This window comes from Oryctolagus cuniculus, chromosome 2 (assembly GCF_051225735.1).
Source record: "Oryctolagus cuniculus isolate XC-2025 breed Fujian yellow rabbit chromosome 2, ASM5122573v1, whole genome shotgun sequence".
Taxonomy (NCBI): Eukaryota; Metazoa; Chordata; class Mammalia; order Lagomorpha; family Leporidae; genus Oryctolagus; species Oryctolagus cuniculus.
This window is the reverse complement of record NC_142868.1, coordinates 125,023,298-125,167,476: the sequence shown is the minus strand read 5'-3', so window position 1 is coordinate 125,167,476 and position 144,179 is coordinate 125,023,298. Positions and strand designations below refer to the sequence as shown.

Below are 144,179 nucleotides of genomic sequence, written 5' to 3'. Positions count from 1 at the left end.
ACCTCTCTGTTTTTCTACTTTTTTGAATTACGATACCATTTCCTCAGATAACTTATGCTAATCCTTTTCTTAACATATAAAATGTATGAACTAATTATACTAAGGCCAAATGGATGCTTCCATTAAATAATTTTGCTCATACTTCACTAATTTTTGTCTAATTATACAACTAGATATGGGTAATATTTTTGAAAAACGTTTAAAGCAGTGTCTAATACAATGTCAATTTTTTGTTGACAAATGAACATCAATTTCCTGTAGTTACAAAAGAATTGCTTTACAGGAGGAAAAAGTCATTTTAAAAATTGTGTTATAAGTGATGCTTACCCCATCTCTCACCCCTGGTTTCCAAGGCTTAATTCTCAAAACTTTTGAGTATGCTACATCATATCACAGAAACAATTAGGGATTTCAGGATGTTAAGCAATTGACCACTTAAGAGAAAGATTATTCTGTATTATCTATCTTGGTCCAAAGTAAAAGTACCTGCCCTTAAAAGTAAAAGAGGAAACCAGAAGACTGACTCAGAGAATGTAGCAGTAAATGAAGAGTCAGGGGAAATTTGAATCATGAGATGTACCTTACCTACTGTATCTGTTTTTTGAAGATGGAGGGAGTGGGTATAGCCAGTGGATGCAGGTGGTATCTAAAATGCTGAGAATGGTCTTCAAGTGACAGGCATCCAGGAAACAGGATCTGGGTTCTACAATCACAAGGGATTCAATCCTGACAACATCCTGGAAGCACAAAGAAATAGATCCTCTCTTGAAGCCTCCAATATGAACTTAGTTCTGGGGGACCTTGATTTCATCTGATCTCATTCATGTCAGACTTCTGACCTCTGATATGCACACGAGTACATTCGTATTTGTGTAAATGTTTCTTTTCAGTTACAAAATGATGGTTTGTTAGAGCAGTGTCAGAAAGCTAATACAAGTCTATTGTCAAGTACTTCGTTTTGTATGTGAGAAGACTGAGACTTCCAGAGGAGCAATGACTTACTATCTCACAATTGCGATAGAGTTGATTCTAAACTTTACGTTCCCAATCACACGTTCTTACATCATCCAGTCCACTCTACTCAATATAATCGGAATACAGGTAAGCCAGATCAGATCATGTGCGTTCTGTGGTTAAAACTCATGAGTGGCCCTGTTCATCCCTACATTTCTTACAACAGTTTGGCATCTGCCCCTTCCCTTACTTCATCCAGAGTCAGGCTCATTGACTTCCTTGCAGCACAGCTCTGCTCTAGGGGCATGCTTCCTGCTTCTTGATGGCTGCTCTTTCTTTCCACTTGTTCCAAGGCCCAAATATATATCCTTGTCAACAAAGTTCTCAGCAGAGCTGGTGAATTTCCATAATCAGGGTGTCAATTTAGATATCAATTCCATAGAAAAAAATTCTCATTTATATTCTTTAACTCACTGTATAAATTTCTATCATTGTAATATTTTCAACCATTATTCATTTCTTTTTTCATTTATAATCTACTTCTAGAACTTGAGAACAGTTGGTGTGGATATTGTTATCTTTTATATAAATCAATGACATTTCTATATGAGTATCTAATCAAATAACTATTATAATAAATGTATTAAAATCACTTCAAACTCCTAGTTCATACTTCATGGTTTTTATCCACTGAACTCTATTTTTTACTTTAATTACAATTTTCATTCAAATACCTCCACAATCAAATGTCTATTTTTATTGAAATAATGTACTTGTATTTACCCATCATTTTTACTAATTAAGATGTGTGAGGCCGGTGCTGCGGCTCACTAGGCTAATCCTCCGCCTTGCGGCGCCGGCACACCGGGTTCTAGTCCCGGTCGGGGCACCAGATTCTGTCCCGGTTGCCCCTCTTCCAAGCCAGCTCTCTGCTGTGGCCAGGGAGAGCAGTGGAGGATGGCCCAGGTGCTTGGGCCCTGCACCCCATGGGAGACCAGGAGGAGCACCTGGCTCCTGCCCTCAGATCAGCACGGTGCACCAGCCGCAGTGCGCCGGCCGCAGCGGCCATAGGAGGGTGAGCCAACGGCAAAGGAAGACCTTTCTCTCTGTCTCTCTCTCTCACTGTCCACTCTGCCTGTCCAAAAAAAGAAAAAGATGTGTGAACTCATGAAATGTATGTACACACACAAAAAATACTTCTTTTATCTGTTTCATGCTTGAGAATTCTTAAAAGTTTTCCTCTTTTTTTGCTGTTACAATGAAATGTGGTTCTGATGGATATAAATATAGTACAACTTATAGAAAGCGGTAAAAAAAGGAGCATTAATCAGGAATAGTTCAAAAATACTCAATAGATAAAAGCTCAGAGGCAAGGTGATCAGACTTAGATATATTTTATACAGAAGGGAGGTAGGTCTCAGGTCCTGGGAAGTCAATGAGAAGATAGAATATGGTGGGTTGTGGGACTATTAACCAGAAATGTGAAGTAGCTATCAGTATATATTATTATAGGATTTATCATAGGTCCAAATATTTGTCAAGAAGGACAATCACCCAGTTACCTAGCTGAAATATAATTTACTTGATTAATTCACACTGCTTGCACAGAACAGATAGAAAAGTTTTCATTATTCCAAATATCAAATGAATAGAAAAAGTATATACTGCAAAAAAAAAAATTGTGGATCCAGTGGATGATAATCTGTCTTGAGGCAGATTTGTTGAATATGTTTGGAGTTTCCATTATCTAAGTTGGAAATGCTCAGGAGTGTTTTCATTTCCATGAATGGGTTGAAAATTTAAGCAATGTTTTTATTTTTCTGTAAAGAGGGCATAGGAGCCAGTGCTGTGGCACAGTAGGTTAAGCTGCCATTTGCCACGCAGGCATCCCATATGGGTGCTGGTTCAAGGCCTGGGTCTCCACTTCTGATCCAGCTCCCTGCTAATGCACCTGGGAAAGCAGCAGAATATGGCCTCAGGGTTTGGGTCTGTACTACATGGAAGACCTAGAAGAAGCTCCTGACTCCTGGCTTTGGCCTGGTCCAGTCCTGGCTGTTGCAGCCATTTGGGGAGTGGACCAGTAGATGGGAGAGCTCCCTCTCTATGTAAATCTACCTTTCAAATAAATAAATAATTTTTTAAAAATAAAAAAGAGTATAATTTTAGAATATATTACTAAATGAATTTTTAGAATGCTACCTTTTGTTATCACTTATTTAAATGAATATTTTTAATAATTTATAATTTTCTGAATGTCTTATTTATTTAAAAATTTCTAGTATTGATGAAAAACACTTCTTAGATTACATTGCTTAGATTTATTATTTATGCTATTATTCATTCAGCCATTCAACCTTCTAGCTGGACATTAAATCACAAGGAATTAGACATGAATTTATCCTTAAATTTGGCTTCAAAAATATATGTCCAAAGGCCTCGGTGCTCCTTAAAATAAAAGCCTGTCTGAAACTGATGAGTCTTATCCTTTCTTGTTGCATTCCAAGCAAAAAATAAATTCAGCAACCACATTTATGCTCCACGTAATGATGGGGACACATTGAGAAATGTGTCATTAGGCAATTTCATTGTTGAATGAATCTCATGGAGTGCACTTACATAAATGCAGAGGGCTAGAATGTCACTAGGAGATAAAATCTCTCAGGGCACGTTGTTGTGTATCTAGTACCTCACTGATGGAAATGCTATCGCGTGTTATGTGGCCCATGATTATATGCTATTTTGTTGATCACTTATTCACAAATGTCAAGACTCACTAATTTAAATAAGTGTATTCTGGAACTGTCTCTGAGGATATCATATTTACACTGATAAGCAAAAAGAATAAATCATGTAAGGAAGTGTGGAAGGGCAGAACTGGAAAAGACCATACCATGCCATATTTTGTTATATCTGTGTTGACTGTGGATGGATTTAAGTCATCAAATTCAAATCTGGACATGCACATGGTGCTTAGCAAATATTTACTCATTAATTCAATGCATACCTCTCTATGCAATTTTAGGTCATTGATGGAATATATCACTGTTCACTTATATTCCATGGCTCTCTGTATAACACGTACATCCTTGCTCTGAGGAACTCAAGAGTGATCATGTCATCAGTTAGGGCAAAAACATATATAAGTACTTTTATACACATGTATGCATATATGTTCATGTACACACATAAAAGTATCAATACTATGCATATTATGTAGATATAAAGTATAAAAGATATATGAAATATATATACAGAAATTATGTATGACAATAATGATCAGAATTCATAAGAACTAATGGGACATGTGGTTTTACAAGCTTCCTTTTGCTCTACAAGTACAAGTAGCAATGTCTCAGATGACTCTGTGGTTTGGCTCCCAGCCTGAAAACAAAGTGCAAAATTGATTGTGAATAGCAGTAATAAATTTCTTTTTTAAAGAAATAATCCAGTAGGATTCTAGGATGTAAATGTTTAGTATTTTCCTTGCAGTATTTCTTTCTATAATGTTCTTTTTTTTTTTTTTTTTTTTTTTTTTTTTTTTTTTTTTTTTTTTTAAGATTTTCTTCTACTTGAGAGTTACGGCGGTTTGGGTTGGGGAGACAGAGGCAGTGAAGGAGACCAGAAAGGGTGAAATCTTCCATTAACTGGCTCACTCCCCAAAGTGCCCACCACAGTTAAATCTGGGCCAGGGGATACCCAAAAGCCTACAATTCCATCCATGTCTGGCCACGCATGGCAGGAAACCAACCACTTGTGCCATTATCTGCTATCTCTGTGGTGCATTAGCAGGAAGCTGGATTGGAAGTGAGATAACTGGAACTTGAACCAGGAATTTGGATATGCAGGTGTTGTAATCAGTAGCTTAACATGCTGTGCCATAAGGCTCAACCTACTGCAGTATTTCATAGTGCATCTTCATTGATAGTCAGATTGGAAAGTTTGGAAAATTTGCCGCTTCTTGTGAAGAAAGCATTCCTACTTGTCCTTTCCAAAGCTGTAACCACTAGCCATTAGCTTATTTTAATCTAAATTAATTAATTCATTATGCAATTTAAAAATTAGTTCTTCAGAGCAACAACAATTTATGTGCTCAATAGCCACACAAAGCTAGTGAGCAGCACGTAAAACAGCACAGTTAGGTAACATTCCAACATCCCAGTACCAAGCAGTGACTCAAATTGTGAAGTATCTGGATATTTTTCTATGTTGCATTAGGTTTCCAGTTTATATTAATTCATCAATCTCATTTCTCCAGGGGTAATTAAATGTAATCAACGAAAGAGCTTTAGTTCTCTTAAGTATCCTAAATCTCATTGCCTTCATCTGAATTTTTATTCCTTTTTATCTAAATCCAGTTGAAGTTGTCACTGGACCATTTCATACCTCACTAATGGCCAGAGCCTCTGGAATTCACTAGTGCTGCTACACACCAGTCAATAACAATTAACTGTCCTCACTTCAGCTTGATCTTCTCCTGGTTCCAGAATTAGCAGCCTGACACCCTTGATTTAATTGAGAAATGAAGGAATTTCTGAAGCCTCTCAGACCAAATTGATGTCAACTTTAAAAATGATAATCCAGATACTCATCTTTTGGCTGGTGTATCCCAGCCAAAAGAATCTAGCTCACATTAAGAAGTTGAGAAGAATCTGCGAGCCAGTCAACACAGTATCTACTCTAGGCATCCCAATTGTGGCTCTATCTCATTTTAAATTTTCAGGGCGCCTAATTTTCTAAAGAATGAATGGTATGCTCTGATCTAAAGATCAATGTTCTTGTTCCACCTAAACTTTTAAAAATCTGTATTTTCTCCTTATTTCTCCAAATATTTTTTACTTCAATAGGCATTATTTTATCACTGTTTACCAAATTTCCTGTACTCTCTCAAGTATGGATAATGAATAAATCTGTTTACCTCCATTTAGCTACTTGTTAAGATCCAATGTATCTCAGCTTTCATGATTATTTCCAAGATCTTTTTATACCACGTTGATTGATGTTTCTTCAGAAACATTGTGGTAGTTTCATGCACAGTCACTCCCTTTGTATCTTACTCATTTATTCAATGATTATTTTTGTATGTCAGATAGTGAAATGATTATTATTTTTGTATGAAGACAATGAAATAAGAACCCAGACAAGATCAATCAAAAATTAAAATAAATTAATCCCTAGGTCTTTTAATTTAAGAGAATCTGTTATGCTTTGAGTTACTAGACACTTTAAGTTAAATTCAATATAACGTCCTCAAATGCAAGTGCTATTTATTATATATCTTAAAAAGTCACTTTAAACACTGCTTTTAGGCAACTAATATGTTAATGATAAACTCATATGTAGCATATCTCAATGTATATAGATATTCTATGTTTTTAAAGAGCAATTTGGTTTCTCCTTTTATTAGGCCACCAAAATAGTCAAAATGCCTGGGCCCATCCAGACTTCCACTGGACATTTTGGCTTCCCAAGCCTCTCCCTCTGTCACTCTCTTTGTGACTCACCTTTTCTGTTTTTGAAGCAATAACAGAGAACCATCCATCATGGGATGAAGCTCACTTGTTTTGTCACTATTGAAGTCTATGTTCAGTGTTAGAATATCTGACTCTAGAAAGGAAAGCAGTACGATTGCATTTTGTGAGGGAACTACAGGGTTTTCTAACCAACTAGCTAACTTTGATAAGTGATGGAAGCTATGTTGACATTTTCCAAAAATTGCTTACTTGCTTAGTTTGTCTTATCAGAACTGACTGATAGGTAAGCACGTCCTCCTGTGGCCTCTAAATTATGATTCTGGTTTATAATGTGTTTAAATGCTATTTGCAAACAACCTCAACTATACTGGGTAAGTCATATATATATATATATATATGCATACATATATATATATATGATCTGAGTCAGATTTTTAATGGTGGCATTATGAAATATAGAAAATATATATAGTGATATTTTTAACTATGTGTTCAAAGGATAGGCTCTGGAGATTACATGATCTCAGATATTAAGCTTTCCTTTGGTGGGGGCAGGTAAAAACTGTTGTAGCAGCTTTATTTGCTCTCCGTTGGGGACTAGGAGTGAAGAATTCAGATATCTGAATACATGGAGGTCCTTGGCCTAACAGTGATACCCCAATTTTCTAAAGTATTTCACATGTTTTACACACTTCTACTCACTGACCGTCTTTCAAAACCCACAATACATGTCACAGTTGTGCATGAAATACAATTAAAAATATAAAATATGACTATGATTCATTTCATGTCAATTGTGTGATTGAGACTTAGTTTTTGATAAGTTGTTTCTAGGTAGAATGAGATTACAGAAGCCTAGTCATTTCCCTAGCGTTTCATAGAGAGTTCCTACTTGAGGACACTCAACATTGTTTACCTTCGTGGAAAATAGATGGCATGTGGCAAGCTGTGAAATTCACTAATTAATTTCTAGACTTTGTGTGTATTTTCAAGATAAAGTTCAAAGAGGCATGACTATCAAATTCTGTGTGGCCAGATTAGCCTAAGGAGTGTAATGATTACAGCAAGAGTTAGCCATTTGAACACACTGTCATTCATTTTCTGTTTTTCTCCTTCAAACATAAAAACCTTTTGGAACACAATTTTCAATTAATTCTGGACGAAACTATTGCAGTTCTTTTTTCTCTGTTTTAGAACACTTCTCTTGACATGCTATTTACAGGCATACAGAGTATATCCTCAGGGATTTTGTCGTGATTGCTACACTGGGACTTTAACACTACTTGACATCTCATAGCATGAAAGCAAATAACTGACTAAAATGCGGAAAGGTCAGTCTACAAATAACATTTAATATTGTAAGTGCAATGTTCACCCACAGAAAGAGCTGGTGGATTCTTAGAACTTTCATTTTAGGGTACCCACACAACTGGTGGCCAACTCATGCTTGATTTACTTTTTCAAAGAGATGAACACACATATTAAGAATACCATGAAAAGTCGGAAACACCCCTTGCCTTTGTCTTCACAATTCATCTTACAGTTTATTAAGACATATAACTCCATCTCTAAAATACCCAAATTTTACAGAACTTATCTGTAAGTTATAACTCTATTTTGGAAAATGGATAATATGCTGAATGACAACTTAGACAAACAGAGGTCAGAGACTAGTCTTTTAAATTTATTTTATAATGGATTCTGAAAAAAGATATGGACTCCCAAAGTACATGAAGACAATATATCCATCTCAAGGGATTTTTCTACTTTATTCTATTTTATTTTTAAAGATTTATTTATTTATTTGAATGTCAGAGTCACACAGAGAGAGAAGGAGAGGAAGAGAGAGAGGGGAGTCTTCCATCCTCTGGTTTACTTCCCAGTTGGTCTCAATGGCCAGAACCATGCCGATCTGATGCCAGGAGCCAGGAGCTTCTTCCAGGTCTCCCACATGGGTGCAGGGGCCCAAGGACTTGGGCCATCTTCTACTGCCCTCCCAGGCCACAGCAGAGAGCTGGATCGGAAGTAGAGCAGCTGGGACTCGAACTGGCGCCCATAGGGGTTGCTGGCAAGGCAGGCGGTGGCTTTACCTGCTATGTCACAGCACAAGCCCTTCTACTTTATTTTAAACTACTTGAAATTATTCAAGAGATAAATGTGAGCCATAAAGGGAAAGAAATAGACCTATTGGAGTTGTCCAAAAACCAGGAGGCCAGCATGCATGAATTTTTATTTCATTAATTTGTACATTTAACTTTTCTTTTTACAATCACTCTGATTAAACTTTAACATTTGTTGAGAGTTGATAACATGCTACATGTGTGTATTTTATATTATTTATATTTTTATCCTTTTATTATAGTGTTATGAATAAGAAAATTTAGAAGTATAAAGTTGAAAACTGTGTTCCAAGTCACTCAGAGAACAAGTATTAGTGTCCAATTATTACTCTTGCTTTCTGCACATAGAGACTAAACACAATCTATCAACCCTCAAAGAGCATGATACCATTTTTAGTTGACAAGTTAAAAAGGAACAGTTTGCCCTTTGGGATATTTTCATTTTCTCTTCCATACTTAACTCAGTTGCCTTATTCCACCTGAAAAAAATGGGAAAACTGAACAAAACTAAGACTAAATATGCAAGTTTATTCCTACAGAGGTTACTATCTTAATTGTGGAAATTGTGAGGTGAAAATTCTCCAGGATACCACTACCACTACCATCTTGAAATATTTTGGAAGGTAGGAAAAAAGATATCAGTGGTTGAGTTTTGTCTGTAGCACAAAATAAGGGGTCCACTTTCTTTCTTTTGCATATACACATTAGATATTACAAGCACATTTTATTAAAAAGATAGCCCTTTTGCAAATGCGTATTCTTGCTACTCTTGTTAAAAATCATTTAATATAGTAATAATCATGGTACTGACATAAAAATAGACACATTGACCAATGGAAAATTATAGAGATCCTAGAAATAAATTTATGTAAATAGACAAATATTTTTTCCCAAAATGCTACCAGGAATATACATTGGGAGAAATGATTGTTATCACCAATAAATGGTTCTGGGAAAGTCAGACATTTACACAGAGAACAAGAAAAGAACAAAATCCCTCACCAAATACAAAAAGTCAAGTGAAAACAAATTATAGTGTAATACTAGAAGCTAGGAAACTCTTAGCAAAAACGTAGGAAAATACTTGATACAATAATCTGGTTAAGAAATTTCTGGGAAAGATCTCAAAAGCATAAGAAACAAAAGTAAAAACAAATGTATTATATCAAACTAGAGGACTTCTGTGATGTAAGAAAAAATGGAGTAAACAGACAAATAATACCCTGAGAAAGGTTTAACATTCAGTATTTATTTATTTATTTATTTATTGACAGACAGAGTGGATAGTGAGAGAGAGAGAGACAGAGAAAAAGGTCTTCCTTTTCCCTTGGTTCACCCCCCAATGGCTGCTCTGGCTTTTGCGCTGCAGTTGGCGCACCATGCTGAACCAAAGCCAAGAGTCAGGTGCTTCTCCTGGTCTCCCATGCGGGTGCAGGGCCCAAGCACTTGGGCCATCCTCCACTGCAAAATAGATCTATATTTTAGATTAATTTGTTCACATTTTGATGCACTCTTTTTTTTTTATTTTTTTTATTTTTGATAAGAGAGTCAGACAGTGAGAGAGAGAGACAGACAGAGAGAAAGGTCTTCCTTTTTCCGTTGGTTCACCCTCCAAGTGGCCACCACAGCCAGCGCGCTGCGGCCAGTGAGCTGCGCAGATTCGAAGCCAGGAGCCAGATGCTGCCTCCTGGTCTCCTGTGCGGGTGCAGAGCTCAAGCACTTGGGCCATCCTCCACTGCCTTCCTGGGCCACAGCAGAGAGCTGGATTGGAAGAGGAGCAACTGGGACAGAATCCGGCGCCCTGACCAGGACTAGAACCCTGGGTGCCGGCGCCGCAGGCAGAGGATTAGCCTAGTGAGCCAAGGTGCCGGCCTAATGTTCAGTATTTATAAGAAAATCAGCCAACAACAGCAGAAAAATCAAATATTCTGATGTAGAAATGGGTAAAATACTTGAATAGGTATATTTCAAATAGAAGATAAACAAATGGTTAACAGGTATATGAAAAAATTCTTATGGGTATTGATCATAAAGGAAATGGAAATCAAAACAACATACCTATTACCTCACTCCAGTTGCAAGGGCTATTATCAAACAGACAAAAGATAAAAAGTACTTGCAAGGATTTAAAAAAAGGAAACTTTATACTCTGTTATGTGGGAACATCCATCAGTGAAGGAATGGATTTAAGAACAGTGATATAGGGGCCGGCACTGTGGCGGAGTGAACCAGCAGATGGAAGACCTTTCTCTCTCTCTCTCTCTCTCTCTCTCTCTTTCACAGTTTGTAACTCTACCTCTCAAATAAATAAATAAAATATTTAAAAACAAAAAAGAACAGTGATATAAACAGACTGAGATGTTAGTCATCAGCAAAAACAGAAGGGAATCCTCTAACTTAGGACAAAATAGATGACCCTTAAGGACATCATACCTAAGTCAGTCACAGAAGGACAAAGGTGTGGTTCTATTTATATGAGGCATGTAAAATAGTCAAATTCAAGCAAGCAAACAATAAAATAGTTTTGGCCATGATCTGAATATGCTAATCAAGAAGAATACAATTTCAGTCATGTAGAATAAATATTTTTAGAGATCTTTACATTTTACCAACAAATAACACAAATACTATGTTGTACACTTAAATCTGTTGAGAGTAGGTCTCATGTTAAATATTTTTATACGAATAAAATTTAAAAGGAAGAGGGGCAGGCATTTAGTCTAGAAGTTAAGACACCCACATTCCATATCAGAGTACCTGGATTTGATTTATGGCTCTGGCTCTGATCCAGTTTCCCGCTAATTTAGATCATGGCAAACAGCAGTAATAGTTTAAGTAGTTGAGTATCTGTCACCCTTGGAGAACTGGATTGAATTCTTGGCTCTGATCCATGCTGATATGGTCTTTTGGAGAGTGAGACAGGGAATGGAAGCTCTGTCTCTATGCCTTTCTGTCTTCCTTGTGTCTCTTTGTCTCTTTCAAAAAGAAAAAAATTTTTAAAATTGAAACACACAAAAACCAAACAGCATCAACGGTAATTTTATATTATATGGCTAATGATTAAAGAATAAATCTCAAACAATTCAGGAGTTACTAACTACATGTGTAAATATAATTTTGTCCAGGTAATGCTAAATAAATGGGTAGGGCATCATTTTCACTTGGAAAAAATAGTTGAGAGTTAATACTTTTATGTTCTAAAACTTGTCTTGTAGGGTTGGAGCTAAAGTCAGCTCTCTGTGTCCAGAGTTTCTGCATCCTCAGATTTGACCAACCAAGTGCTGCAAATACTCTTTTAAAACAGTGTGTCTGTCCATTGACTTATTTTTGTTATTATTTACTGAATAATAGAGTATAACAATGACATAGTATTTACATCATGTTGAATATTATTTCAAAACTAGAGATGATTAATTTATGAGAGGATTTATATAGATTATGTAAAATACCATGCCATCTTATAGAAGATAGAACTATGGATTTTTGGAGTTTAAGGATGCCTAAAATCAATCACCTATGGGAATCAGGAATTACTACAAACATACAACAAGATTGCTTACTCATTTATACATGTTTTCCAATGCTGCTATAGTTTCTTTTGTAAAAATTACCCATTTAAGAATCCAGAAGCAAAAAGCTTAGAGATAATTAAGCCTTAGATGATATTTATCTTAAAGATGCAGAACTCTAGCCTGTGCATTTGCTAATGAAGAGCCTACACAGAATTAATCATTTGAGAGTTATGGCAGAGTACTTTGTTTAATTTTGAAAAGTAAAATCATTCATACTTGCATGGTATTTAGGAACTATTAAAGCATATTTGATCAATGACTGTCTGCAATTACATTTTATGACAACTCAAATTATTTTCATAATTCTATAGAACATGTGATTTTATTGTATATTTCCATTTTTACTCTTCCACCTTTTTTCTCATACATTTATTAGGAAAGATTTATATACATTTCTATGTATTCACCAATGAAAGTTTTTTTTTTTACCACCTATTCTTTCTATGTGCATTAACATACACACATGCATACACAAACATAAATATACACATAATTCAGCCATTGAAAATTGAGTTGCAGCAGGCGCCGAGGCTCACTAGGCTAATCCTCCGCCTGCGGCACCAGCACCCAGGGTTCTAGTCCTGGTCAGGGCCCCGGATTCTGTCCCGGTTACTCCTCTTCCAGTCTAGCTCTCTGCTGTGGCCCGGGAGTGCAGTGGAGGAGGAAGCATCTGGCTCCTGGCTTCGGATCTGCGCAGCTCACTGGCCGCAGCGCGCTGGTTGTGGCAGCCACTTGGAGGGTGAACCAACGGAAAAAGGAAGACTTTTCTCTCTGTCTCTCTCTCTTTCTCACTGTCTGACTCTGCCTGTCAAAAAAAAAAAAAAAAAAAAAAAGAAAAGAAAGAAAAGAAAAAGAAAATTGAGTTGCAGACATCATATTTAATCCCCATTAAAATAAGAATGTTCTCCCACATAAACCAAATACTAATATTATTTCCAGTAAATATCATATTGAAACACTGCTTGTTAATAATGGGTTCAAATTTAAATTTCCCTACTATACTTGGAATGCCCTTATATTTGTTAATCTATGTTCAATCCTGTATTCAATAAAATGCACGATGAATATACCTTTTATATATTAGCTCATTTGATCTAGACTGGTTAAATAATATTTTTATATGGAATTGATATTTTCCATTGTGTGTTTCTCTTGTCTTGCAATATGTCCTACATTCTTGATTTGTCTCATGGTTTCTTCATTAACAGATTTAGATCAGCGTTGTTGTCACTAGCAGACAATGTTGGCACTTCCCATCTCATTAGATCAGGAGGCTGTAAATTCTCATGCCTTCCTCACAAGTGATACAAAGCTTGAGCCCTTGCTCTTGTCCTCCAGATTTCTCCATTGTCAAGTTAACTGTTCTCTGTTAATTAGTGGTTTTGAAGGAATTGTTGGAGACAAGTGTCTTTCCTGTTCTCCAGTGATACCCATAAATGTTTTACTGCATTATTATAAAATGGATAAAAATGAAATTAGATAATAAATATTATATTACAAAAAAGAAATTAAATATAACTGTTCCCCCATGCATTCAGAAATAGATTCCAAACTAATAGTTTTTTTCTGATTCCTGAAAGCTTTTTTTTCTCCCTTAAATGCATATCTGAATTAAATATAATCATGGATTTTAAGGGTGGTAGAAAGTTCTATGAGAGCACCTGGAGTGAAACTGGCCTTCAATAAAAGCCTCCTAATTTGTACACCACTTAGACTCTCTATGCTATTAACCAAACAGCAGTCAGGTTATCTCTTAAAATACCTAAATGTGATCATATTGCATGCAACTGAGAACTTTCTCATTATTTTCATTGTATTTAGAGTAAAATCCATGCCTTATGTGAAGATATATATTGAGTCCACCTAGGCACATCTCCAAACTAATTGACAACAGCCTTGTTTGATTACTCTTCTTCCTACTAGGGACTTGTTTCTCAGATGCAGCAAGCTCATTCTTGTCTCAGTTGTTTATACTTGTTGATCTCTCTGCCTTTAATATTCTCACTTAAGTTTAAACACAGATCTTCCTCTTTCACAATTGATTTATTTCCAATATCACCCTTCTGAAAAAATATTCCTTGGTCACATCTCTAAATTTTCCTTTTCTCTCTTTCATTTGACAGAATATCCTGCCTTTATTTAGATTTATTTTCCTTCACGGCACGTCTAACTTTATGAAGTTACTTGTTTGTTATTAATGTATATAGTCATTATCAATCCTTCTCTCTACCTCCTTTTATAAAGGAAAAAAGGGTTCTTTATTCCTTATTATTATTGTTATTCTCAGAATCTGCAATTGGAAAAGGTTAGTAAAGATAAATGCTTATTAAATAAATTAACAATTTATCCTTTATCCTAAATATGAATGTAAAGATAAACTAAGGGACTTTTTTTGTTGTCTAAAGCAAACTGAAGGACCTCTAGTATTAGTGAGTTTTTAATTTATTATACTTGTTGACTTTGAGGAACACATTTGGAGTCTTCTTTTTATTTTAATATTTTTTATTTAAAATTAAGAGAGAGGAAGAGGGGAGAGAGAGCGAGCGAGAGAGAGAGAGAGATGGAGACAGAAAGATAGCCCTCATGTGCTGGTTTACTACTCAAATGTTTGAGATAGATGCAACTAGATCAGCCCAAATCTGGGAGCTGAAAAGCCAAGCCAAATCTCCCACATGAGTGGCAGCAGCATAACAACTTGAGTGACTACTACCTCCCAGGGTCAGCTTTGACAGAAAGCTGGAATCAGGAGCCAGAGGCAGGAACCAAAACTAAGTATGGGACATGGGTGTCTTAACTGCTAGATTCCCAGTGCTCTCTTATAATGTTCCATAATTTTCATTTTCTTGCAATCCATGGCTAATTTTGTAAATAAACTGAGATCTCTGATTGTGTTGAAAATCCAGAGTACAAGGCATGTCATCTTTTTCTTTTTGAAGATTTGTTTATTTATTTATTTGAAAGGCAGAAAGAGAGAGGTCTTCCATCCACTGGTTCTTTACCCAGTTGGCTGCAATGGCCGAAGCTGCGCCGATTTGAAGCCGGGAGCCGGGAGTTTCTTCTGGGTCTCCCATGCAGGTGGAGGGGCCCAAGTACTTGGGCCATCTTCTACTGCTTTCCTAGGCCATAGCAGAAGCTGGACAGGAAGTGGAGCAGCCGGGTCTTGAACTGGCTCCCACATGGGATGCTTCAGACAAGGGCATTAACCCGCTGCCCCACAGTGCCGACCCCAAATCATCTTTTTTTTTTTTTTTTTTAAGATTTATCGATTTATTTGAAAGTCGGAGTTACAGAGAGAGAGAGAAGGTGAGGCAGAGAGAGAGAGAGAGAGAGAGAGAGAGAGAGAGAGAGAGAGAGAGAGAGAGGTCTTCCATCCGCTGGTTCATTCCCCAATTGGCCACAACAGCTGATGCTGTGCTGATCCGAAGCCAGGAGCCAGGGGTTTCCTCTGGGTCTCCCACGTGGGTGCAGGGGCCCAGGGACTTGGGCCATCTTCCACTGCATTCCTAGGCCATAGCAGACAGCTGGATTGGAAGAGGAGCAGCTGGGAGTTGAACAGGTGCCCATATGGGATGCCTGGAATGCTATGCCACAGCGCCAGCCCCAAGTAATGTTTTAGTCCCAGAGCTGTCAAAGCCACCCCATCACTTGTAAGAAATAGTTCACACTCATGATGACAAACAAAATTATCCCATCAAAAAAGCCTCTCCTTGCCCAGGACTGCGGCTCACTTGGCTAATCCTCAGCCTGCAGCGCCGGCACCCCGGGGTTCTAGTCCTGGTTACTCCTCTTCCAGTCCAGCTCTCTGCTGTGGCCCCGGAGTGCAGTGGAGGATGGCCCAAGTGCTTGGGCTCTGCACCCATATGGGAGACCAGGAGGAAGCACCTGGCTCCCGCCGGCTGTGGCAGCCATTTGGGGGTGAACAAACAGAAAAAGGAAGACCTTTCTCTCTGTCTCTCTCTCTCTCACTGTCTAACTCTTCCTGTCAAAAAAAAAAAAAAAAAAAAAAAAAAAAAAAAAAAAAAAAGCCTGTCCTAAATATTTACTTAAAAAAGTAAAGGTTGATTTTATAATACTGCTGAAAATTAAGACAGAACTAAATCTTTAAATTTCAAAATATTTTTCTATCACCACTGCAACTTCTGGCAGTGTAACTTAGCAAGCCCTCAATATTGAAGAAATTAAATAATGGATTAACAAATGAAGGGAGAAGTCCCAAGAGAACAGAAATTATCTACATTTCTTCAAAATTCATAACACTGAAAACAATTAAATACATTAAAGAAGTATTCAAATAGATATCTACTACATTTTAGGAACTTAGAAAAAGACTTCCAGAGTAGCTCATATGTCTTAATAGCCTATATTTCATTCAAAATCCCAGAATCACAACTCTTCTGGAAATTTATCATTAGTAGAATTGAATAATTGTAGGCTCATAGAAACACTATTCTAGATTAAAATTCTTCTCAATTAATTATATCAACTAAGTCCTTTAACTGTCTTCATAACTCATGTCATCATTTCCCACTGAATTATATATTAATTGTAAGCTGCTAACATGTCTCATACTTCCTACCATATATCCAGTCATTTTATTGGATTATGTCAATTTTCCCCAAAATTTTGTCCTATGATTTTCCAGATAAAATGTGCAAAACAGTTATTTACTATATATTAAATGGCCACTACTCTTTTAATGAATGTAGTTGTGATTTTAGTAGCATACACACTGCAGAATTCGAGTTGGTCTAACAAAATTAAAATATTTGTCCTTGTACAGGAGCTAAATATGACTAGTTTCTGTTAGATGTATTTTCTCCAAGTTGTGATTTATATACCCAGACTCTGTTCTGCTGTATGACTACTTTGTTTTTAATCTAGGACTCCCAAACTTCCTCCATGTCATCTACATAAAGAAATAAATGTGACCATGTATAGGAGGTTTTAAGTCTTTGGGTCTGAATATGGTACTATTATTTCCTGTCACATTGTTTTAGTTAAAACTGGGTCACATAACACATGTGATTGCTCTGGATCTCTAAAACTTGGTCTACCTCTTTCCTAAGGAAAGAGAAGAGTGGATCATTTATCTTACTGCATCCGCTCCCTATCTGACTGTATGATCTGTCTTCCCAGTGGAAGTACTTCAGAAACATCCATGCTGCATGGATAACACTTCTCAAGGTTATTGCAATATCCAAATCAAGCCTATGAACTGTTGTATAAAATATATGAACCTTACATTTCCATTGTATCCCCTTTTTATTTAGGTGAGCTAAAAAGCAGTACATTATTCTTCTTTACCATGAACCCTAATAAACTTTCTGTAGCAATCCTCTTGTCCTTTTTGTCTCACAATAAAAAGCAAATTGAGTTTTACCTTAGATCTGTTTTCTCTGAAACAAATGTTATTTGTTCATTGGCTTCTAAAAATGTGTGCTGTGACATTCTTCAAATCTCAAAAACTTTAGTGACCTATTAGTTTTCTTCTAATATCCCACAAATGGGTACAAGCTATATCATTCCGTTTATATGAGTTCCATGAGGTAATGCCATGAGGATAGGAAATATATTAGCTGTTGCCAAATGCCAGCTTATGGGCATGAAATTATCTACAAAGAGGCACAAAAGCAGCAATTTAGAATAATGAAAATTTCCTTTTTAAATTTTTTATTTATAAAGGGGACTAAATTTCATATATAGAGTTTCAAGAGCATAATGATATTTCCCCCTACCTGCCCACCCTCACTCCCACACTCCCTCTTTCTTTTCTTATTTTTCTTTTAACTTTTGCAATGACATACTTTCAATTTTCTTTATAATCACAAGATTACAAAATATTAATAAATAGAAATTGTATATTACTCAGCTATAAAAAGTGAATGAAATCCTGTCTTTTGCAACAAAATGGATGCAATGGCAGGCCATTATGCTTATTGAAATAAGCCATTCAAAAATCCAAATATCATATATTTTCCCTGATTTGTGGTAACTAATATACAGAGTACAAAAAATTAATGTATATGAGTGAAATTGACATTTTGAGATTTGGTTGTTGTTTATATCCCTTGTCTATACTCATGAACATTTTCATTATCTGGATAGTGGGTACAGTACTGCATACATTTTTTTCAAACTTATTACACTGCTTACTTAAACAGGATGACTGTTTTATGTAAACAAAAATAAAATTAACAAAAAGTCCTAAAGAATAATACTAAACCATATTAAGTTTTATATTGAAGTAATTTTCAGTTGCAATTCTACTCTAGTAGCTTTAAGCTATGTTTGAGTTTATGAAACCTATAGTTCAACTATCATAGGCTACATTGAGATTTCCCAAATACAATAAATGCATTGTTTGATTCTTCCCTTTATCTATAATAAACTTCAATGTTTTTCTCTAGGAAGAGAGCTACCTCATGAAATATTACCTCCTGTGTATACTTGTATCTAACATGTGTATCACATCTGTCTATCACTCTGTCTACCTATTTTTATACCTACATGTCCTAAAGTCTCAATTTCAAAGTAAAGTCACTTGTTTCTATAACAATTATGACATTTAATTCCTTTATATTATTACTCTTGCTGTTAACAAAAACATACCACTTATATGCATCAGTAAATTCAAAAGTCTTAGGCTGGATATTTTAGGATGAACATATTGTGAATCCTGTTTCAGAATAACTACTAAGGCTATTACTGATCTTATTAATTTAGCTCCTAAGAAAAAGATTTTCCTTTATTAAAAATTTTAATTCAGTCTACCCATTACTTCTAAAGAGTCTCATATCCTTCTTAGGGCCAAATTCAACTGTAAATTCATTATGCTAGAAAACTTACCAAACGAACACAGTAAAAGACTAACTAGCAGAGATACTCATTACTACAACTCCTTCAGGCAGCTCTGATTTAAGGAGGGCTGTTAGTTGGCAAAACATGCCTATTTCTGCAACTTATCCAGCTACTTCCTAACAATGTTATTTCCCTTCGATGGAATTGAGATAACCATCTCAGTTTTTATTTAGATTTTTGTTACAGAGACAACTCCCTGGCCTTGAGTAAAGAAAGTCACCTATCTCTGAAAAAGATTTTAATGTTGGAAAAATCTCAGTACAAATATCTTATGAAATATATATTTCTTTAATGAAAGCTTAAGTGGGCAGCTAAAGAATAAGATGATTTTGAAAACGAGTAATGGGAAAGATTCAGAATCTCATTCAGGAACTTGGAATTTAGTTCCAGTCCAAGTTCCTTGGTATTTCCAGGAGCTTCAAACACTGGTGTGACAATTTGTGACATACATTCTGCTATCTCAATGGATAAGATAGATGGATACATCATTTTGAGACATATATATTTTTCAATGTCTATTAAATAAATTTTCATAGAAAACTGAATGAAAATGGAAAGATAGCAATTTTCAATATTAAAATAGTTGTATAATGAGGATATAAAATTAAACCAATTATGGTATGCAATTTTGTTTTATTCTATTAAATAGTTGAACTTCAAAATAATATATTATAGAAACTGATTACTGCTCTGTGAATATAAAAGAATTTTGATGTGACTCTCAAACAATGCTAATTCTCAGGTTGTCATATAAAATATCTTGGAATTTTGAATTTAAATGTTATAATGCTGAGGATAAAATTTGTACATGCATACATACATAAAGTACTATATTTTTTCACTCTAAACAAAAATTTATTTGCATTGTGAATAGCAGTATCATAATTATTTCTGACCTTTTATTCTAACAAATACAATACTAAAACTATTAAATTAATTACATTAACTAAAATATTTTACATTATGAGTAAATGTAGCTCAAAACAATAATTTCTATTCTGCTGCCTATTAGAATAAGAAGCTAATATTTATTTGCTATATTTATTCAAATTCAAAAATAAGTTGTATGAAAAAAGCATTATATAAACTGAAACACATTTTAAGATTTCAGTTAATAATGATTTGTTTTGTTGTAATGAATTCCCAATGAATATACATAAACCTGCTTTTCCATTATGGTTTAATTACACAGTCATTAGAAGAAGGAAATTACTAATGAATTCAGCTATGAAAATGGTAGATCATCCATAAAATCATTCACATCATGCCATAATATTTTAAAACATAATTAATGCAGGTTTTGAGGGTTTTGTTTAATAATATACATTTTATCTTAGCTATTGTTTAATTATGGAAATACATAAAATCTATTACTCAGAATCCGTTTGCATGCCATTTCAAATTGAAATTGGTTTTGTGTTAAACATAGAATGGAAAGTATGAAAATTTTCAATATCAAAGGTATTTTCCAGCATAAACCTGTTCTGACACTGAACTTCCACAATTATTTGTAAAAGCTCTTTACTAAAAAATAGTTAATTTTTCAATCTCTATACCTATTATATTCAAGTAATAGACTATAACACTAACATCAAATGCATATCATCTATATTGGAGACAATTGTGTCTTAAAATCAGTGTAGATTTTCCAAAGTGAATATCTGGGATGTGGGTATGTGTGTTTATGTTAGATTTATTAACAAAATGCAGTATTTCATGGAAATTTGGTAAAGCAAGTAAGTTAAACTATTAAATTTAAATCGCAACTACCATGGATATTTTGTGTGGGACTCTTTATACAGACATGATTATGGCACATTGCTTGTCTTCAAAGAGATGATACTTTAGAAGGGAAGCATAAAACAAATATAACTATACCTATACATAGGTCAAAATCTATCACAGAACGTTTTCATTAAATGGACCTGTCAAAGTGTGTTAAGTGTGTTAGTCTGGATCCCAAAGATAGAATCCATATAATCTGTTCCTCTAAAACTAAGAGGTCAGATTGTGACTTGTAGTCAGCTATGAAAAATATCTGCTAAGAGATAGCAGAATAAATAAATGAATAAGATATAGATGAAGAATTTAATAAATTACATTTGGGGATATTCAACATAATTTTCTAGGGAAAGGTAAAGTCAGAATGATAATGAGAAATGTGTATTCTAAAATTTTTGTTTCATCTGAGAATTAAACAACCTATATTATAAAACCTTAAAATATATGACTTTGTCTTCATTATAATTAGTACTTCCTTAAAATCTTTTTGTACTTGCACTCATTCATTATATCATCATTCTATTGATGATATAATGTCTACATCATGAGATAAAATGAGGTGAATGGTAATGCAACATAACATTAGGTTACCATGTAAGGATTTCTTGAACACAGGTACCACAGTGCCACAGTGCCTAGAGGGCTACTATGTGACTAAGAGGAAAGTACTGTATACAGTAAGGAGAAACTGGGCAAAGCGATGATTCACTCCATGGGCAGGATAGAGCTGGATGGTTGAAGACTTTCTCACACTACTCAAAGTTGTAAGAAACTTAATGTATATGAGTTACTTGTTTCTGCAATTTTCCCCATTTAGTGTTTTCAGACTATGTTTGCTGTAAGCAACTGAAACCATGACAAGCTATTCTGCTGATAAGGGAGACTGCAGGACCTTGTACTGAGATTATTGTGTCCCATTTCATTTGTCACAGTATCATTGTTTTCATGAAAACTTAATAATAAGAAAAATTTTGCTTATTTAATCCAAAATTTTCCATATGTCAGATCCAAAGTTAACTTTTGATAACTTAATGATCCACAAATGTGGGAATCTCCACTCCAATAGATAATCTCAAACATATTCCACAACCAACACAAAAGCAATTAGAAAATTGAATCTAATTGAACTTGCATATTAATTGCATTGAAAATCACTTTCGCCAATTTTAGGTTATACTCTAGGACACATAAAGTGATATAATTCCTTTCTTTGAAGTTAAATATATCCAAATAATAATTATGATAAAACAAATGTGAGTAAAATTTCCATGTATATTTTTAGGCCCATTAAAAAAAAAAAAAACAACCTGTCAATGCTCTACTCCCCAATTCTCTGTGTCTGAACTCTGATGAAGCGTGCAGTTCAGCATTGAACTGATGCATCACAAGATGGGATTTAAGATTACGCAGAGAAAAACTACCCTCACTAGTCCACATGGAAGCTATGGCATGAATGTTCCTTACAGTTTCTTGTTTTAACTGTTTTAATACAATGAGATAGTTCTTAGAATTGGATCTATGAAGCCCATTGAATCTGTTAAAATACTAATTAAAAATTAAAAAAAAAAAAACAACAAACTAGACACTCCATCTACTGGTTCAATTCTCAAATGCCTGAATCAGGGCTGAGCCAGGCCAAAACCAGGAGCCCAAAACTGCATCCAGTCTTATACATGGGTGGCTGAGACCCAGGTACTTGAGCCAGCACCTTTTACCTCTCAGGGGACACAAAGCAGGAAGGTGGATCTGAAGTATGGATGAAACTAGATCCAACACACTCCAGAATGGGATGTGGGCATCCCTAGCAGCAGGTTAACCCACTGCTCCAATAAACACATTTTAGACACTGCTCAGAAGTGTGAAGCTCTATAATAAGCTGATTTGAGAAGGTGACAGACAGGGTACTGATGCCATGGATTGGAGGGTCATCACAAAGGAGGTGGCATCTGAGCTGAGGCCCAAATGAAAAGAAGGAGACAGCTGTACCAAGAAAATGCTCCTGGTAGAATAAACAACATTGTTAGTGGCCCTAGGAAGCTACTCAGTGTGGCAGTTTCTAAGAACAGAGGGACAGATGGTGTGAGTGGAAGGGGGTGAGCAAAGAGACAGCAAGGCAGAGACAGAGGTGAGAAGCAGGCAAGTGTAGATTCTGTATGAAATTTCCTCCTACTCTCAGTGTACTCAGAAGCCAGGGGAGCCTTCAGGTTGTAGAGTGGGCAAGACATGGTTTGTGGTTTTTGAAAGATCTTTCTGGCTATTGGACAGAGAAAAGACCACCGATACAGCGAGGGAGATCAATGAGGAAGTTATCTCAGGTTCAGGGGAGACCAGCAAGCTTTGGTTTGTGTGTTGAAGATGGGAGACTAGCTGATAGGTTTGGAGTCTATTTTGCACATTGAGCCTGAAGGACTTACAGGTAGATTAAATGTATATGGAGAAAACACCTCAAATTTATATTTAACTCTACCACACTTAAACTATTTGTAATGTGTTTATACATATATTCCCAACTAGATTATAATCACTTTGCAACCAGGAATTAGTTATATCTTACCTTTAAGAAAAAAGATTAAAAAAAAAAAACTAAACACAACCAAGAAGATACTGAGATAGAGGTGCTATGGGTGCTATTTTATAGCCTAGTCTATTCTGACAGGTGAATTCCAGGTAAATCTGTCATTCCAAGGGATCACTTTTGTGTTTATTTATTTCAATGAATTGTACTCCTTGGAAATCATTGTTATAGACAGGGAGAGAATTTTTCTTAAAAAGTAATGTATCTGTATAGGGAAAAGGGAAGTAAAATCATATAAAATTCAATTTATGCTTTTAAACATTAACCAACTGTTGTATTATATGACTGAATGTTTCCTATTTTAAGACAATATATGAATCATTCAGAAAGTGTCAAGAAACAGTCAAAATGCTTGGATTGACAAGTCACTCATATTAGGAGAATAATATTTAAGTAACGTGCCACATAGTGATGCTTTGATCAATGAAAGACCACACGTACAATAGTGGTACTATAAAATAAAGGAGCTGAAAATTTTCTTTTGGTTAGAGATATCATACCTGTCGTGTCTGATAATCAGGCGTTACTGAGATGTTTGTGGTAATGATGGTGTAAACAAACTAGTGGCTCAGTCAGTGTTATCAAAGTATAGCACATGTGATTTTGTGTGGTACATAATGATAATGAATATAAACATGTTAGTAGCTTGTAGACAACACTGGCATGCTATTATTTTGTTAATAACTTGATAATGTCACCAACCATATTTATAAAAATGTTAACTGTAAAATAGCTTCAGGCAGTTCCTTCGAGAAGTTTTTCCAGAAGTCATTGTTACCATGAGAGATGACAACTCTAAACAAGTTACATCCCACAAAGATCTTCCAGTGCAAGTATATGAGGAAGTAGAAGGCAGTGATATTAGCAAACCTGACCCTATGGAGGCCAAGAATAATGTAGGTGCTTTCATCTTAGTTTTTAACAAAAATATTTTAAAAGTTCAAAAAACATTTTAAAGCAGAAAAAAGTTTATACAATAAAATAGGAATAAAAAATAGATCTATACAGTTGTACTATATGTTTTGAACTGTTATTACAGAGTCAAAAAAGTAAAAAAAAAAAACTATAATGTAAAAAAGTTACAGTAAACTTTCATTTATTCTAGGAATAAATTCTATAAATTTAGTATGGAGTGAGCATACCTTTTATAGTCTATGGTAGTCTATATTAATGTTCTAGGCCTTCACTTTCACTCACCAGTCATTCAGTGACTCATGGAAAGCAATTTCTAATCCTGTAAGCTTCAAATCTTTAAAGGTGTATAATTTTTAAATTTTTATATTGTACTTATATTCTTATTGTATATTTCACATGTTTGTATATTAAACACAGAAATATTTATCACTGTGTTACAATTACACTGTAGTATACAGTGCAGAAACTTGGTGTCCAGGTATATGGCCTGGGAACACCAATCTATACCAGATAGCTCAAGTTTGCAGTAGGCTCTACAACTTTGGTTTATGTAAGTACACTATATAATTGTATTAATTAGCTTTTTATCACTATAATGAAGTGCCTGAAACAAGCCACTTATGGATACGAGGAGTTTATTTTGACTCGATTTTGGATGATCTCAGTCCAAGATCAGATAGGGGCCCTTGGTTCATACTCAGGTGAGAGTTTACCTCCTGGCATAATCCCCAGGCAGCCTAGAACACCCCATGAAAAAAGGGAACAAATACAGAGAAATGATGTCATAGTGAGGTATACCAATTAGAGACAGCAGCTGGGGACCCAAGTCAGCTTTTTAAACAAACTTTCTTGTCAGAACTACCTTTTGAAAGCATGCCACCAGTGACTTAAGGACATCTCACTAAGCCACATCCTAAACACCATAATTGTGGTAAGTTCCCTCCCTCTCTTTTAGTATCATTGGCTTATGACTCGGAATTTTAAAGTTCAGCACCAATTCATGAGCCAAATCTTGTTCAAGGCATAACATTCTGTACTAGATTCCCCAAAACCCATGTCCTTGTCACATAATTTATACAATCATTCTATCCCAATAGTTTAGAATCTTAATTCAGTATTAATTCTAAACTCCAAAGTCCAAAATCTCATGTGATACTCAAACCAAACTCTTCCAGCTGTAAAACTGTAAAAATCTAAGTGTCATTGAATGATGGGCTAGGCACAGGGCATACATGTCTATTACAAAGGAGGGTAACAAGCAGAAAGAATTAAACAGAAGAAAGCAAGATAAAACCTAGTACAGTAAAAATGTAATCCTAAATCTTCATCACCAACACCTGGTGAACACTATGTCAAGGTCTAGGCTCCCAAGAGATTAGGGAATCCCCAACTCCTAAGGTTTTTCTGGTCTCAGCCCAAGTTCTATTTCTCACATGTTGGAGTCTTCTTTCTGAATTGCACTATTAGGGACTGTCTGTTCTGATCCTACATTTCTGCTTGAAATGGCCTTAGTGGGGACAACTTGCAGTGGCAAGTCTCTCCCTAGGTCCCTGGTTTGTCCAAGACTTCCTTTGAAATCTAGGAGGAGACCTCCATTGCTCATGGTCTTGCTCACACATAGCTGCACTCTGGGGCTGCATGCAGGTGTCTGTGGCTTTCCTGGTGGTAGTGGCAGATTGCTGGCCACTTTACCTTCCTGGGATCCCTGTACTGACTTCACTCTGACATCATCACTGTGTATCACTCCATCAGGCTTTCCATGCATGGCAACACAATTCTTTCTGACATCCTAGAGTTTCATTTGAGATTACAGGGAGGCTGCTGTGAACACACAGCTCTTTTAATCCCGATGTCTGCAAACCCAGCATCATGTGCATGAAACCACATTTCTGCCATCTACATTACCTGTGGTTGGGCCTGCTTGAACTGGGGATGGTGCAGCCTTTGAGCACTTAGCAGACAAGACATAATCTGGGCCGGCGCCGCGGCTCAACAGGCTAATCCTCTGCCTTGCGGCGCCAGCACACCGGGTTCTAGTCCCAGTTGGGGCACCAGATTCTCTCCCTCTTCCAGGCCAGCTCTGTGCTGTGGCCCGGGAATGCAGTGGAGGATGGCCCAAGTGCTTGGGCCCTGCACCCCATGGGAGACCAGGAGAAGCACCTGGCTCCTGCCTTGGGATCAGCGTGGTGCACCGGCCTCAGCGTGCCGGCTGTGGCAGTCATTTGGGGGGTGAAGGAATGGAAAAAGGAAGACCTTTCTCTCTGTCTCTCTCTCTCACTGTCCACTCTGCCTGTCAAAAAAAAAGAAATCTGGAGTTGATGCTGGTGAACTGTGCCCATGAACCTCTAGGGTAAAACCACATCCATACACGGTCACTATTGAGTACTTATATACTGATACACGTACTCTGGTCAGTGGTTTTTAAGGATGATAAGGAATATAGATCAAATATGTTTGGTAAATTGGTAATAAGAATATTTGTGTAAGAGGTGTGTAGACAAACTTTTCTAAATGAGCAAAATCTATGAAGATATTTGTGTCTTGTGACTGGTCAACAAACATAATATCAGCTCAAATTGGCCACAGCACTGCTTTGGGTGTTTCTGGGAGTAAGTTCTGATTGAGAATTATTTTATCCAGTGTTCTTTAAGAATAGCTGATTAGCACATTTTCCTCCACAGAGTAGACCTAGCCAAGTGAATTGAAAGCTTAAAAAAAAAAAAAAAAGACTTGTTACCCTGTGCAACAGAGAACTCTTCTGTAGGAAATGTTTTCATATTTTATCTGCCACATCCTTTTCTGGTCCCCTTGACATTCTCTTTATACTCAAACTGGAACACTGGCTCTCCTGGGAATCCAACCTGTAGGACTTCAGAATAAAACAGCAGCATTAGCTCTCCCGGACCTCCATTCTGATGACCAGCTTCACATATTTTGGGCTTGCCAACCTTCATAACTGTGTCAAACAATCCCTTATAAAAAACAAATAGGTAGGTAGGTAAATAGATAGATTGTTCTGTTGCTCTAGGGAATCCTGATTAATATATATTTTGGTTGGAAAAATTGAAAAATTTTTGGATGGTGTGTTTAAAGTAGGATCTTTATAAGTGGCATATAATTTTGAATTTTTTTTTATTTGACAGGTAGAGTTACAGACAGTGAGAGAGAGATGCAGAGAGAAAGGTCTTCCTTCCATTGGTTCACTCCCCAAATGGCTGCCACGGCCGGCGCTGCACCGATCTGAAGCCAGGAGCATGGTGCTTCTTCCTGGTTTCCCATGCTGGTGCAGAGGCCCAACCACTTGGGCCATCCTCCACTGCCCTCCTGGGCCACAGCAGAGAGCTGGACTGGAAGAGGGGCAGCCGAGACTAGAACCCAGTGACCATATGGGATGCAGATGCTGCAGGTGGAGGATTAACCAAGTGAGCCAAGGCACCGGCCCCGATAATTTTGATTTCTTATTGTTACTTAAGTACTGTATGTTCACTCTTGCCTAACCTGGCGAATTTTGAATGCTTCCCTATTCCCTGTTCCTGAAGGCATAGAAGTACACTCATCTGTTTTCAAGTCTGTTTGTAGAGATTGATGGGTAAAGAAAGCTAATCTGAAAATTCAAAGCTAAAAATTTCCTGACTCATAATCACCCTACATCAGACTCCACACTGAACACAGTTGTATTTTTCTACCATATTTAACGCTCATGTTCATATAAGCAATAGAAAATTGGCAAAGCTGGAAAGAAGAAATATTTCCTGTTCTATCAATTACTATGATCAGTAGATATCTAGGTTTCTTTAGATTATTATTTAGCACAGTAAAAAATCATAAATAATATATAACTTAGAGTCAAATTGAGTGGAGTTCTAATGTACATTGAGAAATTTGCTTAAAAACTGTGCTTTATACAATTATAGATATGAGATTTAAAGTAGAACCCATCCTACTGGTACCTGGTAAATATGAAATAATCTGAAGTATACATAATCACTATTTGATCATGTGCCATAAAGCAAATTTTACAGTAATAGTATCCATTATTATAATTTTTATCAGTGGTAGTATCACTGTATATTCAATTGTTTATTTTCCTACTTAGCATGATAATAAGATATTTTTAAAAGATTTATTTATTTTATAAGAAAGTCAGTGTTATAAGGAGAGACAGAAATTTAGAAAGAGATCTTCTTTTTGTTGGTTCACTCTCCAAATGGCCACAAAAGCTGGAGATGGGCCATATTGAAGCTAGGATCCAGGAGCTTCTCCTGGGTCTCTCATGATTTCAGGTGCCCAAGCACTTGGGCTTTTAGCCGTTGCTTTCCCTAGCACATTAGGAGGAAGCTGGGTCAAAAGTGGATCAGTGGGGAATCAAACCTGAGTCCAAAGGGATAAAATTGTTACAGGTGGCAGCTTAACCTGCTATATTGTAGCACCAGCCCTGATAATAAAATATTTACTAATAGCTCTAAAAATAAAGTTACAGGATATACACTCCCCAAAAGCTTGCAACATCCAGAACTGCAGCAGACAGAAGTCAGGAGCCAGGAACTCAGTCTGGTTTTCCCATATGAGTGATAGGAATCTAAACAATCAAGCTGTAACCTGTGGTCGCCCAGAATGTACATTATCTGAAAAGGTGGAATTGGAAGTGGAGCCAGGCCTAGAATCCAGCACTTTAACATGGGATATGTAAGTCTTAACCCCTGCACTAAATGCCCACAATCACAGCTCTTTCTGTTGAGAGAGAGGGAGGTAGGGAGGGAAAGAGAAAGAAGGAAAGAGAGAGAGTGCGAGCGAGAGCAAGAGAGAGGAAGAGCACATATGTGTGAGAATTCACAAAAATAGGATATATAAGTGTACTTAAAAAGTTCATGGAGAGTACATGTTATGAAAAAAAAATTGGGAATTTTTAAAATTGCAATGAAATATCTCATAATTCCTTTATTCCATAACCTTTTGAAGTGTTCTTATATATGATAATCCTAAACTTTTGTTTTTCCAGATTTTCATGTCAATACCTTTAGATAGGTATGAAGAATTTTTACTGCAGAAGTACAGGGGATTCCTTTAAAGGAAGTTCTTTATGATATTACTGATTTAATTTATTTTTTGGTCTTCTGCATTGAACATTCTCATTTATATTAACTTTTACCCTTATTGAGTGATCATAATGGGATATATCTCTGTGGGAGGATTAGATCAGATATATACATGTTTGCAATTACATATATATTGCCAAGTTTTATTTCTGAAAGTCTGTCCATTGTATTCTCCACCAAGCAAGTATGTGCATTTCCTTATCTTCACAAAATTGCTGGCATTTGCCAGTAGTGATGTTTTGAATCACTGCTACTCATCCTAGGAAATAGGGCTACCAGTATGAAAAATAATCATCTGTCTGCTGTGAACTAAAATTCTAATTAACAGATTTTCAAAAAGAATATAGGGTTCAATGATGTATAAGAATTCTAACAAGTTCTCTAGGAGAGGGAAACACATGCAGAGGAGGATGACATCCAAGAAACAATTGCTAATATCTATTATTATTACTAATCATTATATTTGTGCTGAGGATCCACCTTCTGAGAATTATCCTAGTCACTATAAATGCTGGTAAAAAGCAGTGTGTTCTTGATCACAGTCTCTCCCTTCTCCCCTCTATATTTCTTGTTTTATCCTACTCCAAAGGAAATCTCTCATGGCAAAAAGTCAGTTTGTTTCAAAACAAATTGCATGGCTTCAGGCAAGTGAAAGTTGAGTGGCTTACTATTTGCAGAAATGACTAGACACCAAACATTGGGCAAGGACTGGTATTTAGAATGAGAATGAATTATCTATTATAATCATTGTGATTACACTAAAAGTTCAGCAGGGAAATTTCAAATATCTGTATTTGTCTATCTGCTCATGGCTTATTCCTTTGATCACCATGACAAGTATTTGCAGTACTCACTGATGTTCTATTTTCAATGTGGTTAATGTGGAAATAAGTTTTCTTTTGACTTCCTTTGCCAGGGCAGAGCACTGTTGATGGAAATATTCCACCAAGTTATAAGGTTTTCCTTGGCACTTATATTAGTAATGTACTATGATGTAATTTCATTATCTATACTGTGAAAAATTTATGCTTCTCAATAATACTAAAAAATAGTTAGTCTGAAATCTGATCAGGAAAAACAAAATGTGTGGATAGCGTTTGTGGCATACTTTCTACTTTTGCCCACATTATTAAATATTCTTAATCATGTTGGATTGAAGAAATTATTAATATATTCTAGTGTTTTTCTTTTGCTAAATTCTAGTGCTAAGTTGATTAGATGTCTTTAATTCATCCTCTCAAGATATAAAATATAGTTCAACAGGAGTTTTTATTCAAAGATGTTTTAAGTTATGTAAAACTTAGCTGAAATTATCAAAGATCATAATGTCCATATTTAGAATTTAATACTCCAAATAATTTCATAAAGATCACATTTATGTTACAAAACAGTCTATATTATTCTGTTTTGTAATATTATTTACTAATTATAAATACATTTTGCCTGAAAAACACTTTATTGTTTAATGCAGTTAGCCTTTGCATTCTGTCATTGCACATGTTAATTGCTATTTATCAATTATTTAAGAAATTTAAGATTATTAATATTTGAGTTTTCATTAAATTATGCTCTTTAATTTAAGACCCAATTTTTACTGCCTTTAATTTTTTAGGGAAAAAACACTTGAAATGTAATTGAGTGAACTTCCAAGAGACTTTCACTCTATAAGATACACTCTATATGATACAATCTATATAGAATGCCCAAGCTACTTGAAATGAATATGCGATACTACTATTTCAAAAGAAACTACTATTTCAAAAGATTCAAAAGAAAGCTTTGTTTTCATTATTGACTGTGTTATGATGATTAGATACCATCATACCTACTCAAGGTCTAGGCTGAGATTTAATTTCTTGAGTAAAATGTGGACAAATTATGATACTAGCATCTAAACTTGGTGCAAATACAAACCGGACATCAGAAAACAGTCTTGTCCACACAAAATTTATGAGATTTAGGAGATCACCCCTAAAGTCAGAAACACCATGAAGAAAAACATTTGCAAACATGATCACATTATTACATTTCTTCATACTAATTTGGTGATAAAACTTCATCAATATCTATGAGAAATAATGGATATTTTGAAGATGACTTATTTATTTGAAAAGCAGCGTGACAGAAAGGAACACACACACATACACAGAGAGAGAGAGAGAGAGAATTTTCCATCTGCTGGTTCACTCCCCACATGGCCACAACAACACTCCCAGGGTTGGGGACCAGACAAAGCCAGGAGCTAAGGTCCCCATCATGATCCTCCCATGTGAGTGGCAAGGCCCATCTTTTGGTGCTTTCCCAGGCATATTAGCAGGGAGCTGGACTATCAACAGAACAGCCAGGACTCCAGTAAGCACTCCCATGGAGGATGCCAGCACTGCAGGTGGCAGCTTCACCCACTGCATCACAACATCAACCTCAATAATGGAGTTTTTAAAGTCATGGGATATTTGTCACATTTTAATATTTAAAATAGTCTATATTTTAATAAATTTTTAAAAATTTATCTGGAAAACAGAGACAGAAGCAGAAGCCAGAGAGAAATTTTTCATCTACCAGGTTTACTTCTCAAATGCCACAAATGCCCAGAGATGTGCCTAGTCAAAGCCAGGAACCCAGAACTCCATCTGGGGTTCCCATGTGGATGGCAGGGACCCAGGTCAGCCATTATCTGTGGCCTTCCAGGATGCCCATTGTCATGAAGCTGAATCAAAAACAGAGCAGTCAGGACACCAATATAAGATGAGGGCATCCCTACTGGCATCTAAACAGCCTGACAAAATACCTGCCCCACATGGTTTATATAAGTCATTTGAATGCTTGATCTAACTTAGTCCATAGTAATTCTAAAGGCAGAAAGAGAGTGAGAGATCTTGGATGAGAGATCTTTCATCCACTGGTTCATTCCTCAAATGCCCACAACAGGCAGGTCTGGGCCAGGCTGAAGCCAGAAGCCAAGAACTCCATCTTCCCCATGTGGGCAGCAGGATCACAAGCAATTTAGACCATTATCTGCTGCCTCCTAGGCACGTTAGCAGGAAGCTGAACCAGAAATAATACAGCCAAAAATTGAACCAGGAACTCCAATACAGGATGCAGGTGTCCCAGACAGCAACTTTATCTGCTGTGTCAGTCACCCATCCTAACAACTCCGAATTAATATAATTTCTTAATGAAACTTTGAATATTTAACAATATTAAATATTTAATAGGATGGATTAACAAATTTTATTACCAAAATAATTAGCTTTTACTATGTAAACTCTGGCTATATCTGGTATCTTTTAGAACTCTGTCTTTTTTTTTTTTTTAACAGCCAGAGTTAGACATTGAGAGAGAGAGAGAGAGAGAGAGAGAGAGAGAGAGAGAGAGAAAGGTCTTCCTTTTGCAGTTGGTTCACCCCCCCAAATGGCTACTATGGCCAGTGCATTGCTGCTGACACACTGTGCAGATCCGAAGCCAGGAGCCAGGTGCCTCCTCCTGGTCTCCCATGCAGGTGCAGGGCCTAAGCACTTGGGCCATCCTCCACTGCACTCCGGGGCCACAGCAGAGAGCTGGACTGGAAGAGGAGCAATGGGGACAGAACTGGCGCCCCAACTGGGACCAGAACCCGGGGTGCTGGCGCTGCAGGCAGAGGATTAGTCAAGTGAGCCGTGGCACCGGCCAGAACTGTCTTGAATTCTATTCATGAGCAATTTTTCTTAAGAAAAATTGTTGTACTTATACTTTACCTTCTATTTTCTTGAGATGGAAAAAAGGTACAGCAAGATTATGAGAGAAGTAGGTTGCTGCTAGAATAAATGTTGGACAGAATCAAATCATTTTAAAATAAAAAAGGAGGAAGAAACAATTCTTATACTACAGTCTTATCTACTTCAGAAAAGGATTTGGTTTGCTGTTTAGCCTTAAAATTCCCCTTGTTATGCACTTTAGGAAGATCCACTATGTTCTTCAATATGTATGTGATAACTCAGTGTGATCCTGGCAAGTTACTTAGCAACTCTGCCATGCCTCTGTTGGACCAACCATAAAATAAAGGTAGCAGTAGTAATTTCCTATTATGTAGAATCCTTGCGAGAATTACACTTCCTGTTATGATAAGGTCACTGAAATGACTACATTTTAGGTGTCCATTAAATATAGATATGATTAATAATTATGTTGATAATGCTCTTTATAATTCACAGAGTGTTTAAACATAGAGACACCTAATTTTGGTTCTGTTTGTCAATTTGATTCAATATTTTTCCAAATTAGAAGTAAGAGACTTTATAAATTTTATAGGAAGAATGATGACAATGCAAAGATTGATTTGATTCACTGATGCCACATACACGTGTTGAAATGTTGCACCATACCACATAAAATGTACATGTACTATACATTAAGCAAACATTTTTTTTAAAAAGTCTATAGCCTAATACCTGGTTCTGTGATTTGTTGATTGCACATGACAATAGGGAATTCACAGATGTGCAAAAACCTAAGGATGTTACTATGGAAAGGGTATCTTCGTCTCTACCCTGTGATTCTAATCTATTTACACAAATCTTTACAAGTGGAGTTTTCTTGGCTAATGGGGTCAGAGAAAGAGGTGCTGTGATAGATGTTAGGTCATATAGATGGCATTGTTGGTTGGATGCAATGTGTTAGAAGATGAGGAGGGGGCTGTTCTGCAAGGAATGCAGGGCCTTTTGAAAGGAAAGGGAAAAGACACACATCCTCCCACAGACTCCAGAAAGGAAGGCTTGAGGTACCGTTTTAGCTCCCTGAGACCCATGTTGTAGTTCTAACCTATGTAGCTGTAAGATAAAAATTGTGTTGTAAACCAGTACCTTTGTGTTAATTTTTTTAAATGTAGGAATGGAAAATAAGTACAGTAAAAAAAGTCTGCTCAAGATCCACCACTGAGTATATCAGATTTTGTAAAGGTGTAATGGAAATGTTGTTTTTGAATATCTGAGAATGCTCTATTTTCAATGCTCCAGCCAAAACAGGTCTGACAATCGATGGCAGACCAAATGTTAATGGAGTAAAGCTTCCCTCATGTGGAAGCAGAGAAAATGTCTGAAACCAAAATAATAGGTTGCACATTTTGAAAATTTCACCTTAAAGAAAACCTCTGGTAAGTTCAGCAAGTTCTGTGGGCTGTCAAGGGAATCATTAGTAGCATGAAAGAATCCCCTAGTGAAACTGGAATAGAGATATGGCAGGTGAATGAGTTTGGATAATATGTATGAAGGCAATAGATGACAAGGAGGTTGTATTCCTAAACAGACTCTTTCCAATAAGAGACAGTAATAACTCCAGTAAGGGGACTATTCTCACCCTTCAATCACTGTTCCTCCTTTTCTGGATAGAGGCTGGAAAAGCACTGAAGCCTCTGCTTCCATTTCTAGCCTGTCCTGCTATTTTCAGTATTTCCATTCTACTATCTTATGTACAGAACAAGCGAGAGGATCTGATCAAGTGTCCTTCAGAGAAGACCCATCATAACCAGTGAACACATTCTCCTTCATGTTCCACCTCCCCCCCACACACACTCACAGAACATTGGGATTCTTAATAATTCATCATAATCAATATTCTGTGTTTCTGGCTAAAGTCTAGCTATTGACAGGTAACAAGAGCATTTGTCAATGGTGTTTTTCAAAAGTGAAATAAAAACAAAATTATTGTTGAATACATTTCAACAGCTGTACTAGCATCATAGGGAAGTTCAGACACTGAGTAAATATGCACAGAGTTGAATATGCATCAAATGTAGGTCGGCCACTCTTACAGGCAACAAAAGCAAAACTAGCTTCGGACTATTGTTTCCATGGAAACTTGAAGTCACTGCAATTGTCAGCCTTATGTAAGGCTCTGCCTTGAAAACTCTGTATTAGAATGGCAGCATCAGATAGTTGAGAATATTTTGAAAGAACATATGTTTTAGACTTTCAGAGTATAGATTTAATACATTTAATCTTTTGCCATTATTATAGCCTAAACATCTCTCCTATCTCTGCCATCTGTATTCCTCCTTTGTTGAAGAAAGTCACAATCAAAATGGTCTTGTGATCATCATCTAACCAGATTCTATTTCTGAACTTGTCTCAGTCTAACTAATATTGGACTTTGGAGAAAAAGTTTCTTTTTTTTTTTAAAGATTCATTTTATTTATTTGAAAGGCAGAGTTCCAGAGAGAGGTAGAATCAGAGAAAGAGGTCTTCCATCTGCTGATTGACTTCCAAAATGGCTGCAACTGCCAGCACTGAGCTGATCTGAAGCCAGGAGGCAGGTGTTTCTTCCAGGTCTCCCACGTGGGTGCAGGGGCCCAAGGACTTGGGTCATCTTCTAGTGCTTTCTCAGGCCATAGCAGAGAGCTTCGGATCAGTGCGATGCGCTGGCCGCAGCGGCCATTGAGGGGTGAACCAACGGAAAAAAGAAGACCTTTCTCTCTCTCTCTCACTGTCCACTCTGCCTGTCAAAAAAACTTTTTTATTCTAGTTTATTTCTTATAAAATATACATTATATTATTATTATCTATAGCCACCCTACCCTGAAACAGAACCCTAGAATTTCTTTTTTGGGAAAAATTAATTTTTCAAAGATTGATTTATTTATTTGAAAGGCAGAGTTACAAAGAGCAAGACGCAGAGAGAGAGAGAGAGAGAGAGAGAGAGAAAACTTCCATCTGCTGGTTCACTTCCAAAATGGCTACAATGGCCAGAGCTGGGTCAATCGGAAGCCAGGAGCCAGGAGCTTCCTCTGGTTCTCCCACATGGGTGTATGGGTCTAAAGACTTGGACCATATGCTGTTGCTTTCCTAGGTGCATTAGCAGGGAGCTATGCTGCAGCACAGGCCCCAGACAATGTATGTATTTTTAACATTATACACTTTTAATTTAGGTGCATTTTTATCTCTACAGATAACCGCTATCAAAATATCCTTAGTATTCTATACCTATAGAAACATTAAATATATTTTATTGTATATATATTCAGTTTTATAATTTTATATTTACTCATCTATACTATACCATGGGCCCTGTTACTCTATGAGTATGCATCTATTAATAGCTCCAGGCCTATTAGAAATTTTGTAGTGTATAATTTCGCTTTAAGTTATGAATTGCCTGAAATATGCAAATTAAGACAGATCTTAATATCCTTTCATTGCATGTTTTATTTCTTCCAAACATGTCTGCTCTAAACTCTCAAATAGCACAAATATCCATAAAAATAGAGCAATTGAGTTCAAGTGGAGACTTCATGTGGTCAATTAAGCAGTGAGTTTTTTTAAGCTTCCAAATAGCCTTAAACTGAGAATGTTTTATTAAAGTGATTATTTTACTTTTAATGGCTGAAATATTTCTAGGCCTTGAAAGCATATCCATTCCTTAAGAGCTCCTTAGAGAGAATGAGTGACCTTTATCATCAAAGCACTAAATGAGAATACCATTGGCATAGCAGTATTATCATAAAGCAAATTTAGAAACCAGATTTCTGAAAGGGCATGGAATTGGCATAATGGAAAAGGCCAAGGATGAGTCCTTGTGGAATTTTCCCATGTATTGAAGATAATGCAGATCGACTGGAGTGAACCAGTTTCTTCCTATAGGAATCTGCAACAAATTGAGCATGGGGCTATGAAAATACGGTATCACTGCAGAGGCCCTTCTATAGCCATGCATATAGGTTATTATGCCTTAAATCTTCTTCAACAGATAGTACCAGGTCCAGATTGATGCATTCCACTCTAACCATTCCTTAACTCCTTCTCAGTGATCTGTCAATGAAATGCAATACAGTTAGTTGATTGTAGAACATAAAGTTCAGGTCATTATCATGTGAATATCAAGCACTGAGTTTAGAGGTGTAATGTGAAACTTTTACACCAAAAATATGATGAACTTTGTGATAATAACTTGATGGTGTTTTAAATGCACAGAAAGGCATAGTACAGAATGTAAATCATAACATAATCTTTCCCTTTTATTTTCTTACAAATAAACATGTTTGTGCGTGCACACACACACACAAGATTAGAACAATAGGCCAAAAAATCCAGTTTTTTTTCTATGTGTCTGTAATCACCAAGGTTATGAAATAGAAATAGAATATAGGAACAGCTAACTGAGAGTTTCTATAAAAGTAGCCTACAACTAAAGTTTTCCAGTGACACTATTTCTAAAATATTGGTACTGGGAAATTTTAGAAGTTTATTAATCAAGGCTTAATATGCATTATACTGCATAATGAAAACATACTTTAAAAGGATAAAGTGTGGCCGGCGCCGTGGCTCACTAGGCTAATCCTCCACCTTGCGGTGCCGGCACACCGGGTTCTAGTCCCGGTCGGGGCGCCGGATTCTGTCCTGGTTGCCCCTCTTCCAGGCCAGCTCTCTGCTGTGGCCAGGGAGTGCAGTGGAGGATGGCCCAAGTGCTTGGGCCCTGCACCCCATGGGAGACCAGGATAAGTACCTGGCTCCTGCCATCAGATCAGTGCGGTGCACCGGCCACAGCGCGCGGGCAGCGGCGGCCATTGGAGGGTGAACCAACGGCAAAGGAAGACCTTTCTCTCTGTCTCTCTCTCTCTCACTGTCCACTCTGTCTGTCAAAAAAAATAAAAAAAAAAAGGATAAAGTGTGTGATATGTGAACATTTGAATAAATGATTTATAGGTTGTATGTATCAATATATGGATTTATAAAAAATATTCAAAATGAGTAGAAATTCAGGTAAATTTACAGATAAGGTAACATAAAGTAAGTAAGGAAGGAAGAAAGTAAAGGAAGAAGGGAGGGAAGAAAGCAGAGAACAAAAGAGAAAGGGAAGTATCATTGTATCCTTAGAATTGTATCTCAGAATTACATTGAATCTGTTCTACATGTTAGTATCAAATTAACATGACAGTTGATGAGAATTGTGTTGTGGTAATTATCATGCATTTGCTGTGACCCTGAGAATCTAAGTTATTTAAAGATTCCTTTAAGAATAAATAATTAAAAATGCTCATTTGATAATTAAAAGTTCTAGGAAGAGAGCTGTTCAAATCAGTTAGATCCTTCCCTCCTTCCCTCCTTCCCTCCTACCGCCTCGCCTCGCCTCGCCTCGCCTCACCTCGCTTCACCTCGCCTCGCCTCCCCTCACCTTTCTTTAAGACCTTCCATCTGTTGATTCACTCCACAAATGCCTGCAATGGCAGAGGCTTGGCCAAGTTGATGCCAAATGCCAGGAACTCAATCTTGGCTTCCTATGAGTGACGGGGACCCAAGTACTCAAGCCGTGAACAACTGCATTCCAGGGTCTCCATTGGAGGGAAGCTGGAATTAGGAGCCAGAGAAAGGCATCAAACTAAGCTCTTTAATAAGATAATCATAGGTGTCTTAACTTTTTTAACTTTTAAAATATTTATTTATTTACTTGAAAGTCAGAATCACAAGAGAGAAAGGGAGAGACAGAGAGCTCTTGCATAGAGTGGTTCACTCCCCAAATGGCCACAATTGCTGAGACTGGGCTAGCCTGAAGCCAGGAACCAGAAGTTTCATCTGGGTATCCCACATGGGTGCAGAGGCCCAAACACTTGGGCTATCTTCTGTTGCTTCCCCATGCTCATTAACAGGGAGCTGGATTGGAAGGGGCAGCTGGGATTCAAACTGGTGCCCATATGGGATGCCAGTGCTGCAGAATGAGGCTTAACCCACAACACCAGAGTGCTAGCCCCCACAGGTGTCTTAACTTCTAGGCCAAACATCGGCCCCTTAGTTAGATCTGGATACTTTAAATGCCCACTATTTTTTTGTATAGTGCCTAAATCTTCATTTTTCATAACTTACTTTTTTTTTATCAAATTAGACAGTTTTACACTGAATGAGACAAAAGGAAACTTCAATCACCAATAGTTTACATATAAGCTTGATTCCAGTCTTAATGAAAAGAAGTAGAACAAAAACAAAAACCCTTAAGAAAGCTTCCATATTACACTCCCATTTTGTGAACTGGCAGCTGTGACTGCTCCTTAAATCTTTGATTGTCTGCTGCTCTCTGTGTAACAGGCTATAAATCACACAAAACCCACAACTATAACTCACTGAAGGGGATGCAAAGACAGGTATACACCATTAGTCACCTGTTGTGATACACGGAACCAGTTTTTAAACGTAAACTGCAGACATCCTGACCAATACAGCAACATAAGACATTCACACCACTGACTAGTGACGACCATAATGCAATGACATGAGGGACTGTTTGGAAACACCATGGCACCAACTCCTAAGAGAACAACTACTCTACTTGAAATTCACAGCTGGTGAAATGATGCCGACTAATTTAATTGTGAAAAACTCTAAGTTCTACTTGGTATGCAGCCAGATATGTGAACACAACCACAGAAAAGGTTAATGTCAGTTAAATTCAAGAAGAGCATGAGATGGAAACTGAACTCTGTCATATTTTTTAAAAGTACATACTATTTGTTGTGGTATCCTCAACTATTGCCCCTAACTTTATGCTATCATAGAACTACAATAAAGTCATCACACTGTGGGTTATGTGAGAGTGTGCATATGCTATTAAAACCAGGAGTCGTTTTATATACTGCTAAATATACTTGATTTCTTGATTTTTCTAAAGAAGTATGAAAAAACTTTATCCTTTCATTCACACAAAAGCCTTTTTATTTTTTGTCTGTATTTATGCTTAAGTATTATCCTCCTTCTAGTTTTTGCCAATTGGACTGGCACATTATTATTTTGCTTTTCATGTATCATTTCAACTGGGAGACCAATTAATCTATATAACAATTGTTAGTCACTCAGGTTTCTCTGTTGGAGGTACTAATACATGTTACAGTGAGTTTTTTTTTCCATTTGAAGTATTCTATGCATTTTCTTTTTCTGTTGGCTTACATTAACTCCTTTCATCCTTTTGCTATTAATTCTTGTTTGAGGTAATACCAATTCTTAGAATCTGTATTTGACAACTTTGCTTATATTATTCTCCTTTTATCTATATATGATTCATTTCTTAGTATAATAATACAATTCATCAGATGTTCATTTACAATTTGCATTTTGCTATCTTGTTTTTATTTAATAAAAACTCCCAAGTCCACAGTCAAAAATTTATTTTCCAAAACCACAGGGAATCTATGGTATTCTAGTTTTGCATTTGTTCTTATTTTCTGGGTATTTGATGTAGAATTTAAATATTATAAAGAAAGATATTATTCTTAATATGTATGTTATCTTTATTTTTTTCTGACATTTTTTGTTGGAGCCCATCTTCTTTGGCCAATATTGGCTACTTCTACTTTATGTATTAATTTTTAGATTGACCTGCTGTTTTCATGTCTATATTATTATTACTTCAAAGAAAAAGCTTTGGGGGTTGTATAATTTATCATATTTTTTTATCTCTTGTTAATTTATATTCATAATAATTTCGATGATATTTTTATCTCTTGTTAATTTATGTTCATAATAATTGTATCTGTTTCATACTTTTTAGAATCTATTATAATTACTCTTTATATCCTTGATATTGGATGACTATGTGAAGGATGTCCATTGAGGCAAGTGCTTGGGCTAGTGGTTAAGACTCGGGTTAGGACACCTGCGTCTCATTTGCTGTGCCTTAATTTGATTCCTGGCTTTATTGAGTTCACTGTTAGGCTCAGTCTTTTGATTCTAACTGCCTGCTAATCTAGACCCTGGAAAGCAGTAGTGAAGGCTCAAGTAGATGGGTTCCTGAAACCTATGTGGAAATGTGATTTGAGGTCCCTGCTCCTTCTCCTGGTGTGATACAGTCATCTGGGTGAGTAAATTAGCAGATGGGAGCTCTTTGAGAGAGAAAGACGGGGGTGGGGGGGGAGAACAGAGAGAGTGCTTCTGAGTCATGAGTAAGCAAATTAAAATATTTAAAATTTTTTAATCATGTTTAAAGATTCATTTTATTTATTTTAAAGGTAGAGTTACAGAGAAGGAAAAAGAGAGACAGAGAGAGAGGTCTTCCATCTGCTGGTTCACTCCCCAAATGGCCACAATGGCCAAGGCTGGGCCAGGCCAATGCCAGGAGCCAAGAGTTTTTCCTGGTTATCCACTTGGATGCAGGGGCCAAAGCACTTGAGCCATCCTCTTCTGCTTTCCCAGGCATATTATCAGGGAGCTGGATTCTAAGTGGAGCAGCTGGGACTTGAACTGGTGCCCTTGTGGGATGCTGGCTATATAGGTGGGTGGCAACTTAACCCATTATGCAACACCACCAGTCCCAATTTCCATCATTTTTAACATATGTAAGCATGTAAGGCTATACATTTCTCTTGAGGTACATTAATAAAATTTCCCTGCAAATTTCTTTTGTTAGCTAAATTTTATCCCTACAAAATATGAACACAATTTTATTATAATTATTATGTAACCAATTACATGTTGTTAAGATCCAAATTTTCTTCTTTTAAAATTACTTTTCTGCTTTGACTTTTACAGTTTTTAATCTTTTAACATTTGAATTATAAAGTGCTTGCAATCTGTAAATATTCCATGAGCAAAAATAGCTGCATAATTTTAAGTGTAGGATATAGAGTTCCACATCTTTTCATACTTATAGTTGTGATGTGCAGCTATTCCTTATATTTTCTATAGATTTGTTCTACTATTAATTATTTTTCACTTTTAAAAAAGATTGTTTCACTTATTTGAAAGGCTGAGCAATAAGAGAAGGATGGAAGGAGGGAGGGAGGGACGGAGAGAGAGGGGGGTGAGAGAGGGGAGATCATCCATCCACTGGTTCACTCCTCAAATGCCTGTGATGCACAGCTCTGGAACAGGCTGAAGCCAGGAGCCAGGAGGACCATTCTAGTCTCTCACATGGGGTGTGGGGGCCCAAGCATCTGGGGCATCTTCCACCGCCTTCCTAAGTGCATTAGCAGGAAGCTGGTTCAGGAGCCAAACTGGTACTGTGATATGGGATACTAACGTTGCCCAAGGTGGCTTAACCCATTGCACCACAGTGGTGGCCTTGCAACTACATTAAAGAAGAGTGTTAGAATTCCTAAAATTCTTGTTTCATATATTCCAAATTATATTGGTCTTATACAATTAAATATATTCATATAAACTGAATGTTCAATCCAAGATTAACAAAAACTTTAAGACAGAAACAATAGAAATGAATGAGCCCACATTATGAGAAGTAGTAAAAGGGCAAAGCCCATCATAATAAACTTACAGCAGATAATCAGGTTTTTACCTGATGTCATCCTCATGCCTTCCTTCAACTTTCAACAGAGGATCCCTTTGGCCAGATTCAAGAAGAAATAACTCTGTTAACAAAAGCCATCAGGATTCAGCTTCTTGTTCAGAGACTAGATTTGAGACAGTTGAAAATAGAATCTGAAGTTTCCAGGAATTTCCACTTGGTCTTTCCCATCATTGTTGTGTTCACTCCAAGTGCCTAGAAAAATTATAGTAGTTACGGCATTCATTACTTGTTTAGATCCCAATTCTGCCTGCTGAACGCAAGTAACTATGGAATGCATTTATGTCTTCACTAGATCTACTATAAGATTATAGGAGAGGAAAAAACTTTTCCTCAACTTCCTTCCTGGTTGAGACCTGAGAATTAAGCTGACAAAGACAAATTCACAGAAGAAAAGTGTACCATTTTATTATATTTTATTTTTACATTTTAAAATCTTTGCATGTGGGCCAGCGCCGTGGCTCAATAGGCTAATCCTCAGCCTTGCGGCGCCAGCACCCCAGGTTCTAGTCCCGGTCGGGGCACCAGATTCTGTTCAGGTTGCTCCTCTTCTAGTCCAGCTCTCTGCTGTGGCCCGGGAGCGCAGTGGAGGATGGTCCAAGTCCTTGGGCCCTGCACCCACATGGGAGACCAGGAGAAGCACCTGGCTCCTGCCTTCGGAGCAGCGCAATGCGCCAGCCGTAGCGGTCATTGGAGGGTGAACCAACAGCAAAAGAAGACCTTTCTCTCTGTCTCTCTCTCTCACTGTCCACTCTGCCTGTCAAAAATAAAAAAAAAATTAAAAAATAAAATAAAATAAAATAAATCTTCGCATGTGCAGAAGCTTCACAAAAAAGAAGTGAAAAACCCTGAAAAGTGGTTCAGTGGTTCAACTTGTGAACCTTTGTACCTTTTTAACAAAGGATGATAAATTATGGAAAACTAATTAGGGAAAAGAACAGTAAGATAGGTTTCTTGTGGAAAGTTACAAGAGAGTGACTAGAATATATTTGAGGAAGCTAGTGGGAGTTTCGAGTTATTTTATTTTATAATCTTTGTTTATGCAATCTTGGTGTCAGCTCACTCTCTTCAGTAATAAAGATCACTCTCCTCATCCTGGTTCAGGAAACCTTTTTTTTTTTTTCTGTGAAGGGTCATTTGGATAATTATAACATCATTTTGGAGCCATATAAAAGTTATAAGCAAAAATTAACCTGCTATAGATTCACTGAATTTTGAGACCTACTTGCAGTTGCCTTGACATGGCCAGACCAAATGATGCCATAAGCCTTATATTGTCTGCAACCTGAACATTTTCCACTCTAGCTTCCTAACTGCCTAAATTATCTACTGGTGGACCACACTCTCAAATTGCCAGTGAGCATTATAAATTCTAAGTTAATAGTTTAACTCTGGAAAGATCCTAGTATCTTCCTCATACTAGTGCATCACATCACTCCAAGTTCCTCTTAGAAATATTTAAAATGTATTACTATGGATCCATGTTGGGATAGCTCTTAAAATAGATACTGAGTCCAGATAAATTGACTATCTCTGAGTCCATAAATTGATCTGTGTACTGAGTATGGAAGGCTGTCTTACTTCCCATGGTAATGATTTCTGTTAGATTTCTGCCCAGCAAAATCAAGTTTTTCTTCTGTATACAGCACATAGAATCTTAATAAGCTGCTCATTATTTCTAGACATCCTGTGTTTAATTAGTCATTCACCAAGCTTCCTGAGAACCAGAACAACCACTTAGCTTTCTGTCCTGGTAACCTATGGTTGTAATTGTACTCACCTTGTTTGTGATGGGTAGGCAACAGTACTGTTTACTCTCTGCTATTCTGGATTCCTATTATTTCCAATAAAATTTGAAAAGTTTTCCACTGACCAGTTTTCTATGTAATCTTACATGTATTCTGAAATTACCAAAAACCCCCTCTTAGATGCTCCTCATTATAAGTGCATTTCTTAATGCCACAGTGAAGGAAATATTCTCTGGGCCCTTCTTGAGGTTATGACTGAGGAAGTGCTGAGTAGCTTACCACTGCAAACCTATCTGAGCAGGTTCTCTCCCCTGAGTTATTGCAATCCTTCACTTAAATGCCAGAAAGGTTCTGACATTTCAAATTAAATCATAGTGTCCCACATTTATTCTAATCTCTTTATAAGCAAGCTAGAAGGTTGACCCTTTTACCTCTCTGTGAGGAAAATGTTTGGATTGAATGTCATTGTAGAATTAATACAAGAGGTGACAGAAATGTTTCCTGTAATCAGTATCAGCTAAAGTATCAGTATCAGCTAAAGAAGTTGTTGTACTATGGACACCCATTGAAAGAATTGCATATGGAAGTCAAAGGGAAGGCATAGCTCATAATTCTCCTCCTTATTCATTTTTATCCAAATGTACCCTTCACGTATTCAAGCTCCCTCTCTATCTTCAACAATGCCCTTGTTCAGGGAAGGAAGACCTACATTTGAGCACTAATCAACATGGCTAAGTGAAATCAGCAAAGGTTGAGGGACTCCTTCAAAGCCACCACAGAGGAATTTTTGTTTGTCATTTGTTTTTAATTATATATTTTTAGCTTTAGCTTTTAATAATGCTTTTTCAGTGTGGACATTTTTAAAATATTTATGGAAAACTCGGAGTTAGACAGACAGAGGGAAAAGACACACACACACACACACACACACACACACACATAAAGAGAGAGAGAGAGATACCTTCCATCCACTGGTTTACTCCCCAGATGGTCGCAACAGTTGGGGCTTGGCCAGGGATAAGCCAGGGATTGGAGTGTCTTTTGGATCTCCCACATGGGTGGAGGGGCCCAAGCACTTAGGCCATCCTCTGCTACCTCGCCAGACTTATTAGCTGGGAGCTGGACTGGAGTTGGAGCATCTAGGTCTCAAACCAGCCTCCTGTAATTGAATGAAGATAATTATACAACATAATAAAACTTATGGGGTACAGAAAAGCAGCTTTAAGATGAAAGTTTATAGTAATTAGTACCTACATCCAGAAATTGGAAGGGTATCAAGAGCCGTCAATGCAGTTCAAAACCTAGAAAAACAACAAAACCCTAAACTAGTAGGTCAGAAATTATTAAAATTAGAGAAGTAAACAAAATTGACACCAAAAAATACAAAAGATGGCTGAAATGAAGAGCTGTTTTGTTGAAGAAATAAACAACATTGATACACCATTGGCCTAACTAACCAAAAAAAGAAAAATGGGAGAAGACCCAAATCAATAAAATCAGATATGAAAAAGGAGATGTGACAACAGAAACCACAAAAATAAAAAAGAATCATCAGAACTTACTACAAACACCAATATGTCAACAAAATCTAGAATAAAATGAAACATTTCTAGACACATAATTAAATCATAAAGACGTAGAAAACTTAAACAGAACAATAACTTAGAGATTTAATCACTAATAAAGATGCGCCCAACAAAGAAAAGCCTAGGACTAGATGCAGAATTCTATCATACTTTTCAAGAAGAAGTAAGGCCAAAAATCATCAACACAATACTGGCTAATTTAATTTAACAGCACATCAGAAAAATCATTCACCTGGACCAAGTAAGATTTATCCCTGTTATGCTGGAATAGCTTAACATACGCAAATCAGTAAATGTGATACATCACATTTACAAATTGAAGAATAAAACCAATACGATTATCTGAATAGATGCAGATAATATATGTTGATAAAATACAACAACCTTTCATGATAAAAACCTTAAGCAAATTGGGTACAGAAGGAATATTTGTATGGACAATCTAGGCAATATACAACAAATCCATGGCCTGCATAATATTGAATGATAAAAAGTTGGAAGCATTTGGACTACAATTTGGAACCAGACAAGGATGCCCACTTTCACCATTGCTCTTCAGTATAATTCTGGAAGTTTAGCAAGTGACTTTAGGCAAGAAAAAAGAAATCAAGAGAACACAAATTGGAAAGGAGGAAGTCAAATTATTGCTGTTGACAGATGACATGATAAGGGGAACCAAAACACTCCCCTAGATGAATATTTTAATTCATAAGAGAGTTTGGTAAGTTTGCAGGATATAAGATTAAGACAAAAAATCTGTTTTTTTGATAAATATAAAATTTGTTTACCTTAAAAATAATTTAATTAATTAAAAAAAAAAAACATAGGGGCTGGCGCCATGGCACAGTGGGTTAATCCTCTGCCTGTGGCACCAGCATCCCATATGGGTGCTGGTTCTAATCCTGGCTACTCCTCTTCCAATCCAGCTCTCTGCTATGGCCTGGGAAAGCAGTGGAAGATGGCTGAAGTGCTTGGGCCCCTGCAACCACATGGGAGACCAGGAAGAAGCTCCTGGCTCCTGTCTTCAGATAGGCGCAGCTCCGGCCGTTGAGGCCATTTGGGGAATGAACCAACCAAAGGAAGACCTTTCTCTCTGTCTCTCCCTCTCACCTCCCTCTACCTCTCAAATAAATAAATAAAAATCTTTAAAAACAAAACATAGCCATGCACCCATCCAATTCTGCTATTCTATTTTTTTTAAAGATTTATTATTTATTTGAAAAGCAGAGTTATAGAGAGGCAGAGGCAGAGAGAGGGAGAGGTCTTCCAACTGCTTGTTCACGCACCAGATGGCTACAATGGCCAGAGCTGCGCCTACCTGAAGCCAGAAGCCAGAAGCCAGGAGCTTCTTCTGGGTCTCCTACATGGGTGCAGGGGGCCAAGAACTTGAACCATCTCTACTATTTTCCCAGGCCATCACAGAGAGCTGGATTGGAAGTGGAGTAGCCAGGACTCCAACCAGCGCCCCTTTGGGATGCTGGCACTGCAGGTAGCCGCTTTACCTGCTAAGCCACAGTGCCAGTCCTCTGCTATTCTTTATCACATATTGAGAGCTACACAGGATCTATCTGTATTTTTAAAATTCTATTTAGTTGATCATGTTAACCATTGAGATATATTGTAAATGAGAACATTCAAATGTGTTCTTACCACCAAATTTAAATGAGTTTGTTTTAAAATAAAATTTCTCATACAGATATTAAAGAAAACCATTCAAAACCAAAACGTGTCTATGACATAGTCTGTACCCTAATATTCTAGTCAAAATGTCTTTTCTTATGCTCAAGCTACCACTTTGCAGGGCATGTTCATTGCCAGTGTTTGGAAATATATTCCAAATGCATAATATGTTAACCTTACAGCATAAACACTCTGAACCTTTTTCAAACAAACTTTAGACACAGAAATATTTATGTCTCCTACTTCAGATACCATCCCTAAGTATGCAAAACACAAGCTTCCATAGGTTCTTAAATTATTTTGAAAAGGACGTTGCATAAAACACAATTTCTCTTCAAACAGTCTTTATGATAATTTACTACCCCCTTATATCGCCAATAAATATTTGTATCTGGCATTTGTTTTGTTAATTAACAAATATAGATTGACAGTTTATGTAGCTGTTTATGAGAAAAGAATTTCTGATAATGCCAGCTGTCCACTGTATTAGTAATGCTACAATATTCTAATTAGAAATACACAATACCATTGGAGTGGAACATATTAATTAACACATACACTTTCATTACAATTATAAAATAGTTCTAAGTTATTATATTGTAACATCAGGCAGTAGTTAATCATTTTTATCAACATGTTACTTTTTTTGACTTGCTTTATTTTTCAAATATAATACTCTTTAATTTTTTATGTACTTCAAGGAGATAAAAACAGTTGTGATGAAGGGTGACATGTGTTTTCTTAAAATTCATTACATTATTTAAAATTATGCAGTAAAAATATACAGGACTTAACAGACAAAATGGGATTCAGGGCAAACACTCTAACACTGTTAGAAATACAGAAAAAAAAAAAAACCAAGAATGTAATATAAATGGTAGCAAATTGCATGATTCATGCTTAAGAGATAATTAAAAATCTGCAATATGTGTATATGTTATTTTTTTCCTAGATAAAAACACCTGAATTTATTCAGGAAAGCAGCTGTTATATATGTCAGATTGGCATTACTATGATTAAAATGCAGAAGGTAGTTAGAAGAGAAGTTTTATTTTAGCTCACTGTTTTCAAAGGCTCAGCGTCCAAGATCAGTGAGCACCATTTGTCTGGCATCTCATGAGGCTGGAGCATAGCAATGGCTAAGTGTGTGTAGATGGAGTATCACATGATGAGCCCAGAGCAGAAACAGAAAGGGGGGACACACTTATCTTCTACCCCTTCCAGGGTCTCTCCTTGTAAAGCAACCAGAATTCCCTCATAGGGCTCCTCCTGCATAACCTATGTCAATCTAATCGCACTTCAAGTCTTCCCCTTTACACATGGGATTCAAATTGATTTCCATTCCTCATCCATTAACATAAGAATTAAGAAATTATGCCTTTAACACATGGGCCTTTGTTTTGGAAAATTTTCATTTTCTAAAACAAGCTTCAAGTGAAATTTTATATTTTTAAGTATTCTTTCTCTTTTTTTAGAGGCTATACATATTGTTTTCCCTCTTTATCACTGACTCACATTTAAATCTTAGCATGGCTATATGTAACAATAAAAGGTGGGGCTTTATCTGTTTATTTGCAAGAATATTTTAAAGAAATTGTCTGATTTTGTGTTGTTGGATGCTGATCAGAGGTATATCCTCTGATTTTATAGATAAATGACTGGATATAAGGTACTAAATAGGTGTGAGTGTAGACAAAGAGAGCTTTTAATTTGAGGATTTATACTTTTCCAAGACTCTGAATCTGTCAATAGGTATCCCTTCAAATGTTATTTTTCTCTTATTCTTTCTACCTTTTTTTTAACTTTTGTTAGGAAAAACTCCCTTAATTCATTTTCCTTAATTTCTTTCTTTTTCTTACTTTGATTTTAGAATTTAAAGTTTAGAGATACATATGTAAATGTGTGTGTAGGTATTTCTGTTTCTTCATTCCCTTGACATCTACTCTCCCTTTCTCTCTCCCTCCCATCCTTATTGCTTCCTTTCTACTTTCTCTCATTTTCTACCTCTTTTCTTTCCCATTATCTTTGCCTCTTTGTGTTGATTCCTACAATTCATTGGTATTTTTATTTATTAAAATAAACTATACAAATAATATATTACTAATTGTTTTTCTTCAATTCTTTACTATGTATTTTTATTCTTTATTTATTTTTAAATTTGTTTTCCCATATCAACAGTAATGAATTTCCTCATATTTTTTTCAAGGGTAAGAATCACATTGCAAACAATTTTGCAAAATTGTGTAGTTTCAAGAGTGCTTTACAACAACCAGGTCAAAAGTAAACAGGGGTATTTGTCAACACCTTCTGAAGTGCTATTAAAATATGGAATCTTGAGACTCACATTAGACCTGCTGAATAATGATATCTGGATATACATAGCAGAAATCTTTCATTTTAACAAGTTCTTCATAGTGCTCTTGGATGTTCAATCTGATTCCTACCTATTAACTGTTAGGAAACTGGTGCAGTTGTAGCCAGGTGGCCTCATGACCCAGCTACCTGAGCCAGGCTCCACCCCCATCCTAATGGATTCGCTGCTCCTGCTCCCCTGCCCTCCTGGCAAAGTTTTAAAAGCACTGGTTCCTGAACACTTGCTCCCTTGGGCCTTCTCTCCTGCGCTCTCTTGGTTCTTTTCTCTTGGCTCGTCTCCTCTCATCTCCGTCTCTCTACTCTACCTTCTCTCCTCACTAGCTCCTCTTCTCTGGCTCTCTTATACTCTCTTTCTCTCTCTTTTTCCTTCGCCGCCCCTTCATTCCGGTCTGTTGGGTGTTCCCCAATAAACACTTTCCCTTACTCCAGTGTTCGGTGTGTTTTGCAACAGCTAACATTAATACATAACATTAACCACCCATTAAAACCTCTAACAACATATTCATTATTGAAATAAAGTAATGAAATTCATATGTAATCATCTATTATTTTACTGTTCATTTGTTTTGTCCAAGGAACATTTACTTTTAATGCATTCCATTTTGATCACTGAAGTTATCATTAGAGTAAAATACTTTATTTATATACATTAATATATAGAAAAGATGAGTGGGCATTGTGGCACAGAGGGTTAAGCTGCTACCTGTTGGACTGCACCCAGTATTTGTGTACCTGGTTCAAGTCCTAGGTTGGCTCTTCTGATTCCAGCTTCCTGTTAATGAACAACCTGGGAAGCAGCAGATGATGGTTCAAGTACTTGAATCCCTTCTACCCACATGGGAAATCCAAATGGAGTGCTGGGCTCCTGGCTTTGTGTTGGCCCAGCCCAAGCTGCCACAGGCATTTCAGGAGTTAACTAGCAGATAGAAAACTTCTCTCTTGTTCTGGCTCTGTTACCTGCCCTTTCAAATAAATAAACATTTTTAAAATGAGAGAGAAAATAATATCACATGTGGAAATATTTAACATGCATCATAACATCAAATGTGGTATTGATGTAGCAATTAAAATGGATTATCAAATAAAATAGAAGGGAAATATAAAAAACAAGAAATTATCAATGATCTAATTAGTATTTAGGATTACGTCCTATACTTATCAAAGTTATTGCTCTTTATTATTTGAAGTTTTTACTGAAAATTGCACCTCATTTTTTCATCTGCTACTTAATTTTTCATATTAATGTGATATTAATACAAAAATAAGATTCAATAGAGTTCATAGATAAAATCCTAATATCATGATATTCCTTTCTTCTGCCCTTCCCTCACCCTTCTTTTCTCTCCTTATCTCCTCTCTCTCTCTCTCTTGCTCCTTTCTTTTTTGTTCAGTGGTAGAATCCTTACATATTTTAAATATATTTTATTGTGACACAATTTGTATGCAATAAAATGCACTCATTTAAATTTATTTGTACGTTATTTACTTATTTACTTGAGAGGTAGAGAGATAGAGACAAAGAGACAGCTCTCATTACCAGATTTACTTCCCAAATGCCCACAACAGCCAAGCCATCTTGTAGCTTGGAACTCAATTCAGATTTCTTATATGGATGACAAGAACCCATCTACTTGAACCATCACCTGCTGCCTCCTGGGGCTTGCATTAGCAAGAGGTTGAAATCAAATTTGAAACTGGGGCTTGAATTCAAGTACTGCAAATGAGACAAGACCATCTTAATTTTTTAAAGTCCAAAACACAGAGGGTAACAAATGCTGACAAGGATTTGCAGAAACGGGAACGCTTATACAAGGTTGGTGAGAATGTAAAGTAGAGCAGCCAGCGTGGAAAACAGTGTGGAGATTTCTTTGAAATCCAGATACATTGCCACATGATCCAGCAGTCCCACTACTGGTATTTACCCAAAGACTTGAATACAGCATATTAAAGAGATACTTGCACCCCCATGTTTATAAGAACACTGTTCAAAATAGCCAAAATTTTGAACCAACCAAGATAAGATATCCAACATCAGATGAAAGGAATAGCACATTATTCAACTATAAAAAAGGATGAAATTCTATCATTTGTAGCAAAATGGTTTCAACTGGAAAACTACATGTTGAATGAAATAAGCAGATACAGAAAGATGAACACCACATGTTCTCCTTACAATGTGGGAATTAAAATTAAAATAATAATCAAAAATAAAAAAGTCTATCTGCATCAATATTGCTTCAAATATAGTTTTGTAAAACTTTGTTTTAGACCTTTGTCAAACCAAGAGTTAAGAAAGTTATAGTACTATAGTTTTAATGACATGTCATTACTTTCAAATTTATTGTAGATAAGTGAAATAATTTTTCCATCCAATTGTTATTTATAGCCATTGTGCATATTCCCACTAAAGTAGAGTCTTTTTCCATTTTACTTGTTCAACTTATTATTTGGAGAAGTATTAAACCTTTTTCTATAATGTAATTTTACAATTTGTTATCCCAAAAACCAAAAAAAAGGCACAAAGAAAAGGGGATAGGAGGAGAGAAATGATGGAGAGTCAGAGGGAAGAAAGAAAGGAATATCATTATGTTCTTAGAACTGTATCTACAAATCAGAGTTAATCTGTTAAAAACTAATTAATAATAAAAATGAAAAAGATAAATAATTTCATAAAATTAACACTTGCACATAGCCTTGTAACCACCACACCACAAGACAAAACAATATGCATTCATATGCAAATAAATGATGCACACTTACCATTGTGTTGTTTGATTATAAACATGAAAAATCAAAGTAAATTTTGAGCAGGTTGTTTGAAAATATGTCAGGCATACACATGTAAAGTCTAACTATTTTGTATATGACAATCTCTGTCATCTAATTAAATATGGATTCATTGTTTACCACTTAGAACAAAAAGAACAAATTACAGAGACAAACTCACTTTGTTGATTTGTTTCTCAAATTGTAAATGAAATGATGTGAAAAAGAAATGAGGTGAGATTATTTGATTTAGAAGATGACTAAATAAAAATGTCTATCTGGCAATATCAAAATTCCTGCATGGAGGAAAATCAAGATGAAAGATTTATTATTTTTGTAGCCCAGAGATCACAGAGCTCAAAAATGGTATGCAATGCAGGAATTATAAGGAACATCAAGGACTTCCTTTAATTATAACTGGTGATTAGGGAATGTTTGAGTCAAAATAAATCAAGCCCAAAGTAAATTCTTACAATTGAAAACTTTTTAATCCTTTATTTTCATATATTATTTATACTAGAAATTACAGGCAGATTTAGATTAAAATTTTATTATTTCTCCATGGGGAGAATAAATAACAACTCTGTATGTAATAGAGAATCAGAACTTCCAGAGAAATTCATAAGAAAGAGGTGATTCCTTAATTTGGAAAAGCAATATTGCTTTGATTTATAGCAATGAAAATTATGAATAAATAGAGCTTTGTTTGATGTACATATCAATGTCAAGAAATATGTGAATACTGAAGTTGTTGATGTTTAAAGTTCATGGCATGTTTTTTGATAATAAAAAGTATTGTCAATTAGTGCATTTATTAAACTCAAAGAGACAAGGGACATGTTGGGTTTTTTTCTAGAGCATGTTACCAATTGATATACATTCCCAACAAATGTCCATGAGGTGTGTGGCTAGGTTGATCACTAAACAAGATTCATTTCTATTTAATACATACAAAATTGCTAGGAAGCATAAAAGTAAACATTCAAAATAAATTTCCATAATTCTTATTCAACCCATACACAAAAGGGGCAAAAAAGGGTACTTGTTGAAGACAAGGGAAATAAAGAATGGATGATGAAATAAGATATTTATCTAAAGGAATGCAGTAACCGCAAAAACAGTTGTAAAAATAAAGGTGAAAACTATTCTTTCTTCTTATTTCAAGAAAATATATTTGTGAAGGTGTTTATAAATAATATATTTCCCTTTTGCAATTTCTTACAATCTGATAGAATGTATGTTATTAGTAGATGATTTTATGTATTAGTGTTTAATTTACAAAGTACAACTTAGGAAGAACAGAAATAAACACTCAAATATTGATATTGAGGCATCTGTTATTTTTTTTTTTTTAAGATTTATTTTATTTATTTGAAAGACTGGGTTACAGAGAGAGGTAGAGACAAAAAAGTCTTCCATCTGCTGGTTCACTCCTAAGATGGCTGCAATCAATGGCCGGAACTGCGCCAATCTGAAGCCAGGAGCCAGGAGCTTTTTCTGGGTTTCCCACAAGGGTGCAGGGGCCCAAGGACTTGCACCATCTTCTAATGCTTTCCCTGGCCATAGCAGAGAGCTGGATTGGAAGTGGAGCAGCTGGGACTCAAACCGCGCCCATATGGGATGCCGGCACTTCAGGCCAGGGAGTTAACCTGATGAGCCACAGCATTGGCCCTTGTTATGTTTTGTTAAGAGGGTTACTATGTCTGTTTTGCAAAAAGACAATGACATCATGTTGTCTGGTAAGATTTTGCTGTTGATCATATTTGAGTGTAACGTATATGGTGAAGCAAGGTGTGAGTATGTACCAAATTACTAGGGATGGATTTTCCTGGATTTGTATTGCCTTAATCTAACTAAATTACTATTGTATTTCCTAAGTCCCTTTCTATTATGCTTTTAGGCTAGGCTTGGTCCAAAGTAAAATTTTGACATTATTAGTTTGGATGAAGCAGCCTACACATTTTGCTTGAAAGGTCATTGTAAGAAAAGACACTGTTGCAATTCTTGTACAAGTGGATTTTTCAAAGAGCTTGTGGAAAAATGAAGTTAAAAGATAACTTGGGGTGAATTAACAGGAGATTAGGACCTAGTAAATTTGTGGTGCTACTGAACTGAGACTGTGAAAAAAGAGACGGTGGGGGAGAGAACTCACGGAATTCACGTGAGTACTCTCCAGAGATGCTACAATTCCGTAACTTTGGCAACCCAGTGGGAGACTGAAGGAGAATTTGAGCCCACTCTGAGGGCCGAACAGATTCCCTGTGTGGTCCTTGGGAAAGAGCTTCCGATCTCTGGCTCCTGTGGGTATATCATTTGCCTGATAACTACCTCCAATTTCGTTCAGCTGTGCAGAATTACTTCCATTTTGAATCAAAAAAAGAAAGAAAGAGAGAGAGAGAGATCTACCACGCCTAATCTGGGAGTGTCACCTTTGGCACAGGAAACAGAGCTCTCAAGCCACACCCATCTCAAGCCTCTAAGGCTCCATCAAAAAGAGACAGTCCACTTAATCTAGAGTCATAGTATAACAAAAAAAGCAACACAGTGAAGAAACCAAATATCTCCAATATGCCAAATAACAAATGCAAAAACCAAGGTAATAAAAACAAGGAAGTCACCATGACGCCCTTAAATGAAAAAGACACCCCAATTCAAGATTATGAAGATGATGACATAGAAGAAATGCAAGAAGCAGATCTCAAAAAATTGATAAGAACATTAAGAAGTTCTCAAAAACAAATTCTTGAACTACAGAAATCCTTAATGGACAAGATAGAATATCTCTCTCATGAAAATGAAATATTAAGGAGGAATCAAAATGAAATGAAACAACTAGTACAACAGAAAACTGTGATAGTGACAAGAAATCATAATGAAATGAAGAGCTCAATAGATCAAATGAAAAACACATTAGAGAGCATTAAAAACAGAATGGGTGAAGCAGAAGAGAGAATATCGGACTTAGAAGATAGAGCACAGGAAAACATACAGTCAAACCAAAGAAAAGAAGAGGAAATTAGAAATCTGAAACATATTGTCGGGAATCTTCAGGATACTATTAAAAAATCCAACATTCAGTTCTAGGAGTTCCTGAAGGCATGGAGGGGAAGAAAGGATTAGAAGGCCTTTTTAGTGAGATATTAGCAGAAAATTTCCCAGGTTTGGAGAAGGACAGAGACATCCTAGTACAGGAAGCTCACAGAACCCCTAATAAACACGACCAAAAGAGATCCTCACCACGACACGTTGTAATTAAACTCTCCACAGTGAAACATAAAGAAAAGATCCTAAAATGTGCAAGAGAGAAACATCAGATTACTCTCAGGGGATCTCCAATCAGACTCACAGCTGACTTCTCATCAGAAACCCTACAAGCTAGGAGGGAATGGTGAGATATAGCCCAGGTGCTAAGAGAGAAAAACTGCCAGCCTAGAATATTATATCCTGCAAAGTTATCATTTGTGAATGAAGGTGAAATAAAGACCTTTCATAGCAAACAGAAATTGAAAGAATTTGTCGCCACTCGTCCGGCCCTGCAAAAGATGCTTAAAGATGTGTTGCACACAGAAAAACAGAAACATGGTCATCAATATGAAAGAAGGTAAAGGAAGGAAACCTCACAGCAAAAGATCACAGGGAATTCAAAGCATATAGTAGAACTTATCTTTGGCAAATTGCAGGCAAAGTTACTACTTATCAATAGTCACATTGGCCTGAACTGTCCAGCTAAAAGACACAAATTGGCTGATTGTGTTAAGGAACAAAACCCATCTATTTGCTGCTTACAAGAAACACATCTTTCCAACAAAGATGCATAGAGACTGAAAGTGAAAGGCTGGAAAAAGATATACCATGCCAACAGAAATGAAAAAAGAGTGGGCATAGCCATCTCAATATCAGGCAACATAAACTTTACCACAAAACTATTAAGATAGACAAAGAGGGACACTACATAATGATTAAGGGATCAATTCAACAGGAAGATATAACAATTATCAATGTATATGCACCTAACTACAGGGCACCGGTTTATCTAAAAGATTTGTTAAGGGACTTAAAGGGAGACTTAGACCCCAATACAATAGTACTGGGGGACTTCAATACTCCACTCTCAGAAATAGATCAACAGGACAGCAGATCAACAAGGATACAGTAGATTTAAATGACACTATAGCCCAAATGGATCTAACAGATATCTACAGAACTTTCAACCCTACAACTAAAGATTTTACATTCTTCTCAGCAGTACATGGAACCTTCTCTAGGATTGACCACATACTAGGCCATAAAGCAAGTCTCAGCAAATTGAAAAGAATTAGAATCATACCATGCAGCTTCTCAGACCAAACTATCCCTCTTTGCAAATGACATGATTCTTTATTTAGGGGAACCCAAAGAACTCTACTAAGAGACTATTGGAACTCATAGAAGATTTTGGCAAAGTAGCAGGGTAAAAAATCAATGCAAAAAAATCAACAGCCTTTGTATACACAGGCAAGACCATGGCTGAGGAAGAACTTCTAAGATCAATCCCATTCACAATAGCTATAAAAACAATCAAATACCTTGGAATAAACTTAACCAAGGACGTTAAAGATCTCTATGATGAAAATTACAAAACCTTAAAGAAAGAAATAGAAGAGGATACAAAGAAATGGAAAAATCTTCCATGCTCATGATTGGAAAAATCAATATCATCAAAATGTCCATTCTCCCAAAAGCAATTTATACATTCAATGCGATACCAATCAAGATACCGAAGACCTTCGCAGATCTGGAAAAAATGATGCTGAAATTCATATGGAGACACAGGAGACCTCGAATAGCAAAGCAATCTTGTACAACACAAACAAAGCTGGAGGTATCACAATACCAGATTTCAGGATATACTACAGGGTAGTTGTAATCAAAACAGCATGGTACTGGTACAGAAACAGATGGATAGATGAATGGAACAGAATTGAAACACCAGAAATCAATCCAAACATCTACAGCCAACTCATATTTGATCAAGGATCCAAAACCAATCCCTGGAGTAAGGACAGTCTATTCAATAAATGGTGCTGGGAAAACTGGATTTCCACGTGCAGAAGCATGAAGCAGACCCCTAACTTTCACCTTACACAAAAATTCATTCAACATGGATTAAAGACTTAAATCTATGACATGACACCATCAAATTATTATAGAGCATTGGAAAAACCCTGCAAGATATAGGTATCAGCAATGACTTCTTGGAAAACACCCCAGAAGCACAGGCAGTCAAAGCCAAAATTAACATTTGGGATTGCATCAAATTGATAAGTTTCTGTACTGCAAAAGAAACTGTCAGGAAAGTGAAGAGACAACCAACAGAATGGGAAAATATATTTACAAACTATGCAACAGATAAAGGGTTGATCACCAGAATCTACAAAGAAATCAAGAAACTCCACAACATCAAAACAAAGAACCCACTTAAGAGATGGGCCAAGGACCTCAATAGACATTTTTCAAAAGAGGAAATACAAATGGCCAACAGGCACATGAAAAAATGTTCAAGATCACTGGCAGTCAGAGAAATGCAAATCAAAACCACAATGAGGTTTCACCTCACCCCAGTTAGAATGGCTCACATTCAGAAATCTACCAACAATAGATGCTGGAGAGGATGTGGGGAAAAAGGGACACTAACCCACTGTTGGTGGGAATGCAAATTGGTTAAGCCACTATGGAAGTCAGTTTGGAGATTCCTCAGAAACCTGAATATAACCATACCGTTCGACCCAGCCATCCCACTACTTGGAATTTACCCAAAGGAAACAAACAAGCTGTCTGCACATTAATGTTTATTGCAGTTCAATTCACAATAGCTAAGACCTGGAACCAACCCAAATGCCATCAACAGTAGGGGCATGTACTCTATAGAAAACTATACAGCAGTCAAAAACAACAAAACCCGGTCATTTGTAACAAGATGGAGGAATTTGGAAAACATCATGCTGAGTGAAATAAGCCAGTACCAAAGGGACAAATATCAAATGTTCTCCCTGATTGGCGACAACTAACTGAGCACCAAAGGGGAAACATGTTGAAATGAAATGGACACTATGAGAAAAGTGACTTGAACAGCTCTTGTCCTGATGGTTGACGTACAATGTAATACTTTATCCATTTTAGTAATTTTTTGTTCTAGTACCATTGGTTGAACTCTGTAGTTAACACACAATTGTTCTTACGTGTTTAAATTTTAACTGAAAAGTGATCCCTGTTAGGAATTTGGAAAACATTATGTTGAGCGAAATAAGCCAATCCCAAAGGGAAAAATACCACTTGTTCTCCTTGATAGGTGACAACTAACTGAGCACCAAAAAGGAAACCTGTTAAAGTGAAATGAACACTAGGAGAAACGGTGACTTGATCAGCCCTCATCCTGACTGTTGATGAGCAACTTGATATGTTATCCCTCTTAGTATTTTTTTGTTTGTTCTACTTAATACTTTTGGTTGAATACTGTATCAATACACAATTCTTCTTAAGTGCTGAAACTTAACTGAAAAGTGATCACTGTTAAATGTAAGAGTGGGAATAAGAGAGGGAAGAGATGTGCAATTCAGGACATGCTCAAGCTGACTTACCTCAAACGGTAGAGTTAGAAACATACCAGGGGATTCCAATTCAATCCCATCAAGGTGGCATGTACCAATGCCATCTCACTAGTCCCGGTCATCAATTTCCCTTCACAATTGATCATAATGATAGGACTAAGAACCAAAGGGATCACATAAACAAGAATAGTGTCTGCAAATACTAGCTGATAGAATCAAAAAGGGAGAGAATGATCCAACATGGGAAGTGAGATACACAGCAGACCCATAGAATGGCAGATGTCCTAAACAGCACTCTGGCCTCAGAATCAGCCCTTAAGGCATGCGGATCTGGCTGAAAAGCCCATGAGACTATTTCAGGCATGGAAAGTCAAGACACTCTGGGGAACAATAAAATGACCTAAATGAAAGATCTCTGCGAGTGAGATCCCAGTGGAAAGAATGGGTCATCAAAGAAGGAGGTACCTTTCTCTGAAGGGAGGAGAAAACTTCCACTTTGGCCATGGCCTTGTCTAAAAATTATCAGAGTCAGTGAACTCAGGGGGCTTCCATAGCCTTGGCAGCTCATGACAAGAGCCTAGGGTGATTACTGATGCCATAAACAAGAGTGTCAATTTGTTAAGTCAACAACAGGAGTCACTATGCACTTACTCCTCATGTAGGATCTCTGTCCTTAGTGTGCTGTACATGGAGATTTAATGCTATAACTAGTACTCAAGCAGTATTTTTCACTTTGTGTTACTATGTGGGTGCAAACTGTTGAAATCTTTACTTAATATATACTAAACTGATCTTCTGTATATAAAGATAATTGAAAATGCATCTTGATGTGAATGGAAGGGGAGAGGGAGCGGATAAGGGGAGGGTTGTGGGTGGGAGGGATGTTATGGGGGGAAAGCCATTGTAATCCATAAGCTGTACTTTGGAAATTTATATTCATTAAATAAAAGTTTAAATAAAAAATAAAAAAGACAACTTTATTTTGGTGCAATTTTTTTTAAATAATTATGCGTGCATGCACACGATGTTTAATATCCAATCAAGGTGAATATGTCTGTCTTTTTTTTTTTTTTTTTACAGGCAGAGTGGACAGTGAGAGAGAGAGAAAGGTCTTCCTTTGCAATTGGTTCACCCTCCAATGGCCGCCGTGGCCAGCGCTGTGGCCAGCGCACCACGCTGATCCGATGGCAGGAGCCAGGTGCTTCTCCTGGTCTCCCATGTGGGTGCAGGGCCCAAGGACCTGGGCCATCCGCCACTGCACTCCCGGGCCATAGCAGAGAGCTGGCGTGGAAGGGGGGCAACCGGGACAGAATCCGGCGCCCCAATCAGGACTAGAACCTGGTGTGCCGGCGCCGCAAGGCAAAAGAATAGCCTATTGAGCCACGGCGCCAGCCAATATGTCTATCTTCTAAAACATTTAACATTTCTAAATTGAAGAAAATCCAAAATCCTATCTTCCATATTCTTAGAGAAATATTATCTGTTGTCATTGCACTGTTTAATGGAACTCCAAAACATCTTACTTCTACTTAACTATAACTTGCAATGTGTTAATCAACTTATGCCCATCCCTCAAATTTTTATATATGATTTTGTAGTTTCACATTCCAAGATGGTGTGGACCCACTGATTCAGTATTTGATGATGTCATCCTTACTGGCAGAGTCCCCAGGCCGTGTAGAAAATCACAAGACGTAAGGGCATGTTTTTTTCTGTGGGGAGTTAAAAGCCACTATGATTTAATCATGGGGTGACACCCTAAAACTTAATTATATGTTGATAACATTTTGTATGTTTGATCTCAAATATATCTTTGCGTTTTCCAAAGGTCTTGCCTGTTATACACAATAATTAGATTAACTTTCCATCCTTCTGGTGATATTAACATTAGATTTTCAGGACCAGATTGTTAACACATGGACTTTTAGAGCATCCAAACAATGTCATATGAATTAGAATTTGTTAATCAATATTGGTTATACCTTTATTATTTGCAGAAGCTAAGTATTCTTGAAACAAAAAGATGGCAAGATATGCCCATTACTATAATAGACCAGTATTATATTTTTCAATAGATAGCTATTAAAAACCCATTGTTGACTAGGAACTCTTAGTACTAGAGAAACATTGTTGCAAAAGTGAGATCTATACCTTAAGCTTATTGAAGCTTACATTCAGAAAATTATATATATATATATACATTTATATATATATTTATTTTGGCAGATGTGTTGAGTTATTAAACAGCTAAAGCAGATAGCAAATACAGAAAATGTCAGTTATGCGGAAGAAGACTTTTTAAATAGCCAGGTCTGAGGCCTCACTTTTAAACTAATTTTTACAAAGACTCATATAAGAGAAAAATGAGCTATAAAAAGAACCCATAAAGGATAAATCCTCGCAAAGTTGCAGAGATAGAAGCAAGCCAATTAAGTTTGTGGAACAGCCAAAAGATCAATGTTGCTAATACAGAGATGAAGGAGTAGCTGCTGAGGAAGATGTAACATAGAAGATTGGTCAAGAGACAAGGAAAAAAAGGAATTAAAGATATGGGCAGGCCTTTGGCCTTCCAGTTAATATGTCAATGGGGCACTCACCAAACTCTCCTCTTCTCCTTTTCTCTAACTCTCCATTGCAAATAAATAAATAAATTTTAAAACAGAGGAGGAAACCTCTAAAGGAAATCAACATGACCTATCTGTGAGAGAAGGACTTCAGGAGAGCATGACATTCTGAAGATCAAATGGAAAGTTTTGCATCCACAATGACCAACTGGGAGCTTTAGTCCAGTGCTGTCAATCACTGCCAGTTCACGTAAGATGAGGGTTTAGAATTCACCACTGCTTTTATCAATAGGGGCACATCTTTTCCGGACAAAAGCAATTTTCATAGAGTGGGTGCAGTAAAATCCTCAGTATAATCTCAACAAGCCTCAAAGAATTTTACTGAAAAAGGAAAAGTTAAATAGTGCCAACAATGGACATAGTCAGGTTTGAAATATATTTTTCTTTAACAGATAAGAATCATGGCAAATTATTTCACGCAATGATGGTTAGTCTCCTATCAGCTTGAATGGATGAAGAAACACCTAGAGAAAGCATTGCCATAAGCTATGTCTGTTAGTGTAGTTTTAGAGGAGTTTTGCATGTTAGCCCATACACTGAGCTGGTAGGACACGTCCTCAAAGTGGGTAGGCACCATCCAAATAGCTGGAGACTCAAATGGGACAAAAAAGGAGAAAAAAGAATTCCCTGGTTCTTCTGCTAGACCTGGAACAGTCATTTTTCTGCCTTTGGAGATCAGAACTCCAACTCCAGAATCTTCAGCCCTTGGTTGTTGAGATTTGAACCACGGAGTACCAGATTCTTAGGCCTTTGAGTACGAACTGAGTTACAACCGTCAACTACCCCGAGGCCTTTGAACTGGAAGTAACATCACTGGCACAATAGGGTCTTCAGTATGTAGACTACATGTTTGTAGGATTTATTGGCCTCCATAAATACATGAACCATTGTTTTAAAACAGGATTTTTGGCTCACCTTGTTGAATGGATCATTACCCAATGTAGGATTAGTAAATTGTGCAGCCTATGTTCACCTAATTTGCATAGTAATCATTGTTATAATTATTGTAAAAAAGAAGTACATAATCAAAGTCATTCCTGGATTTCTTTTCTTATCTCAGATAATAGAAGCTCTTAATGTTACATAATAATGGATTGACTGACAACTGTTCTCTATGTATATCGCATACCCAAGTTTTGACTATTCTGTTGTTAAAATATTTATATGCCTGACAGAAGCACACAGTTTCTTCCATGGTAAAACTGATTCTCTTGGGAATGTGAGATTTATTTCAATAATTCTTATAATTGACATAAGAATAAATACTTTTTTCTGTCAGATAAGACTAATTTCAGAAACTATTTGCTAAAAGACATCTCAATAATCAATGATCTTTTTTTCCCTAACTAAATATACAATTTTAAGTTTTAAGAAAGGTTGAAGATGATTGTTAAAGAATTTGAGAAGGTAGTGGGGAAACTGCTAATTAGTAACACATGCATTATTTACAAATACCTAAAATATTATTTAAATAACCGTTAAGTTAACAATGCAGTAGAATTAAATTTTAATTGGATGTAGTTTTATTTTTGAGATTCAATGGAGTTTTGAATTATTATATATATTTTAATAGGGTTATATAAAGATAACACTCTGAACAAAATTTTATTCTTAAGAACGCTCCAAGTTTTCAATCATTTGCTAGCACACTCACAAAAGCTGTGTGCTTGTGTTCCTTGAGGATATGTGTGTTTGTGTGTGTATACACCTTTATTTCTTTAGATATACATTAAATAGATGTTTGTATGTACCAAATATGAAAAAACAAAACACATTTCTCGGATGTAGTCACAAATTTGTAAAAGATATCATAGGTATATGTGTGTTAAGAATGCTTTCCACCATCATACCCAATTTAGCTACAATTTAGTAAAACTAGAATTGATCCTGCATCCTGGAAGCAATGAACAGAATTCAGAATCTATTTGGTTTTCTTCAGAATAATATGATGCTGAAATCAATCAACTTTGGAAAAAAAATAAACCTACGAACATAGAAACCATATCGACATGAACGAAGAGCATATTCCTGATTAGAACTGAGGTAATTTACCTGTGATAATTTAGTTGTACATTTATAAGACCACACAAATGGGAATGATAGAATAAAGAAGAACAAGCAGTATTAAAATAAAATGTGTTCCCATCTCTTTCTCTCTTTCCCTTTCTCTCTCTCTCTTTCTTTTCTTTCATATGTGTGTGTGTGTGTGTGTTTAATAGTTCAAAAACACTATCTTGGATTGAAATGTGCATTTGAAAAATGATCCAAAACATTAACATTTTTACTTTATTTCATTTTCTCTTTTCGTTACATTTTGAAAAAATTATAATGAGGATATACATAAAGGAAATCCAGTTATTTATTTAATATCAGTTTAATCTCTTAAATTCAAATATTATATGAGATATTAACACACACATGCAGGGTGTCCGGCACATAACAAATCTTCCCAGTCAGATGAATCAATTAATTCACAAGCTTTTATTGGAATTCTGCTCCCAGGCAAGGTTTTCTGGTCCCAACAGAACAGGGGGCCAGGGAAGTCGCGTGTCAGAGGTTGGGAGGGCTCCTTTTATAGATACAGGGCATGGGGGTTAAAGGTTGAGGCAGATCCTATCCTCATTGACTGACCTTTAGGCACTCGCTGGGAACTTGACAAGGACTTTTCATTCCCGGAAGTGCGGGTAGGGACTCTCCATTCCTGGAAGTGTAGGCCTTCTCTCCTTGTGGATCCCAAAGCTACCAATACATATATATAGCTATGAGCTTATTATTGTTTATCTATATGTTTAACTATTGCTGTGGTTTTATAAACACATATTTATGTGGAGTAATGTTTAAGGTTAAAAGATTGTTGTGTTTTTGTTTATGTATTTTATCTTGATCTGCAGAGCTTTAGAAAATCTAATATGTATGAATTCTACAGAATTATTTTGGCTGACAAGTTTGCGTGTGCGTGTGTATATATGTGTGTGTGCATGCATATGAAAAGAAGTATTGACAACTTCTTGCTTCTAATTCATAACATATGTGAGCTTTTCTGAGGATTATATTTGTTCCCCTGTTCAAGCCACTGAATGTAGACTTCATGGGGCCTGGAGACTGTGACTCACTGACAATCTGATAGAAAATGGCCACTGACTCGTTTTTCTTTTTTCTCTGAGCAGTATACCGGTGTCTCTATATATAATCACTATATTTTAATCTCAAAGTTCAGTAAGCAAAGTCTAGTTCTTTCATAGCATTGGACAAATATAATTTGGTATATCTTTGACCACAGCAAAGAGATGGTTTGATTTTAATACAGTGTACCAATGTATATGGTTTAACAAGTGGATATCAGATTACCTTTTGCAATTCCTTATGGGTCAGAAATTGAGTTTGGTCTATAATCTATTCTTTTAGTATGTTCAGTTGGAACATTGCCTATTAACCATTTTTTTCTCATTTTTGCTAGTGAACAAATGAGAGAAATCTTCAAAGTCATTGCTTAAAGCTTCAAACACAATCAACAGTTAAGGTAACTATAAATCCCAAGGAGTGGGATGGCTGGGTCGAAAGGTAGGGTTATATTCAGGTTTCTGAGGAATCTCCAGACTGATTTCCATAGTGGCTTAACCAATTTGCATTCCCACCAACAGTGGGTTAGTGTCCCTTTTTCCCCACATCCTCTCCAGCATCTGTTGTTGGTAGATTTCTGTATGTGAGCCATTCTAACCGGGGTGAGGTGAAACCTCATTGTGGTTTTGATTTGCATTTCCCTGATTGCCAGTGACCTTGAACATTTTTTCATGTGCCTGTTGGCCATTTGGATTTCCTCTTTTGAAAAATGTCTATTGAAGTCCTTGGCCCATCTCTTAAGTGGGTTGTTGGTTTTGTTTTTGTGGAGTTTCTTGATTTCTTTGTAGATTCTGGTTATTAACCCTTTATCTGTTGCATAGTTTGCAAATATTTTTTCCCATTCTGTCGGTTGTCTCTTCACTCTCCTGACTGTTTCTTTTGCAGTACAGAAACTTCTCAATTTGATGCAATCCCAATAGTTGATTTTGGCTTTGACTGCCTGTGCCTCCCGGGTCTTTTCCAGAAATTCTTTGCCTGTGCCAATATCTTGAAGGGTTTCTCCAATGTTCTCTAGTAACTTGATAGTGTCAGGTCATAGATTTAGGTCTTTAATCCACGTTGAGTGGATTTTTGTGTAAGGTGTAAGGTAGGGGTCTTGCTTCATGCTTCTGCACGTGGAAATCCAATTTTCCCAGCACCATTTATTGAATAGACTGTCCTTGCTCCAGGAATTAGTTTTAGATCCTTGATCAAATATAAGTTGGCTGTAGATGTTTGGATTGATTTCTGGTGTTTCAATTCTGTTCCATTGGTCTATCCATCTGTTTCTGTACCAGTACCATGCTGTTTTGATTACAACTGCCCTGTAGTATGTCCTGAAATCTGGTATTATGATGCCTCCAGCTTTGTTTTTGTTGTACAAGATTGCTTTAGCTATTCGAGGTCTCCTGTGCCTCCATATGAATTTCAGCATCATTTTTTCTAGATCTGTGAAGAATGTCTTTGGTATCTTGATTGGGATTGCATTGAATCTATAAATTGCTTTTGGGAGAATAAAGGGGAGAGTGATCCAACATGGGAAGTGAGATACTCAGCAGACTCATAGAATGGCGGATGTCCTAAATAGCACTCTGGCCTCAGAATCAGCCCTAAAGGCACTCGGATCTGGCTGAAAAGCCCATGAGAGTATTTCAGGCATGGAAAGCCAAGACACTCTGGCAAAAAGATCTCTGTGAGTGAGATCCCAGTGGAAAGAACAGGTCTTCAAAGAGGGAGGTGCCTTTCTCTGAAGGGAGGAGAGAACCTCCACTTTGACTATGACCGTGTCTAAACAAGATAAGAGTCAGAGAACTCAAGGGGCTTCCATAGCCTTGGAAACTCATGACTGGTGCATAGGGAGATTACTGATGCCATAAACAGGAGTGTCAATTTGTAAAGTCAACAACAGGAGTCACTGTGCACTTACTCCTCATGTAGGATCTCTGTCCTTAATGTGCTGTACATTGAGGCTTAATGCTATAACGAGTACTCAAACAGTATATTTCACTTTGTGTTTCTATGGGGGTGCAAACGGTTGAAATCTTTACTTAATGTACACTAAACTGATCTTCTGTAAAAAAAAAAAAAGAAATTATCAATTCCCAACTTGACTCTCACTGGGATTAAACATGACAATAGGTCTGATCTGATTTCATCATCATTTAAAAAAAATCATCTATTATTTTTCACTTTATGTCTCTGTGTGGGAGCAAACTGTTGAAATCCTTACTTAAGGTATACTAAGCTGATCTTCTGTATATTAAGATAATCGAAAATGAATCTTGATGTGAATAGAAGGGGAGAGGGAGTGGGAAAGGGGAGGGTTGTGGGTTTGAGGGACGGTATGGGGGGGGGAAGGCATTGTAATCCATGAGTCGTACTTTGGAAATTTATATTCATTAAATAAAAGATAAAAAAAAAAACAGTTAACTATAAATCAATTATGGATTCTTATCTGGGATGTAGTCTGTATATTAAGTTGTTTATTCGAGTTGCTTTGAACTCTCCATAGTTGATTCCCTTTTATTGCTTAACATTGCTCAGTTGTATAGATTTTCAGCAATTATTTTATCCACATACTTGCTGATGGGTATCTGAGTTAGTTCCCTTTTTGGATAATAAAAATAATGCTGCTGTGAGCACTCATTTTTATATGGATAACTTATTTCATTTTTCCCAAGTAAATACCATAGCTGGAACATATAATAATCATATTTTAAGAAGCTTTCAATGGAAAACTCCTTAGTATTAAAGGTAAACACAGCACTGATGGATACAATAGCATGCATAAATATGAACATATAATCCAAAGAACATATTGTATAATTATATTTGTATGAAACTCTAGAAAATAGAAATATAATCTTTTATAAAGAAAACCAGATTTTTTTTCAAACTAGAGTCAACCAAGAAGACAACACACAAAATTTTTGAAAAATAATAATGTATTTTATATTTTGATTATATGTATTTGTCAGAAAAGGCTAAACTTTTCAACATGAGAAAATTTATATATACATATTATGCTTTAAGCTCTTTCTTTATATTTTTGTTTTCAGAAGCTAGAGCTATTTTAGTTTGTTTGTCTCAAGGAAATTTAACTATAATCACCTAAAATGACTTGAAAATGTTCTGTAAACTGTGAATAAAGATATTAATAAGGGTTGCTGTGAAGATTACATATGTTCATAAAGACAGAAGAGCTGGAACAGAGCCTGATTTACAAGTTTTTTACCTCATGGTGTCAGCATATCTTATAAAGTATTACATCTTGCTAACACTTGTTTAAGTATTATTTATTGTTTAAGACAAGTGATATTTGCACATATAAATGCTTCCAATATACAGAGATTAAGTTATAGTGTGAAGTAAAACATTGTGGAAATATTTTTATGATCTCCAAGAAAAACCTCTATATCTGACACTGTAGGTGTGCGTTCAGATGTGTTGTCTGATGGAATTTGTGTAAGAGCAGGACTTACACACACACACCTATGAACACACCAACCAAGAACATGCATGCCTGTAGTTAGTTTTCATTTTGATTTTAATGTATCTAACCCTTGGTTTACAGATTACACAGAAATAAGTTATGAGGAGACTCCTTTAAAGTTTCATGAATTACCTTCTTTAATATCAGAGTAATTCTGTCAAAGTTGTTTCCAGAGGAAGGCACACATATGGGCATGAAGTGCATTTTTCTATGGGCTGTGAACAAATACACAGGCTGGTTGTTGGTATAATAACTTTGTAGAGGGATTTGGAATTATTTGTAAATTCATCTTTATATTTCATTGTCAGCCAGGTCATTTTGCATAGTTTCCTTGTTTTTCTGTTAAATGCCATTTCATTTATTAACCATAATGGTTTAACTTAATTTGCTTCATAAAGCAGCCTATGATTCTGCCTGCTCCATTGCTTTCTTCACCTCCACTAAACGGGCACTGTCGTTCTTTCCCAAGTCTTATTTAGCAGATTTGTGACTTGAAGAATTCAAGATTTTTAGAGTTACAGATCTGTCAGTTTAGGTCTCAGGCCTGTCACTGTCATTTTGTTGCTGTCTATTTTTCTTTTTTTTCATAACTCAGTTTTGTCATTTGCATAATACAGATAATTGTATCTTTCTTATAAGATGCTTTTGCAGAATATGTGAGATGATACAGGCGAAATACCAAGCAAAGTGCCTTAGATAATACTAGTTATCATCAACACCATAGCCATCATTACTCTTAACTGTAGAAGAGATGAATACGTGTTGGATTATTATGGGATGAATGAATGTGTGCATATTTGCTAGCGTAAGTGCATAGATGTGCATGATAGGAAGATGGATAATGACAAAGAAAAGCTTGACTTTCAGAAGAAAGTATTAGGGATCCTTTACTGTTCTCTGCCTTTTGCTTTTGTTTTTGTTAAGTGGGAAGGTTAAGAAATATGCGCTAGAATTAATGCAAAATGTGGGTTTGCTGCAGAGCATGACATAATCATTGTCTGCGTCAATAAAACTGTTGGAGAAAAAGGAGGTTTGGGATAAGTTATTCAATTCAGTTCTTTGCTTGGGGGTAAATTGTATTTGGTACTTAAACTTTGATCCTCTGTGTATTCTTGCTGTTATGTAAATTTACCTAAGATAACATTTTTTAAATAAAAATTTCTTAAGATTTTGAAAGCACACATACTCACAGCATATAGGTAAATGCTATTTAGTCTGAATTGAATAGACAAATACCTTTTGACAGATTGCATGGTATGAGTTTCTGATTTAGTCTGCTCGGGCTATAACAGCAAATTACCACAGACTGGGTGGGTTATATGCAATGGAATTGTAATACAGTCCTCTGGAGTTTGATAGTCTGAGATCAAGATGCTGGCATGGTTAGGTAGTAGTAAGGGCACTCTGCTAAGATACAGACCAACGTTTTCTCCTCACAACTTCATGCGGCTGACAGCAAAGAAGAAGCAAGCTCTATCTTGACTCTTAAAAGGGCGTGAATACTATTTGTGGGATTTCTACCTTCACAACCTACTAGAGGCAAACATTGAAGGGAGACAAACACTTACTACAGAAGAATCCCTCTGTCTACCATGTGTTGCCTAAAGTATGCAGATCCTCAGGTAAAATGTCTTGCAATATGCATCCTGATTTGGACAAATGAATGATGTTGCTACATAAGCATTGCTCTCTAGTAAATAAAAAGGTAAACACAATTAAATTACCATGAATAATTCAACAAGTCTGTGTAGACAGCATCACCTTTTGTAAAATCTTTGAAATCAATCTTTTGAGTTTCTTTTTTAATTGACAATATGAATACTTAATTCCTCTTTGCAACAGTGTGAAATCCCTGTGATCCTGGACTTCATTTTATCTTGGGTAGTTATTTTCATAAGAGTGTGGGGTTAATAAAGCCAGCCTAAATGACTTTTTAAAACTATTTATTTATTCGAAAGGCAGAGTTACAGAGAGGCAGAAACAGAGAGACAGAGAGAAAGAGGACTTCCATCCATCAGCTTTCTCCCGCAAATGGCCCCAAATGAGCTGATCCAAAGTCAGGAGACAGGAGATTCTTCCAGGTCTCATACAGGTGCAGGGACCCAAGCACTTGGGCCATCTTCTACTGCTTTCCCAAGCCACAGCAGAGAGCTGAATCAAAAGTGGAGCAGCTGGGGCCCCAGCAGGCACCCATGTGGGATGCTGGCACTGCAGGTGGTGGCTTTACCCACTATGCCACACTGCTGGCTCCAGCCTTAATGATTTGTTCTCCATATTGTTGAAGGTTCAGACAGTGATATAGCCAAGTATTAAATCTATATACGGGCCGTTTTATATGGATTGTAATATACATGGTGCTGTTTGCCTAATTCAATGTCCAGGGAGGAGAACAATATGTAATCATTCATTTCAAACATGTACACAATTGTAGTTACATACACATATTCATACATATACATTTCATACAACATATTTGTGGGCATGTATTCACACTTGAAAAGTAAACATATATGTGAGATATTTTATAAATTATGCTTTTATAAGCATTGGGAATACATAATAAAGATAAGACTTATAAGTTAAATAATTGATTTTTTCATTTTAAGATTTTTTTCTGTGGCCAGCGCCGCGACTTACTTGGCTAATCCTCCGCCTGCGGCACTGGCATCCCAGGTTCTAGTCCCGGTTGAGGCGCCGGATTCTGTTCCAACTGCTCCTCTTCCAGTCCAGCTCTCTGCTGTGGCCCGGGAAGACAGTGGAGGATGGCCCAGGTGCTTGGGCCCTGCACCCGCATGGGAGACCAGGAGGAAGCACCTGGCTACTGGCTTCGGATCAGCGCAGCACGCCGGCCTTGGCGGCCATTTGAGGGGTGAACCAAAGGAAAAGGAAGACCTTTCTCTCTCTCTCTCTCTCTCTCACTGTCTAACTCTGCCTGTCAAAAAAAAAAAAAAAAAGATTTTTCTGTAGTTTTGCTTCCTAAAAAACACAGTTAAATACCAAAAAACACTTTTAACAATTGTTCAGATTAACATTTCCTCTTTTATCAAAGTTTGTTTGAATACAGAACAGTTGTAAAAAATTCTGACATCTTATAACTGTACAATTTTGTAGGCAGAGTTTTATTCTCTTTATTTAATAACTGATCTTAGGCTTTTAACCATATATATAAAAATATGTTCCCTAACCTAACTGTTATATAATCTATTGTAATAAAACCTATACTACAGTAATGATTAAATACAACATAGCAAGATATAGAAATAAGAAAATATATATAGAAGTAGGCATTTAGCATAGTGGTTAAGATGCCCCTGGGGGCTTCCAAATTCCTTATTGGAAGTGTGTGGATTTGAATTGTGGCTCCAGTTCCAGTTCCAGCTTACTGAGAATGTACACAGTGGGAGGCAGGAGGTGATGGATAAAATATTTGTGTCTCTCTCATCCACATGGGAAACATGCATTGCATTCCTGGCTCCTTGCCTCAGCCTATCTGAATCTCAGCTGTTGTGGGCATCTGGTTAGTGAACCAGTGCATGGGATGTACCTGTCTATTTGTTTGTCTCTATCTCTCTGCCTTTAAAATAACCAAAATAAATAAAACATATATACAAATTTACACCTAGATAAAATATATACATAAAACAGTGATACTTCAAGGTGTAAGATTTCTTTTATTTAAATGAGAATTTTGGAAACCTTCATGTAATAGACTTTTGATATAGGTTCTGATAAATAAGTATAAATTGAACATGAGAAAAATACAACAATATTTTTTGAGTAAATCCATTCTATTTATGTGGGAGAATGCACCCAATCATTTAGGTCTCAAATGTTAGAAAACAATTTAGTGGGTCCATTTTTGTGGTGCAATGGGTTAAGCAGCTGGCTGTGATGCTAGCATTCCATTTGGGTGCTGGTTCAAGTCCTGGCTAATCCACTACTGAGCCAGCTGCCTGTTAATGCTTCTGGGAAAAGCAGTGGGATAAGACCTAAATATGGGTCCCTGCCACCTATGTGGGACCCCCTCCCCCTATATGGGAGATCTGGATAGAATTCCAGGCTCCAGTCTTCCACCTAGCCAGCCCTAGCCATTAAGGTCTTTTGGGGAGTAAACTAGCACATGGAAGAGCTCAATCTCTCTCTCCCTCCTCCCTTACTCCTTCCCTTCCTCTCTCTGTAACTCTGCCTTTCAAATAAATAATACTAAAATTTTTAGTTATATTTTAAACTTGCACAAATGAGTGCATAATATCAAGTCCTATAACTAGAAAAAAGTCTTGAGGCAGAAAATGGGGTTTAAGGAAATGGCTCTTGAAATAATCTGGGCAAAAAAAAAAACATTTTTTCTTTTCTCAAGGTCTAGAAATGATCTGACTTGAGCTCAGATCAAGTCAGATTTCAAGTAGTAGAGACAGAGCCTCTCTAGCGAAGTAGAGCAGGTAGGTAGGACACAGCAAAGGCTATTCTTCATATGGCTTCAGATAGCCTCTAGGAGCTGTAAACTTATCCCAGTTTTTCTTGGCTTACAGCAAAACTCATCACCAAACAATCCTTTCTTTCCTCACTCCAGAGTAGGAGTGGCAGGGGCTGGTGCTCTGAGTACAGCACTAAGGAATATAGCACTCAGTTCATATTTGGCCTCATCACAGATATCACCATCACTAAGATTCATGAGAGTACAAGTCAAGTGGGAAAAGTGACAAGTATCTGCAGAATCATTTTTCCAAGGATATGTACTATGGACAAAGAATGTGGAGCCTAATTCATTTTAGAACCTCCTGCCACTCGACTTTGAGTTAGACAAAGGTACTAAATATTTGGAATCAAATCCAAACAGTGGTGAGTGCTTAGGATTTTTTCTATCTTCTCACTTCACTTTCTGCTGTGAAGTAACTTTTCTGGATTTTGATCAATCAAGTATAGGAACGACTTAAAATGAAACTTTCAAACATACTTTATGATGGGCATTTGGACACAACAGTTTAAGCCCCTTGAGATGTCTGCATCCCATAATACAGTTCCTGTGCTCAAGGACCAACTATGCCACTTCCAATCCAGTTTCCTCCTAATCCGTCCTGGGAGGCAGCAGTTGATGGCTTTAGTAACTGGGCCCTGTATTCCCATGTTGGGAATACAGATGGGTTTCCTGCTGCTGGCTTCAGCCTGGCCATTGTGGGCATTTGAGGAGTGAACCACTGGATGAAAAAACCACCCTCCTGCCCCATCCAATTATATGAAAACAAATAAACAAACATTTTTAAAAGCATACCTAGAATGATTCTATATTATGAAAATTCCCAGAATCTTAACACACAAGCATGCACTGTGAATTTTAAGCAAGGGAGTGTGGTATAGAAGACCCCGCTGTCTTATTAATGCAGGAGCCATTTGTAGAGCTTGGGTATTTCCCAGAACATATTTTGGCAATATAACCAATTTAGGAGTGAATTTCTTCAGATTGTGAGTAAGTTTTCATAGCTTCTTATTTAATTTTTGTTAATCTCCAATTGTAATAATAAACTATGGAATTTCAGAAAATAATTTCAAATTTCATTACTTATTTTCTTCCCTCTAAAAAGTAAAGTTCTTATTGAATGTTTAGAATATTACCTCCTATTTATAGGATGAAATTCAATATGTAGACTTCATCTGTCTGTATCTCATTATCAATTTAAACATATTATAGAGTGTCTGTGATTCAGTTTGGATCAATCTTTTCTATGAAAATATTGAAATTTTCTCATTACTGCTGAATGCTATTATCTACTACTCACCACAGTTTTTACAGCCCTATACATATTGATGGGAAAGTATCAAAGTTCAATAACCCAAGAGTCACAATTCAATCAGTTCAATAAAACCAGGAAGGAATTAAACTATGACAACTAGACCATAACTGGAGATTAATTCACTTTTTCTCTAATATTTCAGGCATTGAATATTTTAGAAGTGATTTTTCTTATGGACTGAATATAGAAGAATTGAGTAATGAAAATTATTTTATGAAAAGGAGAACATTTATTCTCAGACATGTACCTCTTCTTGTCTTACATAATATTAAGGCATTGTGAACTTTTCTGAAATCCTTATTACCAACAGAAATTTCAGAACTTTTTGCAAGAAAACTGAAAAATTACAGCTTTACAAAAGATTTTTCTCCTGTCTAATGGAGAGATGTTACTTCAAGTTAGCTCATTAATTTGTATCTGATAATCATAAATGAGCTTTTTAAAAAAATATATCCAGTTAGGCGTGTTTCCTCTTTGACCGCAGACTTCATTTCTAACCTTTAAGCAGCAGCCTAAAAATTTACACTTTTGGTAACAAGGGGGATTTATCTGAGAAAGCTCTGACAGCTGAGCACCTACTATGATGTTACTGAAAAACTATCATTAGGAAAATATCACTTTCATATAGAGGAAGAATATTTAGCTGAATCAGAGTGCTAATGATTTAGATAATTCTAACTACATCCTATAATACCTGGTCCAGATAGAATTATTAAATACATTTTATTTTAGGATAACTCACAAAATGTTAGAAATTAGAGTTAGAAAAGAATCTATAAAGATAACATATTACCCAGCTGGTGGAGGATTATGGACCTTGTACTTTCTCTAGGGGGAAAGTTACAATACTATTCCACTAAGGAAAGGAAATCACTTGTTCTCCATGAATGTATTCACAATGTTTAAATAGCCATATTACATTCTTTAAAATCTAACAAAAATTGGGGCCAGAGCCGTGGCTCACTTGGCTAATCCTCCACCTGCAGCGCTGGCATCCCATATGGGCACCAGGTTCTAGTCCCGGTTGCTCCTCTTCCAGTCCAGCTCTCTGCTGTGGCCCGGGAAGGCAGTGGAAAATGGCTCAAGTGCTTGGGAACCTGCACCCACGTTGGAGACCAGGAAGAAGTACCTGACTCCTGGCTTCGGATCGGCGTAGCTCCAGCCGTGGCAGGCATTTGGGGGGTGAACCAACGGAAGGAAGACCTTTCCCTCTGTCTCTCTCTCCCACTGTCTAACTCTATCTGTCAAATAAATTTTTAAAAAAATCTAACAAAAATTATTTTAATAAAATTTGAACATTTTAAAACACAAATTTAGCATATATGTTTTATAATCCAAACATTTGTTTTCCATCTTATTGGCTTTAGATCATGAATTCTGGGATAGGAAGCTGGTATTAATAGTCTACCCCAGATCAGCAGAAAAATGATGGAGGCACCACACTTTTCTTTACAGAGATTTGAGAGGTAGAGTTACAGACATTGAGAAAGAGACAGAGAGAAAAGTCTTCCTTCCATTGTTTCACTCCCCAAATGGCTGCAACGGCCAGAACTAAACCGATCCGAAGCCAAGAGCCAGGAGCTTCTTCCTGGTCTCCTATGCAGGTGCAGGGGCCCAAACACTTGGGCCATCTTCTTTTTTAAAAATTTATTTATTTGACAGATAGAGTTAGACAGTGAGAGAGAGAGAGAGAAAGAGAGAGAGAAAGGTCTTCCTTCCATTGGTTCACCCCCTCAAATGGTGCTGCGGCCGGTGTTGCACCAATCCAAAGCCAGGAGCCAGGTGCTTCCTTCTGGTCTCCCATGTGGGTGCAGGGCCCAAGCACTTGGGCCATCCTCCACTGCCTTCCTGGGCCACAGCAGAGAGCTGGACTGGAAGAGGAGCAACCGGGACAGAATCCGGTGCCCATATGGGATGCCAGTGCCGCAGGCAGAGGATTAACCAAGTAAGCCATGGTGCCAGCCCTTGGCCATCTTTTACTGACTTCCCAGGCCACAGCAGAAAGCTGGACTGAAAGAGGAGCAGCAGGGACTAGAACTGGCACCCATACAGGATGCTGGCGCCACAGGAGGAGGATTAACCTACTGCACCATGGCACCAGCCCCAAGGCGCCACACTTTTTGATGTTAAAATACTGGAAAGTTATACTAGCGAAAAATATGGTATTGACAAAAAAATCTATGTAGACCATGGAACCAAATGTAGAGCCCAGGAGTAAATCGATTTATTTATGGTCGATTAGTTATCAGCAAAGTTGCCAAGAAAACAGAATCAGAAAAGGGACAGTCCCTAATGGATGGTCCTGGGAAATATGGATATTCACATGAAGAATTAGGTTGGATCATATTTCACACCATATGTAAAAATAAACTCAACATGTATTAAATATTTAAGCATAATATCTCAAGTTGTAAAATTACCAGAAAAAAAAACATAGGGAAAAGTGTTTTTGACTTTTCTAGGCAATGATTTTTTGGTAGAATCATATTTTCAAAAGAGATAATTTATTTTGCAGATTAAAGGTGAAAACTATACTATATATCTTTTCAAAATATGTAAATATAAGAGAGTTATTTATTCTTGGGTTAGAGATGAAATAAAATCAGGAGAAATGTATTTTGGATCCCAATTTATAATGTTATCTGTGAAGATTGAAATATGATTAAGTTATGGAAATGATCACTATATGAAAGTTGGTTGAATAGATGAATTTTCAAGTATATGAAGCATACATTCACTTTGATGACACAATTGTGTTTTATCCTTAACATTGAGCCTTCACTGCACAGGGATATGGTGGGACTAAGTGCATTTCAATGACAGAATTTGAGGATTAGAAGCAGGGCTTTGAATTTCCAAGCTATTATTCCTTCTTTGCTCTGCAGCAAATGGAAATTATATGTATGTAAGAACTGAATAATTACATTTGTGATCTTTGATTACCAGAGCCAGGGTTGGGATTGCTCCTTCAGTAAGGCTGTATCTATAATGAAATCACTAATTGAATCTTCTACATATACTTCTTTCCTCAAGTATAAAGCATGCATTAAGAGGCTCCCAAAAAATACTTATGCAACCAGAAATAAAGTCAAATATGGCAAAGATATTAATATTTTAAAACATCCAATACAATTGCTCTTGGATAATAGGGAAGATTTTCAAAGTTCTTTATTCATTTAGTACTCATTAATTCATTAATAAAATTTTAAAGCTTTTTTAACCAAGATTTCTAATGTTTCTTTCTTCAGTCACATTTACCATATTTATTTCTCAAATATATTTTTGTGAGGCAAGAAATTATGTACAGTGAATTTAGGAAAGAAAAGTAAAGATTTGGGAGGATATGGCAAGAGATAATATGCAGAATATGCAGTTAAAGTTATTACTTAGCATGCTGCCACTGTAGGCAGATGGGATTTAATACTGTAAGAGAAGTCTGAGGAGCCAGGCAAACCATGACTTAAGATTAGACAACCAAGGGGCAAGCATTGCAGTATAGTGTGTTAAGCCACCTCCTATAATCTGGCATTCCATATGGGCACCAGTTGGAGTCCCAGGTGCTGCACTCCCAACCTAGCTCCATGCTAATTTGCCAGAGGAAGCAATAAAAGGTGGCCCAAAATTAAGCCTCTGCCACCCACACGGGATCTCCGATGAAGCTCTGGGGCTGTGGCTAATGGATGGAAGATAATTTTCTCTCTCCCTCCCTCTCTCCATCCCTCACCTCTCTCCCTCTCTCTCTGTAACCCTGCCTGTCACATAAAATAAATCTTAAAAAAGAAAATAGATTAGCCAACCAAAGGATGCTAAAGCAAGAACGCTTATTTGGGAGTTTTATCACTCATTGCTTGTTCCCATGAACGTTAATTTTTCTTTTCTAGAATATTTTGCAGGCACTGAGTAAATTCTCATGACATGAGGGGAAGCTATTGTGTAAAAAAAAAAGGCTGAGATGGCCAGCGCTGCGGCTCAATAGGCTAATCCTCTGCCTGTGGTGCTGGCACCCCGGGTTCTAGTCCCGGTTGGGGCACCGGATTCTGTCCCGGTTGCTCCTCTTCCAGTCCAGCTCTCTGCTGTGGCCCAGGAAGACAGTGGAGGATGGCCCAAGTGCTTGGGCCCTGCACCTGCATGGGAGACCAGGAGAAGCATCTGGCTCCTGTCTTCGGATCAACACGGTGTGCCAGCTGCAGCAGCCATTGTGGGGTGAACCAACAGAAAAGGAAGAGCTTTCTCTCTGTCTCTCTCTCACTGTCCACTCTGCCTGACCAAAAAAAAAAAAAAAAGCAGAGAGATTTGAGCACTTATGATAGGAGTCTGAGCAGAATACACATCTATCCACCAGCTAAGTAGCTGAGGTTGAACTCAGAGGGAATACTCTAGAACAGCATCTGAACCTGCCATAATCAGCCTCCAATCTCTTTTTGCCTATTCATTCATTTTCTTCTTTTTCAAACTTACCAAATTTCTGTACTTTTATTTTTCTACTCTCCTCATCCATTTCCTTGTTTATTTTTTTTTTAATATTTATTCATTTATTTGAAGGGCAGAGTTACAGAGAGGCAGAGGCAGAGAAAGAGAGCGGTATTCCATTGCTGGTTCACTCCCCAAATGGCTGCAATGGCCAAAGCTGGGCTGATCTGAACCCAGGATCCAGGAGCCTCTTTCCAGGTCTCCCACGCAGGTCAGGAGTCCAAGGGTTTGGGCCATCTTCCACTCCTTTCTCAGGCCATAGCAGAGAGCTGAAGCAGAAGTGGAATAGTTGGGACCTGAACTAGAGCCCATCAGGGATGCCATACCATAGGCAGTGGCTTTTCCTGCTATGCCACAGCATCAGCCCCCCTCCGTTTCTTTAATATCCAGTATCCTGTCAGGCCACAGTAAATTGTAGGTTAAGAGAACAATCAGAAATTCGAATATGACTGCTCTCTGAAGTAAACCCTATGCCTCCTTGTTTAAACAGCGTGAAAATTGGAAGTCAAAGTGTTTTTGGTCTGAAGATTCCTCACTGAGAGATAGTCAAGGGTTGATAGGACATAAAACAATAGACAGGGTGAGGTGCAGATTTCTTGGCACTCTGAAAGAGTCACAGACAGGTGTCTTGTTGATTATAAGCATTAAGTTAAATATGCACTATGTGCTATAAACCCAAAATTCTTATGGTTTATAAGGCAATGCCTGACTTACATACACGATTCAGTGGTCTTGCTCCAATTTCTCTATCTCATACCTTATTGCTCTCAAATGGCTTTCTTATTTCTCACATATGTCAAAAATTATCCTGTCTCTCTACTTATTTTTCCCAATACCTGATACTCCCTTCTCAAAAAACTGCATAAACTCTTCCAGTTTGTGATATTATTGAGGATGCTGCTCAAAAATATTCCCACTCAAAGAAGTTTTCTCTGTTTTTCATAACAATTAGTATCTCCCAGAATCCTCTCCATCCCTTTTAACTTAATTTGTTTTATTAATAATTAGACAAGCCAAAAATGTTTGTGTTTTTAAAAATATCTATTATTTATCACCCCAACATGAATGTAAAACTACTTCCTCAAGCAAAATATTGTCTTCTTATTTTCTCCTGTATTAACTGTAGACACAGAAGGTTCTCAATACATAATGGTTGGATAAATAAACATAACACTTTCAAATGGAGCCATTATTTTATTAACATGTATCTCTAGAGGCTCACATTGTGGTTTAACAGGTTAAGCCACCACCTGTGATGTCAGTATCCCAGATGGGTGCCAGTTCCTGTATCAGCTGTTCCACTTCTAATACATCTCCCTGCTAATTCCCCCGAGGCTACAGCAGAAAATGGTACAAGTACTTGGGCCCCTGTGCCCATGTGGGAGACCTGTCTGAAGCTCCTACTTCCTGGATTTGGTGTGGCCCAAACCCAGCCATCACAGCCATTGGGGAGTGAACCAGCAGATGGAAGATATCTCTCTCTGTTTCTCCTTCTATCTCAAATTCTGCCTTTCAAATATATAAATCTTTAAAAAAATGTATCTCTACTAAATTTAGTCTCCTTCAAGGCATATTTTTTGCTTTATTTGTTTTTATCCTAAGATTTAGTAGAGAGACATGTATATTTGCTTCTTAATTCTCGAAGGCATTTAGCAACATTCCTTAAAAAATGAATCAAAATCATCCTATAACTGAGAATTATGCGAAACATTCATTAGAATCAAGCTTCAGGTGCTTCTCACGACAAAGTAACATTCTTCCATTTAATGCATCCTACTCTTGGGTAAAAATTCAATTAATATTTTAATATCAAATTGAATGTTGATAGATGAAATATGTTACAAAATATGTCCTCCAAATTCATAAAGTCTGTTGTCTCCTGGGATTCAAACCAGCTTTGTATGTTTTCCTTTGTTTCATTCTTGACTGAGCTGTGAATACATTAATAATAATTATTAACCTGTCATGGTAGTGGCATTTAGAATTTTTTAAAATATCCCGAGATTCTTGAAAGTCTTTGTATTTCCGATTAATGCATGAAGAACAAAAAATTATTAGAAGCCTGAATGACACAAAAGGTAGGGATATACATGATTCATACAGAATAGTAATAAAGAATATTCATCTCTCCAGATTGGAGATTAAGATGTGTGTTTTGAGCAGGTATTTGGCATAGCAGTTAAGATAATCACATCCTTTGTCAGAGTGCTGAGATTCAAGTTCTGGCTCCACTCCCCCATCCCAGTTTCCTAAAAATCTTACCCTGCTTGTACTTCATGATAAAATCTTTCAAATTTGGCGCATGGAATTATGTTTTTTCTTGTTTCCAATGCTGTAAGAAGTATTTTCACTGTATTTATATTTTCCTAATTTTATTTCATTAGTGTTGAATTTAAATATTAGTTGTTTCCATTGTTATTTAAGGTAAAATTTTAATAAAACTTATCTTGGACTATGATATGTTCCTAAAACACATCAAATACACGTTATAAGTGGATAAAACTACTGTATTTCCAAAATACCAACAATTACACAAATTAATTTAAATATGGAAACATAAAGTAGAAAGAAGAATGAGAAAATGCTGCATTATTAAAAAATAATCTTGGCCGGTGCCGCGGCTCACTAGGCTAATCCTCCACCTTGCAGCGCCGGCACACCGGGTTCTAGTCCCGGTCAGGGCACCGGATTCTGTCCCGGTTGCCCCTCTTCCAGGCCAGCTCTCTGCTGTGGCCCGGGAGTGCAGTGGAGGATGGCCCAAGCGCTTGGGCCCTGCACCCCATGGGAGACCAGGATAAGCACCTGGCTCCTGCCATCGGATCAGCGTGGTGCGTCGGCCGCAGCACGCCAGCCGCGGCAGCCATTGTAGGGTGAACCAACGGCAAAGGAAGACCTTTCTCTCTGTCTCTCTCTCTCACTGTCCACTCTGCCTGTAAAAAAAAAAAAAATAATAATAATCTTAATAAAATTATCCTTGTCAAATATTTTAATAAATTTTAGAACTGAATAAGTTTAATTAAAATAATTAAAATCACATATAAACATTTTAAATATTGATTAAAATATAGAGCCAGATTTGAGATCTAATTTTATCACATTAAAATAAAACATGAAGAGGAAGCAAAATAGTACCCTATGTTGGCAAAGGAGTTTGAGAAAGAGGAAGCATATTTGCAAATCTAGGGGAGAAATGTCTGTGGGAGTTATAATTGAATGTAATAGGTCATGAAAAATATGCAGTGAAATTGAATTGTAAGCATTCTTATATTCAAGGAAAAAGTGCAAACACTGAAAAAAATGGACTTTCGGGGGCAAAATTGTAAACAGAGGTTCTCAATAAATCCACTGAACATTAACATCATCCCATAGCAAACCCTGGAGTAATATATATACTGCTTAGGAACATACTTTCATTACAAGGCTAAATGTTTCCTGGAAAATATAGCTAAGGGATAATGTTACAATATTCACAATCACACAGGAATGACTGAAAGTGAGGATAATATACAAACGTTGAAAAAACCATCTTGATACCAATCACCACACCAAACAAAATTATTATTATAGGAACTTTTAGCCAGGGGTTCACCTAATATTCGAAAAAAAGCGGCCATCTTCAACCAAGTTCAATATTTGATTAGATTAATTCCACTCACCACAAAAACTGAATGAATGAAATATATAAATATTTTCTGGTATACACACACACAAAGCTAAATAGTGCATAACAAGAGACAATCAACAGATTTGCCCCAAATATGACACAGATTTGGATCAGGCACCAACATTTCAATAGCAATTAAGATTTTTAAAATCTAGTAGACAACTTAAGCAATATATATGAGTAGATTAGGATTTTCAAAAGAGAGAAGCAAGCTTTAAGAAATAATCTAATAGATTGGTAATTATAAAAACCATCCCATTAAGAATCAGAGATTCTTGGGGCCAGAACTGTGGTGTAGTAGTTTATGTCTTTGCCTGCAGTACTTGCATCCCACTTCTGATCCAGCTCGCTGCTATGGCCTGGGAAAGCAGTGGAGGATGGGCCCAAGAATTTGGGCCCCTTCACCCATGTGCGAGACCCAGAAGAAGCTCCTGGCTCTGGGCTTCAGATCAGCCCAGCTAGTCCATAACTGGAGAAGATTGCTTTTTATTTATTTTTGTAATAGAATTCTGGGGCCAGTGCTGTGGCACAGTGGGTTAAAGCCCTGGCCTGAAGCGCCGGCATCCCATATGGCTGCCGGTTCTAGTCCTGGCTGCTCCTCTTCTGATACAGCTCTCTGCTATGTCCTGGGAAAGCAGTAGAAGATGGCCAAAGTCTTTGAGCCCCTGCACCCGTGTGGGAGACCCAGAAAAAGCTGCTGGCTCCTGGCTTTGGATTGGCGCAGCTCCGGCCTTTGCGGCCATCTGGGGAGTAAAGCAGTGGATAGAAAGCCTCTCTCTCTGTCTCTACCTCTCTCTGTAACTCTTTCAAATAAATAAAATAAATCAAAAAAAAAAAAAAAAGAAAGAGAATCCTGTGAATTCTCCAAAGTGTAGAGAATTTTACCATAATTATGTAGAATATAGCATAAGTAAAGGTTACTTAGATTTTTAAATATTCAGAGACAACAGGTCAGTTTGCATCTCTTTTGCCTGTGAAATTAAATTGACTTAATTTTAATCTGATTCAAAGGAATAAAAATCTCTAGTACATGTTGTTTTAGAGGTATGTATTGAGTGAAGTAGTATATTCCTTTATTTTTCATTTCTGTACACTATCGTATCCCAGACCAATATAACATAAGATATTTGCATGTTCCTCTTATTATGTTATATTTTTGATAATTATAGTTTAAAATTTTAATTTATTTTTGTCCATGAAATTCATATCTCATATCACTTTTTCCTGCCTATCCAAGTAATGGAAATGTCTTATAATCATGAAATATAATTTGATTTTGGCAAAAGCTAAGCATGTGATAACTGACTCTTTGCAAAAGAAAGTCTTCAATAAATAATGCATACTCTTAGATGGTCAACTCAGGTGGAATAAAACATATATAGGCATGAACTGTAATCTACAGTGAGTTCAACACAGTATGAATATATTATATAATAACTACTCATTTTATGAGCCAGGAGACAAAAGAATGCATACAAAACAAATTGCTTAGTTTCTAGTATTATTGGAAAAATGCATTTCATCTTAAATAAACCCAAATTTCCTCTAGTGTGTATACATTTTTAATATTATGCTACTTTTCCTAATGTTTCTAACTCTCACATGTAACCACCTAATCCCACACTTTATTATGGACATCATAAAAAAGTGATAAGAGTACAATAGATTAGTTGTCCCTCATGATTAACATTTCAAATTCTATTTGCATGTAAACATATGTCTAATTATCTGAAGTCAAAGAGCAATAAGGTGATAGGAATGAGTGCTGTGACAGTGGGTTAAGCTGCCACTTGAGACTCTGGCATCCCATATTGGAATTCAATGCTGCCTATTATTCTGATCCAGTTTCCTGCTAATGCACTTAGGAAAACAGCAGAGGATAGCCCAGGTACTTGGGTTCCTGTCACAAAGCAGGCTTTTGAGAAGTGAACCCATGGAAGGAAAATGCCTGTCCTCTCCCCGCCTACTCCCTTCCCCCTCACTCTCACTCTAAATCTGTGTGTTTGTGTCTCTTTATCTCTGTGTCACTTTGCAATTCAAATAAATTTTAAAAATAAGGTGATATTGCAATTAACAATAGTTGATGTATGTACACATAACTCATATGGTAAAAGAAGTAACTCAATTACTAAAGGAAGAAGAAACATGAAAAAAGTAGGCAGATTCTTCCTAGTAAGTACCACTTTTAATGATACACCTAGATGCTATTAAGCCATTCAGTCAATCCCTTATATGAAGATATTAATGTAACAATAATTAAGTTGTCAAGAATATGTAAAAGACTTCATAAATGGAACACAGATATTTCCTTCTAGCCTAATATCCTGTTGAGAACCATCTTCCACTGATATTACACCAATATCAGAATGAATCCAAGTGCCATAGCAGAAAAATTGCAAAGACCGGTGAATTTCTTAAGAACTCTCCATACTTGTCTCCCTGCATTTGTATTGTTTTGCTACTAAAATTATGGAAAAGTTCTCTTTCCCTATACTACACATCAGAATTATGTTTATCATTGAAGAAGATAAATAAAATTTTATTTGTAGAGTAGCAGCAAAGAAATGCAGCTTTGAGGTTTAGGAGCAGATATGGATACTAAAACATGGCAGGAGTTGGAAGAGAGACAATTAAGATGTAGATAACAACTTAGTCAATGTGAAAGACATCCGGATGTACCCTGTGAAGAACAGTTAACACAACTCCATGTAGGTTGCAGATTCCTATCACCACGTTTGGGCATCATCTTCAATAGGGTGGGGCTTTATTTCCCACTTCCTAAGATGGAAAGAAGTAAGAATAGTGTGCTGTATGACTCCAAGAGGAGTTCCCAGAACAACACTCAAAGATGTTGTAGTAACTCTGAATTTCAAAAAATGATCAGATGGTTGGTTTTATTTGAGTATTTCTGTAAGCATCTCTGGTTCTGGAAAGCTAATTATGAGTTTGTTAAAAACAGTATGATTAGCAATTCATTTTTCTCTTATGTTCATGGAGTTAATATAAAATCTAGGGCACTGCTGTTTTGTTCTACTAGATATTTTCTCTTTAAATGAGTATTTGAGGTCACTGGTACAATTAGAAGAAAATAGAAATCAATAAACACTTATTTTTATTTTAATTCTTCTTATAAAAACTTATTTTCAGACCAAATAGAATAAAATAATATTGATAATGGCAAATAAGTGTTATAAATATCTAAAATGTTGCTATGGAGCCTTGTTTCACTAATTTAGTTGAGATAGTATCATTTTCTTTTGATCTTACCCTATGTATGGAAAGAATTTCCAGATAAAATATCTTTGTTACAACTTTGGATCTATTGAGACAGTGGTTGAGGAAAGTATTAAAAGATTAATATTTGGTTTCTGGATCAGTGAGATTTATATGTAGTGAAGTAGTTAGTTGCAAACTAAATAGGTAGATAGATATAGATATACACATACATATTTTCTGAAAGTATGAGTGAATATATTAATATCATATATGTGGGATTCATGACAAAGATCACAAAATCAGGGAAGAAGTGCATATTACTATGTAGGGTTAAAATTCATTGATGACAACATTTATGAGTATCTATAGACTAAATAATATAGTATACTCATAATTTATTGGCACACATGAGGTAAACATGTAATATTTGCTTTTCTGCATCTGAGTTATGTCACATAACAGAATGAGTTTCAATTCTGTCCATGTTGTTGCAAACATCAGAATTTTATTACTTTTTATGGTGGAGTAATATTCCTTTATGTAAATATATTCCCCATTTGTTTTAAAATCTGTATGCTGATTGTTACTTGTAAATGTGTGTGATTATCAAATCATTACTATTTTCTCTATTAAACAACAAGGCCAATGAGGGCAATGTCAGGAATGGTTTAAATACCATTATTATACTTACTGGATATTCCATCACTATTTCTGAAATAAATGAAGGAAAGGCAGAAAATTAATATTTATGTCCTAATTAACCAGGGAGATGATAATGTTACAGTTTATGGAGAGAGGTGGGCATGTGGCACAACAGATAAATCTCTTGGATACCTTCACCCCATACCATTGTTTGTGTACAAAATTATAAGAATATGGTTATGTAGAAACGAATCTAGAAGTGAGACAAGCAAGAGCCATTATGAAATCAACCACACAGCAGAGAAGCCACAATGTCTTGCTTACACAGCTTTCTCCTTTTGTTACAGATATTTTGAAGGCACAATCAAATGGAATATATGTAATTTTCAAAATGAAGGAACTATTTCCAACTTAGGGAAAGATCTGAGCAGAAATCAGGGAAGTGTTCCATACAATGGAAAGAAGATGCTCTTAAAAGGATACGATTTCGGGCTATAAATTAAATTGGATAACATAAAGCTTATGATATAAGGAATTTCTTAGTGTGCTCAGAGACTAATGGCTACTTTATTGGACAGCACTGATTACAGAACTGCTTACTCATCTCAGAAAGTTCAGCTGTAAACAGTCCTTCAGACCAGTTGTCCAAGTGTGGCCCCGGAACAGCAACGTCAGCATCTGCTGGGAACTTTCCTAGAGATCTTAAGCCCACCCCAAGAGAGAAATTTAGGGTTGGAAAGGCAACAATAGCTTATCACAGACCTCCAGGATAATTCTGATCCCTGCTAAATTTGAGAATCAATACAATCTCTCTCTCTCTTGCTCGCCCACCACACACATATACCATGGCTCTTTAACATTTACTAAATGCGTGTGTGTGTGTGTGTCTGTTTTCACATCTGTTCTAATTAAAAAGTCATTGTGGCATTACAACAAAACTCAGGTTTGGGAAATGGTGGATTTCATCATGTTGATATAGTAGTTTTTTGTGATCTGAGTTGAAATTAAATTATGCTTTACCATTGAAACTTTCCTTTCTTGTGCATTGTTTCCATAGGAAATGGAGACATACTCCCAAGGGATAGATGTGTGCAAGAAATCCATTCTACTCCATTAACTACATATGTTAGTTTACATTTCCTGGTAGCCTAACCTGAGACAAAGGCTCTTGCATATGTAGTTGAATAGGTTCTCTCTAGTGAAATTCATGCAAGAGTGAGAAAGCCGCAACAAGATATGTGAATATTCAGATTCAGACAAATTAATGGGTCCATCATATATGCAGACTCAATCTAATACCAAAAGAAATTCTGATGCATTAATGGAAATTGAGTACCATTAACTTGAAGGAAGAGACCTAGAATATTTTATATATTTATGATTTTTTTCATTGTTTGGATCTGCCCCCAGGATGAGAATGTTACATCCCAGGAGTTTCAGGATGAATTGGCATTCAGAAGGATGTAACTGTGAGCCAATGGCAGCCAACACTCACAGTAGTTGGACATTATGTGCCCCTGAATGTAGAGTGGGCCTGCATGGAACACAGAGGTATCTACTACAGAATTCAGCATAGGAGGAGGGAGTTGGAGAGAAAGACCAGAATTCAGTTTTACTAATGTTCATTCTAATAGAAATTTCCCATGCTAGATTTTATTTTCCCTATATCTTGTGATGGCAATTAAAAGTCATAGTGTTTGTTAGATAATCAGACTTGGAATAAATTAACAGATAGCTAGAACAGTTAATTTGAATTTCTCAACATAAAGAATTATCCATGTCTAAGTTGATTAATATGTCAATTGCCCTGTTCTGATTATTAAACATAATATATAAACACCTATGCGTTAAAATTTTTCATTAGACCTCAAAATATGTAAAATAACCATGTGTCAATTAAAGTCTTAAAAATACATATTTTCTTTGCATCCACTGTAAATAATTGTTAAATCTTTCTAATTTAGTAAAAGCTGAAACCAATACCTATAGAAAGAAGTAATATTCATATGGCTAGTTATCTAGTGAGTCACTAAATATGCACTGGAATCAAAATGTTGTCACTGTCCACTACTAATTAATCTATTAAGCTAATTCAGGAAGCAACTAAAGATGGAGGAAAAAGCCTCTTTCAGATAAAAGATGTGCTTTTCTCTAGCAGTCTTATGGAAGAAGCCTTCCTTACTTGTCCCTGCAATAATTCTAGAAATAAGAATATGGCCATAATTTGGCCATCAGTATAGTATGCTACTTCTCAGTTCTCACCAAAGCTGCAAGCAGCTCAATGCATCTATTTATGAGGCTGGTCCTCAAGGACCATGTGGAGGAGTACTGGGTGAAGCAATTTGTCACCTACTACACCCAGCCACTGTGGAATATTGACTCCCTCATTATCACTCCATGCAAGTCATCCACTTGCCCAAATGGATGCATTTGTCATTGAGCCCTATGGGGAAAGCAGCATTTTTGCTGTAGAATTTTCAAATTTCTTAGGCCCTTAATTACACATAAAATAATCTGCAGATATTAATCTTCCCACTTTCTTGAAAGCTGAACCTTCTCTGAGACAGTGCTTGCTCTGGAAAGCAGCATTTTTAGAAGAAAAATAAAACACATTTGTATGTTTGCTAAAGATCAATCACAGCCTACATCTAAGAGCAAATAAGCAAAAGCTCTTAGAAATATAATGTCCTTAGTTGTTTTCTCTTCTCCATTTGCTCTAATTATTTTATACATATTTTAAATAATGATAAAGTATATATTTATAAATACTATTATAATTATTTTAGAAATATGGCAAAATCTAAACAAATTAGAATTATTAGTTAATAGATCATTTATTTCTCTAAATAATGATTGCTGTTTTAGATAATGTTAATATTTAGAAGAAATTGATTAAGGAGAGGGTGGTGTTATTTAGCTTCTTTTCTGTTTCATTGAATACAATGACTACTTTTTTGTTTCTAAACTTCTTGAGTGGGGAACAGGCAGAGAGTGGATTAGTATATGAGACAGTGATTTTCACTCCTTTGTCAAAGATCAGATGATTGTTGATGCATGGATTCATTGATGTTTCATTGGTCTACATGTCTATTTTTGTGCCACTACCAGTCTGTTTTGATTATAACTGCCCTGCAATATGTCTTGAAATCTTGTATTGTGATGCCTCTGGCTTTATTTTTGTTGTTTAAGATTGCTTTAGCTATTCAGGGTCTTTTGTGTTTCCACATGAATTTTAGCATCTTTTTTTTTCTAGATCTGAGAAGAATGTACTTTGATTGGGATTGCACTGGAATCAGTAAATTGCTTTTGGCAGTTTAGACATTTTTATGTTATTAATTCTTCTAATCCATGAATATGAATGATTTTTCCATTTTTCTATGTCTTATTCTATTTCTTTATTTAATATATATATTTTTTTTTTTTCATTGAACAGATCTTTCTCCTCCTTGGTCAAATTTATTCCAAGATATTTAATTTTTGGTAGTTATTGTGAATAGAACTGATCATTCAAGTCCTATCTCAGCCATGGCATTCTGTATACAAAGGCTATTGATTTTTGTGTGTTAATTTTATATTCTATCACTTCACCATACTCTTTTTGTTCCCCTATATATAGAATCATGTCATCTACAAACCTATATATAGAATCATGTCATCTGCAAACAGGCATAATTTGACTTCATCCTTTGCAATTTGTATCACTTTGACTTCCATTTCTTCCCTAATGGCTCTGGATAAAACCTCCAGAACTACATTGAATACCAATGGTGAAAGGGGGCATCCTTGTATGGTTCCAGATCTTAGTTGGAATGTTTCCAACTTTTGCCCACTTGGTAAGATGCTGGCTGCAGGTTTGTCATAAATTGCCTTGATTGTGTTGAGGAATGTTCCTTCTATATGCTATTTGTTTAAGGTTTTCAACATGAAAGGATGTTGTATTTTATCAAATGTGTTCTCTGTATATTTTGAAATAATCATTTTTTTTTGTTCTTCAGTTTATTAATGTGATATATCATATTTATTGACTTGTGTATGTTCGACTATCCCTGCATATCAGGAATAAATCACATTTTGTCTAAGTGAATGATCTTTCTGATATCTTGTGGGAAAGATTGGCTTGGATTTTACTGAGGATTTATGCATCTATGTTCTTTAGGAATATTGGTTGATAGTTCTCTTTTGTTATCATATCTTTTTCCTGTTTGAGGATTAAGGTGATGCTGGCCTCATAAAAAGAATTTGGGAGGATCTCCTCCTTTTCAATTGTTTTGAATAGTTTGAGAAGAATTGGAATTTGTTCTGCTTCTAAAGTATTGTAGAATTCAGCAATGAACCCATTTGGTCCTGGTCTTTTCTTTGTTTAGAGGGCCTTTATTACTGATTCAATCTCCATCTTGGTTATTTTTCTGCTTAGTTTTTTCATGTCTTTAAGATTCAATTACAGTAGATTGTATGTGTCCAGAAATGTATCCATTTTTTCTAGATTTTCCTTTTTTTTGCATATAGCTGTTTGAAGTAATTTCTGATGACTTTTTTTTTTATTTCTGTAGTATCTTTTGTTACATCTCCTTTTTTCATCTTTGATTTTATTGGTTTGCATCTTCTCCCTCTTTTTGGTTACGTGGGTCAGTGGTGTATCATTTTTTTTTCCCAAAAAACCAACTATCTTCTCTGCTTGGGGATGAGGCTGAATAGGTATTTTGTGATCTAACCACAGTTATAGTGACAAAATTTGAAGATATTCCTCAGGTTACAAAATAGATTTTATTTTGATGAAGACTCTTCCTGTAAAATAAAGTTCACTGAAAAGAATTTCATCTGAATGTGAGCGGTAATTAATCTTCAAAGTGCACTGAAATCAAATGGAAACCTAGAAAAGATTTGAAGAAATGTTCAAAACACAGAACAAATCTATCAGGAAGCTGCTGTAGGAGGAACCGGAGGGTTTCTTCGGCTGATTTCCTGACCATTCTGATGCAGGTGTAGATGAGTTAGGAGAAGTCATCAAAGATGATATTTGGCCAAATCCATTACAGTACTACTTGGTTCCTGATGAGGGTGATGAGATAGGAGATGGAGCAGAAGATAATGATGTTGAAAAAGAAGGATTGGAAGACATTGATGAAAAAGGGTATGGGGATTCATTTGAAGAAGATGAAGATGATTATGAAGGGTAAGAAGGAGGGGTGGCTTAAGGAGAAGATGACTAGTAGAGAACACTGATGAATTCCAACCTTATATTTTTAAAATTTTCTCCAGTCCTTGGGAGCAAGTTGCCATCTTCTTATTTTTATTTTTCTCCTATTGTACTTAGTCTTCCTATTTTTGAGGTCGCTTTTCTGTATACAATAGTTCTCACCTTTTTGTGGGGGAAAATTCTTTAAGCAGAACAAAATGGGAAAAGAATCTCTACTATTTTATATTCCAAATGTGTTTTTATCCATGCTTGTCTCAACAAAAACTGTATGGAATCAACACCACTATGCTCTGAGAGCAGAAAACCTGCTTCCTTTACTCTGCAGGAAAATGGAGAGTGATAGGCCCCTTTGTATTAGAGTATAGATTCTAGCATTTTTCCTCTTTTCTTTGTATATTGGGCTCATAGTTTACACTGTGTCTTTATAACACTCCAGACATTTATCATTTACCTACAAAAATCTTTCTACTTTCTCTTGTTATAAAAAGAAAAAAACTTTAAAAATGGGTTATAAAAGATCAGGAAGTGTGGGACTGAAATGTTTGGGTGGCCTAAGTGGGCATTTTGACAATATGGCTTCTCCTTTGGCATATTCAGTTGTGATTTTTCATAAACATCCTTACAGTTTAAGATGATAATTTTAAAAATAAAAATAACTATTAATGATTACATTAGCTCTGACAATATATGAGATCAGAACCTGTAGAGCTTATTTGGAATTTTTAATCTATTATAATTCAGTTCATGTTTATTTTTAAATTTTCTTTTTGTTACACTGTCAAAGATGACACTCATTTTCAAAAATTCAAAGTGTACAAGTTGCTTTGTCACAATAAATTAAATGTGTACACAAATCATCTCATCTTTCAAGTTTGACTAAACAACATTATCATCAAGCTTTATCATTCTAATTTCATATTTTTGATGTGTATTTTCAGGGTGATTTCAGTACTACATGGATTAAAGAAATAAACTTGAATCAATGCCTAATGTCTCCATACATTGGAAACATGGGTAAAACTTGCCATAGCTTTCTTAAAATATTTACATCATTTAGAGAGCAGATTGTTCAACTCAGTGCCGAACATGCTATAATTTTTACTTTTATCTCAAACTGGCAGTTTTTTAAATGGTCATTTATTTACTTGACTATAATAATACCTGCCCTCATCATCAAAAGATCTGGTGCTCTAAAGTCAAGTTAGCCATGAAACATTGCTGTCATGTCTTCATTGGCCCTTACATACCACACAAGGACATAGGCTCTGCGTAAAACTGTCCATGCTGGTGGTTAGGGTGTTGCTGTGTCAGTCCCAGGTGTCTCTCTCCAATGTGACTGTGTTTGGGAGGAACGATGGACTCTTGCCTGTTCAGTGCCATTGTGCAGAAAGCATTTTGGAGAAACTTCCTAAGGCATCCGCTTTTTAATGCTTTAAAATAGCTAAAGTTACACACTACTTTTTCAGAGAAGATTTAAAGGACAGGCTAGACACACCTAAAGTTTTTTGATGTGTAAAACTTTATAAATGGAAGTATTCCATCAACAACAGTGTGTTACAAACTTGTCTTGTTGGGCAGTGTACTATGTACAGGTCTCTGTTAAGTGAATACATCACTGTTTTCTGGTCAGGAATTGTGTTGTATTATGAATGCAGCAGGCAAGAATATTGTTCTTGACCACCAGCATCTTCAAGTCTGCCTGGAATGATAAGAGGCTACATGAAGAGAGGTAAAAGTGATAGAGGACTGTATAAATAGTAGAAATAAGTGGCCTATACATTTAGCTGGTCATAGGCATTTTTTTCCACTCTGATTACATTGGAGATATTAATATTGCTTGGAGATTTTGTTTGTGAAAAATGTGTGCCTAGTATGTTGATCTATTCTAGAAAAGATTTTCAAAATAATTATTTTTTTAAATATAATGCTAGAGTTCAGAAGCTGTAAGTGCCAATCAATGGTTGAAGGCCTTTGAGAATGGTTTTAAAGGGCTGAATTTGACTCTCCACAAAATTCAAATGTTGGGACTGTCAACTCCAATGTGATGATATTTGGAGATAGAATCCTTGGGAAGTGCTTAGGGTCAGATTATTTTGGGAAGATGGTCCTAATGACCTTATAAAAAGAAAAAGATATAAGATGTGAGCATAGTGTGAGAAGGTGGCTGATTTGCTGGCTCTCACTAGACATTAAATATCCCGGCAGTTTGATCTTGGTCTTCCCATACTTCAAAACTGTGAGAAATAAATGTTTGCTGTGTCCGTCTCCCATCCTACTGCATTTCATTATAACAATCTGAATGATCTAAAACAAAAGCACTTTGGAAACAGAAATAATTAGCTTGCAGTTTCTTGGTGTTTCATCACCTACCCAGTATACTAGCATTTAAAAATACCATATTTAATGTTTTATATAGGCTTATATACAAAAACTTTCTGTCAGTGATATTGTGTGTGTTGGGTGGGAAGAAGGGAATAATATGGTAGAGCTTAACTAGTCTTTAATAATATGGAATATGTTTACAGTAGAAACACATGTAATTAAAATGAAGCCCATTGAAACTGGTTTCTAAACATTCCCAAATATGAATTGAAATATTAATTGTGAATTAACTAAATTCATTGAATGCATTATAAAATAGAAAGAAAAAACTAAGAATTGCATGAATCCACATTTAGGAGGGCAACTGCTTTTTTTCCCCCCTTTTGTGAACTATTTCTGTTAGGGAACCATTCACGGAGAAAGTAACTGTAGCACCATTTGAAATAAAGTAACTGTGTGGTGGAAAGGTAGCCACGTTAGCTGGTAAGATTTGAAAAGGGATGGCCTAACTAGATGGCCTAACCACAAACCACAAACTGTCGTTGCCATGACTACGGGACCCTGGGAGGTTGGCGAGTGGGCGGGGCCAGCCTCTAGAAACTGTATATAAGGGGACCCTTAGGCGCTGTAAACCGGAGTTTGCTCAGCCTCTCTCCCTGGTCTGTAGCACCTGGTGCCTGCAGGAGTTGGCTTGAGCGATCTCTCCTCCTAGTCGCCTAGAGTACCAATAAAGTATGTTTAGCTTGACCTTCCTCAGTCTCCTCTACTCTTTCTTCATGACAACCTGGCCATTCCCAGAGAGGAAGATCCTGACAATTTCTTTGTAAATGTTTAGAAAAAGATGGAGCCTGGCCTTGTACAACAGTGGGTTAAATTACCACTTGTGATGTCTGCATGCTCCAGTTCCAAGTCCCAGTTGCCATGCTTCCCAGATCCCTGTTAATAAGCCTGAGCAGAAGGTGGCCCAAAATCATAAGTTTCTGCCACAAACATGGAGAACCAGCCTGCAATTCCTGGCTCTAGGCTTCATGCTGGTCCAGTCCTGGCTATTGTGGCCATTTGGGGTCTGAACCAAGAAACAACAGATCTCCTTCTATGTCTCTCTCTCTCTGTCCCTCTGCCTATCAAAGAAATACATGAATATTTTAAAAAGTGATTACTTAGGAAAAGATCACCAAATATACAAACAATTGTGATTTCTAGATAAGATTTGAAGTACATTTTATGTTCTTATTTATATCCTTCCGTGTTAAAAATGTTTAAGATATTTAAAGTGTATATTTTACTCCCTATTTCACTAATTGAAAATGAATAAATCAAGTAGGACTTTAGTCTGCTTAGACAATATTTGGATTTTCTGTTATCAGATAACTTCTGCTTTTCCCAAATCTCAAAGTAATGTACAGATAGAATAATCCTTAGATATCTGCAGCATTTGCCACTGGATCCTTGGGGAAAGAGAGTAAGACAGTGTCTTACCTCTACTGCATTCTCCTTGGTTATAATTCACTTATTGTCTAGTGGATTAATACACAGTTATAAATACTATGCTTTCATTTATTTAATCCATTTCTCATCACCCATAGTATCAAGCTCACATATTCTAAACACTTGAATTTCCTTCAAGTAATGCTACTTAGCCCATTTTCTGGTATATTTGCATTTTAATCTTTTAGCTCTCCACAAAAATACCCTGTAAGAAAATAAAACTAGCCTGTCATAACAGAATGTTAGGAAATGCCCTCAAAACACAAATCCCTACATGCAGTATCCTAAATCAACACAGGGATTGTAAATACAGTCCTCCCAAAGGGATCTTTCTCCTCCCATGTGAAGAAAAGTGATACATTTACAAGTGCTATTCCTAGCAGGTGAAACTTATGTGGAGACACTTTTTTAAATTTAAACCTGCTTTAGAAGATGCAGAGAATTTAAAACCTAGCCAACAGTGTAGGGCTTTTTGTGTGGTCCTGATGTCTTTCACCTTCAGCAAAGTTCTCTCTGTTTTGCTTCCAAATGTATTGAGGACCCTGGGCAAAATATCCTGCCAGGCAGTTTCCAAATCTCCTGGTGGAAACACAACATTCACACGCAAAGCTGTCCAAGACAGATGTTCTCACCTATGGTGAAGAAGCTGCCTAGGGCTGTTAGGCTAATTCCGTAACATGCCCCAGAATATTTTTAAGGTTGATTTCTGACTTTGTAGAATTATAAACTGTTACAGTGAATATAATTTTTTTCTCTCGTTCATTTCTTCAAACTGCAATTTTTAAAAAAAGAAACAGCAGGTCTCATGTACTTAGGGAAATAGTAAACTTGTCCTTGGATTAGAAAATGTGAGCTAGGAAAAAGAGTTATCATACATAGTCATTTCTTCCTTTCATTTTTTTTCCTTCCTTGGGATTCCTTTTGGTTTCCCAGGATATTTTCCGATGTCTTTGGATACCGACATGATTAGATCACCCAATTGTGTTCTACTGTTCACAGAAAAATACTCCATTGCAAAATTTAGCTTTTTATCCAAAACAAGTATTTTTTAAGGTTAGGTTTTAGATATTTCTTTAGACAAAAGTACTTTAAAAATCAATACCAAACCACTAACATCTCAAAAATTAATTTGTGACCTGTTTTATAAACATCAATTTCAAAAGAAAAAGCTACATTATATACAAAGATCAAGTAAAATTGTGGGCATTGAGCACAGCAATCTAGATTCTAGAAATATATTAAAAACAACATGAGGTCGGCACTGTGGTGCAGCAGGTTAAAGCCCTGGCCTGAAGCACCGGCATCCCACATAGGTGCTGGTTCTAGTCCCGGCTGCTCTTCTTCCAGCTCTCTGCTATGGCCTGGGATAGCAGCAGAAGATGGCCAAAGTCCTTGGGCCCCTGCACCTGCATGGAAGACCGGGAAGAAGCTCTTGGCTCCTGACTTTGGATTGGCGCAGCTCCAGCTGTTGCAGCCATCTGGGGAGTGAACCAGTGGATGGAAGACCACTCTGTCTCTACCTCTCTCTGTAACTCTGTCTTTCAAATAAGTAAAATAAACCTTTAAAAAACACATTACTGTGTTTTAAAAATTATGTGAATATATGAGTCCCTATCTCAGTAGTGTTTATAATATTTAAATAACATAATTACCTGGAAATAACTGGATTATAGAACAATACAATATATATTTATGAAAAATTTTGTAGCAATTACCATGCTTATTAATAGGTTGAGAATTCATTAAAAACATCACCTTTCATCTTTTGAATGCCAAAATGAACTGATTACTTAAAGCATTACAGGTATAAACTCTTATATATATGTTTATGAAATATGGAAAATAAGTTATTCCCAAGGCAGTAATTATTAATATATCCCATGAGCATATGAACTGTTTTTCATACTAAAGCCAAGCTCACTTTCCATGTTTCTTTGAGGAAAATGTGTGTTTTCATTATGTACTAGGATAGAAACTTATTTTTGCAAAACAAAAACAAAACAAGCAGCATAAGGTTGAAACCAGGAATATCATCTGGTTCTCCCATGTGAGTTCCAGATACTCAAGTGGGGGCATCATCCACCTCTTTTCCAGGCACTTTAGCAAACCAACTGGTATTTGAACTGACAGTCCAGTATGGCATGCCAGTGTGGCAAGCATCAGCTTAACACATGGCACCACAATGCTATCCTCTATGTTCCTAGATATTTTCTAACAATTTGTCTATCTATACATTTTTCCTAAATAGAACTTATGTAAAATCCAGATTGAAGATAGCAATGCAGTTTCTTTTCTTGAACAATGACATGCTAATTGCCAACAAATTGTTAAATCATGATATTTCCAGATTTAAGAATTATTGGTCATTATTAAAAATCTCAATGTAAGTACATTGCAAATATGTTTTGCCCTTTCAGAGATAAAACTGATTAGTGTATGTGTATTTTTAAAATATTAAAATTCCTTTGGAATATGTGCATGCATGGTATTTGAGACTACGCTTCAATGCTTGAAATACATCTTCCTCATGAGTTTTGGTTCAGATGAGTCTGAGAAGCAGTCTTTTTTGTTCAGCAAACCTCTTTCCTCTATTGGGATCTATAGATATTTTCCAGAAAATTCATGAAAAATTTCACTGTCTGCTGTAATATTAGAAGTAGTTCAGTCTTTGAATTCCAAAATTTCTCTTTCTTTGTCCCTTACCCATTGCTCCCTCATTTCTCTTTTGTTGTCTATCATAAAGAAAAATTTTATAAACTGAGATCCACTTCAAGTTTTGGTTACAGTGAAGGCACTGAAATGTAACACAAACAGAATAGTGCTTTGAATACCTTTGCTTTTAATTCAATAACATAAGGGCCAATTTCTGATTAAACACAGTATAACATTACTTCTGATGGGAAGTATGATCCCATAACCATCCATATCAGAGGAAGAAAGATTTTTAGAGCAAATCAGTTTTGTGTAGTTTTACAAGATTTACATTACATATCATTATAAATAAAAATGCATCTATCACAGAAACAATTTATTTTAGAATCCAAATCCCCCACACACCATTCACATGCATATGCATATAGAGTCCACAAAAATCAGGGAAGCTAAGGAAGAGCCATCCCTCGTTTTTGAGGAAGGCATTAAGTAATTTAATCTCTAAATTAATCATGGTAATGTCATCTACTTTAGCTTGAGTATAGAGACTGGATCTGAAAATTAAGAATATCAGCTAATAGTAAAGTCTTGGAAACAGTAACCATCTCTAGATCACAGAATTGATGGAAATTGGTCCAATATGGTGATTAGGAACTCACTTTCTTTATACTCATTCTTTCTTTAGTGGAAATACCATATCTCTTCGACCACTGTGTTTAAACATGGTAGCAAGTTTCATCAATCATTTTATCTTGAGAAAAGTCAACTTGAATAAAAGAGCTGAGTATTCAACAAAATTGAACTGCAGCCCTGGCCATGAGTCTGTAGGAATTCTTCCCCATTGTGAGAACTTCAAGTTTCTCATATCTTTAGCCAAACAGTTGTCATAGAACAGATAATAACTAAAGTCATCAGTGTTATGTAGCTTTACACAGGGAGAAAATAAAGAAAACAACACAGAACAAATTAGGGTGTCAGATAAAATACCATTCACTTTAAATGCAACTCATGAAGGAAGCATATGTACAATTGAAATGATGAAATTGTGGATGAGGAAGTAAACCAAAATACCAATATTTGAAAAACACACGTTCATACCTAAACATAAACTAACACGAAAGTGACCCTGAAATTTCAGTAACATCCCTTTTTGTTGTAGCAATGATGCCTAATTGCTCTGATGCATAAAGCATAAATACTTTTGGGTAACTACATAGTGAATCACTCGCAGTACTTGTGCTGTCAAATGTTACAGCAGCAATGTAATATTAATCCCAGAAAGGGAAAACAAAATAAAACATGACACTGATAATGTTATGTTTAATTCATGATAATTTGATGTCCTTATTTTTTATGAGTAGAATAAAATAGCTGTGTAAGATAATACATTTGATGCATTTTATACCAAGTCTTTATTATGATGGCTATAAAAGCATCAAATAATTACAGCAAACAATTTAGTTGGAACTTATTACTGCAAATAACTTCCAAATTGAAATATTAGCTTGAATAATTTTAGAAAACAGCAACAACAAAGAATGCCAAGTACTGTTAAACAACCCCATGGCGTAAGATACCATACTGTGATGACTGTCTTAAAAAAGATCCCTTCCAGATGTCCAGTTGGCTTTGGAAGGACATGGATCCATCTCATCATTACAATTATTCTTTCTTTTGCCAATTGCTTGTGCAGTTGCCTATTCCAAAATCGGAAAGACATATTTTGCTGGCATACACTTACACACATACAACACTGAGTTTTTCTTTTAGCTATTCTGTAGCAGAACTTTTATGGAAGGTCATAGATACAGGATTGTTTCCTTGGTGTTGAATAGGAAAGAGAGGCCTTATGGGGAGTGAAAAGCACAGTAACCCAAATTCTAAGGGGTCGAGAGGAAATAGGAAACTCTCCTTCCTCAAACACTGTGAAGCTCCACCATTACTGAGGGACAGATGTCTTTTAATCTCAGTCATATCTCAATGGTGACTGGGAAAAATTAAAAATCTAAGAATTGTAGTTGGATGCAACCTGTATTAATTGCATAATTTACTCAAACAAATGGATGTTGGCAGAAACGAATTACTATTTATCCTAAAATCACATAACCAGAATACATATAAGATATTTTTGGTATTATTCTCTTTGAATGTGTCTTCAAGTAATCTAAAATCTGCCTTTTCTCTGACTGACTTCAAATCTGTGTCTGTTCATTCATGGTAGAGTCCACAGATAAATAAGATATATTTTGTTAGAGTTTTGCTAGCCACCTGCTTCTATTTTTAAACCTGAATGCATAGTTAAACATATCAGAGAAGAAAAATAACAAAAAGGGATCAAAATCCTTCCTTACAATTTCAATTATCTATAATATAACTAAATGAAAAATATATTTGCTGATATTTATGCACATTCATATCCTTTATAGAAAACATCAAAAACATTAAAATCACAACTTAACCAAACTTGAATTAATTGTTACTGAAAAAATGACAATTGTTTACTTTCTGGAATTGTTTTATTTTATTAAGGGAAGTTAGATCTCAGAGTAGATGCTTTTGGACAGGGTCTTAATATTTAATTATAGCACATACCAGGATTTATGTTCTTAATACTTGATATACGTGTCATGGGGCTTAATGGTTACAATAGCAATAAAAAACTGTTTTCATATGTCTACACTATTAGAGGCTCACGTATCTCAAACATAATTACTAGAAGTGGTAATAGTATAAGAACTTGTAGACATGAAACTATTTATTAAACCTCAAACATGTTCATTAGACCAAGATAAAGAAAAAATAATGTGGGGAGAGGCCAGCACTCCTCCTCCTGCACTGCCAGTATCCCATGTGGGCTCTGGTTCAATTCCTGGCTGCTCCACTTCCAATCCAGCCCCCTACTGATGTGCAGGGAAAGTAGCAGAAGATGGTCCAAGTGTTTGGACCCCTGACGCACGTTGGAGACCCAGAAGAAGCTTGTGGCTCCTGGATTCCATTTGGCTCAGCCCTGGCCATTGTGGCCATTTGGGGACTGAACTAGTGGGTAGATGATTCTCTCTCCTTTCTTCTCTTTCTATTTCTGTCTTTAATAAAAAAATCTTTCTAAAAAAGTTTAAAAAATAATGTGGGGAAATTGTTATAGCTTAGCTCAATTTTATTATAATAAATGATTTTGAGAGAACATAGCACCAAATAATTATAAACGATGGTATTTTAATTTCAAGTAGTTATAATCTTTTTATCCTAAGACTTTTGGAAGCAAGACTTTTGGAAAAAGTTTGCCATGTGGGATTAAAAAGAAGCAATTAGAGTTCAGAGAAAGAAAGTAGTCTTTAAAAGACTATTCTTACAATGTATGCAATAGAATTAATATTATTAATATTAATAATTTACAAGGTGATATTGTGTAGGCAGTGTGTGGAGTAGCTGATTAAGCCATCACTTACGATGCTGACATCCCATTTAGAAGCACCTGTTCTGGAGGCTTTGCTTCAAATGTAACTACTTGCTAATGTGCTTGGGAAGTCAGCAGATAATGACCCAAGTGATTGGATCCCTGCCCCTCCATGTGTGAGGTGAGGTTGGAGTTCCTGGCTTCTTGCATTTGTCTAGTCCAGCCTGGCTGTTGAAGCCATTTAGGGAATGAAACAACAAGAAGATTTACTTAAAGAAAAAATGATGGAAGGCAGTGAAATGGGAATCGTGTTCTTCCAAGTAACTTATATATGGTCTCACTTGTTCTTAGCAGTGTTACAAAGGTACTCTTATAGTCTTCATTTATAAACAGTAAAGTAGCCACGGAAGTATTGAATGACTAACCTCAAACAATGCTACATAAAATTAGGTTCAAAAATGTTTAATCTTAACCATTACTAAACATTGAAATTCACTATAAAGCTAAAATAGTGTATATTTAAAAAATGAATAATCATAACTATATAGCAAAGTAAAAAAAAAAAACCCTTCCTTATTCATCTATTATATTTTTCTTCAGTTTATAATGTAAAAAAGATTTCCTAGTCAACTTTCCAGGACTCTCAGTGCCTTATAGATGGGCTATATCTATATATAGATATGTATAGATGGGCTTTTGTGTATTAAATTCATTTTTCCACAAACTTTTCTATTAAAAACACTAGACAGTCCAAGTTCAATGCATCCCAAATGCTAAATATTTAAGAAGAAAATGTAAATTATCTCAATTTGATAATTATACATTGCATACATATATCAGTTTATCACACTGTATCCTGTTCTATTCTTTTGTTTTCTATTAAATCTTGTAATTAATACTTTATTATAATTTGTTGATTACCTCATACATTCCGATTTCACTCTTAACTGTTCCTATGAAAATGGAAAAAAGAAGTATCAGAAATTTAAATTAACATTTTTAACATTTTGATAGTTGATTATTTATTTCTACTTATGTTCTTATTTAACATATGCCTTATTCTCTCTAAAGAAAAATAAATTAATGGCATACAGAAAAATTAATTTTAGACATATAGTTCATTCATTTGAAGATCACAACATGAACCCATAAATGAATTATCTTATATATTTTTTAAGATAGTCTTAACAGATAGATACTTTTGGTCCCATCATATAAAGAATGAAAAGTTATGTTAGATTAATTGTACTAATATTTTCCCTAGTGCCATAAAAAAGAAAAATGATGGTTTTAGGCTTTTGTCTCACTGATTTGTGAGACTATGGCATTGAAGAAAAATGGTTCTATTAATTGCAGTATTGCTAAGAGATTTCATTGTCAAGCAAAATAAAGCAATGAGGTGACTTAGAAAAAATGACAGCAGACAAAAAATAAAAACAAATAATAATGACCACAGAAGAGACAAGTTAATATTTTTCAAAAGAAACTGGTGGGAACTGCATTGTGACACATTGAGTTCCTCAGTCCCTTGCAATGCCTGCACCACATATCAGAGCACCACTTTTAGTCCTGGCTACCCTGCTTCTAGTCCAGCTCCCTATTAATGCACCTGGGAAAGTAGAAGATTGCTGGAGTGCCTGGGCTCCTGTCACCCAAGTCAGAGACTCAGGGTTCCAGGCTCCCTGCCAATGTGATCATTTTGGGAGTGAACCCCCATGTGGAAGATCTCTTCCTTTCTCTGTTATGCCAATATTTTCTATTTTATATGAAATGGTGAAGTAAAATTCAGAAGTCCACAACAAGTGTGTCTGAAAGCTATTCTTGGACAGAGGTGTTAGGTACCAGTTAAGATGTTGCTTTGGATGTCCACAACCAATTTTATATTGCCTGGGTTCAAGTCCTGAATCTGCCCCCCTGACCCTATCTTCCTTAAAGCACATCCTTAGTAGTAGGTGACATCTCAAGTAGTTAAGTCCCTGCCACCTACATAGGAAGACAGGTTGAGTCCTGGGTTCCTGATTTAGCCTCCTTCAGCGTCAGCTGTTGTGGGTGTGTGGGCATTTAGTGAATGAACCAGTACGTGGAAGATCTCTCTGTCTATGTCTGTCAGTCTTTCTGCCGTTCAGATAAATAAAATAAATAATAGACTTTCTTCTCAGTACTTACTTACCTTGAGTCTGTTTGTTTGTTTTAAAGATTTATTTATTTGAAAGAGTTACACAGAGAGTTTCCCTTCAGCCACTTAGATTTGAAGTCTAAGTCTATTCTGGATCATGTGGTCCACATGGCAAAGAAGTTTTCATGGCATTCTGTAATCTTTGAACCTCAAAACAGTAGCCTTTTGGGCCCCTTGGCTAATAGACAGGAGTAACATACCCAAAGAAGAAATATGTTACCTTTAAAATCCAAATAAGATGCTAGATAGTGTGCATCTAGATAGGTTCCACTGCAGCAATTTATCCTTTACTTTAGAGGAAGATCCGGATAAACCCCATGGATCACTAGAAATTTCACTGATGTGGAAATTCTCAGAATTCTTTTGAATCTATCTTGCATCTTCTGACATGAAAAATGTTTCTAGGGTTATTACAACTTCTAATTCACGAAGTCTGATCAGAGTAATATCATCCATATATTTTATATGTGAAAATAGAATGGAAATTTGATGAAGTTTCCTATAGGTCACATTTTGGCATTGGAATGGGAAGCTGATACACGTCTGACAGAGGATACTCATACTCATGGTATATAACCAATCTGCCACTGACAGAAAAGTACTTCTGATAATTTTTAATAATGAGTATTGAAAACCATTTTTGTAGGTCAATAGCTGCAGGTATCAGGTACCAGAATTACGTTACTTTGATCAAGACATGAATCCACATCTGGAAGGCAGCCGCAGTTGCCATCATTCCTGTTTAGGGTTATAAACATCCACTAGCATTCTCCAAGATTCATCTGTTTTCCAAAAAGACCAAATAGAGATGTTGAGTGGTAAAATTTGTAGGTAGGTTGGTGGTTTACTACTTTTATGTATCTAAAATCTTTGATGTTTGTATTAATCTTTGCAATCCCTCCAGGAAGATGATACCACTTTTGATTTCCTTTTAGCCTTTTCTAAATAAATTTCTCACTCCACAGGATCAAATGACCAACATGAGGACTCTTGACAGTTGCTGTGAATGTCTATTCAAATTATACATAATATAACCAAGAACATAACCACTGGATGAGTTTGTAGATTCAGTATACCCACTAAGTGAAGATCAGAGTGAAAACTTCGTTGAACAACTGACTAAGTTTTTCACTGATAGATGGACCACAGTGACATTTTGGACTTCCAAGAAATAGTGTTATTTCAGAGTCCGTGAACAGCAATCTTTGAATACTTACCCTTGTTATAGTAAATATGCACCCTAGTAAATGGCCACATGTATTTGTAGGGGAGACTTAAAGGTTAAAATATAAATGTTGACAGTATGGCAGGATCTTTCTGGATGGACTCAACATTCTCCTAATTGCAGGAGGTTTGCATCTATATACACACTGCCTAAAGTTTGAAGATTGATAGAACATCCCAAAAATATCCTTACTTTTATAGGATGTGCCTTGAAAAGTTTGGAATTAAAGTCACATTATAACGTAACTATATGCAGGATAAGACTCTGAGTTTGGCTTCCAAACATCTCAGCCCTGCATGTACAAAAACACAACTGTTCCTTTTAGGGCAGACATAGGCGCTCTCAGGTCATTATTTTCTTGAACTGAAAATGAGCTGAAATGATCATCTTTTTCCTTTTTAAGTTATATAATCCAAATAACAAGAGCTATTCAGCTTCCTATTCTCCCTGGTGTTACTAATACGTTCTAAGAAACCAAAAATGTGGCCATTCAGATCCTTGCTTTTAAAAATACATCATTAAGAATATGCAATTTTAATATTTTGCATATCTCTATTACCACAACATAAAAAAATGCAAAGAGTGCCTTTTTCTGGACTGGGCATGATGGAACTATAACATTAGTGCCTTTAAATATAATCAGATTACAGAACCAGTGAGAAAGTTAGATAGATAGATGGATAGATAGGTAGATAGATGGATCGATAGATGATAGATCTTCAATGATAGTATAGGTAACATCAAAATGTTAAGCAAAGGTTGTCTGCAGAAAATAGTAAAGAGAATTTTTAACTTAAAAAGCAATTTTTATATATTTTCATTTATATAAGGCAAACAAATTTCATGTATTTCATATATACATATTTAGGAGCATCGTGATATTTTCCAGCCTACCCACACTCCTACCCTCCTTCTTCCCTCATTTATTATTCTTTCTTTTAGTTATTACAATGACATACTTTCCGTTTATTTTAATAATCATAAGATTAACCCTCTACTAAGTGAAGAATTTAACTAATAATAAGCAGGGAAAAAAATAAACACTGTTCCACAGTAAGAGAGGCAAGGGCTGTAAACAATAATTAATTCTAAAAATGTCAATTTTATTCAAATACATTATATTTCTTAATATTCTGTTAGTTACCACAGATTGGAGAAAACATATGGTATTTGTCTCTTGAGGACTAGCTTATTTCTCTAAGTATAATGGTTTTGAATTATATCCATTTTGATGCAAAAGACAGAATTTCATTCCTTTTATGGCTGAGTAGTATTCCGTAGTGTATATTTACCACCTTTTCTTTATCCAGTCATCAGTTTATGGACATCTGGGTTGATTCTATTTCTGTTATTGTGAGTTGAGTGGCGATAAACATAGTGGTACAGACATCTTTTTCATCTGATGACTTTATTTCACCTACAAATTCCCAGGAGTGGGATGGCTGGGTCATATGGTAATTCTATTTTCAGATTTCTTTCTTTTTTATTTTTTTAAATTTTTATTTAATGAATATAAATTTCCAAAGTACAGCTTATGGATTACAATGGCTTCCCCCCCATTACATCCCTCCCACCCGCAACCCTCCCCTTCCCACTCCCTCTCCCCTTCCATTCACATCAAGATTCATTTTCAATTCTCTTTATATACAGAAGATCTGTTTAGCATACATTAAGTAAATATTTCAACAGTTTGCTCCCACACAGAAACATAAAGTGAAAAATACTGTTTGAGTACTAGTTATAGCATTAAATCTCAATGTACAGCACACTAAGGACAAAGATCCTACATGAGGAGTAAGTGCACAGTGACTCCTGTTGTTGACTTAACAAATTGACACTCTTGTTTATGGCATCTGTAATCACCCTAGCTATTTTCAGATTTCTGAGGAACCTCCATACTGTCTTCCATAATGGCTGTACTAGTTTGCATTCCCACCAATAGTAGATTAAGGAACTAAGTCACCCACATCCTCACCAGCAATTATTATTTTTTTATTTCTATATGAGTATCATTCTAACTGGTATGAGATGAAACTTCAATGTGGTTTTTATTGTACATTTCCCTGATGGGTAGTGATCCTGAGCCTTTTGTCAAATGTCTGTTAGCCATTTGGAATTAGTCCTTTGAAAAGTGCCTGTTTAAGTCCTGTGCCCATTTCTTAACTGGATTGTTTTGTTGTCGAGTTTCTTGAGCTCTTTATAGATTCTGGATATTAATACCTTATCAGTTGCATAGTTTGCAAATATATGCTCTTTCTGTTGGTTGCCTCTTTACTTTGTTAAGTGTTTCCTTTGTGTTGCAGAAACTTCTTAGCTTGATGCAATCCTATTTGTCTATTTTTTCTTTAATTACTTATGCTTCTGGGGTCTTTTCCAATAAGTTTTGCCTATGCCAATGTCTTGTAGAGTTTCCCCAATTTTCTCCTCTAATAATTTGATATCAGGTAATAGATTTATATTCTTTTTTTTTTAATTTTTTTTTTTGACAGATAGAGTGGATAGTGAGAGAGAGACAGAGAGAAAGGTCTTCCTTCTTGCCGTTGGTTCACCCTCCAATGGCCGCCACGGCTGGTGCACCGCGCTGATCCGAAGGCAGAAGCCAGGTGCTTCTCCTGGTTTCCCATGGGGTGCAGGGCCCAAGCACTTGGGCCATCCTCCATTGCACTCCCTGGCCACAGCAGAGAGCTGGCCTGGAAGAGGGCAACCGGGAAAGAATCTGGCGCCCCAACCGGGACTAGAACCGGGTGTGCCGGCGCCGCTAGGTGGAGGATTAGCCTATTGAGTGCGGCACTGGCTAGATTCTTGATCCATGGAGAAATTTTTTAAAAAGAATGTTATTGAAATTTTAGTAAAAATTAGAAGCATAGATACAGACATTTTTGCAGTGGTTAAGATGCTATGAGGAAGCCATATCATATGTCAGATTTTTGACACTATATTCCTCCAAACTGCATTATTCATAACTATATTTAAGTTGGTTATAATTTTATCACAGCCTATCTCATCAATAATAATAATGCTGACATTGCTGTGTGTTTCTGTGTATGTGTTTGAGCTCTCCATAAAGGACTACTGTGCTTTCTGTTTTTGCTTCTGTCCTATATCCTAATCCAGCAGAATTTGGGTATACAAAGTGTATACAACATTTATTAAAAGTATTTTCTTTTTATGTTGATTATTGAGGATTCACAAGTTTCATGCACTTTGTCAAAAAAAGGAAGTTTTTTGACTTAGCCATATTTAATGATATTCTGAAAATGTCTTTGACCTGATAGTTCACCTTAAAAGCAAAATAAACACATGTTATCATTGCCATGCTAACATGAATCAGAGACTACATAACATGACTAAACAGCAAAATAACAAAGAATTTACTCACCAGTGTATTTTTCTCTTATTTGTTTTAATTTCAGCGTTTGAGAATATAATTCTTATTTAGTTTATGGTAGAATTTCCATATGTTTAACATGTCTGAGATTGGTCTTTTAATGTGCATTCAATAACTGAGTTCAATATTTAGTGAGTGTGCCCCCCAAATCATTGACGTTTATATGTAATTCAGAAACTGAAAGCTTCCATATTACTTCACTTTTTTTCAGTGATTTTTTTCTATTTGGGAAATATTTCTGTTCTTCTAGGTAGAGTAGATCAAAATAGGACTCAAAAAAATAAAAATTAAAACCAGCAATTAAATCAAAACACACCTGCATAACAATGCAATCTGCCTCAACTCCAACACACTAAAGCCGTCGTGTTTAGTAACCACCTTAGCAAAAGTACTTGACAAATTCTGTTAAATCAGAAATAAACTTCCTGGTGCTCTGCTTGGCTTGAATAGCATGCAAGTTCCCATAGAAACTGAATTATATCACAATCTAGAAAAAATTAATATCAAATAGCAATGTATACAGAACGTTTAAATTAGATGTCAACGGGTTGCTATATATGCTTCATTTGTGTTTGTTAGCTTGCTAAATGATATTAATACTATCACACAAAATTTTTAAGAAAATACAAATTCAAAACCAAATGAATAAAACATCAAGATGGATTTTGGAAGGGTTTTAGTTAATGAATTTAAGGTAAGATAGGCAGTGGAAGTGCAGGCTAATTTTAGTTTGTTGCTTAGCTACAAATGTGTGCCTTTAGCAATGGTTTCTTATTAACTGTCCTTTTGCCAAAAATTCCTTTTTAGACTTAAGTAGTAAGTGATTGGATTACATATTCCTTCCTTCTTCATTATTCATCAGAAAACTTTTAATGGTTGGTTTCATAGAAATAGGAGAAAGGGGCTCAGGCAAATCCCAAAATTCATCATCAACAGTATCATTATTTTCACCCTCTTCCTCCTCTCTTTTCCAGTGTTTTGCAATTTACAAAATGGTTTTCAAGTTCATTATATTTAAAAAAAAATCATATTCTAAAGTTTGACTAACAACCCAGCAATTACGGTGTCACTCTATTTTGTCACAAATGAATCTAAAATAAATAAATTAATTACCCCAACCTTAAAAAAACAAAATAATTAGTGGCACCTAAAATAGAATCAAGTTACCCTGATTTCAAGTAAGTAGTGTTTTCAATTTCCCCTACTCTTGGAACTTAGGTCAATTACCTTTACACAACTGTTTAGAGTCTTCAGGGAGGTGAGATATAAGAAATCTCTTTGTGTAATGCAAACCATGATATATATGTAAAATAATAAGAGAAGATGCCTGCTGATAAGAAAAGAAAAGTAATTAAAAAATGAAGCTTTAGGCCCAGCATTGTGGTGTAGTTGTTAAAGCTTCCACCTGTGACTCTGGCATCCTGTATGCATGCTGGTTCATAGCCTGGCCGCTCCACTTCTGGTCCAACTCCCTGCTAATGGCTTGGGAAAGACAGTGAAGGATGATCCAAATACTTGGGACCCTACCTCCAGTGTTGGGATGCTGATGAAACTCCTGGTTCCTGGCTTTGGCATTACAACCACTTGGGGAATGAGCCAGCCATTGGAATCTCTCTCTCTCTCTCTCTCTCTCTCTCTCTCTCTCTCAATTCTGACTTTCAAATAAATAAATAAATAAATCTTTTAAAAATAAATAATAAAGCCTAGTTACTATCTTACATTTATAATATCATAAAATGCAAAAAATCATACATTTGTAAGAGGTATAAATATTGATGTATAATGATTGAATGAATTAATGCAAATTAAATAGCTTAAGTTAATTTACTTCCCTGTGTCCTATGAGTATTTATCAAATTTAATCTATTTAAATTTGATTACTAGCAGGCATTTGGTATAATGGTTAAGATGGTACTTGGAGCACCCACATCCCATATCAGATTGTCCGGTTTTCAGTCATAGCTCTGTGCCCAATTCTAGCTCCCTGACAAAGCACACCTTGGGAGGCAGCAGATGACTGAGCAAGGGGTTAGATCCCAACCACACAAGTGGGATACTTAGACTGAATTCCTGCATCCTGGGCATTTACGTAGTGAATCAGTGAATAGAACTTTTCTGTCTTGATGCTCCTCAAATAAAGTATATTTGTAAAAAAACAACAGAATTAATTCTCTATTCACATAATTTTGGTAGCTGAAAAATAAATAAATCTCGTTCCTCTTTTTCCTAATTGCTAATTAGAATTGGATATAAGGTTTGATCTATTTAGTGTTATTGAAAATTACTATGACAATTACTTGGTTACATAATGCATTTAATTTGTAATGTCCTTTTTGAAATTGCACATGATTTCATGTTTATTGGCCATTTGAAACTCTCTTTTGTTAAATGGTGGTTAATCCATTTCATACATTTTCTATTGATTTTCTTTGGAGTTTTCAACAGTTTTAATATATTTGGATCATGAATCTTAGATCTTATAGAATTACATGTGTTGCCAGTATTTTCTATGAATTTATAGCTTGACTTCTGTAAACATCATTTCACATCTTTTAAGAAGTCTACTGCTGTTTCCTTTCTGGCCTCATAGCTCCAGCACAACTTTTAGTAAATAGGGGACCATCACATTTCATTTACGCCCTCAGAGAAGAAGCTGTATTTTATTACGATGTATGAGGATCGCTGAAGGTCCTTTGTTGTTGTAGTTGTTATTATTGAAGTTGACACCTGTGATGCACAGTATCTGTGATGGCTCCCAAAACCTCCCATCCCTAGACCCCTTTGTGTGATCTGCATCGCTGTGCATCAGCCAGTTCTGAAGACCGGGACAGACAGAGGGGATGGGATGCTCCTTCAACATAGCGGCAGTAGATTCTGTGCTTTTGCACTCTGCTCTTGGATGCAGGCTACTGTGTTTGGAGCAGTCTGGTAGTAAGTTGCTTGCAGTGAGAAACTAACATCTATGGCTAATAGCCAGTTAAAACCAGAGGCCCGCCAACAATTATGTAAGTGAATTTTTAAGTCGATCCTTCCCCAGTCACAACTAGTGCTATCTGCAGATCCAGTGTGTACCTTGACTGCTTTGATGTTGGGAAACAGAATGAGTAGCATGAGATAAGGTGCAATAGATTCTTGAGCCACATCAGCTTTTAGATAATATTTTTGTTTTAAAGCCACCAAGATATGATGTTACCTGTTACTGACCAAGGGATAACTAATACAGACACTTCAACAGATTAATGAAGTTCACTTTTTATCATAACTGACAGAATGTTAGCAAGTAAAGAGGTCTTGAAATCTACTGACAAATAATTTCTCTGAATAAATTGAAGATGTGATAAAAAACTGAAACTAGTTCAATATAACAGTTTACTTAAAAAAATAAGAAAAAAATCATTTCTAGATCCGGGCATCATTCCAGGATAAAGTTGATTACAAATTCCCTGTTCCAAAGTTGTGATCTTTGGTACCAGCGCTGTGGCATCACGTGTAAAGCCGCCGCTTCTAGTGCCTGAGTCCCATATGGGCAATGGTTCGGGTCCTGGCTGCTCCATTTGCGGTCCAGCTCTGTGCTGTGACTGGGAGGGCAGTGGAGGATGGCCCAGGTCCCTGGGCCCCTGTGCCCGTGTGGGAGGCCCAGAGGAGGCTCCTGGCTCCTGGCCTCAGATCGGCGCAGCTCCGGCCTTTGCAGCCAGTTGGAGTGAACTGGTGGATCAAAGACCTCTCTCTCTCTGCCTCTCCTTTCTCTATGTGATTCTGACTTTCAAATGAATAAATACATGTTTTACAAAAATGTGAGCTTCTTTAATAACCAGGATAGGAACTGACATACAGCAATTGCCTGAGTGTTGTGCAGTCTTGCATTACTTTATTTGGGCATAATTTATCTGTCTTAACTCAGGAATTGGTTAAGGGGTAGGCTTCTGTGAATATTTGAAATTCAGCACTTAGATACCAGAGTATCTCTTAGGTTACAGTCTACTTACACATTATGGTAGATGGTAGTTCACTACAAACATAAGCTCCTTTGGATCAAGTCAACATTCAAGTACAAAGGCTGACTTAGAACAATTTATTCCAATTCAATAAATCTCAGGACACCTTCATTTTCATTTTTATCCTGTTAATATAATTTATCACAGTGCTTAATTTTCAATAGTCAAATAGATGTGCATTTTATAAACTCAAAGTAATTTTACAATTATATATAATATACTATATAAAATATTCTATTTGGTAATATTGCATTTAGGGTATTCTCATTTTTTCATATGTGAGAATGGCCTGAATGTTTCATTTTTAGTATAGTGATACGCTGTTATAATAAAATCAATGAAGATTTTTAATATTTTTTATCTTAGAACTCTTCAGTTTACATTGGCATTGTTTTTGCTTAAAGTATCAGCATCATTAATAAAGCCTTCTGGGCCTTCTTTGTAGTTATGTTTTTATTTATGAAATAAATTTATTTATATATCTCTTTTAAAATTGCTTTAGATATGTTTATTATATTTTTCTGAGAATTTTTATAATTTTCCTAAATGTTCATATATTTGAACAAAGCAATGTTCTATGATTTTTATTGTCTCTGTAGTGTTAGATATATGTGTAGTGAATTCCTTTCATTAAGTAATATTTTCTGTGAGGTTTTTTTCTTTGTCAATTGCACTGTCTTTTAATAACTACATTATTATTATTAGGAATCTGTTTATTGCATTTTATGTTTTTATAGCACTACTTTTATTTCTTTCCCTTTGTTTATTCTTTCTGCTGTCATTCCTTCTACTTTATCAGGGTTCTCAGATTTGATTTTTCTCTTTCCATTTTCTTCTTCTTTTTTTTTAAAGATTCATTTATTTATTTGAAAGGCAGAGAGGTGGAGAGGTGGAAGCAGAGAGAAAGAGAGAGAGAGAGAGAGAGAGAGAGAGAGAGAGATCTTCTATGCCCTGGTTCACTCCTCAAATAGTAGCAACAGCCAGAGCTGGGCAATCTAAAACCAGGAGCCAGGAGCCTCTTCCAGGTCTGCCCCATGGGTGCAGGGGCCCAGGGACTTAGGCCATCTTCTGCTGCTTTCCCAGGCCATAGCAGAGAGCTGGACTGGAAGTGCAGCAGCTGTTACTAGAATTAGCACCCATATGGGATGTGGCATTGCAGGTGGTGGCTTTACCCACTAAGACACAGTGGTAGCCCCTCCATTTTCTTTGTTTTTAATTAATCCATTTAATTACATTCCCTGTAGGAATAAATTTTGTAGCATTCCACATTTTGGTGTAAAATTAAGAAGTCTTATAATTACATTAATGAGTTAATTTATTACACATTGGCAATTTAGGGACATATTTCTTAACTTTTAGTAATTTGATGTATTTAAATTTTTGATATTATTTTATTGGTTTTGGTTCAACTGCATTTGTATTCTTTCAACTGAAATTTTTGAGAGTAGCATTCTGACTCAGTATATGGAATTTTTTTGTAAATATTTGAAGTGAAAATGAAAAGAATAGGTTAGTCTGCCATTGTTTAGTATGAGATTCTTTAGACAGCTAAGTCAAGTTTGCCAATTTTATTCTTCAAATTTGCCGTGACATTATGCATTCATGATCTTATATTTCTATAGATTATCGAGATAGATGTAAATATTCTACTATCAATTTATTCTGTTATTTTTCACAAATATTTATATAATATATAAGATATAAAATGTATATGATCACATATGTGAAACTTTGTTGTTGTCTTATTATATAAATTATGTCTTGTTTATGAATTGAAGCCTTCATCACCACATCACTCTCTTTAACCCTATTGTTATCTTTAGTGATTTATTAATATAGAACTATTTTCTTGATTTTGACTAGTATTTGAGCGTCAGATGTTTTCATTCTTTAATTTTCAGTGTTCTAATATCCTGTGTTTCTATGTATTGAATATAAAAGGATATATTCACACTCATTGAATTTGCAATATGTTCCTTATAATAGAAGTCTTTGTTCCATTTGCATTTAAAACAAATACTTAATTGGCTTTCAAGTAGTGTCATAATTTGAGATGGAAACTGGAATCTTTTTAAGGATCCAATTTAGGTTTTGTCTATATTTTATACATATTCTTGAAATCTGGGTTTTTGGAGTCTCAATCCTTATCTCCCTGGCCTTAAAATGGTGCAGAGTGCATTTTTCAGGCTAATGGCCTCTTAACCACATGCTCAAGATTCATTCATAACCTAAGAAGATAAGCAACATTAGTGCTTCATTTATTGGATTTCCATCTTCTCCAGTATCCAACTCAGTAATTCTTCACTATCTTATTATATCTGCAAGTCCATTATAGAACTTGCTCCAAATTCTTATAAGTCCCCTTATTTTTCCTTTTTTTATTTTTTTAAATTTTTTTAAAAAATATTTGACAGGCAGAGTTAGAGAGAGAGAGATAGAGAGAGAGAGAGACAGAGAGAAAGGTCTTCCTTCCGTTGGTTCACCCCTCAAATGGCCTGCACTGCGCCCATCCGAAGCCAGAAGCCAGGTGGTTCCTCCTGGTCTCCCATGCGGGTGCAGGGCCCAAGCACTTGGGCCGTCCTCCACTGCCTTCCTGGGCCGCAGCAGAGAGCTGGACTGGAAGAGGAGCAACCGGGACAGAATCCGGCGCCCCAACTGGGACTAGAACCTGGGGTGCTGGCGCTTCAGGTGGAGGATTAGCCAAGTGAGCCGTGGCACCGGCCAAGTCCCCTTATTTTTCGGTGAAGTATGATGACTGTAAGGAAGAAGGAATGTGTAGTCACCCTGGAAATTTGCCATATCTGCACCTAAGAATACAGCCAACCATGAATGAAAAATATAAAATTATATACAGTGAGACTAAGGAAGGAAGGACCAACATGGGAAGCAGTCCGCACAGCAGACTCCTAGAATGACTTCCGCAGTAAATAACACTCTGACCTCAGAATCAACCCTTAAGGCTTCCTGGTCAGGCTGAAAGGCCTGCAAGAGCATCTCAGGCATGGAAAGACAAGACTCTGCAGGGGGTGGGGGGAGGACCCTACACAGAGGATCTCTGCGAGACCTCAGAGGAAAGGAAGGGTCATCAAAGAATGAGACACTCTTCTCTGAAGGAAGAGGAGAACATCCTCTTTGCTTATGGCCATGTCCAAATAACGACGGAGTCTATTCAGGTAGGACCTCTGTCCCTATTGAACTGCAATATGAGAATTGACTGCAAATTCTCTCCCCAAACTGTACTCTATATGTTGTGTGGGGGCATGGGGGCAAATTGTTGACATCTATGATTAGCATAGAGATAGTCCTCTATATATAAAGTCATACTAAAAATGATCTATAATGAAGAAGGAGATGGGAGAGGGAATGGGAGGCAAGACGGGAACGGGGTGAGGGGCATGGAGGAAAGAACCACTGTATTCCTAAAGTTGTATCTATGTAAAAATGCATTCACTAAATAAATAAAAAAGGAGATTTATTTGTTTAATTAAAAGGCAGAGTGTGCCTGCAATGGTGGCATAGCTGGTAAACCTGACAGCTGCAGTGCCAGCATCCCCTATGGGTGCTAGTCGAGTCCCGTCTGCTCCACTTCCAATCCAGCTTTCTGCTATGGCCTGGGTGAGCAGAAGATGGCCCCAGTGATTGGTCCCTGTCCCTGCGAGAGAGATCAGAAGAAGCTCCTGGCTCCTGCCTTCAGTTGGTGTAGCTCCAGGCTTGGTGGTCATTTGGGGAGTGAACCAGCAGATGGAAGACCTCTCTCTCTCTCTCTCTCTCTCTCTCTGCTTTTGTCTCTCTCTAACTCTAACTTTCAAATAAATAAATAAATATTAAAACAATAAAATAAAAAAAGGCAAAGTTATAGTGAAAGAGGGAGAGCAGATCTACTTCTGCTGGTTCACATCCCAGATGGTTGTAATAGCTGAGGCTTGACAATATTAAGGCCAGGAGCCTGGAGCTCCATCCTTGTCTCCCATGTGTGTGGCAGGAGCCCAAGTTCTTGGGCCTTCTTTGGCTGCTTTCCAAGGTGCATTAGCAGGAAGCTGGATGAGAAGTGTAGAAGCCAGGAATCAAACCAGCACTGATATGGGATACTAGAATCAGAGGCTTTTACTTGACTACTTTTTTTTAATCATTATTAGCTGAATAGTACTGTATAACAATTATTTCTATAGAATTTTCATTATATTAAGTGTTGTATATACTCCAGAGATTATTTAAATTATGAGAGGATGTACATAAGTTTATTGCAAATTTTTTCAAGAGAGGAAATTCAAATGGCCAACAGACACTTGAAAAAATGCTCAGGATCACTAACCATCAGGGAAATGCAAATCAAAACTGCAGTGAAGTTTCACCTCACTCTAGTTAGAATGACTCTCACAGAAATCAATAAACAACAAATGCTGGTGAGGATGTAGAGAAATGGTACCCTAATCCACTGTTGGATGTAAACTGGTGCAACCACTGTGGAAGACTGTATGGAAATATCTCAGAAATCTGAATATAGATCTACCATATGACCCAGCCATCCCTCTCTTGAGAATTTACCCAAATGAAAAAAAATCAACATGTGTAAGAGGTATCTGTACGATGTTTATTACAGCTCAATTTGCAATAGCTAAGATATGAAATAGACCCAGATAGCCATCAGTTGAAGACTAGATAAAGAAATCATGGTATATATACACTATGGAATACTACACAGCAGTAAAAAAGAGAAATCCTATCATTTGCAAAGGATGCAACTGGAAACCATTATATTTAATGAAATAAGCTAGTCTCAAAAAGACAAATACCATATCTTCTCCCATATCTGTGGTAACCAACAGAGTATTTGTAGGGATCCAACAATCTCACTCTGTTTGCTCAGTTTAGCTTCTCTTAAATTATTCAAACTTCATATTTATCAAGTACAAATGTGAAACTGATGTTCATGGAGATATAGATCAAAAATTTATATAGGAAATTAATAGTATTATAAATAACCATAATAGTATGTCTTTCTTTGGAAATGTATTCAAGTCTTACAAAAAACTTTCTCTTTCTCTCTCACTCTCTGAGCAAAAAAGGAAATCAATAGTATTATAAATAACCATAATAGTATGTCTTTCTTTGGAAATATTTCAAGTCTTAAACTCTCTTTCTTTCTCACTCTCTGAGCAAAAGAAGAGATTTTGTTTATAAAATCTGTGTAAACAGTTTATGTATTCAAACACTTGAAGCAAATATCCAAAAATTATTTCAAAATGAATAGTTTAGTTTTGTCTAAGAATGAATATGACATCGGTGGAAAGACCAATCTGTTCATTCTTACATTATTATTGATGGATGTGTTTGCACATTTGTCTTTTCTCTTAGATACTTAGTGTCAACGATAAAGATCTTATTCTGTGAAATTTTCCCCTGTAATAAGTAATATTTTATCAATGTAGAAGCTTCATCTGCCCTTGTGTACTTCCCAGTCTCTTTTAAATCTAATTGACTTGTTTTCCAATATTCTTATCCTAATCAAAAGCTTTTATCAATAGAAATGATGAGACTTGTTACATTGATAGCTTGATCATCCTGAATCTACTGGCTATTTCTCTTGTCCTAATCAGTTACTCAGCAGCATTACTTAGGTTTTCATCAATTTGAGCATTAGTATCTGCCTTTACTCCTATGCATGGCATAGTGGTACAAACTTCTGTCTTGGTATCCCCGCCTGGAATTTTCAGTCATCAGGACAATGCCATCACAACTCCAGTAACTCTACTTAACAGGATGTTCAATGAAAATGAAATAGTTATTTTTGGGACACTACTACATAGTCCATGTTTGAATGTGTGTACTATCTGTGCTTAGTCACTTCAATGATTGTACACTTATTTTCACCTAATCAGACAAACCTTGTTTTCATACTCCTAAACTCTCTAGCACATTGTAAATGTTTTCATTGGAAGCTAATTTCTTCCTGACTTTTGTTAGTTTTGTTTTTCTTTTTGTTTTTAGTGACAGTATTATGATGGATATGCTTGCAAATGGCTAATTTTCAAACTCATCAAAGACTAATGTCTTAACAAAATCATCGTTAATGTTTGCAGCCTATGATTTTAATCTTGACTGCAATATAGAATTGTTTTCTGTGTGTATCTTCATTCTTCTATTTGTATGTCACTGTCATTCGGCACATCCTTTAAAATTACTTCAGAGTTTGGCTTGTGTGGTTTGATCTTCCAGTCAGGCAGTAATATCTTTTGCGGATAATGGAGTCTTGAAAGTTTTAAAAGTGGATTGGGCAGACCACTTCAATACAATGTCTCTGCTTGACTATCCTTTGATTTAGAATATAAAGTAAGAACTTGTTAATGTTTTATGAATGGTCATACCATTTTAGAAGAAGCAGCCACAGTAACAATTGTGGTAGTAAAAAGGGAAGGGCTATTTGCTTGCTTCTTTGAAATACTATTTCTTTGATATGTTCTTTTCTTAAACCTTAGATGTTAGAGAAGTAGGAGATGAGCATGAGCAAGGCAGTGCTTTATGCAAAAATTCAGCTTTTTAAAGTTTGTGAATATTACCATAAGTCTGGTGCAATCTGAGGGTGCTGAGAAAGGAGAAAAAAAAATCAAATACGGCCTCTTTTAGCCAACAAAGAAATTTCTACCAGGAGAATGCACTCTTGCTAGAATTTATTTGATTTGTTCAAATATTAAGTAATTCTTATTCACCTTGAATGTTACATTAATATAGATCTTCTTTCCTGGTTGTAGTAGAGATAACAAATGTGTTTCTTTAGTGCATGCCTATGTCCTGCTTTCCATTTATGAGAATATGCTAGAGTCTGGAAAATTAAAGGTGACCTTTTTTGAATAATCTTACATCTTAGAATCTGCACATAGTTGCATATTGCAGACTAAATACACTCATGTGGTATAAAAAGAGTAGCAAGGCTGTATTTATGTTTGTGCTAATTCTGCTGGTTTTACTAACTATAGTGTAAGCAATCTGTGTGTATGCAGATGTATGTGCTAGTGGTAGCAAATATTCCAGTGTACGAGACGCAGAAATGTCAAGAAGCAGGTCATAAGATATATGTTTATTTGCTTGTATTCACAGCAAAGATAGTGTGGTCCTGGAGTAAATGACTTCTGCATCACTCTGCTTACTTGCCATGTCTTCCTTTTTGTGATTGTGGAAGACACTGTTGTATTTTTGGGAGGCAATCTTGAATGTTTTAGAAGCCTTTCTGAATGTTTAAGCTATATTTTATTTCCCTACCACTTCCAGTGATTTTAAGTATCTACCTCCTTGCATTGCATCCTTTTCTGCATAAGCTAAATAATGACTTTATCACAGAACCATAACAGTACTTCTTTTGAGATGATGCAAAATAATTTTATCTAAAAATAACTATATTTAAAAACTATTCTTTTTAAACATTGGGAATGCATCCTTACTTTTTAAATTTATATAAGATGAACAAATATATTGTAATTCACATATACAGATTTAAGAGCACAATGATCCAACCCTGTGCCCCCTCCTGTCCATGCTCCCACTCTCCTTCTTCCTTCCTTTCTTATTTTTCTTTTAATGTTTACAATGATATACTTTCAGTTTATTTTGCAGTTACATAACCCTTCACTAAGTCAATAATTCACCAACAGTGATTTTTCTACATACTATTTGTTAAAAGCTATTTTAATATTTAATATTATCCTTAAAGGTGCTAGACATGGTAAGCACTAGAATGCAGAAGTCAGGAGCAAGCGGAAAAGATTAGACTCTTTCCTGGGAAAGGCAAGGCAAGGTTTAGGATTGGCTACTTCAACTAAGTTATGGGAGGCCTAAAATGTAACAATGAATCCTACTTGCTTCCGACTTGACCTATGAATGCTCAGGCAGATGTGTGTTTTGTCTTGAGTTGCGTGGTTCAGATAGAGAAGTGGCTCTAGAGTGGTGAGTTTACTTATTCAGATCATGATTCTGGCAGGGGGACTTCACTCTCTACAGCATTAATTAGAGAGATAGTCTCCCCGCAGTTTGAAATGTTTTTGGGTATCAAATCATAACAAAATAATTACCATCTCAGTTGTCATTCCTAGTGTTGGGGAGAAAGCTTACTTTCTCTTCAATCCTAGTAAGTACATAGTTGGGCACATACCCCTGTAACAAAACAAAGATTAATGAGAAAATGAAGTGTATTAACACAGGCAGTGCACATCACATGAAAGAGACTTCAGTGAAAAGCAACTGAAAGCTGTGATTTAGAATTCTAGCTTATATAGTGTCTTTGGCAAAGAGCAATAAATTGAGAGATATGTGATAAGACAAAAGAAAGCAGTTAGGCTCCCAGAAGTAAGAAGTAAACTAATGGAGAAAGTTTGTTTGTTTGTTTGTTTTTGTAAATTGCTCTGGTGTCATATTGGAACTGATAAGAAGAATCTCCAGTGATTATTTTCTGTCCTTCCTGGTAGAGATAAGCAAGGAAAATACAAAATTATGCCCTGCTTTTTGGAAAATAAAGGGAAGACCTCTCTCTGTTCAGACCCTGCTTATTGTTAATTGTATGCAGCTCCAAAACATTCATGTCAGTGATGCACACTTTACAGTGATCGATTCTAGTTTCTTTCTCAGTACACTACCATTTCTTCCCTTCATTTGGTGATGAAAGGATCTCCTTCAGATGATGTGACATTGTTTCAGCATGCATTCCGTATCTGAGAGCTGTATTATCTGTGCCTTCTGATACCCAACCTGCACAAATAATTTTTGTTGGTATAAAAATGCATGTAGAAAGGAGATTATTCTTTTTGTCATTTGGTTCTGCTAGGTTTTTTTCCCTTTAACTCTAAAGAGAACTAATAATATAGGATTTTGTTGCTGATTTCAAGCTGTGAAGATACAGTAACTAATTTTAAGGAAACACTGCAAATGATGCTACATGAGTAAGATGACTGATGGTGGTATTACCAGTGGCTCACATCACCCAAGTCATGTCTGGTAGGTGGGGAGATCAAATTATGCCTTACCAAATATCCATGTTGTGGGCAGAGGGAAATAATAGGACTTGAAAGAACTGAAACAGAATTAAATCTCTGAATTCCAGTGTGACAGTCAATACCACATGAAGGCTAAAGAATGGGAGAAAATCATATACTCTGACTAGTAAGCATGGCATAGAAATTTTTTATTGGTTGGGAGCAGCAAGAACATTCTGAATGTTAGTGACCCTACTGCAGATGTCAAATGTTTTCATGTCTAAAATGGCCAATGCCAAAAAATAAATGCATTACAATGTAGTTCTCTAGAAACAAACACAATTTGCTCATTGACTGCATATGAATAGCTCACTCTAATAATGTTTATACTACACCCGAAACTCTTAAAAAATGCATGCTTCTTTGCTGAAGTTTCATTTTGTAAATTGTAATTAAATATTTAGTTTTACTAGGTGAAAATAGTAGTGCAAGAGTAAGGGTAAATTCCAACTGATGGATGTTTTCTGTGACGGAAAGAAGCGCAGGATAGGACACTTGTGGGATGCTGCAGTGAGTGTATATGCCTCTTCAAAACACAAAATGTTCTGAGAGATACCACATAGTAATGTAGATCCTAGAGGCTAGATCTGAGTTTTCAAAAGGAACAGTTGTTCTTGCCTTTGCAAAATCAATTCCTTTATATTTGGAAATACAATATTAACTTTTTGTGTGGATAAACATTATATAGACTGTCACTAATACCCTCTTCTAAATATAGTCCAGAATTTCTCATTTTCAACTTCTGCTATAGTGTGCCATATTTCTAGAACCAAGGGTATTCATCTATTTTATATAAATTCAGGGGAAAATCATAAAACCTATATTAGCATCAATGTCCAGGAAACACAGGAGCATAATTGCCTATTCCAAATTCCTGAAATTATTAATAGTTCATTATATGATGTGCCACACTCAGGCAAGTTTCCAGTTCTTCTAGAAACATTTATTACCTGTGCCAAATGGGCTCTAATTCAATACTAACTTAAAATAAATGTTTGTTTTAAAAAGGATATGAGTAGTTGATTTAATATATTATAGTTGATCCAATAAGCTATTTAGACTGTTAAATTACTAGTTAACCACAACTTCCATTTATCCATATATACACTCATCTTCTATTTGTTATTTTTACCTTCTTTAAGCTGCATAAATTTCCAGGAGAAATGTGAATATTATAGGAAATAGAATTACTCCTATACCAGTGACAGAAATTCCCCTTAATTCTAAATTGTCTGTACAATCACTAGTAGGATCAGCTGCCTCAATTTGATTAATCTAAACTATATGACTTTTTAATTTAAAAATTATTTTGTATTCCTTCTTTAAACTAGTTATTATTAATAACTAAAGGATCATACCAAATTTCCCTTTTCAAATTAAAAATGTAATTTAAAAATAATGAGATGTCTGAATTCTTTTTCTACATCTGGAGAGCAAAACAAACCAAAATAAAATATTATCCCAAGTCTGGGAAAAACAAAATTGTACACAATGAGGTGGTTTAAAGTTAATTATTCACTTTTTATCATAAAGAAACTGATATACTGGCATTCCGTATGAGCACTAATTAGAGTCCCGGCTGCTCCACTTCTCATTCAGCTCTCTGCTAATGTGCTTAGGGAAGCAGTGAAAGATGGTCCAAGTGCTTGGGCCCCTGCAACCCACATGGGAGTATAGGATGGAGTTTCTGAATCCTGCCTTTCAGCCTGCTCCAGTCCTAGCCATTGAAGCCATTTGGAGAGTGAACCAGCAGAAGAAAGACCTCTCCTCTCCTCCCCTCCCCTCCCCTCTCCTTTCTCCTTTCTCTTCCCCTCTCCTCTCCTCTCATCTCCCCCCCTCCCTTTCCCTCCCCTCTTCTCTCCTTTCCTCTCTTCTCTCCTCTCTTCTCTCTCTCTCTCTTTCATCTCCTCCACTTTCTCTCTCTCTGTCTGTAACTGCTTTTCAAATGCAACAAATAAATGTCTAATACATTACATTTTATAATGAATTTTCCTATGAGGGCTACATTAATCCTTCATATATCTATAATTTTATGTGATATATCCGCTATCTTCATTTATATCATCTATAGGAATAATTCTCTGAGCATCTCTTTTCTTTTTACTTCATTTAAAATGCAGAAATACAGAGAGAGAGGTCTTCCATTCACTGATTCACTCCCCAAATGGCTGCAACAGCCAGGGCTCGGCCATGCAGAAGCCAAGAGCCAAAAACCAGGAGCTTTCTCCAGGTCTCCACGTAGGTACAGTGTCCTAAGGGCTTGGGCCATCTTCTACTGCTTTCCCAGGCAATTAGCAGGGAGCTGGATTAGAAATGGAGCAACTAGGACTCAAACAGGAGCCCATATGGGATGCCAGTGCCACAGGTGGTGGCTTAACCCTGCTACACCACAGCTCTGCCCCTCATACATTTCTTTAAAAAAAAAAATATATTTATTTATTTATTTATTGGATAGGCAGAGTGATAGAGACAAAGAAAGAGAGAAAAAGAACTTTCTGCTGGATTCCCCAAAATGGCCACAACAGCCAGAGCTGGATCAGGCTGAAATCAGGAGCCAGCGAATTCATTTAGATCTCCCATGTTGGCAGCAGGGTCTCAAGTGCTTGTGCTCTCTTTTGCTCTCTTTCCAGGTACATAAGCAGGGAGCTGGATCGGAAATCAAGCAGATGAAACTTAAAGGGTACAGCTATATGGGATGTTGGCACCACAAGCTTTGGCCCTGATATGGGCGTGAGCATATTAATTTACAATCCAGCTTCTTATTCCCTGAAGATAAAAATTCAAAGCTGAGGCTAATAATATGAGCAGATAGCAATAAGATTTATTTAACAATGAGGGAATAAATATGTATTTTTGTGTGAGTGTGAGTCACCCCATATACAGAAATACCCATCACCAGATGATTGCCCATGAATGAAAGAAAATGAGAGCTATACCTACATGCACTGTCTGTGGCAAGAGGACTCTCCCCCAGCTCTCAGTCTGTTTTACAAAGTAGGGGGTGGTGGTACTGTAATCTGATATACAAACAGGGTGGGATCTTAGCATTTTCTCTGGTCCCAGATGAGTCATAGGCATCCTAAGGGTGTATAGGATGTATTCCTGGATGTATCACGTTAACAGAGATAGGATCACATTGCAAGACTGTAACAATTAGAGCTTACCTAAACTTATTCTAACCTACCATATCAGTCTAGCCTGCTGGGACTCAATATTGGCCCAGAACATACCTTGAATCCAATTATGTGATTCTGATGAAGGAATCAATATTATCCAGGAATTCTGTCCTATGTCACTGAGAACTTTCCTCTCATTCTGGGCCAGTGGAGGAGTCTGTACTATATTCTAAATGTTTCCTGATTGCCTGTATGTGTATGAAAAACATGCTTCAAAAGATCAAACATTTTTCTGCTCATTCAATTTATTTATCCTTTCCTATAAGAACAAACCACTATGATTACTTTTCAAGAGCAGATTTTTTGGTGAATCCTACTTCATTATGTGATTTGCTTTAACCAATAGTATTGTAAAACATCTATCAACATTATCATTTTAAAATTTTGCCTTATTCTTTTCACCCAGTTTTTTAATCATGACAAAATACATACAACATAGAATATATCATCTGAACCATTTTTAAATGTACTGCTCAGTGGAATTAATTATATTTGTATTGTTGTACACCCGCTAATACCCATTCATTTTTAGAAAACTTCATCTTGAAAAACGGAAATGCATGTTCACTAAAGCATGCTAATCCATTTTTCCCTTCATTCTACCTTATGTCTCTGATTTTTACCATTGTGAATGCCCATCCAGTGTTTGTCTTTTTCTAACTGGCTTATTTAACCTAGAATAATGTTTTCAAAATTCACCGAAGTTGTGGCATATCAGAAAATTTTTTCCTTTTTAATGCTCATTGATAGAAAAGTAATTATTTCCATAATTTTAAGTTTATTTTCTATATACATAACTTTTTGCTGGTTTTCTGAATTACTGTTTTCTTTTGTGTTTAGTTGATTTTATAGTGAACTGTTTAAATTTGTTTTTATTGCCTTTTATGTGTTTATGTAATTTCTTTGTAGTTATACTGAGAATTATATTTACTGTCCTAAAGTTATATAGTAATTTGGATTTTTAACAGCTAAACTTCAAAAGCACAGAAAAATGTTGTTGCTTTACAACCTTCATTCCACTTTTTTCTGTTCTTAACATCACAAAATTATACTTTATGTATTCTGTTTGTACAAAAATACAAACTAATAATTTACAATTCTTTAATATATTAAATTATGCATAAAATAAAATTTAGAGTTACAAACCAAAGTTATAATAATACTAACTTTTGGACTAGTTGCCTTTTTAAAAAAATTTGTTAGGTTCCTAGATTTTGTAGAAAATAAACAATAGAGCTGCAGCCTATATTAAAATAATGCCAGCTTCAATAATTTCTCATGCAACCATTTTTACTGAAACCTTTACTTTTCCATTTGGCTTCAACTTACGTTCCAGTGTCTTCTCATTTCAACTTGAAAGACTACATTTATCATTTCTTATGAGGGATATTTAATAGTAATGAACTCACTTAGCTTGTTTGATCTGAGGAAGTCAGTTTCTCTATCAATTCTGCATGATGGTTTTACTGGATATAGATTTCATAGTTGATTATTTTAGTTATTTGAACATATCCTCCTACTACCTTCTGATTTCCCAGGTTTCTGATTAAAAAAAAAATCTATTCATAATCTTACTGAGGGTAAGTTGTCTGTGATGTGTCACTTCTTCATTCCTTTCAAGATTCTCTCTTTGATTTTGCTCTTGACAATCTGATTATGTCTTGGTGTTTATGTCTTTGTATTCATTCTACTTTTTTCCCTAAGATTTATTTATTTGAAAGGCAGAGTTACAGGAAGAGAGGGAGAAAGAGAGAGAGAAAGAAAGAGAGAAAGAGAGAGAGAGAGATTTCATCACTGGTTCACTCTCCTAATGGTCACAATGGCCAGCGCTGGGCCAAATGGAAGCCAGGAACCGGGGGTTTCTTTCTTTCTTTTAAAGATCTATTCACTTATTTGAAAGGCAGAATTACAGAGAGGCTGAAACTGAGAGAGAGACAGGTCCTCCATCCGCTGGCCTATTCTCCAGATGGCTGCAAAGGCTAGAGTTCCTAAGCCAGAATCCAGGATCTAGGAGCCTCCTCCAGGTCTTCCACACAGGTGCAGGAGCCCAAGGACTTGGGCCATCTTCCACTGCTTTCCCAGGCCATAGCAGAGAGCTGGATTGGAAGTGGAGCAGACAGGAATAGAACTGGTACCCATGTTTGATGCCAGTGACACAGGCAGTAGCTTAAACCACTATGCCACAGTGCCAGCCCATACTTGCTGTTTTAAAATTTCTTGAATGTTTATTTTTACACTCTAACAAATTTAGTAAAGATATGTCATAAATTCAGGAAAAATTCTCTTTGCCATTTTCTCCATCACTTTTCCAACTTGAACTCCTGAGACATGTTTCATTCCACTTGATATCATACAGATCAATTTTTCTGTTTATTTTTCTCCAGATTTTTTCTTTCTTTAAGATTTATTTTGTTTATTTGAGAAGCAGAGTTACAGGGTGAGAGAGAGAGAGAGAAAGAGATCTTCCATCTGTTGATTCATTCCTAAGATGGCTGCAACAACTGGGGCTGGGCCAGTTCAAACCCAGGACCCTGGAATTTGATTCATGTTTCATGTGGGTGTGGAGACCCAAGCATGCAGGCAATCTTTTGCTTCTTTCCCAGGCACATTAGCAGGGCGCTGGATAGGAAGTGGAGCAGCTGCATCTTGAACTCTCACCCATATGGGATGCTGGCATCACAGGTGGCAGCCCAACTCACTGTGCCAGGACACTTGTCTCCAGTCTTTTTTGTTTTTATGCTTATTCCCTAGACTCAATAACTCAATTTGGTATACCTTTAAGAACATTCATTCATTTATTTGCCTGCTCAAATCTTCCTTGAATAGCCATAGTGAATTTTATTCTACTTCTCAACCCCAGAACTTTTAAAAAAAAATTTGGATCTCTTTATTGATATTTTAATTTTGTGCATACACTGTTTTTTCAACTTTCTCTATGTCTTTCTTTAGTTCTTTTATATGACAGTTGAAAGATCTTTGTTTAGTATATCCACCAACTAGTCTTCAAATTTCTAGTGTTGGATGTTTGCTTTAAATGACCATACATCCTTATTTCTTTATGATTTTTTGTTGAAAACTAACAATTTAATATCATACTGTGGTAAGTCTAGGGTTTGTGGATTTTTCTTCTTTTCTGACTGCTGTAGATTCCTTCTGTGTCAGGGAACCTGTGGTGTAAATTTAAAGTTTTTTTTTTTGTTTGTTTTTTTGTTTTTTTTTTTTTTTTTTTTTTTTAGGTCTGTTCTGAGACTGTGCTTCTCCTAGATAAGAATAATTGCCTTCTAATTTTTCTTGTATGAATAATTGCTTTCATATATCCTTGATTTTAGTGTGTAGCTTCCTAAAGTACAAAAAGAGAAAAAGGAATGAATTGGAAGTGTTGCTGTATCTATAAAGGTGGGGCAAGGTGCCTGTAGTAATGGGGAGGAGATTCAGGCTGGCACCTCGGCTCATTTGGCTAATCCTCTGCCTGTGGCGCCAGCACCCTGGGTTCTAGTCCTGGTTGGGGCGCCGGTTCTGTCCCAGCTGCTTCTGTTCCAGTCCAGCTCTCTGCTGTGGCCCGGGAGTTCAGTGCAGGATGGCCCAGGTCCTTGGGCCCTGCACCCACTAGCGGCCACTTGGGGGATGAACCAATGCAAAAGGAAGACCTTTCTCTCTTTCTCTCTCTCTCTCACTAACTCTGCCTGTCAGAAAAAATAAATGGTGAGGAGATTCAAAAGCCTTCCTCTTTATATTTGACTCTGGACAATAGCAGCAAACAGTGACTGGGGTGCAGATATACAAATGTTAGAATACAAGATCTGTTTGCCTTCTTCAACATACTCAAGCTGTATATAACCTGTTCTATGAATGTGGGGACAGCTGTTTATTTTAATTAAAACCACAGTTGTTTAGTATGGGAACTAATGGTTGGTGATGGGCAGTTGCTATTAAGAAAAAAACTATTTTTTCCTGAATAGCACTGCTCCACTCTGATCTTTTGTATTAGTTAAACTGTGATACTGGTTATTGATTTGTAAGCTGTCTCATGACTATCGGACTATTGATATAATTTACTTTAAAATAGTTAGAAATTGAAAAATGCACAAATTCACATCATCAGTAAAATATATAATAAAGAGCATAAAATATAAAGCAATCCTTCTATAACAAGTATGCAAGGGGTCCTCAGAAGTTCAAAGGAAATGCATATTATGAAAAAACTACATATTTCAAAATTGCTCCAAAATAAACTTATCCTTTAATTCAATTTTCCATTAAATTTTTGAAACATCTTCATATATAGAGGAATACCACATGAGGTTTTTGCTTAAGCATGGGTTTTTCTTGACCAAAAGGGGCCATTGTTCTTAAATATCTTTTGCAAAATGAAATTTATCAAGGTTTAGAAAATTAAAAAAAGATTACTCAAAACCTTGATTTACTGCAGAAAATTGGTGGTTTTTCAATATGTGTCCCACATAAAGCTTTCTAATTTTCAATGTGAGGATTTATAACTATGTTGTAGACCTCACAAACTGGCCTGACCCTGCATCTCCATAAATATGTTTTTCCTTTGTTAGTCTGATATATTTCCTTATCACAAGCAGAAACTATTTTTCCTTGCTTATATGAATGTATATTTCTATCTCTTTTACTAAAATGTGATCACCAGAAATGTAGGTACTTGTATCCATCTTTTATTCCAAACACAGAATTTACTGTTTGACCGTTTAGCAGTAAATTAGTATTTATGTCGTCAAGCATCTCTACTGGGTTTCTGAATCTTTCAAAGAGAAGGCAAAGAATACAAATCACGGTGCATAAATCATTTTGCTATTGGATGTTTCATATATCCAGCCCGATCTCTGTTACTCAACTTCTACAAGGAAAACTCTATCATCAACACAGTCAGAGCTGTATTCTGCAAGCAGCTGCCAAGGATTTCTTTTTTCTCTCTGTTCCCACAGCACAAGAGTGGCCCTTTCCAATTTGTGAGGTACTGCTGTCCGGTAAATGTGTTGGGAGGATGTATATAAATGTATATGTGTATATATAAGCCCTTACTATGTTTATAAGAAAATGCTTTGATTTATTGACAGCTGAGCAGCCACAATTTGGTATGTTTTATTTTTCTTTTCCTTGAAATTTTAGTAAACACTATCTTTCCATGTTGCAGCCACTGAAAATCAGCTAAAGGGATCCTCCTTGCCAAAGGGTGACCAGCTGCGATATCTACAAGTCCAGGGTTGAAAGGAGCACATCTGAGATAGAGGAACATTAACTTTGAGAAAAATGAAAAGAGAAATATCTGGTATCTAGCAATCATTTTTTGGTCTTCCTAGGATAAAAGACAGAATTCTACTCATCCATGTCAAAAATATTCAAACATTTCATCTAAATACTTTATTTCATCTCTTTCTTACTTATTTCTCAAGGAGAAATGTGGGAGAGAGATTGCAAAGGAAGAACATACAGAATATGAGGCTGTGCCAAAAATTTCATGGAAAATAGTATTGAAGGATAGGTTTGTTTTGATACGCATGTATAGTTATTTCATAATATAAATTTCCCATGAACTTTTTGAAGAACCTTTGTATTACTAAGAGAGGCTTCTATTTTAATGGTTAAAAAGACTGTAGACATAGAGGCTTACTTATCTGAGCCTTCTTTGATCACAATTTGCCACATGTTGGCAAGCTATTTCATTCATCAGAAGTTTGTTTCTCCAACTGTGAAATCTAAAATTTGCATAGCAATGTGGCACAGGAGGTTAAACCTTAGCTTGTGGCACCAGATCGCTTATGAGAGTCAATTTAAATCCTGTCTACTCCACTTCTGATCCAGCTCCCTGTTATTGCACCTGGATGATGATCCTAGAATTTGTGTGACTACAACCTCAATGGGAGACCTGAATGGAGCTCCAGGCTCCTGGTTTCGGCTTAGACCAATCATGGCTCTTATAGTTAACCAGTTGGAGTGAACCAGTGGATATATGATCTCTTTCGCTAATTCTCCCCCTCTCTCTCTTTGTCTCTACCACTGCCTTTTAAATAAATAAATATCAAGCCTTTAAAAAAGGAAATGACAAATCTCGTCCAAGGATCCCCAGACAAGAAAATTATTTAAGCTGGATGATCAATTCATGAATGGGAATGTAGGTCTCCAGATTAGAATATCATGATTAGAAAATCACAATTTTGTCTGTAAATTCTTTTTGCTCAAATTTTATTCCCCAAACTATAATACATGATATTTAATAGTTCATTTGTACTAGAACTAATTTATTCTGACCTTTAATCAATATTTTAGCTCTCTTCTTAATGTTTTCCTAGGTTTACATTAAGTTGTAGGAAATATACAATAGCACCAAAATGAAATGCCACAATTTTAAGATTTCTGTCAAAAACAAATAAATAGAAGAAAATTGAGCCCTGTCCTCCCTATCTGCCCGCTGATTTTGCTGAAAACCTGCCACTGACAGATTTTTACCAAGGACCACCCAGATACCTGAAACCTGAACCTACATTTCAGTATTCTTCTTCCAGCCTTTCTCCACTACAACCATAGTGGCATATTTCCAAGGTACTTCCGGACACAGAATTGAGAAGCAATTTTCGATTTGGCCTATATTTTTTTTTCATACTGTTCACTATAATGATATAATGGCAAACTTGAGCAAATATATTTTAGATAGAATTCAAATACTTAAAAATTTTTATCATTGATACTTTTTATACTACACAGTTTGAAATTTGAAATGGAAAAATATTTTCTTAATAAGCCCTATACAATTATGTTGATTTGTTTTCAATTTACTTTCACTACTCTCAGTTTCTAATGTCAGGCTTAAGTGTGTTTGACAGGGTAAGAAACCTCTCTCCAGGGTAATATATGTCTTCCATAGGAGATGGTAATGTCCAGAGATTGTGTAGCATTGACTAAATTTAATATAATGGGCCTGGCTTATTATATGTAGTAACCGCTGGAGAAAACAAGAAACATGATCCAGAAACCAGGAGCAGCACTAGCCTATATTTCTGTAGACCATTTGAAACTTCAAAAGCTATGAAAAACTTGGTTGAAATAGAAATGCAAGCAACCCAAATGAGAAATTGTCTAGCTCCTAAATCTTTGAGATGTTCTCCCAAATAAAAGTCATATAAAGTATTTGCAGTCAGATATTACTTTAGGTTTGTATTCTTTTGAGACTGATAAAAAATGTCCATCTCTTCATAAAATTATAGCTTTCAAACCAGCGCATCACTTACCTGGCAGAGGATAGAATAAATGGGAACAGAGTCACACAGGGTGTTTGCTAATAGCCATAATATGGGACTTCACGGCTGAATTCAGACCAGGTTCTTAGTGGTTAAATATTATGAACAACAAAAGTTCTGGGTGAGGCTTCTGTGCTTTCTGAGTCTTTCCTGAATGAGGTATGGTGCAGAATTTACAGATCTGTTAACCTCAGTGTCCTTCCTAATTTAATAAGCTTTCCTCTTGGGTTGACTTCATATAGTCCTGGATCCAAACAACCATTGCTGTTTATCCAAAATAAGGATACACAACCAGAAATCCATGTACATGAAGAACTATTTTTTACACAGTACCACCAGCACAAGAGTTAGTGTGAGAAAGGGGCCTCCATGATGTTTTGATCTAATTGAACTGTAAGTCTAAGCACTATGGTGTTCAGAAAAAAAGAAAGAAGGTGGGGGAGAAAAGGAAAAAAGGAAGGGAGGAAGGGGAGAAGAAAGGAAGAAAGGAAAAAAGAAAAGAAAAGGAAAAGGAAATGGGAAAGTGAAGGGAAGGAAAGAAAGGAGGAGGAAGGGAGGGTGGCAGGGAGGGAGGTAGGGAGAGAGGAAGGGAGGAAAGAAGAAAATGAGTCTTGAAATTCTTCTACTGACAGCTGTTTTCCCAGTGTGGTTGTTATACACTTTGACTTTTGCCTTTTGGAAAGTTCAAAATCTAGCAAAAGAAGAAAATAAAGAAAACAAAGAAGAAGGAGGAGGAGGAAGAGACAGAAGAGGAGGAGGGGAAGAAGTGGGTAGAGGGAGGGAGAAGAAGTCAGAAGAAAGAAAAATGAAAAAGAAGACAGTGGAGGAGGATAAAGAACAGCAGCCTAATGCCCTTTTTAAGTATATTATTCCTAAACATTAGATTGGTGGATTAGTAGCTAGAAGATTTCTCACAGCTAATAACTTGTAACTTCAGCAAGTTTTTAAACTTTCTGTAAAATCAAAACTCATCTCAATAATATTCAAGAGGGGGTGGAATTGTGGTGCAGGGGATTAAGCTGCAGCAGCACATCATATCATAGTGCTGGTGTGAGTTCTGGCTGTTAATGTGCCTGAGAAAGCAGCGGAAGGTGGCCCAAGTGCTTGTGCCCCTGACAGCAATGTGGGAGTCAGAACCGAGCTCCTGGCTTCTGGTTTTGGTCTGTCGCAATCCTAGGTTTTGTGCCCGTTTGGGCAGTGAATCTCTCTCTCACTCTCTTTCCCCCTCTGTCACTATGCTTTTCAAATAAATGTTTTTAAATATATTAAAAAGGAAGAAATATAGAAAACATTTATGAAATGGTTATTTTATAAAATTTGAGGGCATTAAGAGAGATTCATATCTGTATTTAAATTTTTGGATGATAAAATTTTCTGTATCCTGGAACTGTTTTTTTTTTTTTTCTTAACATTACAAATGAAAATTTAAAAGAAGAATCAGTTGGGGGTTTACCTAACAACATACTAAAGAAAGACCAAATTAAAAAAAAAAAAGAAAATTCCCATTTAGGATGCTGGAGAATATGGAATACTATGGGTAAATTCCAACACATCTAAATATCTTAGTGTTTTGCTATTTATGTGAGAAGTTGGCAGTTCTGTTGAAAATATTATGTCTTATTAAATCATTAAAATTAAATACTAAGTGATACACATATAAATGATAGAAAAAAAGACATAGGAATCTTGCTCAACTTTTGGATGCATGACTGCTGACAGCTTCTAACATCCACCCTTTCCTCTGGACTCCTCTCCCTAATCATTTTGGACCTGAGTTTCCTGTCCTACTTTCCCCAGAGACCTCAATCATACCAGTAATAAACTTTTATAGTCCCTCTTTTGTACAGTATTCTCACTCAATATCTGAACTAAATTTTGGCTAGACAATAAATAACAACAAAACTCTCTGCTTTAACTAAGTTTGGTAGATTTCTCTCCACACAAAATTTGAGAGATCATTTCAGAGTGTGTAAAAATGAGGTCAAAGCTGGCGCCACAGCTCACTAGGCTAATCCTCCGCCTGCGGCGCCGGCACACCAGGTTCTAGTCCTTGTTGGGGTGCCGAATTCTGTCCTGGTTGCTCCTCTTCCTGTCCAGCTCTCTGCTGTGGCCCCGGAGTGCAGTGGAGGATGGCCCAAGTGCTTGGGCCCTGCACCCCATGGGAGACCAGGAGGAAGCACCTGGTTCCTGGCTTCAGATCAGTGCAGCGCACCAGCTGTGGCGGCTACTTGAGGGGTGAATGGAAAGGAAGACCTTTCTCTCTGTCTCTCTTTCACTGTCTAACTCTGCCTGTCAAAAAAAAAAAAAAAAAAAAATGAGGTCAAGATAGCATTTTCAAAAGTTAAAATGAAGAAAATGAGATTGTAATGGGTTAAGCCACTGTATAGAGTACCCACATCCAGTGTCAGAGTGCCTGGGATCAAGTCCTGTCCCCACCTTCCAATCCAACTTCCTGCAAATGTGCCTTGGTTGAACCAAATTACGGCTAAAGTACTTGAGTCCTTGCCACCCATTTGGAAGATCAAGATGGAGTTCCAAACTCTTGCTTATAATCTATAATAAGCATAATAATACTTCCCTTTATATAAACATTTTTAAAACATTTTATGAAAATATAGTATACATACCAAAAGTGCACATAAGTGTACAGATAAATGGTTTTTTGTCCCTGATCAAACTTATAACCACCACCTAAATTGAAAAGAAAACATTACTAGTATCCCAAGAGTCCTCATTATCCCCCTTCCATTTCTTCTTTTTAACACTGAAAAGAAGAGTATATTGTCATTTACATGGTATAATTCAATGAAACAATATTTGTAACTATATACATAAGTAGTTATATATGTAACATACATATGTAACATCCACACAATGTTTATATTGTCCATAGGTACATTGAAAATTTCAATTCTCAAAAATATCATGCTAGTGAAAGTAGCCATACACAGACAAACATCACTTGTATAAACTTTTGAATGTAAACTGCATAGTACAGGGTGATATGTTGTAACTATCAAATATTATCAAGAATATTATTTACTTTTATTATCAGTCTGAGGATACTACAGAGGAGAAAAACTCATTTTTTCATCCTGGGTTTCTATGTTCTCACCTTGGACTCTGCTAACAAAAGAGTGATAGAAGAGAGTACACTTGATCTTAGCCAGAATACAGGCAGAAATGTATTAATTTTATCAATTTGAAAATAAGTATATTTCATACTGAAACCTCAGAATAGGTAACTCATGGCTAACTTTGGATTTATATAATATCGTCAACAACAAAAAAAACAATAAATTAGTAGCGAAATGACAAAAGACAACAATTTTAGGCTTACACAAGTTGGAAACTAGGAAGACAAATATATGGGGGAAAACTAATGGAGTAAGATTTGTTTGCAGATTTCTCTGGTGCTATCTCTGGGCTGATCAGAGTTCAAGGTTGTCTTTAGTAAAGAATAATTTATATCCTTCCTTTAGGCAAAAGGAGAGATTATAGAGAACTTTCTTAATATTTGCTTCTATTTACTTCCTAGTTTAAAAGAATTCTTATGTCAAAGACCCACTTTTAAGGGTTAAAAAAAACTTATTTTTCTGAGTAGCATGAAGAATTGTATCACATTGTTGCAAGCAATGTGTTCCGGATTTATTTGAAGCCAAATAATTTGAGGCATAATGAAGAATGGAGGAACTCAGCATTTTTGACTCAAACTTTCAATTCAAGTTAAGTAACTGATTTATTATCATGATCCATTATGTGGCAGGTTTAACCGAGTTGATATGCTTACTGTTTAGAGAAAGATTATTTTACAATTTGAAATAGAATGAAATGTAGACCAGAGGAGAATGAATGCCATATTGTATATTCATAAGAGAAAGACGTCTCTTATTGTTTGGGAAGATGAAGTCATCAAAATGTAAGTTAAAGACTTCAGAAACCTTAGTTATGTCATAAAAGTCAGCTGTATATGCCATAAAGGTAATAGTTCAGCATCTTGTGAAATTTTTGTGTTTTTTTTTCACATATCTTTTATTTATTTTAATGACCAATTCCAGCTGGACTCTATACCTTTGTGTTTTTACTTATCCATTCAATTCCATCATTATCAACCATTAGTATTTTACTTTTTAAAGATTTTTAAATTTATTTGAAGAGCAGACGGAGAGAAGGAGAGACAGAGAGAGAGCTCTTGCATCTGCTGGCCTACCTCCCAAATAGCAAAACCAGCCAGGTCTGAGTTGGGTCAAATCCAGGAGCCAGAAACTCCATTTTGGTCTCCTACATAGGCGACATGGGTCTAAGTAGTTGGGCCATCTTCTGCTGACTCCACTGGGGTCTTTAATGGGAAGCTGGGGCAGCAGCGGAGAGACAGGACTCCAATCAGCACCCTGATAGGGGATGCTGCTGCTGCAAGCGCTGCTTACTCTGCTGCACCGTAAAGCTGACTCCAGCAGTTATCTTTTCCAGATAAGCCTCGCTTTGATCACTTTCTTTTCTCACCAGTGCATTATGCTCAAGCTCCAAGCTCTGTATCATGGTTTTATGTCTTTCACAATCTGACCTTGACTTTTCCAATCTCCTTTCCACAAACATTCCTTCCTGACCTTCCTTGTAATCATTAAGTGCAGCTTTCAACTGTCATGCTATTCAGTCTTTCCCACGTTTATTGATCTATTGTCTCCTTTCTAAATTCCTTTATTGACCTTGATTATTTATATCTCTTTTTCCCCATTACACTGTGAGCTCTCACAAAGAGAGATCAAGATCTCTACTCAGATGTTCAATATATGTCAGTTGAATTGAACTAAACATCAGGCATTTATGTAATAAAGTTGACAAGTTATTCTCAAATCACACACAAACTAAGCTATGTTATTTAATTCAGGGTCAGCAAACAAGTTTCAAGTCAAGGCTGATGCTCTTTGAATAGCAGACAAAATGAGTATTGCAATGAGAAGGATCTCCAAGTCCAGCAGAATTCTAGTAGACACAGCAAACTCAGTTACTTCTGCTGACTTTATGTGCGGAGTTGAGGAGTAAGTTGCCCTTGCTATATATTTTCCTTCATAGCTGAAAAAGAAAAAAACTTCTATGATTAATTCACAGAATTTTCCTGTTTATCATTTTCTTTTAACATACACTTCTGGCCAGCGCTGCGGCTCAATAGGCTAATCCTCCGCCTGCGGCGCCGGCACAGTGAGTTCTAGTCCCGGTCGGGGCGCCAGATTCTGTCCTGGTTGCCCCTCTTCCAGGCCAGACCTCTGGTGTGTCCAGGGAGAGCAGTGGAGGATGGCCCAAGTGCTTGGGCCCTGCACCCCCCATGGGAGACCAGGAGGAGCACCTGGCTCCCGGCTTCGGATCAATGCTGTGCGCCAGCCGCGGCGACCATTGGAGGGTGAACCAACGGCAAAGGAAGACCTTTCTCTGTCTCTCTCTCTCACTGTCCACTCTGCCTGTCAAAAAAAAAAAAAAAATACAAAAAAACACATACGCTTCTATTGAATGATGATTATTTACTAAACATGCTTCTGTAACCATGGTGAATACAGCAATAGAGAAAGCAGCAAGATCTGAACTCTGGGTGAACTTACAATCAAATGTTGTCAGAGATAACATTCAATGAGCAAATATTTCAGAAAAAAGAATTTCAGAAAGTGTAAATGCCATGAAGAATTCAACATCAAGTAACAATATAGTTACAGAGAATTTAGGGATTTAATTTCACTAGGTAGACAAGGTAATCTGAAAAGATGATTTTAAGATCAGCCTTGAAAGATCAGAAAAAGCCTGCACCATGAAGATCTGGGAACTGTAAGACCATAACAAGATGAAATTTTGAAGACTAGAAAGGAAAATACTCATCTAGACTAGAAAAAAAGTTATAGAATAAGAAATATTTTAGTAAAATATAATGTGGATAATTACATAGGTTTCAAATATGGTGGGACAGTGAGAGCCATTATTTAGTGTTTGAATTTTTATTTAATTGTTAATAGAGAAAGTAATTAGGAAACTATCATACAGGAAATACAAAATTGGTTGAATTAGAATGCCAAGAGCTTACTTTAAAAACTGAGGACTCACATAGTACATATTTTGAAATAAAATAGTATTAACTTATTGATAGATGACTTCTATTTGTGTTATTTGTAGTGGTTGATCTGCATGGAGGAATTACTGAAGGTTGGGTAAGAGACATATAAATAACACAGACAATTCCAAGTTTTTTTTCTTTAATGGACAAATGATTGAAAGGGATGATTTGGAGAGGTAAAAAGACCCAAGAATTTTAGTATATTTATCAGATATTTAATTAACCCTTAATCATGTTTTGGGGATCTCAGTAGAGAAAACTACAGTTAGGAATCTGAATTCAGCTCTAAGCTAAGCATACTTCTAGGTCAGTGAAAATGACCTCAAACCAAGCCCAAATAAACTCAAATATTTAGCCATTTACTGGAAAACATAATTTTAGTGAAAGAAGTATATAATGAGCAGCTAATGAAAAAGGAGGAAAGCTATGTAAGATGTCATGAAATAAAAAAAAAAAAGGTATCTACAGGCAGGCTTTTATAGCAGAATTAAGACACAATTTGCGGCACATACATGCCATATTGGAGTGCCCCACCCAGCTTTCTGCTAATACAGACCTGTGGGGACAGCAGGTTATGACGTAAATATTGGCATCCCTGCCACCCATGTGTGAGATCTGAGTTGAGTTCAGGGCTCCTGGCTTTGGCTTGGTCCAGTATTGGCTGTTGTGGGCATTTAGAAGTGAACCACAAATAAAAAGTCTCACTCTCACTTCAAGTTAAATGATTGAATAAACAAATACCATTTAAAAATTTTGCTTCCAAGAAAATGTGGACAACAATGTAAAATAAGATGAGAAGTAAATGGCACTTGGATTGGACAAAATATAGATCATCAATAAACTGTATAAGCATGATTATGTGGAATTACAGGGAATCTAATTTGACTTTTTCAAAGTAACAATAGAGGCAAAGGAATAGAGGAAATGACCATTAAAAACTCTCTGAAAATATTTTTCTATAAATTGGGGCAGAGAATTACATTAATAGCTGGAAGTGGATATGAAATCAAGAGAGGAGATTTTGTGAGTGTTTTATTTTTATTATTTCTAGTGGAACACAATAGAGAATATCTGTTTGCTTGTAGAAAAATTCAAGAGACAGGAAGAACTTGTTGATTATGAGCACAAACTGCTGTGTAATTAATGATTTAAAAAGGATTTGGCTTTTGAGTCCAACAAGCATACATTTGTTAAAAATTGAATATGAGTGGATAATGAAATATTCATTAGAGAATTTGCATTTTTGACCAAATAAATTTTTCTGTGTAATATCTCAGAATGGTTAGAAAGTCTGTCACCCAAACAAGTATAAAATTATATTTAAAATCATTTTATATTCTAACAATGTCTGGGCTTAAAATAAAGTTTTACTTAATCTACAATTCTAAACAGAATGATGCTGCCTCCAAACAGACCAAGAGTGTCTTTAAGATAAGATAAACGTGGCATGCACACACACGCACAAACTACATGTCATATAGAATTATTATGAAAATGAAACTTTCTACTAAATTTATAATTAGCACTCTCAAGAATTTATGAAATTATTAAATTATAAAATTATATATATTATATATAATTATATATAATATATAATTATAAATATATAATATACATTATATTATATATTTCAGAAAAATATGTAATCCTGGTGTTTAGTTGCATCTCAAATCTATCTGATTATAATTATATTTTTCTGATACATCTTCCCTATTTTTTAAGATTGATTATTCTTAAAATTCTGCCAGATCTCCAATCTTTTCTCTCATATCTTCTACCATTCTGACTCTTTATTTTGGGAAGTTTCTATCTTCTAGAGCTCATGGTTTACTTGTTTATATGTGAGGACAAAATATTTTATAATTTTTAATTTCCAAAAATGTTTCCCTAATTTCTAATGACTCCCTAGCATGGGTTAATTGTATAAACTCAAAAATTCTTACAATGAAAAACATTTTAATTTTCCTTTTGTTTATTGTATGACATACATTTTCTCTAGAATTAGATATCCTTGTTGCTTTTTTGAATTTGCATACTGAGTTTTATTTTGTTAAGACAGATGAAAGAACTGCATGAATTTAGGATTCTGTGCCAAAACACAAGATTAAGATCATTATACTTTTTAGACTCAGATCTGTGACACAGAGAATTTAACTCTAATTTTAAGAGAGTATTTCTTAGGTGAGACAATAAGACTGTGATACAGTATATATTGCTTATGATAGTTAGAAATGACAAAGTCAGCCTATCTATAATGCTAAATATTTTCACAGATTTTTTTATATATTTCACTTGTATTAATGCATCTAATTTTTATTTTCTTACTATAGGCACAACCTGATATTTTGGGGTTGTTAGCTCATATTTGTCCTATCCCAGCCATGAGTTCAATCCCAATTGTATTACTGGGCAAATGTTTGGAATTCAAGGTCTGAGATGAGGTGTGGTAATTGCTACTAAAGTAAGTCATGTAGAAAATGTATATAAGAACATGTATTTATGCACAGAAACACAAATACACACATCTATAACTATATACCTAGTTTATCTCTGGCCTAATTCTGTGACTTTATTTGAATAATTGTACTTGAATATCGTACATGATTTTCTGCATTTATAAATTAAAATCTCTGAACTCACATTGGAAAGTCAGTACCAGAGGAGTTACTTCAGTCTCCCACCTTTTTGTATTCTCATTACTTCTTCAGTAATAAGAAACCTCACTCACATGATCTTATTCTTTCTGTATGAGAGTACTTCTAAAAGATCATGTGAAAATGGAATTAAAATGCTTATTTTGCTGCAAAAAGGTTCTAAAATCCACATTTAATACACATTTCCATGAACTTTTTAAATATCTTTCACATGCATTGATTTAAAAAATATTTACACCAAAATAACTACTTTTATATATGTTTTCCAGGTACCCAAATTCTTCAGTATTTCTGAACATTGTAAACCTCTCAAACTCATGAACTATCATGAGTTTCCTTTTAGCTCTTAGCTATGTTGAACATTAGCAGCAGTGCCAAGCACACCCTTGATCCTGGATTCACAGAATATTCCCGCCACACCAAACAATTTACCAGTCCCAAATATCCTGACCATGACACTTGCCTGGAGAAAATCTTTAGTCTTGGCTCCCCAGATCTTCAACCTTGGCCTCACCACAGTCAAATCCTTGACAGCAAAATCCTTAGCCCAGGCAAAGGAGAAAAGGAAGCGAGAAAGGAAAAAGTTTGTTCTGTATATACTGTTAGGGTTCCTGTACTATAGAACATATGACTCCATGCAATGGTCTGAGTGTTTGTACCTCCCCAAAAGTCCTGTGATAAAAGTCAATCACCACTACCATAATTTTAAGATGTGTAAACCTGTGCTGGGTCTTTAAGTCAGAAGGTAGAAACCTCATAATTGGAATTCACTGCTTTATAAAATAGGTACCAGAAAGCTGTCCAGCTACTTCTGTCACTTGAAAAGTGTTTAAGCAAACACTGGACAGCATGGTAGGGGTTTAGTATATACTGAGTCTGCTTCTACCTTGATCTTGGACTTCCCCACCTCTAGAATTGTGAAAAATAATTTTCTATTAATATAAGCAATGAAGATTATGATCTTTTGATGAAGCAGACAGGATGAATTTTTGTCCCAGACTTTTTAAAAACTTTATTATATTTATTTGAAAGTCAGAGTTACACAGAGAGAAAAGGAGAGGCAGAGAGAGAGAGAGAGATCTTCCATCTCTGGTTCACTCACCACTTGGCCACAATGGCTGAAGCTGTGCCGATCCAAAGCCAGGAGCTTCCTCTGGGTCTTCCCATGTGGGTGCAGGGACCCAAGGACTTGGGCCATCTTCAACTGTTCCCCAGGCCATAGCAGAGAGCTAGATCAGAAGTGGAGCAGCTGGGTCTCAAATAGGTGCTCATATGGGATGCCGGCACTGCAGGCCGCGGCTTTCCAGCCTATGCTACAGCGCCAGCCCCTATTACAGACTTTGGTTTGATCCTTCAACTACAAGCCATTGACAGTACATTGAATAGAACATGTTCAAAGATTTTACTGTGTGATTGTCATCATTCCTTGTTTTCTTCTCACAAAAGGCCTTTACTGTTCATCCTATTAGTGTGTTATTCTGAACATTTTTATTGATTGGAGAGGTATAGCAGAAAATTTCTACAATGCTAGTGCTTTTTATATAGCATTATCAAAAGCAAATGACATTGATAGTATAAAAAAACAAAATACAAAACTGCAGGGAGAATTACACCAAGTTTATAAAATAAAGAGTAGACAGTTATAACTTTTAATTATTTATTCACTCACAAATAAATAATCCAAAATTCTCTGAATTACATGAGTATCTGTTCATTAAGTGATGAATATATTTGCTTACACTGAAGTTTGAATTTTATGTTAATTCTAATGCAAGGGAATCCATTGAGTTAACATAATTTGGCCCAGTTTTGATTTATAATTTTGCAAAAATGAAAATACAAAAATTATATGAAGAAATAAAATATATTATAACTTCACTGTCCATGAATTTAGAGCATCATTAGCTCCATGAAGTCCATGCCCAAATTTGACAATTAAGAAAGTTTAAAAATTTCACTTGATATACAATCATCAGGTCTTTAATTTTTAGGATTAAAATCACATTAAAACTCTCACAATTCCAAAGTGACATCAATTAAAATATCAATAAATTAATAGTAATAATAATATTAATATTATATGTTGTACAGTGGTTCCTATGATGTAAGAATATTTCATTGGTATTGCATTACATTTTTATCCCCATAAAACAACCTCAAGTTTGTAATAATAGCCCTTTAAAGTAAGGAAATTGAAATATATGGATCAGAAAGATAAAGATATTGGTCTAAATTAACATGATAGTAAATATCCCACACATAATGAAGGCTTTATCTTTTTGGTGAGAAAAATTCCTTTCCACTTTTTCTCTACCAGGAATTGGGCTCAGTTGATCTGCCTGATAAAGTTATTTTATCTTTTCATCTGACCAACATCATTAGGATGCTTGTCATCAGATGGGTTAGTTTGTGCCTGCCACTTTGCCCTAATTGGAAATTCTCTCATGGTGAATTTCAAAGGAGACAAGTCAGTTGATGACTAGCATTCCAATAGGCAAGAGAGACAAAAGGTACCAATTTATTCCAATATTTTGGCTTAGTGATAACAAATTTTCTTAGCATCTGTTTGGGTGTTTGATTAAAATACTCCATCAACTCATCTGTTTCCAGCTGATGGAGAGCTTTCTGCAAAGGGGATGCTGAAAAGTTTGCACACCTCATTAAACATAGTAGACATTCAATTAGATCCTTGAGCTGTTGAATTTTCTGAGGGTAAACTCACTAATTGATTAATAACATTAATCAATCTGTTAGTAACTCCTAGTAAAAGTTTAAATGCTTACCATATGACTATCATAGATTCAGGGTAAAGTTATGCAAATTAAGTGAAAGAACACTATTAAGAAACATTAATTAGTTAACAAATCACTATACCTTCTTGATCACAACATCTTGAACTTAAGTAACTTTTAGGTTTGGGTGCTGGTTTGAGTCCAGGCAGCTCCACTACCAGTTTAGCTCCCTGCTAATGGCCTGGAAAAGCAATGGAAGACGGCTTAAGTGCTTGGGCTCCTTCACCCATGTGGGAGACCCGGAATACGCTCCTAGCTCCTGGCTTTGAATCTTCTCTCTTCAGTTGCAACCATTTTGGGTGTGAACCAACAGATGAAAGACCTCCGTTTCTGTCTCTGCCTCTCTCTTTCTGTAACTCTGCCTCTCAAATATTTAATTTTTTTTAAAAAAAGAACAACTTTATTAACTAGCAACAAAGAAATATAAAATGAACTACTGAAAAAATTAAATTAGCAGCAAAGTATAAAATAATTAAGGATGCATTTATGAAATAGCTATATCTATACTAACAGCTAAAAATATTGTGGAGATTATGGAATTCATAAAGAAACACAGAATGATCATTAGAGAAAAGACATGTCTATCCTCCCCAAAATACTGTCCATTCTCCCCAATTTGATCTATAGAATTCCTATCAGATTTTTGGAGACATTCACAAGGGAAATTTAAGGGCTCTCGAGTAACAAACATAATCCTAATAAAGAAGTTAAATTACCTGATTTCAAAGACTGCCTGTACATGCAGAGTAGTCAAAACAATGCAGTATATTGTGAATAATAATCAAGCAATCATTGGAACAGACTAAAAGTTAAAAATGGAAAAAGACACATGTTTATATAATAATGTATTCTTTGCAAAACATTTTAATGAGGAGAATTCCCACAAATTGTTCTTGAATAACTGGATATTTATACCTAAGAGTGACAAAAGCCCTCAAACATATTTCATACTATTCTAAATTATTTTGAGATCCATTATAATAGACATAATCATAAACTCTTTTATTTTAAAC

The 144,179-nt window shown here is 36.1% G+C and overlaps 1 long non-coding RNA gene across 3 annotated transcripts; it reads right to left on the bottom strand.

Annotated features, from left to right (window-relative positions):
- Nucleotides 1-26,777: 26,777 nt before the first annotated feature.
- Nucleotides 26,778-136,117, bottom strand: LOC149128040 (uncharacterized). Of its 3 annotated transcripts, none has more exons than XR_016229669.1 (4): nt 135,834-136,117; nt 45,304-45,501; nt 42,586-42,789; nt 26,778-27,116 (listed from the first exon to the last, which is right to left on the bottom strand). It is a non-coding gene; the product is annotated as an uncharacterized LOC149128040 (long non-coding RNA). The 3 variants fall into 3 exon arrangements; XR_016229670.1 differs by lacking the exon at nt 135,834-136,117 and adding an exon at nt 45,597-45,653; XR_016229671.1 differs by lacking the exons at nt 26,778-27,116; nt 42,586-42,789 and adding an exon at nt 43,004-43,351.
- Nucleotides 136,118-144,179: the final 8,062 nt, after the last annotated feature.